Source organism: Botrytis sinoallii, assembly GCF_014898435.1.
Source record: "Botrytis sinoallii strain Bc 23 chromosome Unknown BSIN_005, whole genome shotgun sequence".
Lineage (NCBI taxonomy): Eukaryota > Fungi > Ascomycota > Leotiomycetes > Helotiales > Sclerotiniaceae > Botrytis > Botrytis sinoallii.
Genome location: NW_024066032.1, coordinates 105,774 through 231,533, shown reverse-complemented (window position 1 = coordinate 231,533; position 125,760 = coordinate 105,774). Strand labels below are relative to the sequence as shown.

At 39.8% G+C, this 125,760-nt stretch overlaps 28 protein-coding genes across 28 annotated transcripts; 16 read left to right on the top strand and 12 right to left on the bottom strand.

Moving 5' to 3' along the window:
- Positions 1-12,342: 12,342 nt before the first annotated feature.
- Positions 12,343-13,086, top strand: EAF02_003322 (uncharacterized protein; the record flags this gene model as incomplete). Its single annotated transcript, XM_038899370.1, has 1 exon — positions 12,343-13,086. One exon carries the CDS (start codon positions 12,343-12,345, stop codon positions 13,084-13,086), a length of 744 nt encoding a protein of 247 aa, XP_038760297.1.
- Positions 13,087-13,365: 279 nt separating this feature from the next.
- On the bottom strand, positions 13,366-15,357 carry EAF02_003321 (uncharacterized protein; the record flags this gene model as incomplete). Its single annotated transcript, XM_038899369.1, has 4 exons — positions 13,366-13,828; positions 13,885-14,069; positions 14,123-15,235; positions 15,289-15,357. 4 exons carry the CDS (start codon positions 15,355-15,357, stop codon positions 13,669-13,671), a joined length of 1,527 nt encoding a protein of 508 aa, XP_038760296.1. The 3' UTR covers positions 13,366-13,668.
- Positions 15,358-16,514: 1,157 nt separating this feature from the next.
- Positions 16,515-17,818, top strand: EAF02_003320 (uncharacterized protein; the record flags this gene model as incomplete). Its single annotated transcript, XM_038899368.1, has 3 exons — positions 16,515-16,593; positions 16,644-16,814; positions 16,914-17,818. The coding sequence occupies 3 exons, from the start codon at positions 16,515-16,517 to the stop codon at positions 17,816-17,818; spliced, it is 1,155 nt and encodes a 384-aa protein (XP_038760295.1).
- A 2,267-nt stretch (positions 17,819-20,085) lies between these two features.
- Positions 20,086-28,049, top strand: EAF02_003319 (uncharacterized protein; the record flags this gene model as incomplete). Its single annotated transcript, XM_038899367.1, has 11 exons — positions 20,086-20,611; positions 20,668-20,702; positions 20,783-21,328; positions 21,399-24,226; positions 24,283-24,681; positions 24,705-26,782; positions 26,861-26,995; positions 27,055-27,254; positions 27,290-27,419; positions 27,470-27,552; positions 27,606-28,049. The coding sequence occupies 11 exons, from the start codon at positions 20,086-20,088 to the stop codon at positions 28,047-28,049; spliced, it is 7,404 nt and encodes a 2,467-aa protein (XP_038760294.1).
- A 714-nt stretch (positions 28,050-28,763) lies between these two features.
- Positions 28,764-30,518, top strand: EAF02_003318 (uncharacterized protein; the record flags this gene model as incomplete). Its single annotated transcript, XM_038899366.1, has 4 exons — positions 28,764-29,003; positions 29,151-29,256; positions 29,414-29,713; positions 29,983-30,518. The coding sequence occupies 4 exons, from the start codon at positions 28,764-28,766 to the stop codon at positions 30,516-30,518; spliced, it is 1,182 nt and encodes a 393-aa protein (XP_038760293.1).
- A 506-nt stretch (positions 30,519-31,024) lies between these two features.
- On the top strand, positions 31,025-31,306 carry EAF02_003317 (uncharacterized protein; the record flags this gene model as incomplete). Its single annotated transcript, XM_038899365.1, has 1 exon — positions 31,025-31,306. The coding sequence occupies one exon, from the start codon at positions 31,025-31,027 to the stop codon at positions 31,304-31,306; it is 282 nt and encodes a 93-aa protein (XP_038760292.1).
- Positions 31,307-32,162: 856 nt separating this feature from the next.
- EAF02_003316 (uncharacterized protein) lies at positions 32,163-32,670 on the bottom strand (the record flags this gene model as incomplete). The annotated part of the gene is given in 2 exon segments (XM_038899364.1): positions 32,163-32,603; positions 32,623-32,670. 2 exon segments carry the CDS (start codon positions 32,668-32,670, stop codon positions 32,163-32,165), a joined length of 489 nt encoding a protein of 162 aa, XP_038760291.1.
- A 505-nt stretch (positions 32,671-33,175) lies between these two features.
- On the bottom strand, positions 33,176-33,911 carry EAF02_003315 (uncharacterized protein; the record flags this gene model as incomplete). Its single annotated transcript, XM_038899363.1, has 3 exons — positions 33,176-33,568; positions 33,669-33,807; positions 33,868-33,911. 3 exons carry the CDS (start codon positions 33,909-33,911, stop codon positions 33,176-33,178), a joined length of 576 nt encoding a protein of 191 aa, XP_038760290.1.
- A 1,552-nt stretch (positions 33,912-35,463) lies between these two features.
- Positions 35,464-35,688, bottom strand: EAF02_003314 (uncharacterized protein; the record flags this gene model as incomplete). The annotated part of the gene is made up of 1 exon (XM_038899362.1): positions 35,464-35,688. The coding sequence occupies one exon, from the start codon at positions 35,686-35,688 to the stop codon at positions 35,464-35,466; it is 225 nt and encodes a 74-aa protein (XP_038760289.1).
- A 1,931-nt stretch (positions 35,689-37,619) lies between these two features.
- Positions 37,620-41,783, bottom strand: EAF02_003313 (uncharacterized protein; the record flags this gene model as incomplete). The annotated part of the gene is made up of 2 exons (XM_038899361.1): positions 37,620-37,737; positions 37,867-41,783. The coding sequence occupies 2 exons, from the start codon at positions 41,781-41,783 to the stop codon at positions 37,620-37,622; spliced, it is 4,035 nt and encodes a 1,344-aa protein (XP_038760288.1).
- Positions 41,784-43,198: 1,415 nt separating this feature from the next.
- Positions 43,199-49,243, top strand: EAF02_003312 (uncharacterized protein; the record flags this gene model as incomplete). The annotated part of the gene is made up of 2 exons (XM_038899360.1): positions 43,199-48,536; positions 48,588-49,243. The coding sequence occupies 2 exons, from the start codon at positions 43,199-43,201 to the stop codon at positions 49,241-49,243; spliced, it is 5,994 nt and encodes a 1,997-aa protein (XP_038760287.1).
- Positions 49,244-49,832: 589 nt separating this feature from the next.
- Positions 49,833-55,454, bottom strand: EAF02_003311 (uncharacterized protein; the record flags this gene model as incomplete). Its single annotated transcript, XM_038899359.1, has 9 exons — positions 54,812-55,454; positions 54,200-54,759; positions 52,912-53,950; positions 52,585-52,779; positions 52,416-52,529; positions 51,369-52,364; positions 50,343-51,267; positions 50,162-50,276; positions 49,833-50,107 (listed from the first exon to the last, which is right to left on the bottom strand). Exons 1-9 carry the CDS (start codon positions 54,880-54,882, stop codon positions 49,833-49,835), a joined length of 4,290 nt encoding a protein of 1,429 aa, XP_038760286.1. The 5' UTR covers positions 54,883-55,454.
- Positions 55,455-69,605: 14,151 nt separating this feature from the next.
- EAF02_003310 (uncharacterized protein) lies at positions 69,606-70,492 on the top strand (the record flags this gene model as incomplete). The annotated part of the gene is made up of 3 exons (XM_038899358.1): positions 69,606-69,618; positions 69,712-70,218; positions 70,266-70,492. 3 exons carry the CDS (start codon positions 69,606-69,608, stop codon positions 70,490-70,492), a joined length of 747 nt encoding a protein of 248 aa, XP_038760285.1.
- A 5,591-nt stretch (positions 70,493-76,083) lies between these two features.
- EAF02_003309 (uncharacterized protein) lies at positions 76,084-76,275 on the top strand (the record flags this gene model as incomplete). Its single annotated transcript, XM_038899357.1, has 1 exon — positions 76,084-76,275. The coding sequence occupies one exon, from the start codon at positions 76,084-76,086 to the stop codon at positions 76,273-76,275; it is 192 nt and encodes a 63-aa protein (XP_038760284.1).
- A 775-nt stretch (positions 76,276-77,050) lies between these two features.
- On the bottom strand, positions 77,051-79,108 carry EAF02_003308 (uncharacterized protein). The gene is made up of 3 exons (XM_038899356.1): positions 78,757-79,108; positions 77,277-78,706; positions 77,051-77,207 (listed from the first exon to the last, which is right to left on the bottom strand). Exons 1-3 carry the CDS (start codon positions 79,030-79,032, stop codon positions 77,189-77,191), a joined length of 1,725 nt encoding a protein of 574 aa, XP_038760283.1. The 5' UTR covers positions 79,033-79,108; the 3' UTR covers positions 77,051-77,188.
- Positions 79,109-80,257: 1,149 nt separating this feature from the next.
- Positions 80,258-81,411, top strand: EAF02_003307 (uncharacterized protein; the record flags this gene model as incomplete). Its single annotated transcript, XM_038899355.1, has 2 exons — positions 80,258-80,537; positions 80,648-81,411. 2 exons carry the CDS (start codon positions 80,258-80,260, stop codon positions 81,409-81,411), a joined length of 1,044 nt encoding a protein of 347 aa, XP_038760282.1.
- A 758-nt stretch (positions 81,412-82,169) lies between these two features.
- On the top strand, positions 82,170-84,913 carry EAF02_003306 (uncharacterized protein; the record flags this gene model as incomplete). Its single annotated transcript, XM_038899354.1, has 4 exons — positions 82,170-82,310; positions 82,397-83,798; positions 83,876-84,457; positions 84,516-84,913. The coding sequence occupies 4 exons, from the start codon at positions 82,170-82,172 to the stop codon at positions 84,911-84,913; spliced, it is 2,523 nt and encodes an 840-aa protein (XP_038760281.1).
- Positions 84,914-85,278: 365 nt separating this feature from the next.
- EAF02_003305 (uncharacterized protein) lies at positions 85,279-86,376 on the bottom strand (the record flags this gene model as incomplete). The annotated part of the gene is made up of 2 exons (XM_038899353.1): positions 85,279-85,504; positions 85,601-86,376. 2 exons carry the CDS (start codon positions 86,374-86,376, stop codon positions 85,405-85,407), a joined length of 876 nt encoding a protein of 291 aa, XP_038760280.1. The 3' UTR covers positions 85,279-85,404.
- A 1,315-nt stretch (positions 86,377-87,691) lies between these two features.
- EAF02_003304 (uncharacterized protein) lies at positions 87,692-89,155 on the bottom strand (the record flags this gene model as incomplete). The annotated part of the gene is made up of 1 exon (XM_038899352.1): positions 87,692-89,155. The coding sequence occupies one exon, from the start codon at positions 89,153-89,155 to the stop codon at positions 87,692-87,694; it is 1,464 nt and encodes a 487-aa protein (XP_038760279.1).
- Positions 89,156-89,903: 748 nt separating this feature from the next.
- EAF02_003303 (uncharacterized protein) lies at positions 89,904-90,984 on the top strand (the record flags this gene model as incomplete). Its single annotated transcript, XM_038899351.1, has 2 exons — positions 89,904-89,984; positions 90,052-90,984. 2 exons carry the CDS (start codon positions 89,904-89,906, stop codon positions 90,847-90,849), a joined length of 879 nt encoding a protein of 292 aa, XP_038760278.1. The 3' UTR covers positions 90,850-90,984.
- A 682-nt stretch (positions 90,985-91,666) lies between these two features.
- Positions 91,667-97,011, top strand: EAF02_003302 (uncharacterized protein; the record flags this gene model as incomplete). The annotated part of the gene is made up of 2 exons (XM_038899350.1): positions 91,667-96,822; positions 96,903-97,011. The coding sequence occupies 2 exons, from the start codon at positions 91,667-91,669 to the stop codon at positions 97,009-97,011; spliced, it is 5,265 nt and encodes a 1,754-aa protein (XP_038760277.1).
- Positions 97,012-99,245: 2,234 nt separating this feature from the next.
- On the top strand, positions 99,246-100,490 carry EAF02_003301 (uncharacterized protein; the record flags this gene model as incomplete). The annotated part of the gene is made up of 4 exons (XM_038899349.1): positions 99,246-99,583; positions 99,632-99,993; positions 100,053-100,223; positions 100,273-100,490. The coding sequence occupies 4 exons, from the start codon at positions 99,246-99,248 to the stop codon at positions 100,488-100,490; spliced, it is 1,089 nt and encodes a 362-aa protein (XP_038760276.1).
- A 2,136-nt stretch (positions 100,491-102,626) lies between these two features.
- Positions 102,627-103,340, bottom strand: EAF02_003300 (uncharacterized protein; the record flags this gene model as incomplete). The annotated part of the gene is made up of 2 exons (XM_038899348.1): positions 102,627-103,011; positions 103,069-103,340. The coding sequence occupies 2 exons, from the start codon at positions 103,338-103,340 to the stop codon at positions 102,627-102,629; spliced, it is 657 nt and encodes a 218-aa protein (XP_038760275.1).
- Positions 103,341-104,962: 1,622 nt separating this feature from the next.
- Positions 104,963-106,410, top strand: EAF02_003299 (uncharacterized protein; the record flags this gene model as incomplete). The annotated part of the gene is made up of 4 exons (XM_038899347.1): positions 104,963-105,119; positions 105,174-105,453; positions 105,503-105,642; positions 105,854-106,410. 4 exons carry the CDS (start codon positions 104,963-104,965, stop codon positions 106,408-106,410), a joined length of 1,134 nt encoding a protein of 377 aa, XP_038760274.1.
- Positions 106,411-107,738: 1,328 nt separating this feature from the next.
- On the top strand, positions 107,739-109,102 carry EAF02_003298 (uncharacterized protein; the record flags this gene model as incomplete). Its single annotated transcript, XM_038899346.1, has 3 exons — positions 107,739-107,741; positions 107,795-107,905; positions 107,984-109,102. The coding sequence occupies 3 exons, from the start codon at positions 107,739-107,741 to the stop codon at positions 109,100-109,102; spliced, it is 1,233 nt and encodes a 410-aa protein (XP_038760273.1).
- Positions 109,103-109,792: 690 nt separating this feature from the next.
- Positions 109,793-110,468, top strand: EAF02_003297 (uncharacterized protein; the record flags this gene model as incomplete). The annotated part of the gene is made up of 2 exons (XM_038899345.1): positions 109,793-109,943; positions 109,996-110,468. 2 exons carry the CDS (start codon positions 109,793-109,795, stop codon positions 110,466-110,468), a joined length of 624 nt encoding a protein of 207 aa, XP_038760272.1.
- Positions 110,469-111,336: 868 nt separating this feature from the next.
- Positions 111,337-111,973, bottom strand: EAF02_003296 (uncharacterized protein; the record flags this gene model as incomplete). The annotated part of the gene is made up of 4 exons (XM_038899344.1): positions 111,337-111,444; positions 111,510-111,629; positions 111,681-111,725; positions 111,827-111,973. The coding sequence occupies 4 exons, from the start codon at positions 111,971-111,973 to the stop codon at positions 111,337-111,339; spliced, it is 420 nt and encodes a 139-aa protein (XP_038760271.1).
- Positions 111,974-112,125: 152 nt separating this feature from the next.
- On the bottom strand, positions 112,126-113,227 carry EAF02_003295 (uncharacterized protein; the record flags this gene model as incomplete). Its single annotated transcript, XM_038899343.1, has 2 exons — positions 112,565-113,227; positions 112,126-112,485 (listed from the first exon to the last, which is right to left on the bottom strand). Exons 1-2 carry the CDS (start codon positions 112,910-112,912, stop codon positions 112,126-112,128), a joined length of 708 nt encoding a protein of 235 aa, XP_038760270.1. The 5' UTR covers positions 112,913-113,227.
- Between the last annotated feature and the right edge of the window lie 12,533 nt (positions 113,228-125,760).

Here is a 125,760-nt window from a genome sequence, read left to right as displayed (position 1 = left end):
ATCAGTATCGAAGAAACATCTTATATATATCCCCATCAGGCAAGTATTTATACTTATACTTGTCAGTTAGATAAAGTAGATAGCAAGATTGATTAAACGATTATCTAGGAAATCGATAGCAAACATTATCTCTCTTGCTGGAAATACAATTATATATGCAGTCAGTATAAATCCAGTTATTCTCCTGAATATATTATTCCCGTTATAATATTATCTTTTTTAGTAACCTTTTACTTGAAGATCCCTACTTGTCGATATCAATAAAGCTAATGCTTCTGTAACAGGACATATCGAATTTGCAACCAGGTTGATTTTAACACAAAGCCTCCAGGATATCTTCCTCAACTATCTCATTATTATTTTCAAGATTACAAAAATAATATATCACTATAATTAATTTGTTAATAAACTTTTTTTTGTAATTATTAATATAATCAATTAAGGGATTATATTCTTTTTTGAATTTTATCTCAAAAAACAATGAAATAGATATATCCAATAAGTATATCAAAGATCAATTCTACTTTCAGGTATATTACCTTCAGTATCTGTAATCACATTTGTTAGACAAGCTGACTGTAAGCCAAAGATATTAAAAAAAGTCTCATTTATATACATCTTTATTGTTTAATCTATCTTCTTTATTATTCTCCTTCTTGTTAATAGGATTACTATTATTCTTGTTATAGCTCGACTCCTTCTCTTTCTCAATAAAATGCTTACCTTATATAACAGAAAAAGCAGATACTCTTTTTGCCGCAAACTATAAAGAAGTATATTAGTAAAGCAAATGCAAAAGAAAAATAAATAATTCATTATTATATATATATCCTTTTGTTGCTTTAGTTGTATTAGTAATAATTTGTTTTTGCTACTATATTTTCTTAATAGTATAAAAGGTATATTGATTATTAATTGAGGAATACAAAAAAGGTGAGTGATCGGAAAAGATTTGAAAAAAAAAGAGAAATTCGAGCGATTTATATATTTCGAAGGCTTCGCATTGTTATTAGATTACAAAACGGTTTCCTCTATTTCCCATATGCCTTTCTATCACGAAAAAAGCAAAATTTGCGTATATACCTGTTTATTACGCTATACTACAATATAAATAATAATGCTTTATTGGGATCGCTAATGTGTTTACGGATTAGGTAATTGTAAAGCTTGAGGGCAAACTTTTTCAAAAGGAAAAGTAATATCACAGATCGCATCTAATCACAGCTGCGATCGCTTATATACATACTTATGCATATACACAATCATATATACATAACTAATATATAGAAGTACTCTACAAGCACTTTGCTCCCGATTCTGTAGTTATAGATTCTAAGGATAAATTGTACCCTGCTCTCGCAGTTCTTCTAAGGCAAAGTGTCACATATCTGGTTGTACCACTGGCGGTGGTGTTTGCGGTTATAGTGTCTCTATTCGTGATGTATCAATTACTATAGTATTATTGTTATTGTTATCATTTGTATTATTATTATTATTCGATTCGATTTCTTCAGGCTTTTTATAAAAAGATTGTATAGATATAGATCGAAATTTAATTGGTCTATTGATAAATTCCACTTTATATATTTCCCTATTCATTTCAATCAGAATATATAGTTTAGTTTATTTGTTTGATATATTGCTACCTTTTCCTTCTTTCTATATTAAAACTTGTGAATTAAGTGGTAGAGTAAGGATTGATATTATGGATAGTTCATTCCTTAATCTGAGCGTTTCTATGATCTATCTCTTAGCTTATATATAATGTACTTCTGCCATAGCTTTCTTTATAACTTTTGTGTATTGAATGATTATTGGGGTTGGTGGGTTAATATCATTCAATTTAGAGTATATCCCATAAACTAATAATATGGGAATAAGTCTATTTGGTCTAATTATATCATTCACAGCTTTCATTGCCATTTATAGAATTATTGTTTTTATTAAATTGTTATTTTCAAGCTTTTTAGTTAAGATCTTATATGTACAGTATAGGGGATAATAATATTTTTCTATTATGTCTATAGAATTGTGTGCTTTAACTAATATACTTTTGATGATAATTAATATAGATTTTGTATTCTGGATAAATTCTTTATTTACAAAGTTCTTTTCTATATTATGAATAATGTAATCTGATAGTTCTATATATGTATCAATCCAGTACTCTCAAAAAGTATTGAATATATACTTAGCTGAAATGTTTTCAAAAAATCGAACTACTTAATAACATATTGCCTTGTCAATAATATATAGAATTGATTTGCCTGTAATGTATATAACATTGATGTATATAGTATAGTTAAATTCAGTATCCTCTGATAAAATGAATCTGAAACATCCGGGTGATTTGCTATACATTTGATAATGCTTATAGTATTTGATGAGATGTTTTATAGCATTATTGCTTTTGTTATAGCCTGTGTATTGTAGTATACTATAAAAGCATTGTATAGATGAATGGCCAAATCGTTGATGTAAATGCTATAGCTCAGTAGTTATTAAATAGCAATCATTCTAATAAATAGACTCTTGAATAAACTGATTCATATTCACCTTCCATATCAAAAATATATGCCTATATCTTCTAATGATAGAATATTAACTGGTTGGATTGATGAATTTGTTAGTGATATTGTTATAGAATACTTTAAGCCGGTCTATATTCTCAAGTCCCAATAAAAATGGAATATCGGCATTCATAATATGAAAAACAATGCATTCAAATGGTATATCAATATGAAATAAACCTATTGATATTATAGTCCCTTTTCCAAAGTGTATATTCACTATTCCTACTGTTTGTGGATTATATATTACTAAGCATACCTATTGTCATATATGATATTGTTCAATCCCAACTATAGATTTACTTGTATAAACTGTATCGATATATATACTGAAGAACTTCTTGCTTGTATAATTTGCATAAAAGATATCTATTATACTTTCTACTAATAGAATAACTTCAACAGAATCTCTAATCAATATATATAATATTGTATTAACTAATAACTGATTAAATATCTTTTAGCTATTTACAGATTCTGAATTAATAAAAAATGCTTCTTTTTCAATATTATTAATATCAAGATCTGCAAAGAACTATCCCATTTCGGTTTCTGAATCAGATTCTATATTAATAGCTTCTCCCTTATATTCGATTAACCATTAATTATAACACTTATTAAATGTATTATTATTATTATCCTTAATCTTTTCCCGATATTTATATTGGTTTTTATCCTATTCCTTCTAAGAATACTTTGTTGATCGATATCCCTCTTTCTTATATATCCAATAACGATTTTGTTGATTTAAAGAATTAAATTATTGTCAAAATCTATTAATATTGCTCTTAAAACTATTGCTTCTGAAATTACTATTTTTGAAATCTTTAGAACCACCTGAACTATTCTAGTCATTATTACTACAAAATCTTCTATTAGTAAATAGTACTATATCTTCTTTCTTATATAATCTTTTCCACATATTAATGGATTATTGTAATTAATTAATTAAATTAAACACCTTTTTTTTGGGGTTAAAACAAACTAGGTTGCATATCTCAATATTTTTATATACTAGTATAAGCTTATTATGTAAATATAATATCTGCTGTATAGCGGGATCAAGTTAATACTGTAGTATACATAGCTGCTTAATCATAATAATAAGATACTCACTAAGTAGCTTATTTTTATACTCCTTTTTAATTGATTTGAAAATAATACTATTCCATTTAAACAATATATTGCATTAGTATTTTTCTCCCTCAAAGTTACTTTGTATATAAATATAAAGCTCTTTGAATATAGATGGTAGTGCTTTATAGTTGATATAAAAGAACTCAAGTATATTGTTTTTTAATATGATTAGGAATATCTTGTATTGCATATTTATAGGCATTTTTATATATCATAAGATTTTATAGAATATCAAGAATTTAAAGTCGAAATTATTATTGTCCCCGCTATATTTTTCTTTATTGATATAGAATTTCAATAAACTGATAAGAGATTATATATTAAAATATATTGATAGTTTCTTATTCCTATTGCATTAACCTCTATTATCCTTTCTATTATTATTATTATTATTATTATTATTATCAGAATCTCCTCCTTTATTATCCTTTTTATTATCTTTTCAATCATTTTTATTATATTTGAAATTATTATCAATAAATCTATTAATTGTTCCGAATCTAAATTTAGGTTCTTTAAAATTATAATCTTTCAAAACTTCCTGAACTTAGTCTTTCATTCATATATCTATAATAGATCTATATAATTGATTATATAAAGCTATAGATACTTCAACATCTAATTTCGATATTTATACCCCTCAGGCATATAATATTATTCATAGTTTTTATATATTTAATTAATAAATCTTTGCAAATTGCTTATTTATAAATATACTAAAGTTATTATAAAAAACCTCAGCTAGCTCATCATTGTTAATATTCTTATAATTATATTACTTATACTTGAATTTGATATATTTAATAAACTCCTTAAAATCAAAATCAACAATTATCAAGGTACAGGTAAAGACTTATATTATACCATAAGGGTAGAAGAGCTATGGAAAAGTAAAGCCCTACTTATAGAAAGTAGAGCGCGCTAATATGCTATGCTTGAAACACAAAAACAACTACAAATCATATAGTTAGCACCATAACAGTACTCCTCGCTCAAAACAATTGATTTATAATCACAATATCAATTGATCTTTTAGAAAACAAAATAATATTAAAATACTCTAATTTCTATTATTAGATTAAAATAAACTTTCTTGGGAGTAATAATTAATTACTGGAGCTTTTTAGATCTATCTCAACCTCAATTTGAGAATATACTTGGTATAAGTATTAGCAGGGGATCAGGAGTAGTAGATCTTTTGAAATCTATTCAAGCAGACAGTTCTGGCTTATCTGGATTTGCTAAATGGAAAATGATAATTGTATCTTTCTAACTACAAAGGTTTTCGATAGGTTGTTAAAATACTAGATAATATTTTTATTTGACTTGATAATGAAATCCGTTTTTGTTATAATAGTTAAGTAGTTTATCGAATTCCTATTACTCGGTTTCCTTATTCGTTTTGTCATCTTTTTCTAGGATATAGCCTTAGTTTCAATAGGATTCAGCTTTGTTGATCACTTCTTAACCGACTAGTCCAGATGAGCAATGGAGTGGTTGAAGTAATGAATTGTGGAATACTAGAAAGATCTTAAAACTAGTAGGGAGCTGGAATAAACAGGCTCGTTTATAAACTTTTAGAATCTTATAGAAGTTATTCTATTTGTTATTACCTTTCTTCATTAAGCGATTAGTTTTCATATTCTTAATACTAATCTATACTTTATTACTTTCTTTATATAGAAGGGTATTAGTGCAAGTCTTGTTAATGTAATCTTTATATCTCTAAATAAATTGAGCGGCTAGGGCTTTCAATTTTGTTAGGATAATATCAAATCAGTCCGCAATCTTATTGGCCTTTAGGAACTCACATTTATATTGATATAATAAATTTAGAGGAACAGGTAAAGAGGGCTTAACGCTAAGACATAAATGAAAATTATAGTTAATAAAGAATAAGGATACGCTGATAGTCTCTGAAATAATATTATTAAGTGCAAACTCTATGAGTGAAAGCCAATTGTACTAATTATCTTAATAAAAGTTTATAAAAGCCTGAAGATATTATTTTACTATAATATTGATTCTCTCTATTTGTCCATTGGATTCGGAATAGAACGAGAAGGATTATTTCAAAGTAATTAATAAATACTCGGATAAGTGCTTTCAGAATTCTGATATAAATTGTAAACCTTTATTGGATATTATATTATCAGGTATATTATATAGACAATAGACTTTTTCGATAAACCAATTAGCGAGCTCCTTTACAAACAGTTCTATAACTGGAATGAAATAATACATTTTTGTTAGACAATAAACAATTATAATAATATATTAATACTTTTTGCTATAGTATTCACTGATTAATAGTAATATAATATAATTAATAGAGATATCGAATTAGAAGCGGAATGGTATTGATAGAAATTCTAGGAATCCAGATGTGATAAGATGGGAGGTTTTGGTTCAGAAGTAGAATTGACAGGCTTATACATAAGTTTCGATTTCCCTCGATATATTAGGCTATTAGTATATATAGGAAACAAGATTAATAGTTTTAATTCGATTAGGATGTTCTGCTGGACCAGTAAAATGCGTTTGGTATATAATTTGGATGCGAAGCTCTGTGAAAAGAAAAACAAAAAGGTGGTTGCGATAGAAAATTTTATTATTGATTAATCTACAATCTTGAAGAGCGATTCGGAGATTTTTTCGAATTGATAGTGGCTAATAGCAAGCAATTAGATTCTGAAGTGTTTTACGCATAGTAATAACCAATTCAGATAATTTGTATACTTTATTGATAAGATTATCAATTAGCTTCTCAATATTAGGAATAATTATATTTATAAGCGCTACAGTAAGATTGATATTATTATTTATTTATCGAATGAGATTCTTGAATGTAGTAATATCGAATACTCTTTTCGGAAGGATTGTTTATAAGCGATTCTTGATTCGATTGTTATTAGGGTTGGTGTGTACAGAGCGATCTTTTGCTTTTTTATTCAGTATATTGAAATGAATTGCTTTAAGACCCGGTCTATATATAATACAAAAATTGAAACCAGCCAGGAATTCAGTTTATCTAATTTATCTTTGATTTAATATTTTTGTTGATATAAAGTATTCTAAATTCTTATGATTAGTAATAATCTCGAACAGCTTTTGAGTTTTATATAGTTCGGGTTTCCATTCTTTTAAGAACTTGATGATAACTAGTAGTTCCTTATTATAGATCTTATAGTTATATTCGGCAGTGCTATGTTTTGAGGAGAAGTATATAATTAGATATAGTTGGCTTTTATTATTATACTAAAAGAGTACTTTGTTTATAGCCCAGTTGAAAGTATTTGTTTCGATAACTATATAATGATGATAATCAAATATTGCAAGAATTGAAATGGAGATAAAGATATACTTCAGATTTTCAAAGATATTCTTTTGATTAGCAATCCAATTTCATATATTCTCTTTTTTCAATAAACAATTTAAAGATTTCATAATTTTAGAAAAATTATAAATAAAGTGTTAATAAAAGTTAATAAACTTTAGAAAACATTAAAGATCTTTTAGTTTAATTAACAATTTTTATTTAAGGATAGTCTTAATCTTATCAGGGTCTATCTCGATATTACTAGGAGTAATAATTAGGCCAAGGTATTTCATTCTCCTCGTTTTGAATTTGTATTTGTTAATATCAATTTATAATCCAGCGTCAATAAATTTCTAAACGATTTTGCAAACTTGCTTTCGATAATTTATAATATTTTCAGAATAAATCAAGATATTATTTAGGTATACTGTATAATTCTTATTTAGAAGATCAAAAAGAATATAATTAATATAGTTCTGAAACGAGATAGAAGTATTACAAAGGCCGAAAAATATCATTAAGGATTCGAATAAGCTGAAACAAGTTGTAAAAGCAGTTTTTTATTTGTGACCTTCCGCGATTCGTAATTTATTAAATGTGATGATAATATCCAATTTGGTATAAACTTTAGTATAATATAAGATATCAAGAATTTCTTTAATCAGTAGTAATGAATAATAATTCTTAATAATAATATTATTTAGTTCATAATAATCCTGGTAAATTCAAATACCTTCTCTAGGCTTTACAATTAGAAGGAGTGGGGTAGTCAATCGAAAGTGGGATTTACAGATGAATTCTTTATTTAGATTATTATCAAGCCATTTACAAATAATTTGAAACTCAACTGGAAATATTGGGTAATCTTTATTGTATAAGGGCTTTTTGCTTAGTATAATTTCGATCTTGTAATCCTAAAAGTATTGTAACAGAAGCTTATTAACAAAAAAGAATAAAAACCCAGCGAACAGATCGCGAAGCCAGAATAATAGCTTGCTCTGAATCTCTATTATAGATAGTACAAATTGGTCAGTCTTTTCCATAAACTTTTTAATATCGCTTTCTATAATATTACAATATAGTTGAATAGAATCATTTGTTACTATACAATATAACTTGCAAGCTTTATCTAATTCATCCCAGATTACTTTTGTAATATAAGCTTCCTGATCTTTACAAAATTGAATAAAGCTATTAGCTATAAGGAACTTTATATTGTTTATTTTCTATCAAATATTTCGTAAGGTATTAGTTGGTTTCTCAAAGAGCTTCTATAGTGATAGAAGGTTTAATAAAGATAAACGTTTTGATTTTATAATAGTCTTTTATATATCCTAAAACCTGCGATGATTCGCACTAAAACCAATTTCAGAATTAGCTGATTTAGTATCATTTTAATGCGAATCTCTGTTTTTCCGTTGATTCGGTAAGTATAGCAGCGGTTTGAGTCAGGTGGTATTAGATTAACAAGATTTATATTATAGAGATTTCTATTAGTATTCCTCTTCATAACTGGAATCAGAGGATTATATTCCAAAAGTATCGATTGGTCTTGGGATAAGAAGGAAAGAGTCTAAAGACTTTCATCAATAACTTCTTCAGCAAAGGCACAATATAGAATTGAAATAGATTTCTTCGAAATAGACTTCAAAATAGACTTCCTAACAAATATACGTAATATTAGATTGAGCACTGTATTTACTAGGGTCGGCATATCATTATAATCGGGAATAACAATTGCAGTAGAATTAACTGGATAGTAATATCTGAAGCAGTACATAAACGTAAACTTAAGAGTTATTATTATCCAATTAATAATAGGGTTATAGTATTAAAGCTATGGAAAACTAAGGATTATAGAATCTGTGTTGAAAAGATTGATAATATAGAATAAGCCAATTTCTTTATAATTATTAATCCGTAGATCTAATAGTGTATACTAAGATAGGATATCAGAAGTCCTTCCATCTACAAATAATAGGTTGCAAATAATAAAAAGGGGATATATAGGGATATCAAGCTTAAATATAAGGGTTCTATCTATAAACCTATATCCCACAACTCCATTATCTATTAAGCTAATAAATAAAATGATTATATTAAATATAAGGAAAATTTCCATTGAGATTTTAAGAGATTTGCTATTTATTGTTTTAAGATATAAAGGATTCTTAGATATAACCAATCTCTTAATCCACAAAGGCAAACTTTCTACAAAGAATCTCGATTTGCAATTATAAATCGAGATTAGTTTTTTAATATACTTAACTAGGAAATTGAATTTCCGTTATTATTTGAATATACAGAGCCTTTAACAAATCCGCCCAGATCTCTATTATCAATAAGGACTGAAAAGACATATCGAAATAATGCTGTGGTAGTCAGAAAACGATTAACAAGCAGGAATATATTCTAGTAAGTAAGGCTATAAGTGTTACAATAGAGTTTAGGGTTATGATAATGATTGGTAATGAGAAAATGGTGGATATTCGGAGTGTATTGATTTGTGGCAGGGGGATAATTGGGGTATTGTATAGTTTCTGAATTGATATTATATTTTACATCATTACATCGCTTTTCTTTACAATTGAATTTGATATAACCAGACTTTTTGTAATAAAGATAAAGGTCAAGATTTAGATATTGTTCTCTATTATAACATAATAAAAGTCACTAGCCTTAACAAACAATATCCAATTACATAGAATCTTTAGAAAAATTAGGTGTAAGTATTACAGTAGCAATAGCAGGCTTTTTTTTATTAGATTTTTTCTAATTATTGAAGTTGATGCTTTGGTTTTTGCATTGATTATCAAAATGAATCTTTTCCTCTAAATCATTATAAATATCTTGCCACCAAACTACTCACATGTCGATATCGATGGCAAAAGGTTTATTGGGATAGTTAATTAAAGCATCGATTAGTTCTTATAAGACTTTGAATTTAAGATTAGTAACTTGTTATTCAGCAGTCTTCTTGCATTTGATAACGAACTACTTGAATTCGATAATAAAATTACCAAATAGGGTCTTCTTCATTTTATATTTATTGTAATCTATAAAAGCTTTACATAAAAGATCTAAAGTCTGATATTGCTTATTTAATTTACACCAAATGCCTATTACAGTATATTATCCAAAGGACTAAAGATTGGAATTATGCATATTATCTATAATTATATTAAAATGTATCTGATTGTTCATATAAACAGAACTAGAAAATAGATTAACAAGAAATATGATTTTCTGAAATTCTGATTTATTTTTGTAATCCGTAGTCAAGTAGTGATTGACTATATTATAAAAAGTTGTATACTGATCTTAATACTTTACAATATCTTACTTATTATTACTAAACTTTTCGAAAGTAGTGAAATACTTACAATAAAATAAAGCTTACGAATTATTACAAACAGTAATCTTCAATATCTCAATTGTATCTTTCAATTCAACAATCTTTAATTGAGTATTAATAACTTAAGTCTAAATAATAACAGCTTAGGCTTATAATAAGCCTGCAATCGATTCGATCGATTTAAATATAGCTTGAGCAGCAGTGAAGTATATAGCATTTGGATTATTGAATAGATTTATAAAGAAAGAGATATCAGCTTCAGCAGAATTGAGAATATAATTCAAGAAAAGAAACTACAGAGATAAGCCAGATGCAGGCACTTCTGATATAGATACTTGTTCACCCATCTTCAGTACTTTTTGAGGTTCAAAATATCGGCGGCAGGATATACAATAGATTAATGGTGAGTACGATCGGTGCGATCGAGATAAGACGTTAATAGGGCTTTGGAAATAAAATAAGAAATAAAACTGTGATAGCTTATTTGAAGATAATACAAATTGTCAAGATACAGGTAAAGACTTATATTGTACCATAAAGATAGAAGAGCTATAAAAGAGTAAAGCCCTACTTATAGAAAGTAGAGCGCGCTAATATACTATATCTGAGACACAAAGGCAACTATAGATCATATAGTTGGCGCCATGACAACAATTCCATTATCAATTTATTATTCCTTTAATAGACTTAATCATTTTTTGTAATACTTCTTTTCCTTTTCTATATATAATTTCTTATTAATAATCTTAAAGATAATTAGAGTATTATTACTGTTTGATATAATAAAGTATATATAGAGGTATTTCAAAAATTATAAGTATTTTAAAGATTGTAGATAGGTTGTAGATATTTCAAAGGTTATAGATATATTATAGATATAAAAAATATAAAAGGATATATAAAAGATATTTAGATAAAGGATTTACCTTATACAATATATAGTATAAAAGTGAATACATAATAAACACAAAATCAATTCATTACATTTAACCAATCGATTCTTTTGAATATATTTTCCTAATATAATTATCCAGAATATATTCTTTAATATAACAAAAAGAGAAAACATACTATACCCAATACAATAATATCTTTCTTTATAATCTCTTCAGAATTTCTATCAATCCTGAATACTACTTCTAAACACCTAATGCTTTCTAATAGAATCCAAAGCCCTAATTTGTAATATCATTAATTAGTGTTGATATCAATTTGATATTAATTAAAGTATAAAGTACTTTAGTTTTATTAATATAATTGATTATATTATTCGTCTTGATTATTATTAATTATAGGAAGCTAGTACTTGATATAGTAGAAGTGCTAGCGCTAGTGCATACGCTAGTGCAATATAGTGCCCTCTTAGATCACATGATCGATATCCCGACAGAATGGTTAGCGAACAGACTGCTAAAGGTGCAATGAAACAAATATTCGAGAATTCATTGTGAATGTTGTCATTTGAAAGTGTGCCATTGATGATTTGTAGGGGCACTACTTCGTTTTGGAAAACTTCTCAAAAATTTGCGCAATTTGAGAATGAAAGGCAACTATTACATAATATAAATATCTTGGTTAAACGAGGTGTTGTTCGTATATCTGGATTTTTTTTGGGTAGAAAATGTATAATACCGGTCCTTTGTCAAGACGTCATTGCTTCATGGTATGCCAGGCCATATCGATATCGGCTGTAACAAAGAATGATTAACTACATAGTCATCTCCCGTGTGATGAAGGCAAATATTTCTTGATGCTTTCACTTGAAAGAAATTAACTGGAAATTTCACGTCTTACTGTTCTCAGCGATATCAAGACATCTCTGGCGAAAATACGCTCAAACCTGCAGTATAATCAAGGCGACCGCAATCCCATCACAACTAGGACGGATTAGGATTATTATTATCCAAAGATTGTGTCTGATAAAAACATTAGGAATTGACCATTCTTTCGAACTCGGAAACATGGCGAAGAGGTCGTCAAAACCTTCGACCTCATCTCAAACAACACGACGTTCAACAAGAATTCTTACAAAAAAATACCTTCCGCGACCACCGCCCCGCCAACCAGGACCTACAAATTTCAACACGCTTCCACGTGAAGTTCAAATGACCATATTTGGCAAAGTCGTTGATGAAACTCCTAGACGGTTGATATTAGATCAAGAACTCACCAATTTTCAGCCGCGTCAGCATCTGCCAGAATTTTGGACTCTTTTAAGAGTCAATCGTACAAGTCGAGCCGTTGCTCTCTCAAATTACAGGCTCCTATTCGAAGGAGATTGCCCATTCAGATCCCAAAAGCATTATATGTATTTCAATCCTGACATTGACACGCTGTGTATATTAGATTGGTCAATTCTCAGGTCTTGTTGGCGTTCGGACATCGATCTTGATTTCTCATCAATTAAACACGTTGAGTGCGAAACTAAGGACTATACATACGTCTTGAGAACGTTCGATAATTTAGATACAATAAAGGTTCATTGGCCTATCGCATACACCAATTTTGGAAAGGCATACCCGGAGCTAGAGGTTAAGATGAGAGATTTGAAGAATGATATTGAACAGTGGATCGAGGAATGGCATCCTGAAAGATGTAAACCTGGAGTTGAAGTAGTTCTTTCCGCGGAAAGGATCGCGTCGTATAAACGAAAAACTCCAGTACTTATGATCCCTTCAGATTGCGACTACCGGTATTTCTATTAGAGACTTCCTTATCGTCGGAGCTCCTTGAAGGCAACATCTGGCAATGACTGAGCAGACGTAGAGTTTAGGACTTTTCAAAGGGGTAAATTTAGGGAAATCAATAAGCATACTACGACCATGTTCGAGAATTCCGTAGAATAGTGTTTGATCTGTAATGGTAACCCCTGAGGTCGCACTTTGTGATCATAAAATGAGGTTTGCCGATAATGGCGCTTAGGCGCTAATTTACAGCATATGCGACGCGAGTATGGCTTCTGATAACGATCATGCCCAGGTAACTTCATCGACTACATGAAATCCTAAACGATACTTTGCTCGAATCCAAGATCACTGAGGTGAAATGTTGCTAATTCTTAAAAGAATTGACACTTTTTACTACATCGTTCTTTGGATCCGCGACGCGATTGACCACGCACACGACGCGTAACAATTACTTCCCGTCGTTACTTCTGGGCTCTTCGGAGACCATTCTCCGATACGTCATTCACAGTGGATGTAAATTTGATATGTAACTGGGCATGTATTAACAACTGCTCCCTACACTTCCCGCTGCCGGTATGTTGAATACCCTCACCCCCCGCCTCAGACCTCCCTCTCCTTCAACTTCACATGTAAAGCTTTTGGTTCAAATACAAGGTACGCTCGCTGATCAGTCCAGTTCCAGTCATTCTTATCTACCAACTCCATCTCGAAATTCCATATCATTCTAGCTAGTGTTACTCGGGCTTGGGCCAGGAATGTTCTGTTATAGACGTCTTAGCATTGGTTGTGAATGTCGAAAAGGCTGAATGGACATACTTCCCTCCCATACAGTTTCTTGGACCCGCTGAAAAGGGCTTGAACGCTTCTTTTTGATCCCTTTCAAATCGAACATCATATAAAGGGTGGTGCTTTGGAATAAAACGTTCTGGGTGAAATACTTTCGGTTCAAAGAAATTCAAGGGCGAAGTTTGAGCTGTCTGCATTGCTATGCCGATTACACTCTATGTTAATGTCAGTCACTATAGAAGCAAAAGTGGTAGATGACCTAGCTTACTCCACCTGGTACCCATTGACCTGCGACAGCTGCACCTTCAGGGGGAACATTCCTAGGTAGGTGAATTGGTGTCGGGTGATGAATTCTCAATGTCTCATTTATGACTGCTTCCAAATAAGGCAATTCTGATGTCGATTGAACATTGATACCCTTTTCTTCCGAGTAATATGACTTTACTTCTTCAGTCAATCTCCTCATTGTTCGTGGATATCTCATCAAGAAATAACAAGCCGTAGCCAGCGCAACAGTGGGCAACTGACATCCTGCTATCACAATAGCAAGACCATTGGTATTCAACTCCTTCCTCGTTATACCTTTTCCACCTTCTGATTCATTGACATTCCCAATGATAGGGCTAACGAAATCAAATCTTTCGGCTCCCAGATCTCCCATCTCTAATCGATTGGTAATTCTATCCGTTGCCAATTTCCAATTTTGTGCTCTCATCTTTGCAGTTAATCGGAGGAACAACCAACCAAATATAACTTCGAGTGGATGAAATCTTTGAATACTATTTCTTACGGATCCAAATTTGGCACCCAAAAAGAATCCCAAAATCCACGAATGCTCATTATCTCCTTCAAGACCATGAAAAGATTCTCCGAACATGAGATCAGCATATATGTCCAGTGATAGATATCCAAAGAATTTTGCTAGATCAACTTCCCCATTAGGACTTTTCATTGTTTCACGTCTCAATCTCTGAAGTAACAACGCTATGTATCCTTCGATGATCTTGCTTTGCTCTCGAAGTGCTTTGTCAGAAAAAGCATTGGCAAAATTTCGTCGAATACGAACATGAGTATCACCAGTGGCTGTGAATAATGACTCCGCGCCATTCATAGGAGGGGTCATGCTGAATGGATCTTTTGCCATTTGTGGTCTTCTGGTATACACATCTTTCCAGGCTTCAGGAGAAATAGTAGTCAGTTCATCTGGAGCGATTCGAACCACTGGTCCATATTTTTCATGTAGTTCATCCAGATATTTGTAAGTGGTTCCAAGAATTACGTATCGTATCAGGGGTAATCTTGAGATCGCCAGACGTTTTGGACCTGGAAACTTGGATAATGGTGAGAAGTAAAGATTGTAGATTGCAAAGACTAAATAATACTGGTATATGTTATTCTCATTGACGTCGATCCAAATTGTAGTGGGATGCTTACAAAAATAAACAGGAATACTGCGAGTACTATTATTTCTTCACGATTCGGGAAAAAGCTGATCGACCCCATGATCATGAATGAATCAAAAATCCAGATTATCAACTACAAAAGGAATTTTGGAAGCAACATCTGCAAGAAAGAGATAGCAGCCTGCAAGACTATCATCTAGATCCAATGTCATCCAGATATGTTCAAGATCATCACTCGGACTATGAAGCCTATCCCAAGACAGTGGAGACAAATATTGTCAAGAGCGGAGAATCATGTCTTAACATAATGTGAGACTCTAGTTGCCAAGTAAAACCGCGAACACCAAGAGATGTAACCTCCCACAATGTTCAACCAAATGAGTAAAGAAGGTAGCTCAAGCTGATTTTGTGCTAGATGGGACTAACATGGCTACATGCCGTATTCCTTGCCTTACCAAAATTTATGCTCCTTCTAATTCGGGTTTGGTCCTCAAATCACCGTTATAGAAGTGACTTTGCTGAAGGACTTGTAGTAGTCTCTGATAGTGCATCTGAATGTCGTTAAGTTACACAGGGTTACTCCATTACACGGTGTCGATTCTGGTGCGCCATTTGATCGCTGAATCTGAGGATCGAGACCTTAACATGACGCAAACGTGTGAGGAAAGAAGCTGCTTTCGTATACGAGATCTATGGAAATTGTTTCAACCTTCAAGAATTGTCTCGCAAGCTTGGGCATTCTATTTATGGACTTGTCTTCTGTCTTGATGTTCGAGGTGAACCCACAATACAATGTGTTAAGATTAACTTTTCAATGTCTCGTTGTCGAAAATTGAGGTCTAGCGTCCAATTCACAGGAGAAAGTCGAGAGAGGAGAAATGAACCACCACCACTTAAGTAATTGTCGTTCAAGGTTGAGAATAACCTCAGAATCAACCTCGTATATTCGGTATTGGTATGGGATTAATGTTATGTAATTGGAGCTCTTGGGGTTTATTTTCAGTATCAAGAAGTTAGACAATTCAGAAAGCAAAAAAGAAAAAGGAAAACAGCTAGTTATCATATATGACAGATCATGGGCCATCCTGATGATATCATTACACAACCTCATCATTATACCTACATCCAGATTTCTACCTGCAGCGTGAGTTACCTGAGCATGCAAACTAGCATCCACAATCGTCTCAAATCCAATTTGAATTGATGCCGCGTATGCACCTCGATTCAATAGACAGCCAAGACTGAAATGAATGCATTATGCCAACGTTATCTGTAATCTCAATATGCATCATAATTGTTGCAGTTATTTTTACAATTACATGCATAGTTTTCTACAGTATGTCTCTTTCCAATTAATACAACAAGACTTACTAATCAAACTTGAAGTCAATAGAGAAGACGTCAGCTCTTTCCTATGTTATCATGCTAAACAATTTCGACTTCGGCACATTACACCACGATCGCAAATTGCTTGCGTTTTACCAGATACTCGGCCAGTAAGAACAATAGAGAAAATAGATACTCATCACCATATGATTCCACCTGTCTATCTAGACCGTAAGTACATTCCATTTAGCCTTCACTGATCTCCCCGAGGTTCTCCTATTGAGTATTTCTCGGCATCAATCTGCTATAAAATTCTGACAACTTTACCAGATATCAAAGAAAACTCCCAAGAACCTAGTGATTTAATATTTCCAACATGGTCTCCACAAATCTCTCTTGATTTTATGGCAAGAAATTCTATCTCGACCTCCATCCTATCATTTGCCCATACCGCTATTGGTGATTCATCCCTTTGCCAGGACATCAATATTTACGCCCATAATTTACGTCTTCAATATCCCACCAAGTTCGGCTTCTTTGCCACTATTCCAATCATAACTGTAGCTTCCTTACCAGAAGTACTCGCTAGCATCAAGTTTTGTTATGAAAAGCTCAATCCAGAAGGTTTCACTCTTTTGACTAGCTATGATGGGAAATATCTTGGACACGAGATGTTTCGACCCGTTTGGGAAGAATTAAATAGGATCAGCGCGGTGGTATTCATACATCCCATTGCTAATTCGCTATCTCCACAATCATTCAACAATAATTCGTTAATCCCTCCTATTGTCGACTTTACGCATGAGATGACACGCACAGCTTGTTCTCTCATCTACGCCAATACTTTGTCTTCATATCCAAAACTCAAAATCATTCTTTCGCACGCAGGAGGTGCCCTTCCTTATGTTAGTTCTTCTGTTGCAAATCTGACTTTCGATGCTTGTCGAAGTGTTCAAAAACCGGAGCAATTCATGAGGGAAGCGAGAAGCTTTTATACTGACTTAGCAGCGAACAGTTATGGTGGGCCTGTGGGATATATTGAGAGATGGTTGGGGCCTGGAAGAACTACTTACGGCAGTGATTTCCCGTTCCCAATCGAAAGTACCATGATAAAAGAATCGGAATTCGTGGAGAATTGGATACACAAGAATGGAGAGGAAGGAAAGGCTGCTTTGAGGAAGACTGCATTGGAATTGTTCCCGAGATTGAAAGCTCAATTGAGCAGGCTCAGATAACTAAGGAGAAATCTAGGATTGAGAATCTAAATGCGAGCAGCGGAGATAGTGATACTGCTTTCACTAGTGCTGTTTGATTTGTAGATGGGGGAACTGAAATTTGTATCCTAGTCGAAGTAGTCGCTGACTCTACTGGCGCAACTGTTGCTCATTTTGTATCTCTTAACTTTCGAGTTTGCTTCTTGATGTTTCGATTTAGATGATCATTTTTGTTGATAGTTACAACTTAGTCCTGAAAATCCTGAGCCTGAAGAGAAGAGGTGTTTTGGAGGCTTGCGCTCATTCATATCATTGCAAAATAGTCAGTTTGATCTTTGTTATTGAGGATACGCACCATTCGCTGTTCGAAATTCAAGATCATACTTGATGTTGGCTTTGAAGCTCTCTAGAAGAAATCCACATATTTAGGCCCTCTATCACTTCATTTGTCATGTAACTGAATGAGAAATTTCAACTCTACTCTTTCTTAAGCCTTCCAAAGGGTTGTAAAATCAGATTCTCGTGCCAGATGTTACATCGTCACATGTTTTAAATATTTTACTGAAATGCACCAAAACCAAGTATCAACCTGAGGTCTGAGACTTTGACTCTCCGAACAGTTGTATGTGTATTGTGATTAGAACCAACTTTTGAGTTACGTCTTCGCGTAACTTTAATATTGAGTCAGAGTATTTGCAATCAAGATTAAGACATATACTCAGTGCAACAGTTCATCATAGAAATAGAGACAAGCGGCAAGCTAATAAAGATTGCGGTAGCAATTGACCTCAATTAAATGCAATGTTCTCATCCAAAGTTCGTTTTTTACGGCTTCGGGACGTCTGAAGATCCATCCTGAACATGATCTGCCATAGCTTCCACAGGGCTGTAGAGAAAACACATGAATAGTGAACCTGAATCTTGTGTGTTGATCTGATTGCACATGTTGATTTCCCAATGTAAGATTTTTTAGGCGCACATGGCAAATTCTACATCGAAGAAGGTGGAGCTGCTGAAAACCTGACGTGTCTTGATTTTATTATATCGGTAAAGGGGACGAAATCCTACACCACTTTGCTCATACTCATAGCTATGGGGATATTGGGCATAGCTATCAACGATAGATTTTCCCGGCAGCCGGAAAACACCGGAAGTACTTCGAGCCGGGTGAGTAGTAACAGATTACCGCACCAATCAATGTTCCACGATGTCTACAATAAAATGTAGACGGATCTCAGACGACTATCCAAGACATCACAATCTCTTAAATTTACAACCATGGGAGCCTCAAACATTTCATGCTACATGGGCTAATTGGAGTTTGATAATTGGTAATCTTTGAAGTCTGCCAGGGAGAAATCGAGATAAGCCCTGATGTACCCTTCAATTCACGGAAACATGCGACTCCGGCGATAAGCTTTGCCGCTAAGCCCTAGATACAACTTATCAGAGCATCTAAGCCCAAGTTAAGTGGAGTTCTCGAAGAGGAATCTCAGATACACATTGGAGTTGAATAAATAATTGAGAAAATGCTCTGCCGGGGTTATTCTAGCCTCAAGTAGATGATCGGATCTACTTCATAAGATTGGGATAATTTTTTGATCTAATTCTTCCATTTTAGCTAAACGCGTTTACAAGCACAAACTAGACTTCGAAATCTAGACTTCCTGGCTAATTCAAACTCGGATCGTTTCCTTGGTGTAAATTACGGAATATAACATATTCAGTGTCTTTGTTGAACATCAAAAGAATCTAACCTCATCGCAATACTTGCTCCATACATAGAGGATGGTCTTGGCTATCGAAGGTAGCAACAGATAGGTCCGAATCCAATAGGAAATTAAAGTCTGGTCGAGATATAAGATGTATTGTGTTCAATTTTCATAATGTAGTTATCATCATCCGAAAGTGAGTAGATCAAGGAGGAGAACCTCGAATTGAGAAGCTCGTGCAAGCTGATAAGAATCGAAAAATGCAACTTTGGCGTCATAATATAATCATCTATATTCTAAAGGTGGAGAAATAGGTGACCAGTGGAGATTACTCAGTGTTAGATGATCGGAATAAAGACCAGTTTCATTGAATAACGTGGCTGTCAGAATGAAACAATGAGGGAAGGTCTTCGATTAATGGATACATCAGGTAGCGAGCAATAATAACTTCCAAACTAGAAGCTATATGACCGACCATGTGTGAATGGGTTAAAGCAAACAAAATTCCAGTCCATTGACCCCTTCATTTAGTCTTTATTAGAATTATTAGTTTCAACACGATATACCTTGTACGTCATGCGTTCGACAATTGACGACATGCCATCTGTGGCTATATTCTGCCCTCAAAGCAAAGCTCCACAGAAGGTTTACCTCGACCGACTACACTCTTTCCTTTGCCGAAACCCATGCTTGGAACCTTTTGTTCAAGATATTCAGGACCTTCCTCGGACTTGGCAAATTTTCGCAAATCATAGGGAAGATATTGCGGCTCTCAAACAGGGGCCAAGATACATGAAAAATTTGTCTGACTGGATTAAAACTGGCGAATCTGAACACATTGCAAATGCAATGTCCGGCATACTGTCACTACCTCTTTTAGTCATAATTCAAATTGGACAATACTTTCAATTTCTTGAATTGAATGGAATGAGACATTCTGAATTTCTCACTCAACTTCGAAACGGGGGAGGAGTTCAAGGATATTGTGGTGGCTTATTACCAGCTATGGTGATCGCTTGTTCGAAAGATGAAACTGAATTGGCGAAATATGCATCTGTGGCTATGCGTATTGCCCTTGGAATAGGGACATATGGAGAGTTGGGTGATGATGAAATATACTAGGACCAACAACAATTGTCATACGCTTGAAACATATAGGACAAGGGGATGAGATTGTATCGAAATTTCCAGGCGTAAGTCGCTCCCCTCTTCAAATCGACCCCACAAACATGTAGATTGAAGCTCCAATTTCTAACCGCGCTCTATACTTCAGGCACATATTTCCGCTGTTACTGATCCCAAAACTATTAGCATGGTAGGGTCAGTACCAGTACTTGCTCAAGTACAAGCATATGGACGCGAGCAAGGTCTACTTGTACAGGAAATGCATCTTCGAGGAAAGGTACATAATCCTGAGAATGCAGAGCTCTCGTTAGAATTATGCGTTCTATGCGATAAAATAGATTCCTTAAAACTTCCACCGGTATCAGCTCTACAGGCACCAATGAGATCAAATAAGACGGGGCGCCTACTCGAAAACGAATCTCTGAGCCATGAGGCTATACAGACGATCTTAGCATCGAGGTGTGAATGGTATACTCTTCTCACAGAACTAGCAGATGAACTTGAGAAGAGTGGAAAGAGATCACATGTATTCGCAACTTTTGGTATTGGTGATTGCGTCCCGTTGGCACCATTCCATAAAAAACAATTGCGCATAACAAAACTCGATGTCCTCAACGCAATCAACAGAGCTGTGTCATCGGTACCTAGATTAAGAGAAGAAACGCAATATTCCTTTCCTGATGATGCCGTGGCCGTGATTGGGGCTTCATGTCGTCTGCCTGGTGCAAATAATCTGGAAGAACTTTGGGATCTCATATCAAAAGGAACCTCAGTTGCGAAAGAAGTTCCCAACGATCGTTTTTGAATTACACAATAGTTTCAGAGCTTCACAAGACTGGAAATTCGCTGGCAAAAGGAAGTTCTTTGGTAATTTTTTGGACAGCGTGAAAGATTTTGATCATGCATTTTTCCGCACAAATCCAAGAGAAGCGGTAAACATGGATCCCCAGCAAAGAATCCTGCTCGAGCTTGCGTATGAAGCAATGGAGTCTAGTGGGTACCTACGTTTGCATAAACGCGAAAATAATGATCCTATAGGGTGTTTCATAGGCGCTAGCTTTGTGGAATACCTCGATAACACAAACTCGAACGCACCAACTGCTTATACATCGACTGGAACTATCAGGGCCTTTCTATGTGGTAAGATCAGTTACTACTTTGGATGGAGTGGCCCATCAGAAATTATCGATACTGCATGTTCTTCTTCACTAGTAGCAATTCATCGAGCAGTTCGGGCCATACAAAGTGGAGAATGCCCAATGGCTTTGACTGGTGGGATCAATATTATGACTGGCATCAACAATTATCTAGATCTGGCAAAAGCTGGATTTCTGAGTCCCACAGGGCAGTGCAAACCATTTTGCGAGTCAGCTGATGGATATTGCAGGGCCGAAGGAGGCGGGCTAATTTTCTTAAAATCATTGAAACAGGCGGTTGTAGATGGAAATCAAATCCTTAGTGTCATTCCTGGAACGGCGACCAATCAAGGAGGTTTATCATCTTCACTTACAATTCCTTCATCCCTGGCACAAATCCAGTTATATCAGACCATATTGAATAAAGCCAAAATGAAAGCGGACCAGGTGTCTTATGTCGAGGCTCATGGTACTGGTACCCAAGCTGGTGACCCACTCGAAATAGCAAGCATTCGACAAGTGTTTGGGGGATCCGGAAGAACCAACTCTCTATACTTGGGATCTATCAAGGGCAACATTGGACATTGTGAGACCGGAGCTGGAGTTGCTGGTCTATTGAAACTAATTACAATGATCAACAAAGGAGTCATCCCGCCTCTCGCGAGTCACAACACCCTCAATCCGAAGATTCCAGCTCTGGAGCCGGATCGAATGGCAATCACTACAAAAGCTATACCGTGGAATGCCCCATTTCGTGCAGCTTGCGTGAATAGTTATGGAGCTGCTGGAAGTAATGCTGCCATGTTGATATGTGAAGGTCCACGGCAATACATAGAAGCACCAAAGAATCCACTTCAGATTAGCGCAAAGTATCCAATCATTCTAAGTGCTTCAACAAAAGATAGCTTGTTGAAGTACGCGAAGATTCTCGGAGATTATCTTGCAGTTACATTGCCGAAGCCAAGTCTCGATGACTTGGCGTTTACATTGAGTGAACGAAGGCAACATCATAAATTTCGCTGGACTACGACAGAGTCAGATATTGATCGACTTATTCAACTATTGAGAGCGGATACTCAGTCGTGTTTTGAGATCCCACAGGCCCCAAAGCATACTGTTCTAGTTTTTGGAGGTCAAAGTAAACAAACAGTTGGACTTGACAGTAACTTGTACCAATCTCACCCTCAACTTCGAGGGTATATAGATGACTGCAATGATCTTGTTACGAATCTCGGCTTTTCGGCTATCGTGCCGGCGATATTTCAATCTGAGCCAATCATAGATATCGTTACGCTTCAATGTGGTACTTTTGCAATGCAATATGCATGCGCCAAATGCTGGCTTGATGCTGGACTGGAAGTAGATGCAGTAGTGGGTCATAGCTTCGGTGAATTGACTGCTATGACTATAGCTGGAGTACTATCACTACAAGACGGAATAAAATTGATTGCTACTCGAGCTTCATTGATGCAAACTCAATGGGGTCCGGAAAGGGGAACAATGCTCGCAATTCATGCCAATAAAGAGCGTGTACAAGATATCGTAGCTTGTATTAACTCAGGAGTTGGAAGATTGGAGATAGCCTGTTTCAATGCTCCTACAAGTCAAATTGTTGTCGGCGATTCAATGTCGATAGCCGAAGCCGAGGAATTGCTGAGAACTGATTCTCGATTCAACAGTATTAAATCTCAACGCCTTGACGTAAGCCACGGCTTCCACTCCAAGTTTACAGAACCACTTCTTAGTGATATCGATGAGTTGTCAAAGACCTTGAAGTTCAATAAAGCAAAGATTCCACTCGAGAGCTGTACTTTGGAACCATTGGAAGAGATACTGCCAGGTCGTCTTTCAGAGCACACCAGAGATCCTGTCTACTTCCTCGATGCTATTCGAAGAATTGAGAGACGATTCGGATCATGTATCTTTCTAGAAGCTGGAATAGATTCTCCAGGAATAGCAATGGTCAAGAGAGCTGTCCATGAACCGGATAATCATCGTTTCCAAGAGATGAAACTCAGAAACTCTCAAGATCCAATGGCTGTCCTCTCGAGTATGACAACAAATCTTTGGCGTGAAGGCATCTCAGTATCTTTCTGGACCTTTCTTTCGCCGCCAAAAGAGGTACGATATAAGCAAATTTGGCTTCCGCCATATCAATTCCAACGTACCTCACACTGGTTGGAGAGCATAGATAGAGTGATCGAAGCTCAAGATAAATTCTCTTCAACCGTACTCAAGCCTACAGAGAAACTCCAAGTTCAACCTCCCAAACAGCTCGTGACAAAGAAAGACGGGTCGACAAATGAATTCAAAGTCCATATCGATACCGAACGATTCACCAGAATTGTATCGGGTCATGCAGTTAGAAGACAGCCATTATGCCCCGCATCAATGTATATGGAGTGTGCAGCGATGGCATTACAGATTGCTGGTGCTGATGTTGAAACAAAGTCAATGTTTTTTAATGGCTTGACATTTCAAGCTCCTCTTGGTGTTGACATGGACCGAGAAGTGTCCTTGATATTGGAGGGGTCTTCAGAACCACAAACCTGGACCTTTTAGTCAAGAGTTCGTTGAAGACCGACTTGAAATCTAGGTCCACAATACACGCAAAAGGAATGATTGGTTTGACTACTCAACCACAACTTTCAACTTATGAGAGACTTATATCGGATCGTGTCAACACATTGGTTAAGCAACCGGATACTGAGAAATTGATGTCCAAGCGAGCATATGGTCTTTTCTCAACAGTTGTACACTATTCGGATTTCTTACATGGGATTTCCAATATCACGATGGATGGGAACCAGGCAATTGCAGAAATTGAGTTGCCTCCTTTCCCTATTGAGGTACAGGAGAGCACAATCACCATATCTGCGACACTATCGCTTTGGATACCTTTATTCAAGTTGTTGGTTTACTTATCAATAGTAGCTCTCACTGCTCCCCTGATGAAGTATATGTTGCTACTGGCGTTGACAGTACAATCATGTCAGCCTCATCATGCAATTTCACAGATTGCAAGTACTGGAAGGTGTACGCCATGTTCACACCAACTAGCAACACCCAAGCCACTGGTGATATCTATGTTTTCACTCGAGATAGAAAATTGGTATTGACAAGCACGGGAGTCGGTTTCACAAAGTTATTGATCACAAAGCTCGAGAAAATGCTTGCTGCAGCAAATCCGAAAGTATCGAATAATGCACCACTGGAAAGAAAGCTGATGAGAGCGTTAACGCCCATCACAACTCCGGGTTCACCAACCGAAAATGATTCAGGAAGTAGCATTGATGATTCTGATGATAAAGGACCACCTACACCTACGGACTTTGTGTCAGGGGCAAACAATCTGAAAAATTTGATTGCATCATATACAGGTCTTTCTGACTCGGAAGTTATCGATGATGCGAATATTGGTGAACTTGGAGTCGATTCGCTGGCAGCGGTTGAACTCGCAGAGGAACTGCAAACAAAATTTGGGAAAGAAATTGCAGCTGAGGATCTTATGATGAGCAGCTACGCAAATTTGCTCCGAATTTTTGTTCCCACACCACAATTGAGGAAATCAAAGCCTATAAAAGCCAAAAAATCGCAACCTGAGATCATTGAACAAGCACCCGAAGACAATTCTAAGCATGACAGCGATTCACTACAAAGAGAAAACGTCTTACACATAATTTCCGAGATTTGTGGAGCTCCAATAAACGAAATTCGAGATTCGGCGGCTCTGCAAGACCTTGGTGTTGATTCGCTTTCGGCCGTCGAGTTGAAAAGTGAGCTTGCAGATACCTTTTCAATCGAAATTGATGACGATGATCTCAGTCTAGAGTCAACAGTCAAAGAAGTACTGAAGTATCTCGGCATTGAGGCAATTCAACAACAACAAAAGCCTATCACCGCAGTTTCAAACGGCAACACGAGCTTATCAAACAGTTCTGAAAGAGCCATCGAAAGTTTACCTGTAGTTCTAGCAAACCCCATGGACATAATCGAGAAATGTCAAGCAGCTTTTGAACCTGCAGCAAAGAAACTCGGATATATCAATTATTGGTCCGAAGTTGGTCCAAAGCAAGATGAACTATTGATAGCATACATTGCAGAGGCGTTCAGAACACTCGATGTTGATTTGTGGAAACTTGGCAACGGGCAAGAGTTACCGGACATTGCTTATCTTCCGAAACATTCGAAGGTCATGGCTCGATATATGGAAATACTGCAGGTAGGAGAGATCATTGAGAAGAAAGGCAGCAAATATTTTCGAACCTCAAGAAGCCTTTCAAATTTGATTTCGAATGACTTGCTTCAAAACTTGCTGCGACAATATCCTGCGTACGCAGCAGAATCGAGACTGATGGAATTAACCGGTCCAAAACTCGCTAGCTGTTTGATTGGAAAAGCTGATCCTGTGGCGCTAATGTTTGGTAACCCGGCAGCACAAAGGATAATGGGAGACTATTATACTACTTCGCCTATGCTTGGTACTCTCACTGAGCAATTGGTCGATTTCATGAAACAAATCGTCATCAACACCACCGGTCACGGACCAATCAGAATTCTAGAGGTTGGAGCTGGATTTGGTGGAACCACCACACGTCTTGCAGAAGTCCTTCAAGAAGTTGGTCGTCCAGTTGAATATACTTTCACAGATATTTCTCCTTCACTTGTGAAAAATGCCAAGGCAAAATTTGTCAGGTATGACTGGATGAAGTTCCAAACTTTCAACCTTGAAAAGGATATTCCAGCAAATATGAAAGGACAATATGACATCGCCATAGGAACAAACTGTGTCCATGCAACCACCAACAAAACTTCTTCGACTAGTCATTTGAGGGAAACATTGAGAGATGGTGGCTTTGTGATTCTCTCTGAAGTTACGAAGCTCATTAATTGGTATGATGTCGTACATGGACTTCTAGATGGTTGGTGGTTAGGAAATGACACCGATTATCCTCTTCAACCACCAGAATTTTGGATGGAGTGCTTTAAAAGGCGGGATTTGCTTCAGCTTCGTATACGGAAGGACTGACACCAGATTCCAATACCCAGCGTCTACTTGTCACTTCTACCAAGCTCTTAAAAACTCCAAGTCGTGAAAACACTACAAGAGGGAGTCGAAATTGGGTCAAAAAGTCAAACGGTGACTTATAAACTTGTTGACGGTGTTGAAGTACTGGCGGATATCTTCCTACCGGAGATGGCGCCGATCAATGCAATGCCTATAGGTAATGTAATATCAAGCCACCCTGTTAAGGCCTTTGATATGCTGACTATTTAACTCCAGCCTTGATGATCCACGGCGGCGGATATATGACGTTATCGAGGAAAGCCATTCGTCCAGCTCAAACATCACTTCTCCTTGCAAATAATGTAATTCCTGTCAGTTTAGATTACAGATTATGCCCAGAGGTAGATCTTATCAACGGCCCGATAGCAGATATTCGTGATGCATATATTTGGGCTCAAACCAAACTGCCAGGACTTGTGAGTGATAAGGAATCAAGATAGATCCTACCAAGATTGTCATGATTGGTTGGTCAACAGGAGGTCATTTGGCAATGACAACCGCATGGACAACAAAGAATATGGGCTTAGAACCTCCTTGTGCAATATTGGCATTTTATAGTCCAACGGATTTCGAGTCGGGAGGTAAGTGAACAGATGTGAAACGAAAATGATTGTAAAACTAATGTCAGCAGATTTAGATATCAGTCGTGCGAATCAATACCCAGGAAGGAAGTTATCCTTGGACACGATTAGAAAATCTCTCTCCACGCGTCCGGTGAGAAGTTTCCTAATTTTGAATCGAGCGATGATAAACTAACATGAGACTAGATCACAAATTATTATGGTGAGAGTAGCGATTCAACAGGACTAGGATGGGTTCGTCCAGGAGATCCAAGATCCGAGCTTGTTTTATCTCTTTTTAAAGAAGGGAATGGCCTTGATATTATGCTGAATGGTATCTCTGATGATGACTGGTGTAGAAAACCGGATCCGGAACGCGTCGCGTTCATTAGTCCTATGGCTCAACTCCGTTCTGGTATATACACCACACCAACATTTTTAATTCATGGCGAGGATGATGAAATTGTTCCATTCAATGCATCGAAAAAATTTGTGACTGCTTTGAAGGAGCATGGAGTACGATCTGGTTTCTTGGGGGTGTCTTGTGCAAAACATATTCATGACTTGAATTTGAGGCCGGGTATGGAACAATGGAGACAGGGTGTTGAACCAGGATATGATTTCTTATTCGAGATACTATCAGGATTGTGAAGATGAGAAGTAAAGAGGGTAGATGGAATGCTTGTTAGTTTTGTCGGCGCACTCTAGATTTAATATGCAATGTTCTGTTTACATTTAGATGAATTGTCCCATTACGTAAGTGATTGAAGTCGGCACGGAATGTGATGAAGGCCGACCGATGCCAAATCTTGCCCCCCTTTCTGTACCGACATATTTCTCGTGTAACAAAAACCAACAACCACAACATCAACAATTCTTTGGAGTCCATTTAACCTGCAGCAAGATCTTGGGTATGAAAACGCGTAATAATAATGAGTATAAGAATCCCGAACCTCATGTCCTTGATCAAACGTATCGACGTACCGTAGAAGGTGGCTCGCCCTGAGTCGCTCAGGAGCAGTGGTTACGTGTGTACCAGAAAGGCAAGACATTGGCAGAGATTTTGTGACTTTGAATCAGGAACATGTCTCCTGATGACGGCGACTCGCTCTTCCACGCTCCGCTTTTCTCAACCTCAGCGAGCACAAGATGGTCGCTCTTGGAGAAGTGGTCCAACAGATAATAATGCTGCAACGGTTACAAGTGTACAAATAATTTAAAAAGCGGAGAATCAAAAGAATATCATGAGTGCATGGTTGGACACGGCCTTCTTCTACACCGAGATCTCCGAGTCAATCTTCGGTCTTTTCTTTCTATCTTTTAGGGACGTCTATTTCCAGCTCATATCCAATTACGATCTTCGAAATGTACATTCTTACGCTCCTGTTTGGGCTCTTTTATCAAACGCTCGCCTTAAATAAACTCAGTGTAGATGCATTGGTAGCTCATTTCAGTGAGGTTCTCTCACCTGGGTCTCAAGTCTGGCTTCCCAGTAGCGCTAATTACACTTCCGCAATAACTCAAAGATGGACAATCTATCCGCCAGCCGAGCCTACATATATTCTTGCTCTAAAGCCAGCACTACCTTCTGATATTCAAACTATTGTAAGTTGTATTCTTTGTGCTTAGAGGTTTCTAAGTCTCTATTACTCGTGCTGTCCGTCAATATCAACGTGTTTCTCGTTAAACGTGAAACACTTTCGAATTGATACACCAAGGCTGACACTTCATCGATTGATGATAATGGTTCAGATTCGATTTGCATCAAACCACAATATCCCTTTTATGGCAACAGGAGGAGGTCATGGATACTCGACAACACTACACAGTTGTAAGAATGGAATCGACATCGATTTAGGTTTCTTCCACGATATTAAAATCGACAAAGAAGCAAGCACCATCACAATTGGAGGATCTGTTAAATTCGGGGAACTCATCAACCATTATTTGATGTTGGAAAAGAGATTCGTAAGATATTTATACACTTATCACTAGCAAATTCTGACATTCTCAAGAAACAGGATTAGCAGAATGCGTCGGTGTTGTTGGAGCAACACTGGGTGCAGGGTTAGGACCATATACTGGTCTTCACGGTCTTGTAATTGATGCTCTGCTGGAGGTGAGATATGTCACCGGAACCGGCGAGTTAATCACATCATCTAAAACAGAGAATTTAGAACTTTTCTGGGGAGCTAGAGGAGCTGGTCATCAATTTGGTATTGTCTATGAGGCCACATACAGAATACATGATGCCACCAATAATGGAGAGCTGGTGGTGGCGAGCATGAGATTTCACTCCAAGGATAATACATCTTGTGGGAAATAATGAAGGAAATTGGAAGTAACAACTCAGAGAAATGGCTTTGACCTTTCAAGTAAATTGGAACGATGAATTCGGTGGTGTAAGTCCTTCGCAGGTTAAAATTGTCTTAAAGCTAACATCGCCTCTGCAAAATAGCTCAACATCAACGTAAACGCAAATGGGTCGGACCAATGGAAGAAGCCCTCATTGCATTTTCCCCCTTCTTATCCTCAATCCTATTCAAAGAAGCATAACCAAAATTCCTTGGACCTCAATTTACAGCTCACCTGTTCTCGGCAGCGGCGGCAGTTCTAGCTGTGATCGCGGCGCAAAGAGTAAGTAACTGGGCCGTAAATCTCTACACCATCTCTATTCCAGCATTCACTCGCACGCTCCAACAACTGGCAGACTTTTACTCCGCTTTCCCTTCATCAAGAACGAGCGTTTGGTCAATTGAAAAAATTCGCCAATTCAGTAACTCTTTCAACACAAGACGATTGAAAACGGCATATCCGTGGAGGAATACTACAATCTATACTTTTGTCGCTTTGCAAATAAATGAAGATTCGCAGGATGATGCTATAAATGCTTTTGGTGCTTCTTTCCAAGCGGAGATGGCTGCCTCTAGTGGATATGGTGATTTGAGAGTCTACATGAATTATGGTCGAGATGAAGGAGAGAAAGTGTGGTATAGTGAGGGAAAACTACCGAGACTGAAGGCTTTGAAAAGAACGTATGATCCAATGGGTTATTTAGTCACTTACAATCCTGTGAAGATTTCTGAACAGCATGAAAAGAGTGTAATTATGGACGCTTAGGAAGCGACCTAAAGTAAGTCTTGTGTATTTGACAGACGTATTTTGGGTGATTTAAAGATAGCTTAACTTTATCAACTATAGTTCAACCTCACAAGATCAATCCAATCTTTATTAATACTCTACCTCCTTCCTCTTTCTCCTCTTCATACTAGTAACAGTTACTCAAAAGCACGTGATACTAGTTCAAAATCTCAACGTCATTATGTCAATTTAGCTCCCTCTCGGCAACACACAAATCTTTTCCACCCACACTTCACAAGATCCCTTCTCTCTTCATCTACCCTCTGCTCACAATTATCACTCTAATAGACATCCTTGCAAATGAACAATCTCTTCCATTTCGTGCTCGGTTTTGTCGTCGGATTCTATTCCTTCTTTTCAGAGTCTAGTCGGAATTTCACGCTCTCGTTCGTTACGTCATCGCTTCCCAACTTCTCATCGCTCCATGATCATCACGTAACGAACAATTACTCAACTTCTTATTCTTCCACGTTCTAAATCCCGCCATGACTACCGACGAGTTAATCGACCATGTTCAAAAGAAACTAGAGGAGACAGATGCCAGATTAACCACAAAAATGTTTCACGTCAATGGAACTCTTCAGCGCTTGGGAAGAAGAGTCCTTCCAAGGGGAGAACTCCTGTACCTCTGGCTGACCCTGGAATTGGAATCGAATGAAATGCCCGAGGAGTATCAAAAGAATAACGATGTATTCGTCAAAACCTTTTACGAACGACTGGAGATAAAGAAAAAAGGGTGGAGAGTTTGCGACCAAAGAATCTTTTAAGATATCGGCTCTCTGAGATTCATTTGGACGAGGGAAGAACGACGACCTTCGTTTGAAAGATGGCAAACAGGAAATTCGCGATGGAGCCTGTAATGTGGCTGACAAGATGGAAAATGGATTATCAAATCCTGATGAACGGGTTGAGGATTATTGTGAGAAGACATCCTCCGATGCTGTCGCGACAGAAGAAAAGATAATTAGAAACAATAAATTTCATCTGGTTGCATGTATCATTGAAAAATCTGGCATAATACTGGAATTTATGAGTAAATATCCCTTCGCAGTAATGAAACATTGAATAATGACAGATGTCCGTTTAGGGAGAAAATGCTTTAATGAACCTTGCCCAGGTGGCCCTTGACATGTCTTACGTGCTCCTTCCCGAAGTCTGGGTCTTGTTCCCCTTTCTAATTGATTCCTTTCATACTCTACCCGCTATTTTCTGTCTCAAGGGAGGAAATCAAAGCCAAATCGAATACATTTATTGTTATTATTGAAACTACGCCAATGCCCTGCGCTGAAAAGTTTTCGCTTGAGGAGAACAAGACCTACTAGGTATCTGCTATACAATGCTGAATCACTATAAGTTTTGACTCTTCACCCCTCTTCTTCCAAATTCACATCTATTATTGTACCTGGGCCCCCATCTGATGATCATAGCTCAGAGCATGCCCCTCCAAAATCCTTTCTGATTTCATTGTATGCTTTCCGAGAGCTTGGCATTCAAAACAAATCACCTATCTGGAGCCTCCTATGTGGATAAAAATCGTTTCAATACGTTCGAACTGGCGATTTTTTTTCCAAATGACAGTCTCAGTGCCTGGATATCGGCTCCTAGAACTGCTGCAAGTTCGACCTAGATATTATTTTCTGACTGTTCATTTCCTTTTTTTCTCTGAGCTTCATGGTATCTGTTATCCGTATGATACTTTGATGTTTGATGTCTTTTCACTATACCAGCAACATTGCGAGAGTCTTTCAGTTCCATTTGGATATTGATATTGGGACAGTATGCGCATTCCAACCGAACGATATTGCCAGAATAGCGAAGAGTAAATTTTGATTGAGAGTATTCGCGTTTCGCGATGTCGAGTTGTCTCTGAATAGCTTCAAGGTCAAGATGGATTTCTCTCTCTTTGAGAATGGATTCAAAGGAATCATGGTCTTGAACCTTTTGAAGTAATCCTTCCTGTTGACTTCTGAGGTTCAGCCGCAACACGCAGTTTGAACTGTGGATCTCTATTGATAATATCTTGCCTTTGTCGTTCCCACGAAATCTCGAATCGTTCGAGAATGTCTTTTAAATTGTGATTTACCGAGTCTTTGGGAATTTGCCTCCATGTTTTTTCGCTGTTTGGCGACATAATCGTCGTGTCGTTTTAAACCCAATTTTGTGTCTTCAGCAAAAGGTTTTAGCAAGTTGATCGCTAGTGCCTTTTCGTTTTTCGACTTCATAAGATCCAGTTTTTTGTCCAACTCTATTTTCATTTGCTTGATGATCTTTTTCGGTAGCATCTTCCGATTCCAACTCCATTCTCCTACGTTTGATAACTTCGGCTCTATCCTCTTGAGCTAACTCTCTTTTCAACATCTCTTCTTTTGTCGTTTTTCCAATTTTTCGTTCCTGTCCTGCTTTAATAACATAAGATGTTTTGTTGGTTGATGTACCTCCTGATCGCTCCTTGGACTTCTCTTCTTTCATTGTAACTGAGGGTGCCATGCTTGGACTTATTCTTTGAAATTCCACTGAGAGTTTGTTTTCCTCTTGCTCCTACCGTATTATCTATGATTGATGGCATTGTAGTCTCCCAACTCCAAGGTTTTTCTTCTTTATTTTCACTCAGAGGTGACTTGGTCTTGCGTTTGAACTTAATCCCCACTCATTTCTTCATATGCTGACATGGTGGAAGCAACTGTCAACTTTAATAAGCCTCCAGATTCCTCTTTCTTATCAATCGAATGATGTTTGATCGATGTATCCTGAAAGAGTTCACTGGAATTAATTAAACCCGTTTCCTCATATGCCATAGTTGAACGAACCGTATTTTCCAACAATCTCCCATGTTTCTCTTCCTTCGTCGACCTCATCCTTTCGTCAGCATATGTCGATGTCGATGAAACTGTATACTCCCACCATTTCTCAACCTTGACAATCTCCCAAAATGCATAAACGCCAAGCCCTAAGCATTTTATATCCTCGATTTTGGTATCAATTGACAATCCGATGTCGCCATCCATGAGAATAGAATTTCGGCCGGTTCTCTTAAAGGTGTAATGTCAGGATTTTTTTCGATTGCGACTGTCTATAAGAAATTAATCAGTAGGTCACACAAACAAATTGAAGGACAGATATAGAATGTACCCCCTTGACCTTAATCCACAAAAAATCTCCATGTTCACATTTCTCCAAAGCGATTCCTGGTTGTAAAATCGCGACATAATATTCCCAAGACTTTCGAGGTACAACGGGTAAATTTGAGGATGCGACTCGATGTAGGTGACTTCATTATATAATATTAGCTATGCGCAATGCTTATTTTATAAATATGGCGTCTGCTTACGTTTTGTGGTCTTCCTTCTCTCTCACCATAGCTGCTCTTATCATAGTTTGTGAATCCAAAGGCGAGGAAGGAGTGTTCCGATAGAAACTGCTGTGCTCAAGTAGAGGCATAGAAGTTATAATTGAAATTATATCGAAACAGAATGTTGAGGAAGATTTGAGAAAATATTAGATAGATGTCGATAATTATTTCTTCCGATATAAACGAGAAAGGGAGTAGATGTGGAGTAGACACAGTGTAAATTTGGATTGGGAGTGGAGACGGATGGATTGATATGGATATTAATAGGCTAATTAGTCTACTGATATTCAATAAAACTTAAAATTGAATAAGAAATGACAGCTATAAAGAATGTCGAGAGTTCAATTTATTCGGCCTTAGTATATATGCAAACAACATCTCAAATATTGAACAATACTGTTGCTTAGGATAATCCAACTTAAAGAAATAAAGGATCGAGTACGGTTTTGATGAAGATGCGATACTTGGGAATATACGGCTTGTTCTACAAGCATACACCTACCTACTCTTAACTACTGCTAAATTTTAAGTTTTTGAGGCTTCAAATTGCTTTCCATTATCAATCAGATCCTAGTGAATAAATGGTAGTGAATGAACATTGATCACGTTACGAATCTGTCCCTTCCGCGAACTTCAGGAATCCATGCCTCTTGACAGTTCAAATTGTATTCGATTGGAAGGTACGACAGCTACAGTTAAATCCTCTATCGCCCATTCTACATCCATCTGATTTTCTCTATGTTTTACGTTGTTTAAATTCTTTCTCTTTTATATTCTCAAATCTCAAAATTCACGGTGAGAATTGTGATACAATATGGCGACTCTATCTACCTCACCACTACACTTTTTCGTCCCCAATCGATTTATCAGACTTATGCTGTATTTGAATGCAGAGAAGATCAATGCCTTCCAGAATTGATCCTTCTATTTCCTAATCTGGCTCCATTGACTAAATGCTCGCATCCTAGCACTGGATTCTACTTTTCTCCTCGAGCTGCGACATCCCTCACACGTACTACTGAGTATTCAAACAACGAAATTGTCGAAGCCGTCATCATTCAATGCAATCCAAGTCACTACTTTTTGTCTGCCAGATTTACACGACGTCAGCATCAACAAAGCCACCTAGTTGGATTCTTTGACACTCAGTTTCGGGTAGAAGTGTCGAATTGTCTGCCGCTGAGCAGAGACTGCGTCACTTAAACTTTCATGCTTACCTTTGGATGTAACGTCATTTGAGAAAAGAAAGTGTACCTGCTAAGCATTTTACTGACGATGGTGTCAAGACAGTTCTGCGAGTTACCGACGAGGACGAGGACAAAGATTATCGATTCAACATTTGTTCGTCAAATAATAAGAATGGGTTCGAATGGAACAAGGGAAATGATAACACCACATCACTTCATGAGAGGATCAAGCTATCACACAAATACATTCATTATCACTGTTGAAGGCTCAAGTTTTTGTTCAAAACGCGTGTCGATTTTCTATTTACGGCTTCCCAAGATTCTATAAGACCTTTGTGTTACCGACACACGATTGAACCCAGAGATTGATTTTTGTTTCCAAGAACCATTAGGTCTCTGGATTCAACAAGTTGGTGATCGAAACACGCCTGACTCGGATGCGTGAAATTTGCTCCTTAATGGGTTTACCCTTAAGAAAGTCCTTCTTGAGGCCCTTGTAGTTCGCGTCAGTGGTACGAAGGACGGGTCCGCTTAGCGTAACCGAGCGTGATCCCGCCGTAGACAATTGGTCGTTCCTCATCATTGGCGGCAGCGGAGCGACCAGTTCCGGCATTGGAGCTGTTCGAAGCCTTGGAATTGTCCATCTTGATTCTAGACAATATGGGATTAGTTAATGCATGGGATGATAACAAAAATTCAGGCATGATCAATGTATGAGACGATGTGAATACATAGAACAATGTGAATGTACTTGACAACGAGGCTATATATTACAGCATGAATGTACAGGTAGACGTAATTGAATATAGCGACGATAATGAATCAAACAGTGCGATTGTACAGGCAAGTATCAAAGCATGGGATTGCATTATAATACGTTAAAAATTAACAACAGCATTACAATTAACAAGTGTGATATGCAAATAACATTAAAGAAGCAATGAGCAATAGCTTTACAATCGACAACTATGATATGGATACAAAGAATGTTAAAGAAGCAACAGCAATAGTGAGGAGGGAATGGGTGAGGTTACCGACTAGTTAATAGATTCTCTTGTATAGTTTGAAGTTTGAAAGGGAGTATTGATGTCGATGTCGATGTGGTGAGTTATCTGAAGTTTGAGGTGCTTGAGATAATATTTTGGATGTGAATGGATGTGGAATTTCACAGTGGGAAGAGCGGATTTTATATACAATCAATTCTCCCATCCTGATGGAAATGTACACTACAAATCTGGTAGGCGTGACTAGAACCTGCGCTAGACAACTTAGGGGGGGGATTAGTCTTTACGTCAGGTGATTCCGTTATATGTGTACGTCACTGTTCAAATCATTAGAGGATGAGATTGGTGCTTAGTGGTTAGTTAAGTGAGCTTGATTTAAATATCTTCTGATTTGCTGGGGGAGTGATTGGGTTTTGAGTGTGATAGTCAGAGGGTTGGATCATTCTGGGAAGGAGCTGTAAAGATTCAAGATTCTATACGCTTCTGGAGGATACACGAAAGGGAATCTAGATTATTGGAAATACCGAATTCACGATGGATAGATTGGAGGATGGAGATGTGAAAAATCTGAAACTGCATGGGATATGTAAGGTTTACAATATATTACAACAGCTCTCACTCAAGCAGGTACCTACCTAGAATCTATCGATCGCTCATCATGTCCCACCCTTGAAAGTGAAGTCAATAACCCATTCATTCTTTGATTGCCAAGAAAGAATTTGGTACATCCTCTCAAAACCAACCTAAGAACTAACACCAGACCCAATCGCATACCTCGCTAAATTGGTCGCATTCGTAATAGCGTGTGAGCTATCCCTTACTAGGTATTTATCCTCATTTTTGTCCCCATTCTAACCTTACGATTCATAATGACAAAAAAATAGGGCATGAAAGAATCTATGCTAGACTGGTATCATAGTATGGGATGAAAAATTGATAAAGTAGAGGCATTTGATTCTTTGACAGGACTGCATTTGTGCTGAAATGAGCAGAATTTTTAACCTAGCTTTAACGAAGAGTAGAATCGGCTGGAAGCTGAATATTTCATGATATGATATGATATGAGGACTTGGTTTGGAAATGATAGGGGAGGAGATGTGATAAACTTTATCCCTCCCTCCTCATGGATCATCGCAACTGCTGCATGACCATAATATCTCACCTACAATTGCCATAGGCCACCGGATATACTTCAGAATGTGATCGGAGTAACACATCCAATCGAATCGGATCGAATCATAAATCTCAACCCTCTATCAAAATCCATCAATCTCAAGGACTGAGCTCTCATTGTGCCTGTCATATTTCACCCGTTACGTTCACGATGGGATGAACTGCCGAAGTATACGGCCAATATCCCATTTCTGTGGGTGATATCAATGATTGTGAATGCTAGCCGACTACCGTACACTCAATTCATTTTTTACTTTCCTAGCATATTCCAAAACGCCATTGCTATGCATGCATACCATCAAATCATTCATTTTCCATCCACCATCCTACAATAATATTCCTTTCTCCATCCTCACCCATCGAATCCTCATATCCCCTGTACCTTTCTATAACTAGGCGGTTTGATCGTTCTCCTGATCAATTTTCCAGCATACGGTGGAATGAGTGAAATTGCCGAAATTGCCGCGACCCTCCATACAAATCCCCTAGGTAGTTTATTAGCTTCATTTACATGACTCGGCGCCTCAATGGCTGAGCGATTCGTGCCCCGTTCATCACCTGATCCTTCTTTACCACAGCAAGTTGGAGAAATGGCAGGAAGAAAGAAAACTTACCAAGTAACAACGAACGACAAGTCAAAATACCCTCCCAAGAATGGAATGCTTCCCAAATACAGCAAGCCTGTGCCAATCAGACTGACTATCATAACTGGATGCCATGTCGTAATCTCGAAAGCCACCATCGTGAGTTCATTCAATACCAATACTGTAAAACTAACTGCCACCATTCTCGGTCCATCGACTTCTGTGAGAATTTGAGAAAGACCTTGGATCATTCCACCTTGGTAGATGGAAACAAAGACCCAAACAAAAAATGTTCGGTAGGAAAGCGATGAGCCAGATGTTAGTTCTTTATAAAGTTCAGGGTAAAGATTTGCGAGATCTTCGTCAACATCTTTATCAAGAACCAGAGAGAAGACTGGTGCCATTGTATAAACAGTTGCGTAGCCGACGAGCAACCAATCTTTGTATAGGCCTTCTGGTTCGAATTTGATAGCTATGCTATACATCGTTTGAGCCACACTAATGATGAGACCTCTATGAATCACAAATTGGGCGAGTTTAGCACTTCGTTTATAACTATTTCGTCCATGCCAAACGAGAAGTTTGGTAAGATGACAGAATTGTTCGATGGAGAAATCCGCAGCAAGAGAGGCTTGTCGTCCTTCTTTTCCAACTATACCTACACCCACATCCGCAGCTTGGATCATGGAAACATCATTTCCTCCATCTCCGATACAACAAACGCGCTTTTTGGTATATTCTCGAATGAGTTTTGCGACATCGGCTTTTTGAGTTGGTGAACATCGACATGCAACGACTGCTGGGAGAAGAACTGCCAAAGAAATAAATTCGGTTCGAAAATGGGTAAGTAGTAGAGCTAGACTCTCGCCATCGATCAAGAGACAAGCATCAGTTTTGCCGCGAAGAAAGTCGAGATGGTCCTGAGCATTATCCTTTCGCCTGAGCTTATCGATAGTATGTATGTATTGTCCTCTTGCTACCAACTTGGCACTGACAGCAACGCATCGAGCAGTCTCGACTTTATCACCAGTCAACATCCAAATCTTGATACCTGCGTTTCGTAATAGTTCTAAAGAAAGTTTGACATCCTTCTGAAGCTTATCCTCAACACCAGTGACTCCTAAAAGTTCAAGGTCCTTCTCAAGGAAATGTGAAACCACACGAGCCATGCCGGTATCTCGATTACTAATGGAAACTGAAGCCTCTTTATAACTTTGCGAAAAGTCCTTGTAGTTTTGAACAGACATTTTCTTTCGTCCAACGACCAAGGTGCGGAGACCTTCTCTAGCCATATTTGCAGTTTCCTCATCAAGCCAATCATTTGCAGCGACAATTGAAGTCATAACAGTATCTGCACCTTTTTGATAGAACCAAATCTCTCCAGCTTCGAGATTGCTGCTCGAAGATGTTTCAGAACCATCAAGAAACTGAACAATGATTCCCATACGTTTTCCTTCGGATGTAAAAGGGAAGACTTCAAGAATACGAACACGAACGACGGAACGACCAGTATCGACTGATTGTAAAAGCATCCCTTTCCTATCACGATGAATTAACCGCAACCCAACAGCTTCGGTCCATTTAACAATCGCAATCTCATCAGGCGAAGAAGCTTGATAAGATGTTACATCTTGACCATTTATTTCTTCAATAGTTGGAGTGACATTATGACAAAGAGCAAGAGCGAGGACTACATCACGTACTCTCGACCCAATCTCTCTTCGGGTTCGAGTGGCAGTAACAGTAGTTGAAGCGACAGATGAAGGTGTGACAAGTATTGAAGATTGATTGGCATCTACAGGAACCGAGAATCCTTGTTTGACATAGGAGGCGACTTCATCCATTGCTTCATTCGCATATGAGACAGTTCCAACATGTATTTTCTTCATTTCCATTTCATTTTGCGTGAGTGTTCCGGTTTTGTCGCTAAGTAGATATTCAATTCGACCAAGTTCTTCAGGTATAGTACTTGTACGAACAACAGCTCCTTCAATTCCTGGATCTCGTTGAATGAACCAAGAGTAAACACTCTTTCCCATATCCAGATTGACACGGAGACTGATAGGCACGATTGTAGAAAACAATACCAAGAACCTCATGATCTTCACATACCATTTGACTCCTTCGACATGCTCAAACCCTTCTAATGCAACAAGAACAACAGATAGTGTGAGTGTCAAGGCGCAAAGGATTTTAGTAAGGGAGTTGATTTCATTCTCAAGAAGACCAGTCTTTGATCGAGATGGAGATGTAGAGAGAGCTGATCTAGTTTGAGGTCCAGTATAAACGATTACTGCCAAAGTAGTAGCACTCGAGGCAAGAACAGTATTGGCCCAAGCAGTATTGTCAATCGTTAATGGTGCTGAATCTCCGTCTTCCTCGTTGTTATCAGGGTCCGCTCCCCCTTTCGGCAAATGTGGGTCATACCCGCTAGCACCTTTGGGCAGAAGACTAACGGTACCGATGAAATCATTAACCTTTTTGTCGGGCTTCCCAGCTACAACACGAAGACGTATAAATTCAGACGGGTCAAGAGATTGTGTTAAAGGAGAGCCTAATCTCAATTTCCAATCTGTCTCGCCATCCAATTGATCTGTTCGAATAAAGGTTTCACCTGCGCCCGCTGCATCTGCTGAAGGTGTATTTCCAAGTTGAGAAGTCGACCCTCTAGATTCTGAAACAGTGGCCGTAGATTGATCAATTGAAGGATCAGATATTGGATCTACCAGTAAAGACTCGGATGGTTCAACAACATTGGTCACTGCAGGTTCATGTGATACCGCAGCTGAAGATTCGTTGGCTGTACTTTTCAGAATAACGACATCGGCAGGAACTCTTTGATCCTTTCCTAATTTCAAGACATCCCCGACTTTCAAATCCCTAGATTTTCGGACTACCTCACGAACACTCGAACTTGGTGCATCTCGTCCTTGGCCTTGAGTACTTTCCTCTTCTTCTTGTATATCTGACAAGCGATCCGGCTGAAGTAAAGGTTTTCCTTTTTTTGCTTTACCCTTGGACTTCAACTTCTTCCTCGCACTATATTTATCCGTGTCCGCTTTTGAAGGTTTATCGAAACATAAGACTGTGTATCCCTCGGAATTCGCTTCGGAATCTCGTCTTCGTCTTCCAATGTCATCAAAAGCCTCCTTCCCCAGGGTGATCGCCAAAACAAATACTAAAGGGACGATATATGTTGAGAGGTATCCAATTCGCAGAGGTGGTATCGCTTGAGATAAAGCGACAAGTAAAAAGTACATGTTGAAAAAGAAAGAAAATTCGTTATACAGAGTTCGTGGTAAAAAGCTAATTGGGGTATATTTCGCATTCGAAACGGCATTCGGAGGAAATCGTGAAGTTTGTGTGGCACCAACTTGTACTGTTCTCGATGAAGCTGGATCATGTTCGTCGTCTTGTTCTTCGCTTTCCTCTGGCTGTGGCTGCGATGGGTTATTTCCTGATAAGAAGCTTGGAAGCCGTATTTGTGATGATATATTCTTTACTTTGTCGAAGCTTGACCGACGTCCTCTTCGAGATCTCCCACTCCCACTTCCATCTCCTGATAATAAAGGTGCGTCGTCGTCCACGGCATTCTCACTTCCTCCCGACATCCTCCCCATACCGTCCCCTCCCAAATCGTCATTTAATAAAGCTCGCAGATCCTCACTATCTGTATCGACATCCCTGTTTCTTCCTAAATCACCATAACCTCTATTTCTTGCAAAATTTCGCAAACCACCCATACGCAGATTTCTTAAGGGTATATTCGGACCTCGTCTTTCTTTACTAGAGTTCTGTTGGATGTGTGAAGAAGAATTGGATGATTTTGAAGTTGGAGAAGTTATTGGATCCAGTTCCTGCAAGTCCAGCTCAAGGTCGGAATCCGCATCATCCACAGGAGAGTCTGGTGGATTTGATTGATGGTGATATGCAGAGCTCGAAGACATACCTCATTGATGCGGTTGAATGATATGCGATCATAAAATAAGGGGAGAAAAGTAAAAGTAATTGTATCTATTGTGTTATTTTATTTTTCTTTCTTTCTTTTCTTATTGGAAGTCTCAGCCACGAAATCAACGTCGTCAATGATTAAAGTTATGCTCGTAGAAAGAGTAATAAGGTTACCGGTAGAGTATTGGGGTTGAATATTTACAAGGTACTACGTAGCCTTGTAGCTACATGGATACAGCAATACATTATTATTGTTGAATTCTAGCGTGTTACAGTCTAACCGTAGTATTTACCAATATTTACCATAATTTACCAGTTTTTACCAATATTTATTTACCCAGGTAGGTAGCATCGTAGGTATCTTGGCAAGCGATAAGGACAAATATAGCAATTTTATACATGCCTACTCCGTACGGTAGGTAGTCATTATCTATTATACACACATATGTCATGTCAACCATGTCATCGTTGGATTTACTGGAGTGTGTTTCACTTTGAATCTATAGTTAGTATCTCTCTATTGATTAAATGACGCTCCGCTGGCCCTCCGGGTGCCACTGCCGTGGAGGCCGACTACTCAAGTATTTGCTTCTCCTCATCACTCAAAAGAAGCATCGTTTGTCGGCTGATTGTGACTACTGCGCGGGGTGTGTACCTAACAAGTAGAGCTTCGAGCGCAGCGAGCTATGGGGGCTTGGGGGCTTGCCCCCTTCAATGATTAGGTATAATACTATCGTGAGTCTATTTACAGTGAGGTATTGGGTGAGCTTCATTCTTTTCTTTCTTATTACATTGTACCTAAGTATTATAAGCTTCGGAAATCAATGAAATAATATAAATCAAATACATTCTGCCGTATTCATACCCTTGCTTGAATCCGCCCACATGATTCGTTAAATATCAATATCTGGCCTCACAACATTGTCACGGAATGGAGAGCTTTTAACCCGGAGTTCAGCCTTCTCTCAGCCTTCTCCACACGGCCTCACAAGCCAGGTCGCCTTTCCTTTGGAATTTGTCCGAGTCCATTTTACCACCTTTACATCAATCCATTTCAACCAAAATCATATGGGGATTTGATTAATTGTTCTCTCCATTACTTTCCTCACAAACAATAAAAGAATAAACCCCAAACTTTTTGTAGTTATGAATCAACTTTCAGTCCAAAATATATCATCCTTTTAATCTGGTTTGTTTTTTAGCGGAAAGAGATCCCAAGATCCATTGTATAAGTGAGTACTAATTGATCGATTGTTGACTTTGATATCTAGAAGCATTTCTGTTCATACAGCTCAGTCTTTGAGTCATGATACATGTCACTGCCCAGGAGACTCTATATACTTACTAATCTGTTTTGTTTGGTACAGTATTATTCATTTCTTTTTTTTTCCAGGATACTAAGAGAATCGCGATGTCCTCGGAACCAGGGAATCAATCATGGCATCCTGCCTTTATGCCGAATGCTGCAGCAGATATAATTCCTTCGGAGACTCTTTCACAACCAATTGCAGATGCGAACCCGCCCGCTGCTGAACTCAAGCCTTCGGATCATCCAGTGAATGGAGAAGAACCAACGGTTGGAAATGACACAACATTGGACGAGACTTTAGATGCGTGGAAGGAACCGGACGTGGAGGCGGATGCTACGAGAGGATATACGGAGCATTCCGAATTAACAGATCTGCGAAGTGCGCTCACATCGTCTTTGAGAAGTCCTGGAGGTGTAGAAATGGATGAGAGTCCATCTCACGAAGAAGTACTGGAAACAAATGGCGCCCAAGAAGTCAAAGCGGATTTTCCAACCACCGGTCCTTCGAATGATAGTAAACACGTTAGTACGAATTCATTCGCAAGGACATCGCATGAAGTAAATTGGGGTGAGGATGATGAAGTAGATCCCGAATGGAATTTATCGCGTACAAACACAGATCCTTTCAAAATGATGCCTAAATCCGATCGAACGAACTCCTTTCCTATCGTCCCTCCTTCTCACGAACAAGAAACTTTACACTCGATACCGCATTCTCAAGTCGAGGATATCATGAATGAGGTGGAACAGTCACCACATAACGCGTTTTTCGATGAGGCGCATGATGCTGAAGGGGACTTTTTTACACAACAAAGCTCCGGTGATGCTTTCAATGACGTACACAATTCCCAAGAAACACAATCTGCATTGGACCATTCACCAGATTATGGTCAATCTTACGGGGGAGATGTTGAACAAGAAGAGGATGAGGAATCTCGCGCACGATTTGAAGAAGGAATCCCGCTTGTACAGCCTTCTGATGAAGCGCAAACTCCTGGCACTGGTACAGATCACTTCATGTTTACAAATACTCAAGATACGGCAGAAGAAAACGGCTTTTTTGACAAAAGCGATATATCAGCTCCTCAACACTTAGATATAGGTCAACCATCACTTGAAAGAAAATCAACTATGCAAGTTATGGATTCATTACATTTTCAACAAGACGATCAAACGCTAGAGGCAACACCAGAACTTTCCGAAGCAGAAGTTGTTGTCCCGGATCCAGCCATGGAAATTGAAAATATCCCAAAAAATGCCCTTCAAGATGCATTCGACGGGCCTGATTCCGAATTCCCGGCGAATTTAGGCGGAGAGGCTGGTGAGACTAGTAGTGAAGATTTGGCTGCAAAGTGGCAGGCCGCCTTAGACGATGAATTTCTTGATGACGATGACGATCTCTTACCAGATGATGATGATGATGCTAACGACAAGGCTGTTGATCCAGCCGCTTTTTTTGGGAGTGATGATGAAGGATTTTTGGATGATGTTGAAGAAAGCGCAGATGTCGGTGGCTTGAATGGTCACGTGACTGGGTTCGATGTTAATGAAACGAAACCACAAGCTACTAGTAGTCGCTATAGACCAGCAGAGGCAGTTCCGGTAGCCCAGCCGCAATCTAACAAGGCTTTTGCACCGGCTGCACCATTCTTGACCGACCTTTCGAGATCGAATACTACTCCAGAAACTTCCTTGCCATTCAACCCTGCTGTTGCTATGGGGAGTTATCCAGTACAACAACGTCCTGAATTACCTAAAGCTCAAAGTTTTGCCGACAAAGCTAAAGGGGGTTACGCATCTCCTTATGATTTGCCAATGGAAGTTGTAAAACCTCGTAAACGAGTAAGCACAAATCAAATGAATCGTGGATATAACGCATCAGCTCCTCCAGCTCCTCCCAGGGCTGCCAGTCTGAACAATCCACCACCAAGTGCGTATCCCCTTCAGCAACAACAGCAATCTGCGATGAATACTCCTCCCACTGGGCCCAGTACGCAAAAACCGAAGTCTGGTGCAGATAGTGGTTTCTTCGAGGATCTTCCTATTCTTTCCAGACCCAAGGCTGCTCCTCGACACCAGACTACACCTGCACCTTCTCAATATACTCCGTCAATCAATGCTGGGCATTCACAAAACTACGCACCCGCTTCTGTTCACCCTCCTCATTCGACTCCAATTCATCAAGAAGCGACCATGCGACAACCACCATCTCTTCAGCCACCCATGCAATCACCTCCAATGGTTCAAGGTGGCTTGACAGCCCCTGAGCGTGTAAGTCCTTACGCTTCTATTGCATCGGCAGGTCAACAATTACAAACCTCTGTACCTTCTGTAACATCACGATATTCTCCAGCACCACCACCTTTACAACATTCAACAAGCGCTCCAGTACCAGCCATACAGTCTAGATATTCTCCTGCCCCGCCTCAAACACGGTCACAATATGCGCCGTCACCGTCAGCAAATCTTCAATCACCGCCGCAAGCGATATTACCACATTTACCTCGAACTTCGAGTCCATTGGCTCACTTTGAGAGGAGCCAAGATGCGCGCGGGCATGGTCCCGGTGGCGAGATCCCGAATTATGATCGTCGTAGCTCATCAGGATATGAGCCTATTTTGAGGGCACATCCACTTCCACCCACTAGAGAGCTCGATGAAAATGATGCCGGCGTACCGCACACTCCAATATATAGTGAACAGCCAAAGTTTTTTGCTTCACCTGCACAAGGAATGAGTTCGGTTTCTCAAACGCCACCGCCCAATTCAAGCATTGCTGCTCGTATGGCTAGATCACCTCCGAAAAGATCATCGCCATCGCAATACACGCCACAGCATTCTTCTAATACCTTGAGCCCACCTCCAGCTCATGGCTTCGTCCCACCGCCAAGATCCCAAACACAATCTCCTGGTAGAGCTTTTGGTGGATCTCGACTTGAAATGAGTATTCCTGAACCATATCAAAGGCCAGCTTCTATTGAGGCTCTATCCCCTAGGAACGCATCTGCATTCACCCCTACTCAACCAACATTTCACGCCCCTGGGCGCCTCAGAGCACCATCCTTGGTTAACTATGTCGCCCCCATAGATGGCCGTGAACATGATTCTTTGCAACGATGGAAAGGCTGTCCTGTTTTTACTTGGGGCGTCGGAGGTACCATGATTACATCTTTCCCCGTAGATGTACCTCGATACGGTATAACTTCAACAACACCCATGGTTGTTAGAAGTCCTGGAGAAGTTAAAGTCCGAAATGTTAAAGACCTTGATCCATTAGAAAACAGGTTGACAAGCTTCCCTGGCCCATTGAAGGGGAAGGCAAAGAAGAAGGAAGTTCTATCTTGGTTGGCATCTGGTATAGAGATATTGGAACAAAGTGCATCCTACCTAAGATCTCTCCAAGTTTTGTCTCATGATGACAAACGTACTGAAGAACGTTTACTTCTCTGGAAAATTTTACAAATATTCATCGAGAATGACGGTATTCTGGAAGGGAATCCTGTTGTTGAAAAAGCTGTTAGAGCTATCCTCTCCCCAGGTATCGAAAATGAGGTTGGTCAAGAATCGCCATTGTATGCAACCGGAGCAGATCTTTCCGGTATCTCATCGTCATCCACCAATCCAACAACGGCTGATCCCGTCGACCCTGCTGCTGTAGATCGCATGAGAAAGCATCTATTGAGAGGAGATAGAGAGAAAGCTGTTTGGGAAGCTGTTGATAAACGACTCTGGGCACATGCAATGCTGATTTCAAACACTGTGTCAAAGGAACTTTACAAACAAGTTGCCCAAGAATTCGTACAAAAAGAGGTGAAGAACGTCGGTGATAATACTGAGCCTCTTGCTGCCTTGTATGAGATTTTTGCTGGCAACTTTGAAGAAAGTATCGACGAGCTCGTTCCACCATCTGCCCGTGCCGGTTTCCAAATGGTCAGCACATCTACATCAATGACTTCTTCAAAGGATGCACTTGAAGGTCTTGATAGATGGCGTGAGACACTTGGTCTTGTTCTAAGTAACCGAAGTACAGATGACAGTAAAGCTTTAACTGCCTTGGGAAAACTTCTTTCCGGTTATGGCAGAGCTGAAGCTGCACACATTTGTTACCTGTTTGCCAGGACTTCATCTGTATTTGGAGGAATTGATGATCCAAGTACAAATGTGGTACTCATTGGTTCTGATCATTTGAGGCAACCATTTGACTTCGATAGGGAATTGGAACCAGTTCTTCTCAGTGAAGTTTACGAGTATGGTTTATCGCTCTCAAATACTTCTAGCATCGTCACATCCAGCCCTCATTTGGCAGTTTACAAATTGCATCATGCTGCAGTTTTAGCAGAGTATGGACATCGACAAAAAGCTTTAGAATATTGTGAGAGTATTGCTTCGACAATCACTTCTCAAACAAGAAGATCACCATATCATCATGGCCAATTAGTTTCATCTCTTGATGATCTTAGTAACAGATTAAAATCGTCACCCAAGGATGAAAACGGGTCTTGGATCTCAAAACCTAGCATTGACAAAGTCTCTGGTTCTGTATGGGCAACATTCAATAAATTCGTTGCTGGTGACGAACAGGATACTACCGATACTATGTCGAATGCTGGAAGTCAGGCTGATATTGGTCCATTTGCACGCATTGCTGGTGGTACTCCAACTATAAGCAGATCGCCGTCAGTTGCCGATATTTATGGTAGCTCATATAATGGAAGTGGGGGTTTGGGTATCAATGGAATCATGTCAGCAACTCAACCACCACAAACCAAGGCATCTTCGAGATACGCCCCAGGTGCAAGTTCTACTTATACTCCACAAGGATCATATGAGCCACCAAGTTCCTCACATGGTTCGCAGCCTAGAACTTCATTTGAGGGTGGTAGAACATCGGGTGAATTCCGTCGAAACATATATGAACCACAAAGACAAATGTCTTTAGAATATCGTCCAGCTTCTCAGCAATACAATCAACCCTCTAGCTTCACACCTCATTCTAGTGGTTATAATCCATATACTGGTGGTGATTCTCCTTATACTCCACAAGCTATTCCTTCTGCAATGGAAACTCCATCAACCAATTTCGATTCACCACAACCCATGAGTTTTGATGGACAACCTTCGTATCAACCACATATGGGAGGTGGTGACCCATCTAGCAATGGATATGAACCTCCATCCTCGACTGGATATGAGCCACCGACTGGAAGCTCTTATGAACCACCCTCATTAAGCACAGGATACGAGCCTCCATCATATGAGCCTAATTCAATGGAGCAATCCGATTCGCCGATCAGCACAAAGCCAAAGAAGAGCTTCATGGATGATGACGATGATGATATTCCTGCATTGAAGGCGCCTGTAGATACAAGTCGAGAAAAGACTAAAGCGGAGAAAGATAGAGAAGCAGATGAGGCTTTCCGCAAAGCCGCTGAAGCTGATGGTAAGTACACCTTGGATTCAATGCCTCAGAACGATACTAACAACTCTTTAGCTGCAAAGGATAAAAAGCCCGCTCCACAAAAGAAAGGCTGGGGTCTTGGTTGGTTCGGAGGTGGTAAAAAAGACACCGCTTCGTCCGATGCCGTACAAGAAAAGAAAGCTATTAGAGCCAAACTTGGCGAAGAAAGTAGCTTTGTCTATGATCCAGATCTTAAGAGATGGATCAATAAAAAAGCAGGGGCAGAAAACACCCCTACTCCATCAGCAACTCCACCTCCACCAAGAGCTACAGGTCCACCAAGATCAGCTAGCGGTAGCGTGATGCCCATTGCGGCAGGTCATTTAAACATGCCTCCACGATCCATTAGCTCAGCAAGCGCACCGCCTCAAAGAGCTTCTAGTGGTTCTAGCGATATTGGAAGTTTGGCTGATGGTGGGCTGGTGAAGCCTCCTATGGTCCCAGCAATGGCTAGGACGCAGAGTAACGGGAGTGCAATGGGTGGAAATTTGAGTGGATTGATGAGTACTGGAAGTGCACCACCCACTAGACCAAGTACGGGAATGAGCACTGCATCCAGTATTGATGATTTGTTGGGGCCGCCTACCGCGGGTTCAAGGAAGGGAACGGTTAGAAAGGGTAAGAAGGGGAGAGGGTATATTGATGTTATGGGGGATAAGGCCGGGGGAAGTAGTGGGAGTCAAGGCTGAGGACTGAGGGATGAGGGTCGTGAAGGTGTATTATAAGTGTATGCATGAGAAGTGGATTGGCTAAGGTGAAAGAGAAAATGAAGAACGGTAACAAACGACCTTGTAATTTTGTACGAAGAGCAGTGCTATGATACATGAAAGATGAAGATGGATGGATGAAATAAATGATACCATTCGTTTCTGCTTGCATGTTGGGATTGGTTAATAGTTTACTTTAAGCTTAGATAGATGAGGAATAATGACTCATTTTGTATTTTTGATTCACCTGGGTTGTTGCTTCATATTCGGGTTTGAGTGGCATAGAAAAGATGTGCCAATAAGCACAATGAACCAGAGGACAATTTATACAAAATCCATGTTGGCTCTCTTGGTGGTAAAACACGTTTCAATTTTCAAGGTAAGAACGCTACGTCGATTATACATAAAAAGTACATCCGAAGATGAATAGATGACGGAGCCTGATCCTTCCGAGCACAGCCAATAAGAAAATACAAAACTCCGAACATCCAAATATGTCCAATCCAGTCCATTCCTTCCCCACCCACTACGATCTTTTGCATTCAACGAAGATTATTAGAAAAGGTAGCACTTAAAATTTCTCCGCCATCACTCCCTCCTCCACATTCTCTGGATCCAAATCGACAACCGGCTTCAAACTCTTCATATTAATTGGCTTAGTCAGAAAGATATCAATACCGCTCATGGCAGCGTCTCGACGATGTTCTTCAGTACCAAAACAGGTTAAAGCGACGATACGAACACGGGGAAGATTGTGGAGGCTTTCGTAGTCGCGAATGTAACGCGCGGAAGTGAGTCCGTCCATTATGGGCATGATATATCTGAGAGGGGTTAGTGGGGGGCGGGCTTGACGTCAGAAGGGAACACGAGATGGGTATGGGTTGGGAGAAGGGAGATTACCCATGAAAATCAATTTGAGTGATCCAGGTGCTTTTTTGTATTTCTCGAATGCTTCGAGACCGTTGGATGCAGTGTCGTACACCTCTTGCAATTTTTTCATGCTGTGGACAAGTACCTGGTGCAGCGTTAGAATGTTGGGAATTAAGTGCTACGGGATGGAAGGAAGGGTAAGGAGGCTTACTTTCAAATTGATGATATTGTCTTCAACAAGAAGGACGACTGCACGTGCGGAATCTTTGACAGTTGGTGCAGTAGAAGATTCAGATGTCGATACCAGTTCTAGCTCTGGCTTGGCGATCTCGATAACTGCTGCTTTCGAGAGGATGAGTGATTCCGAGGTTGCTGTTGGCTTTTCAATAGATGCTGCTTTCGAGGCAATTTTACCCTTCTCAACGATCCCAAGTTTATCAGTGGCTACTATCGAAGGTCTCTCAATGGCTGACGGTTTTCCAAGAATCTGGGATTTTTCTGGAGTAACAGAAGCATTTTCTATAATGGCCAGGTTCTCCAGATTTGAGAAATTCAAGCCCACAGACTCTTCAAGCATAAACGGTCTTTCGGGAACAGAAAACTGTTTTTCTGAACTTGTATGTCCTTCTAAAGCTGCGCCTGCGTTGTATAAATCAGGCGCACTAATTGCGACAGGTTCCTCCATTTCCTTTCCGTCCAATTTCCCCTGTATATCAATCAATTGAGGTACTCCATTCTCTATCTTGGACCAATGTGGCAATCCCTCTGGAAAGGGAAAGGAGTGATAAGTCACGACAGGCTCTTCACTTGATCTCATGTCGACTGCCGAGTCCGTTGATTCATTTGAATGCTTACGTACTTCGAATTTGGGTCTCACCGATTCTATAGATTCGCTGGAGTGGTGACAGAAGACCAATTTGGGTCTTTCTTCCTTTTCGACATATTTGGAATCTACTTCGGTATTCCTAACGCTGGGATAGTCATTACTAGATGGCGTGAGCATCGGGGTGGAACCTGTGCTAGATGGTAATCTGGGTGATGTACTGGATGGATCATTATCATTTGGTTTAGGGTCTTTGGATTGAAGATAGTCGATGCATTGTCCCAAAATCCTCGCCAATTTGTAGGGACCAAACCTAATGACAAGTCAGAAACAATCATGATTTAGTAATTAATAATGGTAAATGTGGATAGAAGAGATTTCTCAAAACTTCAACGGGAAAGATTTATTACTTACGGTTGTGTCAGATAAAATTCACCTTCTTCCTTATCCAATATTCTCGTTGTATCCTCAAATACAATCAAAGGTTTCCGTCGAGTTCCGTCCGTCCGATAAAGATTTGATTTCAAACAAACATAAATGAAACCGCTAGCAGAAGCACTAGAACAAGATTTCCGAATAACCATACCAAACCAATCACCGGCATAATTTGCCAACGCGGACTTAATCGCAGTCATTCTTCTATCCTGTGCAGACCGCACATCTGTAGGTATCTCGCACGGATCAGGATAGTTATCAAGACCGAGAAGACACATCGATAATCCTCGGCAACGATCTCTTGTCTCTCGTATCAGTCTGTTGCTGTCTGTCTCTTCATCCTCATCAAATGCCGCCGAATGTTTGACTGGAATTTCCACTTGGACAACTGTGCCCGCACCAACTGTACTTGATATATCAATTGTCCCGTCGAGCTCATCGACCAATTTGCCAACGATGCAGAGTCCCAATCCTGTACCAATGCTCATAGGATCTTCTTGTACAAAAGGTGTCCATAACTCGTACTTCAAATAATTATTGGATATACCTTTCCCTGAATCAACAACAGATAATCTCGCAACTTGACCATCCGCGGTTTCATATGCTGTCAGACGAACTTGAACATACCCAAACTCGGTGTATTTGAGTGCATTTTGGAAAAGATTGATCAAAATGCGCCTCCAACTACTTATCTGAGAGTTAAAGGTCCACGAGCTTTGCCAATCGATTTCAAGAACAATTACAACATTATCTGACATGTGATTTTCATCTGAGATCGCATCTAGGTGAGTGGTATCAACGGCAGGTGGACCCGCGAAAGTTAACTGTCGGAAACTTTGTGCCGCCGAGACTCCTTCGATGACAGTTTCAATGAGATTACTGAGATCAAAGTCGGCATTTAGCCCGTTCGATTGTACTGGGAGGTCCTTCATATCCTTAGTGTCTCCTTTGTTTGTAATCTTTGCGTAATCCAGACTGTTTATAGAGTTAGCAGTGTTTTATTCGATACACTAAACCTTTTCTTACATGTGATCCATGGTATCCAATAAAACTTCACCACAAATGGTGATAGAACGAATCATATCATCTTGTTCATCGCCAGTCGAAGTATCTCGAAGTGCTTCTGCACTGGCTAATACACTAGATGGGGAGATCAGCTTGGTAATTCATATCAGAGAGATGGTTGAATACGAACCCATGAAGCGGCGAGCGTAGTTCATGAGATACCACAGAGATGAAGTCGGATTTGGCACGATCTGCAAGTTCGGAGTCTAGACGGGACTTTTCCGCCATAATACAGTTCCCAAAAGCTGTAAGATAGGTGAGATCTTCAGCGGTCATGATTCTGAGCTCTCTTGTTGTCCATGCAAAGCTTCCCGCGAACCACTGACTATGCACATGATTAGAAATGAATATTTACTGACAGGGTGATGTTGAGAAAACAGTATTGGGAGATATTACAGGCCAGAATTCTTGCCTCTTATGAATGGTAGAATTTATAGCCGCACATATAAATACTCACTCTCGCTGTTGGTCTCTCAGAGGAAAAAACACAATTGTGCGTGCACCGGGACAAATTTTTATCAGCTCTGCGACCCAAGCTGCGACCAATTTTCTATCAGGTTCGACATTCCCATTCTCGCAAATTTCGAATGACTCTGGTTCTAAATCAAGATTTAAAGATCCATCTTCATGCAAAACAAACATTCGACCTTGGCTATAACATGTCATTAAGCCCTTAACAGTCGCCTGTGTGAGGGTGATGTTTGTAGGCTCATCCAAATGAGAGGAATTCTGATCATGTCTGATTTTGCATCCAAGCAAATCACTTGTCAAAACCTTCCCTACTCGCCTACCTTTAAGTTTTATCTCATCCAAAGAAGCTGGCACTTTGATCACGTCTTTATTTTGAGTCCAACCTTGAGACTTATCATGGGTTGCACTGGAAACAATTTTATTCTTGGATGCAAGTTTGCTTGCCGAATCTCTGAAGCATGCATCAACAAATACAACTCCATCAAGACTCATGGCCTCAAGAATAAGTTGACTCGCTCGGGAGAATACCTTTTTGAGTCGCGTGATCGCAAAGGTTTCTTGTCGAGCGGATTCCGTCGAAGAGGTTCTACTTATACTGGGCCTATTTTTCCCGACCATTCTAGCCTTTTCAAACCCAGACGAAAGAGAAGATAACTTGCTGATTTGATCTGGTGGGCTAACGGAATTCACTTGTGTTTGGCGAATCTCCATTTTTTCTGTTGTTATTGATGATGAGCCAGATGTGTCGATTGGATGAGATTGAGACGCATTCTGAGGATCCATTCCATTTTGTGATGTATCCTTTAATCCTTCGCCCAAGTTGGATTTACCAGCGACAAAATACCCCAAGCCTTTAACCATCTTCTCTCCCCTTTCTAGATGGTCTTGTTTTTCGATGAGAACAAGGTGACTCATAATTGCTTTTGCAATCTCATTTAATATGATAAATCCCTCCTCGTCTAGTCCCTCCATTCGTGGTTTGTTGTCTACTACACAAAATGTTCCTATTACAATATTTTCCGGACCTATTAAAGTCGTAGTCAGAACAAATGCCAGTTTTGTGAATTATTCCACAGCCTTGAGATACAGAAAATGACAATCCGACAGGAATGTTTGTGATCAGAAAATGAAACCCAAATATATGGCAATTTTAGTCCAGCTGTGCAGACTTTTCATGGCTGGTTGATAGAAATGAGAGGCTCGAGGATGAGTCTGAGGATGACCGAATGTCCAAGAAAGCTATGTTCAACGAATAAATTGATCGAACAACTCACTATATATAGGAACCTCGGCATAATATCTCATATGCGGCCATCCCGCGATGTAGGGGCGATTTTTGTATTTTTCGATAGCAGAGAGATCATTCATTACGTACTGAGTCTGATTTGCTGTAACAAGGTTTGTTTTCAAATTTCCAGTATCGTCTTTGGCCGTGAATATTTGAATAGTGTTTGGACATATTCCCCAATGCATATCCAGAATGCGGGCCCCAAGGAAGATCTCATCGCCAGGTTTCGTAACGTCTCTTTCATGTAAAGAGACACTCCTTGTTGCTTCTGCAATGATGTATTGATTATGTGAATCCATAAGAGAAATAAAAGATCTTTCAGTATTTAATCGATATGCGCCGAGCTGCGCAAATGCTGTCAATGTAGGATCATGACGAAGTCGTTTTGAAGAATCCGGTCCCCCTGTTTCGTTTTCTTTCGGGTCTTCTGCTATATCCGGTTGTTCTGCCGCTTCACATGTGGTTTCAGGTATTCCTCTCCCGTTTGTTTCGATATCATAGTCTTCACTTTCTCTGGTGAGCTTCCATTTCTCCGGGGTATAATACCTGACAAAAATTAAAAATTAGCCCGCCTCTATACAACTCTGAGTACTCTTACCTCAAGAGATTCCTTACTCTTTTTCGTTCTCTGATTTTCACCTCTTCTGGCTGATCAGCAAAAGAAGGCATTATCGCTCGATATAGTGAGCGTCAAATTGTGTGGATTGCAGTAAGAACGACGAGAATAACGTTAGAAACAAACGCAGAGCACAACAATAGTATGTGTTAAAGCCATACCAGTCCGTGAAAAGACAGAGGCATCAAAAGAAAGCAAAATAGCAAAGCAGCAAAAGAAACAAGAGCACAAGGGAAAAGAAGGAGGGTTGTGTATAGATCAGAGCATTTTGCATATCCGCATCTTTTCCCTACGCACTCTCCGCAGGACGCACGTTATGGTTGAGTGGACTTGCCACAACATTTCTTTTGGTGGAGATCTCAAACCTTGTAATCATATCGGTAGCTGACCATTGCTAAACACAACGCTGATGATACCCCGGGAAAGACACTTCGGAGTAGAATTCGATTTGAATGGTTTCAAAGGAGAAGCCCGCGTACCTACAATTTTTCAATGGCGAACTCTCCATACCTGTTGACGTATCTTTGATAGGAATATGCAGTCTCCGCGATGTAACTAGTAGCACGAAAGAGGGTTGATGTGAACAGATGTGCTGTAGTGCCGAAGCAAGCATTCCGGGGAAACCTCCGTTAGAGAGTCTGTGCCACAACGGCGTATCCATCTATTCTCTATTCATATCTATTCATGAATAATACTCGTACATGGAATAATTTGTGCTGTCAAACCCTGATATTATAAATAGACCAACGAAACTTGGTCGGAGATGATGGCGAATATGCCACTGGTTCGTTTAAATTGACTTTTCCCGTGTTAATGACTCGGAAGTTTATTTAACAATCCAATAAAATTACAGGCTAGTTATGCAAAGAGCTCACTGGAGACCTTTCATTGCGCTAAGTTCAAAATCGTCCCACAGTGGCAGTCGGTAATAATACTTCAGATTCCAGTCCTACAGCAACTTTATGACACAAAAATTGGCTGGCCAGCTCCTCGGCATGAAATGCTACTTTTGTCATTTTTCTTTGTTGCCAAATTTGATTTATCATTGATCGACTCTTTTCAATACTCAAATGATTTTGAATTCGAGGGCGATTTGTGACTCGGGTTCTTCTCAAATCAGTGTCTGATTTTCGTGAAGGCGGCGGTGGCTGTTACACAGCGGAAGCTAGACAATCTCGGGTGTTTGTAAGAGAGATACATGGACTAGATGATGTACTCTTCCAAAAACATCCGCATAATTGAGCTGATCGCCGGGCGCAGGAACCCGTTCCATGCCGGTGATGCACTCAGTGCAGCTTTCGCAGCAGTCAATAAACCGTGTATCTAGTGAGAAGAAAAAATCGGCGACTTCCCGTTCGCTGAGCTGTTTTCCGTAGCCTCAACCGAACGCTCACAATTGAGAGGTTATGTTACATAGAAGCCTCCGAAAAGTTTTGAAGATCTTCGTGAGCTAGTATATCCTATTGGGGTTCATCATAAGTCCTCCCCAAAATCACCCTTTTCTCACGATTCATGAAGAGATCGAATAAGCTTACGTCAACTGTCGTTGTGATTCGGTCTTTTCCAAAAGTTCCCATGTCGTCTTTGTCGGCTCTAATATCCCGGCCGCTCCTTCAAAGCGTTGCCGAGCTCAGAAGACCAATGTAATGGCAATAATCGATGTCCATCAGCCCGACTACACATCTAAACTGAAGCTGAAAGTCGAGCGATGTTGTTCCAAAGGAGAATCCCTCTTGGTTGATATTTCAATCAAATGGGTGGAATTATTTAATTTTCAATTCTATGCTTTGATTAGCATCATACAACAGAATAGAAGCGAGTGATTGTAGCCAAACAGCGCTAAAAGCACACCTCTCGAACTGAAAGTAATTGTCACTTGCAAGGTGATCAAATCTCACCATCACCACATCCAATCGTGTTCTCAAAGAACATTATGGATGTAGATTCTTATCCAGAAATATGACTTGGGCTGAGTGTCTATTGCATATACAACTAAATCATGTTGCTCCAAGACAAATTGATCTTCCGATCTCGTGCGGGTGAACATACCTATCGCACAAAATAACCTGACACAGCATCCATCCAACTCTGCACATCATATGCACTGAAAGTCATGAAAATTCACTCTCACCAATATATTTTATGTTAGAAGTTTTGTTGCACGTCTCATTTCCTTCGCAAAATGCCTATTCAGTTTTCCATCCTGCTTGCGAAGTCTATGCGGCCCGTATATTACCCTTTCCAATGACATTTGGTTTGCGTCGATATGATCTGTGTAAGGTTGCAGGAATGGGAAGGATTAATGACCACCAATCACTCATTTCGCAAGTGCCATAATGAAAATTGCGGTGAGTCCCTGGTCGATCTATGTATGGTCTCATTGACTTAAGCCCGTAAAATCTACAAATTTGGAAGACATATGAAGAGATTGTTCTATTTCTGATAAAGTAGTAGTATTTCATTTTTGCATTCTTTTGAGGCAAATACAAACACTCTAGATATGGCAAAAAGAGGAAATACCGCGACGCCTTGGGTACATCCTATCTTCACTTGTATATCAAGTGATACGCCTCATAAAGAGATGAACCGCAATTCATCGTTGAATTTGAAAGTTTAAGGATCAAAAGATTCGTAGGATTCTTAAGAGGTACAGAATCGTAGCGCTTCACCTCATTTTGAGCCTAAGTTCAAAGATTATGGCTGTGGTATGGAAACAGTGGTAGTATAGAAGCGGTGGATGCAGTATAGCTCATGGTTTATGACTATATATATCGGTACCATTATCATTAATATCAAATCTGTACAAGAGAGTCAGAACTTATACGTCTGGATGGGCGTGGATATTCTTGTCCTTCGGTGCCTTTCTCATTCCGGCCAGGAACAGATGAGCAACATCACAGGACTAGTCATGTCACATCAAGAAAGATTCAGTTTAAGAAGACCCATTTTGATGAGAAGAAAAACAGAAGCACTCGTGCATCACCTACCACAATCAGCGATCTACTCATACATTCTTCCATTTCTTCAGATATTCTATACTGGCTCCATCGGCTCAGTTCCTTCAAACCCTCCTATTTTTTTTTATCTCAGTCCCTAACACGGAAATATGCGCGAGACTTGGTCATGGATTTTATGACCCATCTATGCCTTACTTCCACCACATCCTCAGTCCTGTAGCTTCCCTCAATCTACCTACCAAGTCGTGAAGCTTTTGCCGAACTTGTCGCACAAAGAACTGTCAACGCCTTCTCCCATTTCTCACACAAGCTAGTCTCACGAAACGTAACGTATCGTTATCGGAGACCGCCCATACGCTATGCTTCAAGACTTCGACACACCACATGTCATGTTGCAGAAATGAAAATGTCTTCGAAAAGAAATAGTCCCAATCAACGAGAGAGCCAAACAGTTTTCGTATATGAATGAAGACATGTTTCTTTTTGAGCGATGTCCTATCGACTTTTGTGTTCTCGATCTCGATGACTCAAGTGGGTAGGACGAACAAGGTCTGGATTGAAGAAAGCTCAGTGTTAATCACAGATGCGAATGGATTTTATTCAGACACAGTTCCCTGAACAAAATCAGGATGAAAGTTTTAAGTGAGACCATTTAGCCTTTAGAAGCTCAGAATTTTATTATCCATACCCCGGTGCTAGTCTCTACACTTTTCTAGCACGGATCAGTGCCAGTCTAGATTGGGTGATTTCTGTATTGTTATGACATTTGGACGATGGATACAAAGCAAAAAACTAAAGGGTATGGAAGGGACCTCGAACTAATTTTCATGAAATAAAGAGCTTGTTATATTTATTCTGATATATAACGAGTCTTGTTTAAAAGAGCTAAATAAATTCTACCATCTAATGTTACCAGATACATTTGCTAGGCAGAATCTCTTGAATCATTAGAAGATTCATCTTTTGGTACCTATCCATAGAGTTCAGTATCCGTCCGGTTTTCAAATAACAGTATTCCGTACCGAATACTCCTCATCTTGATAAGCATGATCACGCATCCGAATCTATTAACTATTATCTGTGATTTAGCTAGCCGATGTATCGGTATTGTGTTCTATTAAGGATCCCTTCAATGTAGAATCATAATTGTTAAAGTATTCCTTCTGCCCGTTTGTCGCCATTCTCAAAATTTTCGAAATTCGATGGGATATCGATATCTAATCTATTATGGTGAGACTCCGAAAGGGATATTTACAGAGACGAATCGTGTACGGAAAGTATCTCAGGAGTGAAAAATGTGAAGGAAGTTGAAGGATTTATGTTTTAAATTACTCCAACTTTATCGTGCGATAGGATGATTCAAACTTGTAAGTTGAATTACAATTATGAATTTAAGATCAGATGTATCTTTTATACCCAACTGTTGGGAGAATTTCGTCTCCGGAACGAATGTAACTTCTCCATCTTTCGCTTCTTACTTGTGCAGAAATTAATCAGGCAATGACGCGTCTAAACTCTAGTGATCTTTATTCAATAATCAAAAGATCTGGTTCAGTTGCATCTAAAACAAATGACTTCTTACAATCATTCGTTACTCGGTTTTAAGCAAAGAGTAATCAAATGATAGAAGCGCCAAGGAGCGAGTTATGGCTTACGTATAATACTTCCAGCCGCTGATGGTGTTCTAGTTGAGCAAGACGTCGAGGCGGCATGTATTGTGAAGTGCTATTTTTACTTGGACAGTAATCCAAAGTAACTACGGGTTTTTTCATGAGGAGAGATGCCAAGGAGTGCGGGAAGAGCCGCAAGTAGTGTGTGTTAGTCAAGGGGGCCAGATCATTTTGCAAGAGATTTATTCACGTACACCTCCTCGCCGTCCAAACCTGCCAAGGTAGCTGGACCATGTTGTACTGGACTCCACGAGGTTTTTGCGACCATAATCATCTCTTCTTAATGTCGCCTTCGTCCTCTTGTTTCTCATGCAAGAATATTGCATTATCCATCACGGATACTTCGGCTCGTCATGATTTAATCAACAATGACCGAGATGTTTTATCCACTGACAATCGAAAGTGGATGCTGGGATACTTCTTGATACAAGTAGAGACTTCCACCGATACCAAAATGTACCATATACCCGCGACTTAAAGATATCATTCACCGATGATCCAACTCTTCAAAGACAACATGAATCGGGGTTTCCAAATCAAATCCAATCACGATCCAGATTGATCTACTACTAACGCAATAATCTTGCTTCATTTGGCTCCGACGTAAGTAAACAATTAGCAAAGATAGATTAGTTCCAGGGACGTGGGTTTTCCTCTAAAATAGCTTTGAATTGTATAAGAGACTCTCATCGCCGAGCTTTTATTACCCTTCCAGTTTTTAATCTCAATTTCATTTCGTCTTGTATCAATCATCATCTCAACAAAGTTATGGGGGACAATTTTCAAGATTCTCCGCTTGGTCCATCCGACCCCGTAATTATAATTGGAGCAGGTAGGTACAAATTTGGCCCTGAGAATGGTCCCTGCGTATTAAGCACTTGCTCACCGTTTTATGTGATCTCATAGGGTGTACAGGCCTTGCCATAGCACAAGGACTTCATAAAGTTGGTCTACCTACAATCTAGCAACGCGCAACTGCTAATTGCAATGTCAGGCAGGAATTCGAACAATTGTATTCGAAAAAAATGCTGCCATATCAATTCCTGGTCAACGGGACTGGAACATGGGATTTCATGGGGAATGAATGCCTTGAAGACCTTGATACCCGAATCTGCCCTTCTCAAACTACAATCTTGTCAAGTCGATCCACATACACCCACGAAACCCCTTGATACCCTTCATTCCTTAATGGCTCAACAGGAGATGTTATGTTCGCTCCAGAGATTCCATACTTCTACAGACTACGACGGTCTAAACTTCGTGCACTGTTGACCCAAGATCTCGACATCCGTTGGAACAAAAGATTAAAGGATATAATATTTGCGAATGATGGAAAAAGTAAGAGTTGAGGCCCCGGCTTATCGCACACTACCCTTTTTCGTGACAAAATCCCTGCAAAAAAGTCGTTTTCCTATAACGTGTTTTATCAGCATGTGGCCCATATCAGCATGTGGCCCACTTTCACCTCAATTCACACCTTTCTCTTTCAACACGCGTTTTATCAACAATCCACGATGAATTCGAAGAATCAAGAAGCTTGTATACTCCTTGCCATCGAAGCTATTCAAAAAGACAAAAAACTAAGCATTCGAAAGATCGCTAATATGTACAATGTCCCGCGTACAACACTACGGCATAGAATTGACGGTTTATCCCCTCGTACTGAATATCGACATAAATCTTACAATCTTTCAGAACTAGAAGAGAATATCATTTCTGAATATATAATTGATATGGACGAGAGAGGATTTCCACCTAAATTAAGAAATGTGGAAGATATGGCGAATCATATTCTTGAATCGAGGGGTGAAAAGTGTGTTGGGAAGCTCTGGGCGCATCGATTCGTAAAGCGTCGAATCGAATTAAAGACGCGTTTTAGTCGTGTTATGACTTTCAAAGGGCTCTCTGCGAAGATCCTGAGCTCGTTGAGAAGTGGTTTCGATTAGTTTCGAATATGCGAGCGAAATATGGTATTCTCGATTGCGATTTCTACAACTTCGACGAAACGGGCTTTATGATGGGTATAATATGCCCCGGAATGGTAGTAACTAGTGCTGAACGAAATGGCAGAAGCAAGGCAATACAACCAGGCAATAGAGAATGGGCTACAGCGATCATATGTGGTAATGGGGAGGGTGAAACTATACCCCCATTTCTAGTGGTTCAGGGACAGGTCCATCTTTCCAATTGGTATACCGAAACCGGTTTTCCTGCGGATTGGGCTATTAAACCTACATCTAATGGATGGACAAACAATGAGACAGGTTTAGAATGGTTGAAACACTTCGATAAGCATACTAAGAATCGAAGAAAGGGCAAATATCGAATGTTGGTGCTAGATGGGCATGAAAGCCACGTATCAGATCCTTTTCAGGCATATTGTAAAGAGAATGATATTGTATGTTTAGGATTACCACCGCATTCAAGTCATTTAACTCAACCACTTGATGTGGGTTGTTTTGGCAATCTGAAACGTTCATATGGTGGTCAAATTAATGGATTTATCAAGGCACATATCAATCATATTTCGAAGGTTGAATTCTTTATAGCTTTTTAAAGCTGCATACGAAGAATCAATTCACAATTCAGAATGTGAAATCAGGGTTTCGAGGAGCAGGTTTAATACCCTTTAATCCTGAAGCTGTGCTTTCGAAACTAGATATTCGAATTCGTACACCTACTCCCCCCTTTTTCGATCTAAACCAATGGATCTCTCAAACCCCTCACAATCCAACTGAAGCTCTTTCTCAATCAACACTAGTTAAATCTCGAATAACTCGTCATCAATCAAGCTCCCCTACAACCTATATTCGAAACTGTATTAGCTCTAGCTAAGGGTACAGAGAGATTAGCTCATGAAAATACACTTTTGAATGCTGAGATTCGTACACTTCGAAAGGCAAATGAGGCATTAAGCAAGCGTCGACGCGCGAAAAAAACCCAATTACGCCAAGGAGGAGTACTTACTGGACAAGAGGCTCTTGATATATTATCTCAGCAAGAGGTTGATATTCAGATTCAACGCGACGAGCGTCAAAATAAGGGAAATCCTAATGGGGAAGCATTTTCTAATAGGTGCTGTAGTAAGTGTGGAAAACCAGGTCACAATTCAAGAACTTGTCAAAACAATGTAATAGATCCTAGATTATTAGATTCTTAATAGTTTTAATCAATTGATTTCAATAATGGTTGAATATATAGGTTTTGAAGGTGTGAATTGAGGTGAAAGTGGGGCCACATGCTGATATGGGCCACATGCTGATAAAACACGTTATAAACTTATTTCTTTTATAATTTATTTAATAATTCAAAAATCATTTAAAAATCTCTTATATAAGAATTTACTATATTTGAAATCTTAAAAAATAAATGAATTATTTTTAATATTTTTCTTTATATAGTTATAGATTTTTAAGTTGAAATTTTCAGAATTTATTATATATAACGCTTTTTTCATACAAAAAAATTGTCACGGCGCCAACTACATGATCTGTAGTTGCCTTCGTGCCTCAGGCACAGCATACTAGCGCGCCCTACTTCCTATAAGTAGGGCTTCACTCTTCCATAGCTCTTCTACCCTTATGGTACAATATAAGTCTTTACCCGTACTTGACAGTTTGTACCATCTTCAAATAAGCTATCACAGCTTTATTTCCTTATTTATTTCCAAAGCCCACCGACGTCTTGTCCCCCGATCGCGCCGATCGCACCCCACCGTTGATCCATTGTACACCCTGCCGCCGATGTTTTGAGCCTCAAAAAGTGCCGAAGATGGGTGAACAAGCACCTGCACCAGAAGCGCCTGCATCTGGCTTACCTCCGCAGTTCCTTTTCTTGAACCACGTTCTCAACTCCGCCGAAGCCGATATCTCTCCCTTTACAGACCTATTCAATGATCCAAACGCTGCACACTTCGCTGCCGCTCAAGCCGTGTTTGAATCGATCGAATCGATCGCAGGCTCATTACAAGCCCAAGCTGCCGCTGCTCAGGCCCAAGCCACCGATGCTCAATCAAAGATTGTCGAATTGAAAGACACAATTGAGACATTGAAGATTGCTGTTCGCAATAATTCGCAAGCTTCACCTCGTCGCAAGTATCTCGCCGCCCCCGAAAAGTTCAGTGGTGATGAGCAAGATATCGCAAAGCGCCAAGATCAGTACACGACTTTTCGTAGCGCAGTCAATCGCTGCTTGACCGCGGATTACGAAAATGAATCAGAGTTTCAGAAAATCACATTTCTTGCTAGCCTACTTTCTGGCCCTGCTTATACGAACAATCAGATACACTTTGATACAATCACAGACAACGCGCATGATTCCGACCTTTGGCCCTCTGGATGGCGCACTGTAGCAGGCATCTGGCGTGAATTAAACAAGCAATACCAGACTCTAGATCTCTCACGCAAAGCTTCCATGGATTACGATAAATGTAAAATGAAGAAGACCCATTGGTAACTTTATTACCGAATTCAAGCAGCTCGCTATCAAATGCAAGAAGACTGCCGAACAACAAGTCGCTGATCTTAAACTCAAAGTCTCACAAGAACTAATCGATGCTTCAGTTAACCGCCCCAATAAACCTTCTGCCGCCGACATCGACGCGTGGGTAGTCTGGTGGCAAGGCATCTACGATGACTTAGAGGAGAAGATTCATCTTGACAATCAACGCAAGAACCAAGGCACCAACTTCAGCGATCAGAAAAAACCCAATGAAAAGAAGCCTGCTATCGCTGCTGTAATACCTACGCCTGATCCCTCTGGAGATCCTATGCAACTGGATGCTGCTCGCCCAAGGCCAGCGACCCTTATTACGTTACAATAGAGAACAATGTCTAGATCTTGGCCTCTGTCTTTATTGCAAAAGCCCGGTCATATCAAATTCAACTGCGAAGAAAAGCGACGCAACGATGCAAAATTATAATACCAACTCAGGAACCATACAATACCCCGATCGTCCCCCTGCTACGAACCAACACGCTCCGAATGTCCACCGTTTTCCCGTTACCGATCACCATCACAACCCCGGACCCTATCGCAACGCTTATAGCCCTACTTACCAGAATACATTCCCGCCTGCTAATCGTTTCCCGACTGCCGCGGCACCATTTCGATACGCCTCTCCAGTCCCCACTGGCAGCAGAGATCTGGGCGGATTCGTTGAGGCTCCGTACATTCGGATGATAGCGGAAATTCAATTCCCCAGCCAAGCATGTTAAAAGACTACCCTCGATTCATAGTCGCGAATCGAGGTTCGTTGTGGAAAGTTTGCCTTTGTGGATTAAGAGATCGGTTATGTCTAGGGATCCTTTGTATCTTAGAACAATGAATAGCAAATCTCTTAAAATCTCAACGGAAATTTTCCTTGCGCCTAACGTGATCATCCCACTCATTGGCTTAGTAGATAGTGGAGCCGCGGGATATGGGTTTATAGATAGAACCCTCATATCCAAGCTTGGTATCCCTACACGTCCCCCTCCCTACTACCCGCAACCTGTTACTTGCAGACGGAAGGACTTCTGATATCCTATCTCAGTATGCACTGTTAGATCTACGGATTAACAATCATAAAGAAATTGGCTTATTCTATATTACCAATCTTTCCGACGCGGACCCTATGATCCTCGGTCTTCCATGGCTTCAGCGCCATAACCCTACCATTAATTGGGCAACAATGACTCTTAAGTTCACGTCCACGTACTGCTCCAGATATTGCTGCCCAGTTAACTCTGCTGCAAACTGTCGTCCCCGATCGTAACGATGTGCCGACCCCAGCAGACACAGCGCTCAATCCAATACCACGTACACCCGTTAGGAAGTCTATTTTGAAGTCTACTTCGAAGAAATCTACCTCAACCCCATATCGTGCCTTTGCCGAAGAAGTCATCGACGAAAGTCTCCAGACTCCCTCCTTCTCACCCCAAGACCAGTCGATACTTTTGGAATACGATCCTCCGACTCCAGCTGTGGAGAAGAATACTGATAGAAACCTCTACAACATAGATCCTGCTGATCCAATGCCACCCGACTCAAAACCGCCGCTACACTCACCGAATCAACGGAAAAAACAGAGACCCGCGCCAAGATGATACCAAACCGGCCGATCCTGAAACCGGCCCCAGCGCGGATCATCGCAGGCTCTAGGATACACAAAGACCGCCACGAAACCAAAACGTTTTACCCCCATTGAACCCCCTATCGCTACAGAAGCCCTCTGAGGAACCGACTGACGCCTTACGAAATATCCGACAGAAAATGAACGATATAAAGTTCCTCACAGCTAATAGCTTTGTTCAATTCTGTAAAGATCAGGAAGCTTATATCACAAAAGTAACCTGGGATGAATTAGATAGAGCTTGCGAGTTACACCGTATAATAACAAACGATCCTATTCAACTACGTCGCAGTATCATGGAAAGCGATATCAAGAAGTTCATGGAAAAGACCGACCGACCCGTACCATCTACAACAGAGATTCAGAGCAAGCTACCACCCTGGCTTCGCGATCTGTTCGCTGGGTTCTTACCCTCCCTCGCCAACGAGCTCCCGCCACGACGCTCTTGGGATCACAAGATCGAGATCATGCCAGGCAAAGAGCCCCCGTACAACAAAGGTCGCCCAATGTCCCCAGCCGAGCTCCAAGTCGTTCGCAAATGGCTCGATGATAACCTAAATAAAGGATTCATCCGCGAATCCCGCTCCCGATCGGCCGCCCCACTCCTCCTAGCTGCAAAGCCCGGGGGGGCGTTCGAATTTGCCAGGACTACCGTGGACTGAACAATGTTACTATTAAGAACCGTTATCCGCTGCCACTGATCAAAGAAACCCTCGATGCCTTATGCTATGCTAAAGTTTATACCAAATTGGATATCATCGCCGCGTTCAATAAACTACGGATCGCGGAAGGTCACGAATGGAAGACCGCTTTTACAACTCGTTTCGGCTTATTCGAATCCCTGGTGATGCCTTTCGGCCTTTGCAATGCTCCTGCCTCGTTTCAGAACTATATCAATCATGTTCTTTTTGATCTCCTGGATAAGAATTGTACAGCGTACCTAGACGATATCTTGATCTACTCTGAGAATGTTACAGATCATCGAAAGCAAGTTCGCGAAGTCGTGCAGAGACTCATTGACGCTGGATTACAAATTGACATTGACAAATGCGAGTTCGAAACGAGGAGAACGAAGTACCTCGGCCTGATCATTACTCCTGGTGGTATCGAGATGGACCCCGACAAGGTTAAGACTATCCTCGAATGGAAGTCGTTAACTAAGCTAAAAGACCTCCAACGCTTTCTAGGGTTCGCCAACTTCTACCGACGCTTCATTCGCAACTTTTCTAAAATCACGGAACCTTTAAACCGCCTGCTGAAAAAAGAGAATATATGGAATTGGACTGCTGATCAAGAGAATGCCTTTGAAAACCTGAAGCATGCCTTTGCCTCCGCTCCAGTCCTTGCAATGTTTGATCACCACCGCCGCACAGTTGTCGAGACAGATGCTTCCGACTGGGCTGCGGGCGGAGTACTCTCTCAGTATGACGATGAGGGCCGACTACGCCCGGTTGCATACTTCTCCTCAAAACACAGCGCTGCCGAATGCAACTACGAGATCTATGATAAGGAACTACTAGCTATCATCAAGTCCTTAGAAGAATGGAGACCCGAACTATATGGAACTCAAGAGCCGTTCGAGATCATTACTGATCATAAGAATCTAGAGTACTTCACATCGACAAAGATGTTGAATCAAAGACAAGCTAGATGGGCTGAATTCCTGGCTGGTTTCAACTTTCGTATCATATACAGACCGGGTCTTAAAGCAGTTCGCCCCGATGCACTGAGTAGGAAAGCAGAAGATCGCCCTGTACACGCCGACCCTAATGACGACCGAATCAAGAATCGCTTACAAACAGTCCTCCCGAAAAGAGTATTCGACACCGCTGCATTCAAGAACCTCATCCGACAAACAAATAACGACATCGACCTCACCGCGGCGCCTATGGGTATGATCATCCCCGATACTGAGAAGCCGATCGACGATCTTATCGATAAAGCATACGAATCATCCGAATTGGTCACTACCATGCGTAAAACACTTCAGAACCCAACTGCTCGCCATTGGCCGCTATCGATCCGAAAAGACCTCCGAATCGCTCTTCAAGACTGTAGATTAATCAATAATAAAATTTTCTATCGCGACCGCCTCTTTGTTCCCCCCTCCGCTGAGCTTCGCACCCAGATCATATACCGAACGCACTCCACTGGTCCGGCAGGACATCCCGGTCGAGTTAAAACTATTGATCTCGTCTCCCGCACATACTGGTGGCCCAATATGTCGAGGGAAATCGAAACTTACGTACAAGCCTGTCAACTCTGCTTCCGAACCAAAGCCTCCCGTCTTGCCGCACCCGGATTCCTAGAACCCCTGCCAGTACCATTCCGCCCCTGGTCCGATATCTCCATTGACTACATTACACCGCTACCAATCAGCGAACGCTATGGCAAAAAGCATCAACATATCGTCACAGTTGTCTGCCGCCTAACGAAAATGCGTCATTTCATCCCGGTTATAGGACTGTCCGCAGAGGAGCTCGCCGATCGGTTCGTCGAAAAAGTCTACTGCCTACACGGTGCACCTGACAATATAGTATCCGATAGAGGTTCACAATTTATATCAGAATTCTGGAAGCACTTATCCGAGCGTCTATCGATCACTTTGAAACGATCCTCCTCGTTCCACCCCGAGTCCGACGGACAAACAGAGAGGATCAATGCCATGGTAGAACAATATCTTCGGGCTTTTATGAACTTCCACCAAGATGACTGGTACGATTGGCTCCCACTCGCGGAGTTTGCGCTTAATAATACCACCTCAGAGACTACCGGCGTATCCCCATTCTTCGCTAACTACGGTTTTCACCCACGCCTCGGCGTTGAGCCCTCTTCACCTGTTCCCCCAAACCTATCATATCAACGCAAACGCGAGTTCCTAAAGGCCAACGAGATTGCGGACCGATTTGATATCATCCTAACAAAATTGAAAGCCCTAGCCGCTCAATCCATTCAGAGATATGAAGATTACGCTAACAAGACTCGCACCGACGCCCCTCTATACAAAGAAGGTAACAAAGTATGGGTTAGTACTAAGAATATGAAAACCAATCGCCCGATGAAGAAAGGTGATGACAAATGGGATGGCCCCTATAAGATTCTAAAAGTTTATAAACGAGCCTGTCTACTCCAGCTCCCCACTAGTTTTAAGATCTTTCCAGTATTCCACAACTCATTACTCCGACCACTCCACCGCTCACCTGGACTAGCCGGTCAAGAAGCGATCAACGAAGCCGAATCCCGTCGAAACCAAGGCCGTATCCTAGAAAGAGATGACGAAACGAACGAGGAAACCGAGCGGTGGGAATTCGATAAACTACTTGACTGCCATAACGAGGACGGATTTCACTACCAAGTCAAATGGAAACATCACCCAGCATCTTGGCAACCCGCCGAAGACCTTCGCGGCCAAGAAGACACGATCATCGCTTTCCATTTAGCAAATCCAGATAAGCCAGAACCGCCCGCTTGGGTAGGCTTCAAAAGATCTACTACTCCTGATCCCCCGCTAGTACTTACACCAAGCGCACCCCCGAATCGAGGCCGAGGCAGACCTAAAAAGCTCCGGCAATTGATTACTACTCCCAAGAAAGTTCATTTTAATCCAATAGTAGAAATTAGAGTATTTTAGTGTTATTTTGTTTTCTAAAAGGTCAATTGGTATTGCGATCGTGGACCGATCGCCTTGAGCGGGGGGTACTGTCACGGCGCCAACTACATGATCTGTAGTTGCCTTCGTGCCTCAGGCACAGCATACTAGCGCGCCCTACTTCCTATAAGTAGGGCTTCACTCTTCCATAGCTCTTCTACCCTTATGGTACAATATAAGTCTTTACCCGTACCTTGACAAAAATCGATTTTTTTTGAATTTTTTGGAAATTCTAACTTTGAAAATCTACAATTATATTAAAAAAAAATACTAAAAATAATCCATTCATTTTTTTGAATAATTTCAATAATTAATTATCATATATATCAATTTCAATAATTTAACTTCTATATTTATCAAAATAATATATAGTTCAAAAGTTAAAGAAATGAAGGGTTTTAGTGTGTTTTCGGCTAGTGTGCGATAAGCCGGGGCCTAAACTCTTACAACTTGCGTCTTTGATGATGGCCAACATATAACTGGCAGATTGGTAGTTGGTACGGACGGTGCAAGATCAACTGTTAGAAGACTACTTCTAGGGCCTAAACAATCGTTGAACACACGACTTCCATATGCTGCTTCCTTTGTGCAAGCAAAATATACTCGAGAACAGGCTCTTCACCTTCGCTCATTCCATCCTCTCTTCCTGGCTGCACCTCATCCCGATAATCTGTTTGCATTCTTTGGGCTGCAAGATGCTCCAGATCCGGAGAAGCCAGAAAGTTGGACGTTCTTCTTTTTTATCTCATGGAATTCAAGTATTGAAACTCAAGATGCAGAATCTAAGATATTTGACAATGCGGGAAGGTTGAGACAAGTTCGAGAAATGGCCAAGGGGTATGCGGAGCCTTGGAAAAGTGCATTTGAATGGTTACCCGAAGATCAACCAGTTTGGTATTTTGGACTTGCTGTGTGGGACCCGAGAGAAGAAACTCATCGATGGGATAATAGAAATGGAAGAGTGACGTTGGCTGGTGACTCTGCTCATCCAATGACTTATCGTGAGTGCCAGTTCTCTACTTGAAAACATATACTGACCTATCGATAGAACGTGGTCAAGGTCTCAATCATTCCATTACTGACGCCGGAAATCTTGTCAAATTACTCAAAACAGATTCTTGTCAAAGCTCTGCCATTGCTAAGTATGAAGAAGAGATGGTTGCTAGAGCTGGCGAAGAAGTACATCTCAGTGTTATCAATACAACAATGCTACACGACTGGTCGAAGGTATTAGAAAGCCCGGTATTCAAAAAAGCTCTGGCAAAGCAGTCATGATCATTTTATTCGCTCCCTTCGACAAGATTCAGAGAGATGTTGCATGTTACTGGTATGAGAGATAATGGATTTGGGATTTGATTACCAACGGTCATGATCAACTTTATGATTAATTTTCAGGAGAAAACTTTAGAATCCTAAAATTTATATTTTATTCCAAATACCCAAAATCCTCGAAACTAACACCTGGTCTTTCTATCATATTCTTTTTCGCTAGTCAAATATCTATTCACGTATGCATCTCTCAATTTGTAAATATAAGAGCAATGATCTTCCAAAGCATAATAATTAGGTGGCATTATCCGAGCATCTCCGTCCGGTATGACTCTTAAATCTCATTTCCGTACAAATATATTATTCTCTAATGTATTCTTTTACTCGGAGACCTATCAAACACATGGAAGGAGTAAGAACTAAACATGAAAGAATTCACCGCAACAATTTTCCCTGCTTATTGACCCCCACATGATTTTATTTACATCCGAACCCATGGAAAAACCATCCCATTTTTCTGGATATCAAGAACACAGCCCTATCTTATTATTTCCCATCACTCTAATGTCGCACTGCATTCATGTGTGCTAATCATGAAACCCCCATGATTAAAAACGTGTTCCCCCGTATCCCGCAGAAATCTGACAATACCCCCTATTGGAATGCAAAACCCAAGACTCCCGGATTTCTCACCAACTTCATCCATGAATGAAGCCGAGCCACGAGGCCAAGTCAACTGCTAGTATTTCCCATCTATCTCGTGGTTGCACACCCTTTCCGTGCTTTCCGTACGCATTTCAACAAGGTTCCTCTCCCACGCAATTCAATATGGAAGCGAACGAGCCTCAACTTTGGGGGCTATTGATTGCATCACACATGAAATGACTTTTCAACATGCAAGACGGCAAGAAATAATGAATGCTTATGCTAAGAAAAGGTACTGTCATCTCGGGGCTTTCTTGGTCTCTTCTGTAAGCCTTCTTCTGTATCATGTTGTCTGCGCTCCATATCGTAGTTTCTGGATTTCTGTTGTCATCAAGCACTACTTGATGGTTAGAATGGCTGTTTGAGATCTACATGACAGGGGAAAGAAGTGCTAGGTACCAAATCTTTAGCACACGAAGCTTTATACGAGAAGTACCGCGCCCTACTTTATTGGAAGGAACGACGTTAATGTATTTACCGTATGCTCCCATCACTTTTCTCGTTTATCGATCAACCCTCGGGAGTGTTTTCGTAAGATTTCCTAATTGGAGTAGGAAGGGTGAGTGGCTGGGATTTATCGATTCAGCCCCCAAATTTCGGTATGCGATGCTTTGGACAGTTGAATGGGCGAATTGACGGCGCAAATAAAAGATCTGGGTAGATCTGTATTGTAATATTCCCAGTTAGGATGTGATATAAATGTACACACACACATGTATCTCAGTTCCATGTTGTGAAAGCTGCGCAGCCGTCGCTATTACAACTTGATATCCGTGATTTCGGTTAGACTCACGTTTTGCTTCCACCTCCTTCTCCCAGATGTGATGATGATAAATCTCCAATGTAAGATCTCACAATATGATACCCCACCGGATGACTCCTCGGATAACATCACATCCAATGTACATTTTAATTGACTATTTCTGGTATACGACATAGCACGATCCTGGAATTATATGATCTATGAATGGAAGAATGAAATTGGTCGACAATCAGGAATTTAGGTTCAAAAGATTTGATATCTATTCTTGCCCTCACTAATTTGCTCCAACAAGTATATACACAACACTAAAAGTGCAATGTAGCATCTACCAAAAACCACATAATTGTCCCTTTAGAGTCTATTAATAGAAATCAAACACAAAATATTTCAATCAGACGAGGCTTGGCGTAACTTTCACTCAGGTTTCGATTCTCCAATTTGTCGCGGGCGCTAATTGATGACATCCGTAACCTATCAATCCTGTTTTCGCAATCCAAAACATCTCCTAGCTCTGATTTTCTTCCATCCTTCTGGCACCCACTCATGCTATTGGGATTTGCCCAGGCTTTGAACTGCCGATAAGCCCTAACAATAATTTTTAACCCCCCCAAAAACGTGTCTTTTCAGGCATGATATACATCACGAGGTAACGTTCCATTGGTGTGGAGATCCGGCTGCTCACCGCAGTGAGCTGCGTACTACTAGAGAATTTTGAATAAGATTCGGAGGAATCCATCGGTGAGCATTTTGATAGAGATGATATTATGAGAATTTGGTGCCAATGGAATTCCTGCTTTTGTACATCGCAGGATGGCTGTCTGGAAACCTTGAATTCAGGGCTTGGAAGGTCGAATTTGTCACAATGAACTACTAATGATTCAGAAAGTAACTGGAAAGTTACGGCGTGATGCCGTGATGCCCGTTATGATCTCCAGGCTTGTATTTTGTCAAATTGTCCATCATTTGTCACGATATCGTACATTTCTCAACCTGGACACAACTGACTCCGTGGTTCTCGGTGGACAGGAGAAGGCAGTGCTAAATTGATGACCTATTCATCTCCTAGTTGCTTATTCATGATGATGTTTACTCAGCCAGAGCCCCATAACAGCCAGCCTCTCCATCAATCATTATCATCATCTTTTGTGTTTATTATCCAAATTGTTGTCAAGTTTGTTCAAATGGACAAAGCTTTCGAGTTAGTTCCTAGGCGGGGAGAGTGCGGAAAGGACAAGAATCGTTCGGCAATAGCCGTGTGTCGTTTGAGATTCAGGGGTGACGATGAGAGGGAGGGGTGCGTTCACGAATATCAGGTTACTGTAGACAGATTACAATAAGCAACAAAAAGATCTGAATTTCCAAAACTCTCTTATTAGTCATTAACAAAGTCAAGAATCGGCACATTCTATCTAATTGTTGTTTCCATTTAAGGAACCCTAAAATAACCTTGCGAGTTCGACAGAAAGACATGTACAAGTCCCTCTTCGAATAAATCTACAGTAACCTAGAAATCTATATTGTGCGCAACGTATGTACAACGAGGTCATCCAAAATGACTCAACACACCAATGTGAAAACTATAGGTCTACTCATTATTGGCGACAGTCATGAAATGACGTGAACTCGGGGTCGGGGAACTTACCATGCACACATGGCTTGAATGCACTGTAACTGTCAAACCATGCAAAGCAAGTAATCGTTTTAGTCTTTGGATATGAAAAACGAACTAACATGAAACGGCCTTGCGGTAGATAAGATCTGCTAGGATCTGGCTCTGTCAAGTATAACTAATTTTTAATAAGATAATCTCGTGTATGTAAGTATATTATTCATTGTGATAGTGGGGGTTTCTTCATGGCAATGTTTTTAGGTCGGACAAACACGGCAATCCCCCAAATTTCAAAAATATATTCACTTTGATTTTAATATAACATATAGTATATCCACCTTACGACGAAGTGAGAATCCCGATCCGGGGAATCCTAAACCAAACTCCCATTGGCATGTTCGTACGAATCCCTTGTGATTCCACAAAGCACAGCGCCTGGAAGTGCTCGTACTCTTTTAGGAATCTAGACGAGTCACAAGTATGTATCCACATATCAAAGCCTTCAGAACTTCCTCTTTGGGACTTTCGCTGAATGTTATGGGTGATGACTGGTTCCGTTAGGAGTAAGTTCCATCGCGTTTTGTTTTCGAATCGTGTCAAGAGAAGAAAAGAGTGATACCCTGGTACCGAGAGACATGGTGGTAAGCTTACGACGTTTCGGTTTGGATATCATCGCCTGTTTCCGTTTGTTCGCCTTTCCCTTGGGGCTTGGGAGAATTTGGATCTGGTAACTGAGAAGTTAGTATTTTAATTATATAAGGCAAGTTTTCAGATGCCCTGAAAATCCCTTAACTAGGAAATAGATTAGTTCCGCGCTTATTACCTTGGCTTTCATTAGAAGAGCCGTTGCAAGTTCAGGTTCGGGCCAAGCAACACGTAAACAAGAAACATGGACAAAAATGAACACACTTTCAACATGCGCATGTGCCACAGCTCTTACTTTTCTGAGTATTAGAAATTTTCCGAGAGAACCTTGAGTGGAACACTCGAAATAATCATGCATGCATATTACACAAGCCACAAACTGTTTGGTCAAAAGAAAGACTATTGCAACTCTTGTACCCACCGCACACAAATCAACCTCTCACGCGCTCTTATTCAAACGATCGAACTGGGATATAAATAACCGACCTGTCAATGGCCCTTGCAGATAGATTAGATCATAGGGCTGAGATACACCGGTGTGTTGGTGAACACAGAACCTTGTAGCCTCAAGGCTAACAGATACCAATTTCTATCGAGGTTGATTGGAGAGCGGAGAGTGAGATTCGTACACACAACATAATACAATCCTGGAAGGAAACGTGTTGTGGACGATCGGTGGATGGATAGATGAGATGTAAGGTACTTTACATGCATATTGTGTTGTATTGTTACTTTCCGTCTCTTTTTCACAATTATTCCTCTTAATTTTCCAGCCAAAATACACACGTACTATTATATATGCAACTCAAACTCGATTAGAGTTTTATTAACATTGAACAACAAGCTTCTTTGGCGCAGTGAATCCACTTTCTTTACAAGACATTACCGTTATGAGAAGTCCTCTAAATAGACGCGCCCAAATGATCCCAGTTCCTCCAAGTACCAAAGAAAGGGCATTCAGGGATCTCGGGGATGGGAATGGATTGTGATGTGATGTGATGGCCATGACCATGACCCTTGCCCCGCCAAAAGTACATGTAAGATTTAGCAATAAAACTCCACTCATAGACCAAAAAATAGAATTTAGGGCATGTAATCACAACTGCATTTTCCTATGTACAGTAACTCGAAGCCAAAGCGTACAAAGCTCGGTTCACGAGGGAGGCTGAGAACTTTGCGAAGTATCCGAACCAACCTCATGGACTATCTCACAACTGGGTATCTGACAATGCAGCAGATGTGGATGTACTTGATCTTAGTTTTTCGCGACTTCTAGAGTAAGTGCGAAAACGAACGAGGGTGATTATGGATGGGCAAACTAGAGAACTTTAGGATGCCATGAGTGGATTTGTCAGGATTTGATAGGTTATTTGTCTGGAGTTAATGTAGGTTCATTACTCAATTCCTTATTGCAGTATTTTTCTTACGCTCTTACCTACCTAGGTATTCACTGCCATGAAATACATATTCTGTTCTGTTAGCGTAGATTTCATATGGATTTGCATGGGTCTCGTGGGCTCTTCGACTCCCAGAGTTGCTAACTGGGGCCAGAAGAGGATGAGGTGAGGCTTTGTCGTCATGACGAGTTGAGAATGCGATACTGTTATAACAATTTGAGAATGCGGACGAGGAGGAGGAAAAGTATATAGAGTGGCATCGTTTCCTGTGTTGAGGTTTTTATTCCTATCATCATCAACAGCCTTCACTACAATACAAGACAAAGTTTCACATTACATCAAACAACCAGTCTCTTACTTGAACTCACTGTCGAACGCACTTCAATATCATATATTTAACAAGTCTCTCCGATTTCGATTTAAAACATTCATATCAATACACTCTACTGTCACATCAACTTATAACTCAATCTCAAAAATGGCCGCACAAACTTCCACCTCAATCACCTACTCCACATCTACCTCCTCTACTCCCCTCAACTTCGGACGAGGAGGTTACAATGGACCCAATAAGAACGACGAAGATGAAGACAGCTTCCATCCTACCATCTCTTCTCTGCGTCGCGGAGATGATGATGAGGAAGAAGATGGACGAGGTGGATACAACTAAATGTTCCCTTCTCTCATTTCTTTATCGTGATCGGATAACCTGATAAACATTTATTCGGTTAAACCCCTTCATCGCATCATATCCATATCATTTTTGGCGGTTTGATTTCGAGCGATTCAGCGATCCATCTTATCTGCATAGCACGGACGGCATATACAACTATAGACTTCTAGATTGGCAACACAGCACATTAAATATCTAGTCTCATGACTACATCATAGCATTTTCCGGAGTTTTCAATTCGCGTATATTTCTTCCTCTACACGACATTTGCATCTCCACCAGCTTTTACTTTCGATTCATTTCAAGATCAAGAAGTTTTCATCCTCACGGGTTTTCCTTTACTTTCCCTGCTCTTCTCTTCTTTCGCAACGCTTAGATTTATCAGCATATACACGGCAGCATACACACGGAGTTATCATTTTATTTGCTTTTTTTCTTCTTTATTTCAATTTTCTTCTAGCATATTCCGAGAGTTTCATTACGCATCTTCATTACCTTAGATCCAACATGTTGGGGCTGCAATATAGATTGGCGAGTTTGGTTGCATTGCAGGCCGCATGCACGTCGGGGGTTGGTGGAACAAAGTTGATAACCATTTGGAGGAGTCATAATTTGGGGGCGATATTAAAATTTAAAGATTGGGATTAGAGGGATTGGAGGAACGTCGGTTGAGGGATGAATCATGATGATACATTTGATGGAGTTTTCTAAACTTTTTTTTGGGCATTTCTGGTTGTTACAGTGCACTGCATTACATAGAGCTTCTTTTTCTTTTATCACTTTGTCGGGTCACACTTCTTGTATTATAATACATAAACATTTATGCTTAGCAAAGACATATCAAATCGATATTCTCATCTCATTTCTATTGTCTAACTTGCGAAAATGCGTCTTGAATCTCGTCCCGCGTCTACTTGCCAACACAAAATCTGGGGGCCAAAAAATCAGTCCACTGTACGTACGTACAAGATACGAGAGAAAAAATCCGTTGAACTTACTTTTCAAAAACTACGCCTAGAACTTCTTCAACATCACCAGCCTCACCCCTACCCGTAATTCGTGACAAGCAATTGGCTGCGGATCTGAGATGCTCAGCCGCCAAAACTATATCCGCTTCCTGTTCATGATCGACATGCTCTCGTGCTTCATTCATAAAGTCTAATAGATGGGCTGAGCAGGCTGTGAGAAGCTGGCGCTGACGTTCAGTAACACCGAGCAAATCCTCAAATTCAGTCGGAAGAGATGTCATATTGTCGAAAAGAGATACCATTTCGTCGACGAAATGACCAATACTTCCTTTATCCGTTAATGCCTGAGCATTTTTACATGAAATTGACATCAACGGAACGGGATATTGATCAAATCTGCCTTTCTGAGACTTTTTGAAGTCATTTATAAGTTCTGACAGTATTCCAGGGGTCACTGAATCAGATTTATTAATAACGATCATGGATTCCGAGGCTCGAGCCGCTATCTCGAATGTTTCATCATCGTAGCGAATTTCCCACCCGTTCCGAATATCTGACCACTCTATACTGGCGAGGGCAACGATAAGGTCTGACTCATTTGCCTTTGCTTTTGCTCTTCGAATGCCCTCTTGTTCTATATCCCCGATTATTGAGTCATTCTTGGCGCTTCCAATTTGTGAAGCTTGAGTTCTCAAACCGGCTGTATCTGCAAACGTGCACAGGTACCCCCGAATATCTAAACCAACCTCGACAATATCTCGAGTAGTCCCAGCTTCTTGACTAACAATAGAAGCTTCTCTACCAACAATTTGATTTAGTAAGGAACTTTTACCGGCATTGGGTGGTCCTAGTAGAGCAATCCTAATTCCCTTCTTTAGCAATTCACCCCGATGACTTGCTGACTCATGTGCGGCAATCAATTCTAACATATTCTCGACTTGAGCTGTGACATTTGACAATAGTTCTGCTGGAGACTCATCGAAATGTTGGTCCTCGGAAAAATCAATCAATGCCTCTAATTCCCCCCGCGCATACAACAACTGCTGCCGCCATGCTTCATATGTACGACCAAGCTTCCCGGAATTTCCTCGCACAGCAGCACGCCTTTGTTGCTCTGTCTCTGCAGACAATGTATCACTCAATGCTTCCACTTGCGCCAAGTCTAGCCTATCATTCTCAAATGCACGACGTGTGAATTCTCCAGGTTCAGCATATCGGATCTTCGCAGGCGAGATAGATTGTGGAATTGCGCCTAGAACTGCTTTAACTGTAGCTGGACCTCCATGCACATGCAACTCGAGGACGTCTTCACCAGTAACGGTTTTTGGCGCAGGGAAATAAAGAACTAAAGCATCGGAGTCGAGAATGTTTGGAATAGAGTTCGCCGGTTCATACAGTGTTCTAACAGCGGCATATCGTGGTTTTGGGATCGATTTAGATGGACACAAGCTTTGATAGATCTATAATAGTCAATAACAAAATCTCATCAAGTGAAAGGAAGGTACCATACATCGAGGCATGCGGAGCCAGATATACGTATGATAGCTATGCCGGCTCTGCCAGACGCCGTGGAAACCGCATATATTGTATCGTCTGCAAACTCATTTCTGCTTTGCGCTTTTGTATGTAAAAAGGTCTTGAGATTTCCAGATTGACCGATGGATATTGAGGTAATGGCGGGTCGAGCTGATGAAGAAGAAACCCTCCGGCTGGCAATTATATTAAGTCTGAAATAAATGACATTGGGCCGTAAGTACCTGGGCCTTGAAGGTACCCTTCGAAGCATTGACAAGCATCAACTTTGAGTAACTTCTCGATTAAGTTGTCAATTGAATAAAAAAGCCGAGACAATGAACAAAGTGCCCACTGAATCCCACCAGCTCGCGAGGACTGGAGGTTTGCACATTTGGTTTGTTTGTTCCACCGAAGAATGCTACCCCGCTCCCGGTGAGCTTGTCTGTTTCCGAGTTTGACTTTGCTATTCGTAAATAAAACGTGATATTCCATACAGAGCGTTCAATTTGAATTTTGTAATACATTTTCTACTATCCTTATATACATTGATACTAGTACTACAATTATACACTCACAGATCGTCAACATATATACAAAGGACTTCAACAGATTGGTTATTTGGCAGTATAGCCCTGGTCTTAAAATCCCCCATGTTCAATAGATAAGAACTCTGCGGCAAGCATGAGGAGGCTCATCTGCATCCCTACGTGCCATCAACAAACAATATGTTAACCACCCTCTCATATGAATTCTGAATAGTAAACACAATGCGTACCATCATTAACAGAACTTCGTTACCTTATATACCACTCCACATTACTAGAAACGCATCATATATCTACAAACCACTTTTGGGTCCAGTCAACTCAATTCGTCTTATATTACTTAAGCCTTCTCTTTGTATAACATCAGCAATTCATTGTTCGTTAATTGAAAGTAGCTGGTCTTCCGAGACCCCAAAAAGAGACTCTGAAAGATTCATAGCTCTCTCCTACACATGGGGTGACGCCCAGAATCAACGGACGATAGAAGTCGATGGGAAATCTATGTATATAACACGAAACTTGGAGTCCGCTCTGAGACATCTAAGACATCAGACAGAGGTTGTTCGTCTTTGGGCTGATGGTTTATGTATCAATCAATCTGACGTTGAAGAGAGAAACAAGCAAGTGACTCACATGCGGTCGATTTACTCTGCAGCATGCGATACTATTGTTTTCCTTGGAGAATCAAGTGAGCGGGCAGGGAATATCTTTCATGCGATGAGGGATTCGAAACATAAAGGGTTAGTAGATATGACAAAAGGGACTTTATCATTGCCAAATCTTACTCAATCTTGGAGGATAAGTCAAGACGAAATCAGATATTCAGCATTTGAAGTTCTTTGCCGTCCTTATTGGAGCCGGGTATGGATCTATCAAGAGATAATTGTATCCGATCGGATATGGATACAATGTGGAACTATAAAAGTTTCATGGGATGATTTTTACCATGCTATGATCGTAGTCCTAAGTACTAGCACAAGCTATTTTGGTGCAGGGTATGATAATGTGATCAAGAATCGTCTGGAAGGTTTCTATTGGGAACGACTTGAATATCGAAAGTCACTTGGAAATGACGGGAAATCATCACTACCACTGTGTGGTCCACCTCATATAACTGAAGATGGAAAACGATTGAATCTCCTTGATCTTCTTGTGACCAAGAGAGGTTCTATGGCCTCAGACAGTCGAGACATGATCTATGCACTCTCTGGCATTGCTAAAAGACCGAAAGGTACACAGCCATTTGCGATAAGTTATGAAAAATCGCCGCGCCAAGCATATTCAGACGTTGTCAACTATCTCATCAAGACTGACAAGAATTATGACGTTTGAGTCATGCAGAACAATATTTCAATCATGCCTACCATACTCGACCATTAGCGCCATCACGGATGCCATCATGGGTGCCAGACTGGACAACACGGGCACAATACAAACAAAAGATCGTTGACTGGGTTGAGCCTCTTGATAAATCAAGAAGTGCCGTCTCGAATAGTGCATATCTCGACGATCAAGGAGTCCTCGCTTGCGTGGGCTACAAAATCGGCATTATAAACCTAATTACTGACTTCCCTCGCGATATTCAACTAAGTGACGAAGGCAGAGTAGGTCGAATACTATGGAATGAATGGAAAGATAAAAAGCTTCCGGATAGTGTTTTGGAACTTTTCAGTCGCTTACATCCCTTGATATACAATCGAAGATATGCCGAAACGCTTGAAGGTACGTGTTGTTTGGTACCAGGAGGGACACAAACTGGTGATATTGTTTGTCAATTCATCGGGAGTTCACTACCCTATATTCTCAGGCCAATTCAATCGACAGATATCAAGTCCGAAGAAGGATGGAGAGCTTGGAAAACATTGCTGCATTTCTCTCGCTGGTGGAATAACTCGAGAGTACCAAGACAAGAACTCCCTACCAAATCCCTAGATGCCAGAATTTCAACCATTTTAGAAAACAAAACATCAGGATACCAAACTCTCGAAATTAGACATTATAATTTTGTAGGAGAATGTTTTGTAAATGGATTGATGAGCAATGAAAATAGTCAAACTCATCAACGGCAACATTCTCAAGACAAGACCGTATTCGCAATGCATTGAAAAGAACAGATGAGATTCGCTGGTAGACTGGTTTCGAGTTTGAAATCGATCTGTAATAGCTTCGATTTCTGAAGATTGTGGCTCTATACTTTTGACCAACAAAAAACATAAGGATCATGTCATATACGACGAATTCGCCGTCTGGATGAATGAATGGATGATTGAGGTCTGTCCCTATTTCGTCCGTTGCATCTGCAAAGTTCATTTGGTAAGATAACAATGCTCATAACATCAACGCGAGAGACACTTCTCATATTTCCACCGAAGGGGAATGGATAAGGTCATAGGCAATAACCAATTTGAAGCCTTCTTTCCTAGATAAAGCTTCATTGATGGTACTTGATAGCAGCCGGCAAAAGCCAGCATTCTCATTCGGCTCGTTTTGACAATATCTATTATCCAAATTAGTAGAATAACTGTGATCCTATCTCCTCTCCCCCTAGAAAATACAATGAATGTTTCAAAGGAGAAGAAATTATCGTAAATGTTGATTTTCATGTGAATGTGGCATAAGATCACGAGTTGGTTAAAGTCGCCTGCCGCGCAAACACCAAATCAAACCATGATTCGAGGACGAGACAATCGCGTCATATTACTACTATCAAAGCCACAAACTACAGTATCATACAACCTCAAGATACAATGTTTTTCATACCGTCGCTGTCAACTTAATACTTTGTGATACTTGAGGTTATTCCACTACATTTCTGCTTGACTGCAACTTCAGTGAGACTTACAAAATTTCCATTATCGTGGCAATGACGTCGTCTTCTGGCCCCGCAAGACCGGTATCGCCGAATAGCTTCTATGCTCTGAGCGACGACGAGGAGAGCGATTATAATACCGTTACATATACAGAATCGGGAAGAGGGGTCAAGTTACTGTTCTCCAAGAGCAAGGTAATAATTTCCAGCAGCTTGATGCTTCCAGCAAAGTGCGGGGTAGTTCAAGCAGCTTGTTACTAACATCACAACCACAACACCAGGTTTATATTCATCCTACTCCATCTGCGAAAGATAATATACCCGGATACATAGCTCTATTACAACAGAAGTCAACTCCAGATTCACGACCTACATCTTCTGCCTCTAAAGATGCAAAATCTAAGACCTCCGCCTCCTTACTCCTGGCATGGCTTCCAGAATCATCTCTTGGGGATTCCTTGAATACATATGTGAAGGTCGATCTTGCAGAAGACGATTCTCCACCTAAGCAATCGTATCTCGTACCACCTCCTCCAACAACCACCACCCATTCTGGGTCCGTCGGTCATTATGCCTTCGCTATACCCGTCTCGCAGATTTATAGCCTTCTCGTACGACCACCGAGCTTAGGATGGTGGTTTGGAAGTGTCATAATAAACTCTCGAGCAGGAGATTCCTTCCCTGCACTATTCTTTCATGACTCGGAATGTCAATCTACAATTTTACAAAAGAAGAGGAGGACGAGGGAATCATTCGACCCATTTGGCGCGAATGGAGAGATGTTTTGGGGTGGCGATGAGGTGTTAAGGTGGCTGAGACGATATGTTGAGATTGAAAGGAGTGGTGCAGAACCTAACATTTACTTGGTGGAGCCTTCGGCTGAAGATAAGGAAGCGTTTGGAGACAAACCAGTCACATCTGCGCTGGTGAGGAGACCATCAAGCAGTGGTGCTAGAGTTGGAAGTGCTGCCGGTACAGGTTCGAGTGCATATAGAAGTGCGCAGAGAGACGCTGGGATGGATCCAGTTACGAAGTTTGTAAAGGAAGCAGGTTGGAATCTGATGGAGAAGTTTAGTAAGGTTACGACATTTACGAGAAGGACGGCCGATTCAATTGTTGAAAATCCGAAAGTACCGCCACAGGTTAGGAGATTCATGAAGAACCCGGAAGTTCAAACAATCCAAGAGGAGTTTGATAGTGCTAGGATATACTTAGCGCGATGGGCTATGGGTATCGCAGAGCAGAGTGAAAGGGATAAAAATCAGAGGATATGGACAGCCAGGGATGTTTTAGAAATGGAGGAGACAGATGTCGGCGACTTCGAGTTATTGGAAACAGAAATGGGTTCTTTGACCATGAGGGAACAGAGGAAACCCGTAACATTCGGAGAATGGAACAAGTTTTTTGATCAACGGACTGGCAGATTATCTGTTACCGTAGATGAGGTTAAAGAAAGGATATTTCATGGTGGACTCGACCCAGAAGATGGAGTTAGAAAAGAGGCCTGGTTGTTCTTGCTCGGTGTTTATGAATGGGATTCTTCAGCAGATGAGAGAAAAGCTGTGATGGCAGCTCTACGAGATGAGTATGTGAAATTGAAGGGTGCTTGGTGGGACCGTTTAGTCGACTTGGGTGGTGAAGGAGAAGAAGGGGAGTGGTGGCGAGAACAGAAAAATCGAATAGGTAATAAAACTCAATATCCCCTCATGCTGAAGACTTGAAAGGGCTGACATATCCCATTTCTGGGGGTCACACGATAGAGAAAGATGTTCATAGGACGGATCGTAACATCCCATTATACGCAGGAGAAGATACGCCACATCCAGACCCGAACTCACCATTTGCTGATGTTGGTACCAATGTTCATTTGGAGCAAATGAAAGATATGCTTCTAACCTATAACGAATATAATCGCGACCTCGGTTATGTTCAAGGCATGTCCGATCTTCTCGCTCCAATTTATGCTGTCATGCAAGACGATGCTATCGCTTTCTGGGGGTTTCAGCATTTTATGGAGCGTATGGAACGTAATTTTCTCCGGGATCAATCAGGAATGCGTTCTCAGCTTCTCACTCTCGATCACCTTGTCCAACTTATGGATCCCAAGCTTTATCTCCACCTTCAAAGCGCAGATAGTACTAATTTCTTTTTCTTCTTCCGCATGTTACTCGTCTGGTATAAGCGTGAATTTGTATGGTTGGACGTTTTACATCTTTGGGAGGTATTATGGACGGATTACTTAAGTCAAGGGTTTCATCTTTTCATTGCTCTAGCAATCTTAGAGAAACATAGGGACGTTATCATGACACATCTGCAACATTTCGATGAAGTATTGAAATATGGTATGTTTTCATATTCATGACATAAGATTCAAGGGTGTCAAATACTAACGAGACATAGTTAATGAATTATCCAATCAGATAGATTTGGAATCCACTCTTGTTCGTGCAGAAGCATTATTCCGTCGCTTCCAGAGAACAGTCGAGGCTATCGATAAAAAGTCCAATTTCCCAAAGCCATCTATTAGACATCGTGCTACTCAAAGTACATCACAAGTTGCTGAGCCATTTAGCTCTACCAGTGCATCAAGTGGTACAGATATGGGGAGTGGTACAATCGAGGGTGCAAGAAAGGACAAAGGAAAGAAGCCAACCAATGGGGAATTGGAAGACATGTCTGAGAGACCAAAAGTTATTAGCAAGGAGCTGAGAGAATTGTTAAGCAGGAAAGTGATGATCTTGCCCAGGAAACTGGTCAGGAGAGAAGGAGAGGGTTTGGCCAAAGTGCAGAAGCAATAGTGAATTTATGGGAAGGGAATATGGCAATGGAAATATGGGTCAGGCGTCTGGGTCACGAACTGTACGTTCAATGAGTTCTTTGGCTTGTAATGTTTTGGTAGACGGTGAGTTGAAAGTATTTGGGGGCCATGCGGGTATTTTTATATTTTGGTCGAATGGAAATGAATCATCTACAACATCTCAGTCACGCTAGTGTTATACATGCATAATATATCATTGATATTTCCTGGCAGTGCTGCAACATTCTTGCAATGATTAGAACTCACGCTTCAGTATGCATACAGATGTTTATAAATTCTCGCATTCAATTTTTCTGTTCTCGCTCCAAATCTCGAATGAGGTAAAGATGATCTCTAGCATTTCCACATGTCAAATCGGCCACTTGTATAATCACATTTGTATTGAGATATTTAATACTTCCCACTTGCTCCTTGTTATTGTTACAGTTCTCTCCCCTTTCTGATACAAATGATGTTTCAACAAGCAAGATTTCAAAGACTGTAGTCTTTTGTGCTCCCTCCACCATTGACCTTTTCCTCTTGGTGAGCAATTTTCATGGTTCCTGTTGATGTGTACTCTTTCGTTGACATCCTGGCTCCAATTGTCAGTACAATTCTCATTCCGTCCCCATTTATTGTTTCCCAAATTGATCATTATAAATAAAGGATATAAGTCTAGGATACGTACAAAAAACTGAATAAATATCCCAACGTACTCGTTTTGCCTTCAGTACCGATAGATTCTTCTCTTCCGACTTTTCCCCTTTTATGCAAAGTTGGCGCAGTAGGATCAGATGGGGAAGATGGCGATGATGAAAGGGAGTAAATACCTGGTGGTATTATTACCCAATCATTTATGTCTTCCTCTTCTAATTGCTGTTGGGAATCATAATCAGGAGGAGAACGAGAACTGGTGTAAAATTCTAAAGCAGAGATGTCTTGAATGAGGGGGGAAAGTGGACGATCTCTGGTTTGAGGGACAGAAGTTTTAGAGAATTGACGGTGCGAGATGGGGTGGAACCATGGTTGGGGAGTAGATGGTTTCGTCGAGGGTGAGGACACAGAAGGGGAAATTGAAGGAGATGGTGGCGCTAGGGAATCAAAATTTGTTTGTAAGGAATCGAAAAAAAGTGCTTTGCAAAATGGTGGAACGTCAGAGGGTTCTTTGTTTGACGGGCTGGATGATTTGAGCTCGCGGTTGATTGTGGATGTGCTGCTATATTCACATTCATACGAGTTACGGTTGAAACTCGATGTAGTCGGAGGGGAAATGTGTATTTGAGCCGGTGGCGTAACTGGAGTGCGGGGTGGTGGACGAGTAGGAGGGGGAGGATAAGGAGGGAGGGTATCCGAATCTGAGGTTGATTCTTGTTCGTCTGAAGGGGGGAGGAATACCCAAGTGGGGGGTCGCGGTCGGTTGATTATCAAGGTGGCATCTGCAGTTGATGGAAGTGTATACGGCATCCTGATGGTGACTGGGGGGGTAAACGGCGAGGAATGAAGCTTCCTCGTATTGGATTGGCAACTCGGTTTCGCTATCGTTGGAGAACCGCTTGCACCAAACTTCGCATTGTTCAGAGGATCGAGGCAACAATAAGATTTAGGAATCAAACAATCGAAGTAGAATAGAATGAGATGAAGTTCACGATGAGATGATGTGAGAGTCTCTCATTAAAGCGAATATGCTTTTACATCTTTCGGATTTATTTTCTTTGTCCTGATTCGTGGATTTGATAGACCTCTTTGTTCAGAGACTATCTAATGATTAATAATGTGAATTTAGGAATCATTAGGAAGATATGTTGGTCGAAGATTCGATAGTTCCTTTGTTCGATATTTGATGCTTGCGGGAAATTCAACAGAATATAGTATTGGGGGAAGGGGGGGAAGGGGGGTTTGTTCGTAGACCCGAGTATGGAAATTCGGAGAAAGAAATTGCCTCGAGGGATCTTGGGGAATTTGATGAATTTGGGATATCGTATGATTAGGTTTGTATATGATTGATCGCAACTGCACAACATTTGTGGTAGTAATCTATGAATCAACTGGAATCTGAATATGGTTGAGGCGACATTGATGCAAACATCACAATTCCAATGGTGTGTAGGATTGAGTCATTTTGATAATCAAACTTGGCATGAAGAACAATTGTTCTGATACAATCGAATATCAATAAATCTTCCTACTGATAGATAGCATCCATGTAGAATATCGAAAGGCGGTAGGTTTCCAGATTTAATCAAGTACTCGCTAGCAAAGCAATTTGTACAGATGACTGTCTTAATTTGGTATCAAAATATGAAGTGCAACGACCTAAACTCATCGTGCTAGAATACCAAAATCTGAAAATCCCCACTTGCAATTGAAAGAACGCCACAGAAACCGCTCAAATCGAATCCTGAACTCCCAAACTCTAACCTCCAATTTCCAAACCTTGAACTCCAATACTCTCCCTGGCCCGTACACTAGACTCCTGAAACTTTGTTATACGAACAACATACATTCAGTGCTTTGACTATCAAGCGTAGATTCATGGAACGTCATTCTTCTTCTCTGGAGTGCGCAACGGGTATTTGCAGAGCAGATTATTGAAAAGTACAAACAGATGATTTGCAGGTAAATCCACGACTTATTATTGATTCCAGCTTGGATTTATACTGAATTTAGAAGAATATCATGCTGCAGAGCAAGTAGTACATCTTGCAAATAACCTACAGAACAGATAGGACCTTTAGTAGAGCATCTGTAGAGCAGATTTTTTGCGCAGCCTATTCTCCTCTTAGAACCTATCCTTAACCTTTGCTTGTCCGATGCCTTTAGCTTTACAATCCAATAAAGCCCCTTTTAAAAGCGCCTCAATCACATTCTTCATGGTCTCCGCATTGGTACTTGCAGGAGACTTGAACGGATTCTCCTCATCTTCATTCAATTGAGCCGCCGCATCAAGTTCCTCCTGGGTAGCAGTGTCTGGATTCATTCTCGGAGTAATACCTACAACACGATGTAGTTTATTATGATCCGGTTGTCTCTCATAATCGGGGGTTTCTAGGACATCTAACGCATCCAAGACAGCTTCAGGACATGTGCCTAGAGCAGCTAGCACATCATAGACTATGACTTTGCAATACTCCACAATTTCTTCACTTTCTGGATCCGGTAGCAGCTCGGGGTTTATTTCGCGTTCTCTCGTGTCGAAATAAGTGGTTCTTCTCAGTAGGAACCATTGCTGATCGCGATCTTTCATGATCGGGGCAGGCTTCCCGTTAATCATCCTACATGCTCCTTTGTAGTAAAGTATGTTTTGGGGTGCTTCTATATCTCTCAAAGCGATTCCCAAAGTTTGTCCAGTCTCGGCCATTTCTGAAAATATTGTAGGTCTTAATGGTGTGCCATAGGCTGCGATCTTGTTATAAACCACTGAAGAGATTTCTTCTCGATCTAGAAATGAATGGAAATTTTGCGCAGATGGCCAATGAAAGTCATTGTTGGCAGCTCCTTGGTCAGCCTTGAGGATACTGTGACTTGTGGGCTCTTTGCTGTTATCTCTGGATTGATCGAGTTTGTAGTTACCTTGTAGGACAACCTTGGCTATCACATGCTTCAAAGGGTGTAGCTCTGAGGAACCCTTTGGCCGTAATGATCTTTCAAAATCGGAAATATCTTGTAGAGAAGATATAAGCAAGAACGTTAATTTATAGTTGTCTCTCTCGGCGTTGTTCTTGAGCTGCTGCAAAAGTTGAGGGCCTCTGAGTTGCTTAGGATAAGGTTTGTTTCCCATGACGCTTACGGGGAATTCATATAAATCTGGGGAAATGTTCTTTTCGGTGCCTCTGGTGCCTTGTCCAACAGGTATATCCTCAAGACCGAGAAGATCAAGAGATTGGCGTGCGAGATGCGCCCTTGCGTCTTCCGGTAGCAGGTTTGCTATAAAACCTTCGAGTTTTATTGCACCCAGACGATGAAGTTCCTTCAAAAGTATCATAGCCGCGAGATCATCATAATCTTTACCGACATCTGTAATGACAACAACGTGCGGGATATCAAAGCTCTGTTTACGCAAGGTACTGACAGCATCTATGATTTTTTGATAGACCGCCGTCTCTATGTCGTTGAGGCCATCCGGAATAGGGGTTTGAGTTTTTGGACCAGTCATATTGTGTTTCTGAAGAAAGTGTTCTAGCTTTGATGTAATCTGGCATAGAATATTGGAAGTTCCGTGGGTGTATGAAGTGGAAGAATCCATTTTGATAATGATGTGGGAGGAAACTATTTATGTTTCAAAAATCCTGCGCAATAATAGTCATCGTATAACAAAGGTCAAAACTTAATGTAATGAATCAAGTATGATCAATCAAAGAGGGATGATTCATGTTGGAAAGCAGCAAATTTGTTTGAATGAGTGAATAGAGTAATTCAAAGGCCTAGGTAACCTTATTCATGGGACTATCTAGGTTGCTGCGGCACGAAGCCAACGGACAATGATTCCAAAGACAAGTATATACCTTGGAGGTTAGATGAGGTAGATGTTCGGGCAGCACACAATGGGACCTTTTGCAGGCCAGTCTGCGAACGTCTTATGTTTCTCTGATGATTGTGAACTCTGATGATGTGAATAATCTCGAACAATTGAGGTTAAAAGTCGAAGGGATGGATGTTATGACTAAATAATGACAGGGCGACCTGAGGCTGAGAAGCTGGCGTTCTCCTAGGCACTCTCGGTGGTCCACTCAATCATTCTAATAAAGTTCTTCGTGGAGTAAGGCTCTCGAGAGGCTCTCCTTATTCATGGGTTTAGCGAAAGGCAAAGATGGTTGTCGAGGTTGTCTACCTATGCACATGCTTTATGCTTACTAGGTAGCTTGGATGCCGATGCCACCGACGCCGACATACCGATCCTGTAGCCTCGCCTAGCCTAGAGTACTGATCATCGTTTATCGTTCTTCGCAAAGCCATTCCTAACAATTCAATCACCGCAGTCAATCACCTTCATCATGGATCTCTTATCTACTATACGCAAATCTGGTTCACGAGGAGGTGTAAACTTTAGTTGGGATGAGGTTCAAAGTTCTCAAGTAAGTAAACTCCGCGACCAATTAATCAATCGAATGGATGCCGTTTACTCACATAATATTCTCGCAGCATCGAGAAAATTACCTTGGCCATTCTCTTATGGCCCCAGTTGGTCGATGGCAAAAGGGAAAAGATTTGAATTGGTACGCAAAGGGAGATGCTGAAACGACCGGCAACGAGACTGCAGAAGAGAAGCAGGCACGAGAAAGAAAAGAAGAGATTCGAAAAATTAAAGAGGCTGAGGAAGACGCGATAGCAAGGGCTCTAGGATTGCCGGTCGCACAGCGTGGTGAAGCCACAGGAGCAAATAACGTGGAAGTTGGAGAGTTAAAAAGAGTTATTAAAGAATCGGAAGAAGGAACCGATGATGCTGAAGGAATGGGAAAGGGTACTGGATTTGGCGATTATGTTGGTAATACGGATGGGCAAGAGATGCTGCAGATAAAATCCGAGCTTTCAGAGCAGAGAGGTGGATTACTGAGGAATGACCGCAATAATGAAAGAACCAATAGATCCGGAGGGGATAGAGAAGGGCGATCAAAGGAAAAAGATAGACGAAGACATCGAAGTCGAAGTAGGGATCATGAAAGAGAACGAAATCACAGGAAGCATCGACATAGGTCAAGAAGTGGTGAACGAGAACATCATAGGCGTCGACATGATGCCAGTCCGCGAAGAAGGGCAAGAAGTCGTAGTCCAGCAGCTCGACCCCGCAGATATCGGAGCAGAAGTCCCGATCGAAGACATCGATCAAGGAGAGAAGATGAGAGTTCTAGACACAACAATCCACGGGAGCGAGTGCCTCGAAGAAGTCGCTCGCCAGACATACGAGGCAGAGAAGAAAGGATGCCAGAGAAGAGACGTTAATTTCAAGATATTTTGTCTCACATATGGGGAGGGAGTCATCGAAATGGCGTTGATGTTATAATAAAAGTATACCCATTTGTAGTATTCAGTCTACTCAAATACATATTCAGAATGCAAAGTAATGATTCAAAATTGCCCACATACCTGACAATACCCCTATCTGATTTCCAACATCAGCCGTTGACTTATAATCTACGTAGAGATTATCAACATTATCAGGGTATGCATATACGCATTCAGTATCATTCAGTACTTACGTAGGTAGGTCGGCGTCTTTCATCAAGCATAGCCTACCACCTTCTGCAGCCTTACTTGGTAGCCTTATTCTGCGGAACTAGATGCCTTTCTGCAGGCAACCTCATCTATTCTTGCTCTTTAACCCACCGCGCTTTTGATAGAATTTTGAATTATTCTATTTCTTCTTGAACAATACCCAAATAATTTGATATTTTGCATTTCAAGCGTCACCTTTCGGTTATTCATTCATTAACTCCCGTGCTATTATTTAATCCTTAAATTCATTAGACTTTACATGTTCTGGAACCCGCTAGAGTAAGATAGTGTGTCTCAGCCTTCCTTCTAGCCTTCCCAACGCTGGTAGCAAACAACCGCCCATTCATCATAACTCCTTACTATAGATACTACTTCTCATAGGCATACATCATACATACAGAACGCTGTCATTCATATTAAAGCATGGTTTACAAAAGATAATCTTCTGGCTTGTTTGATTGTCTGATACATCCCCCCCATTCTAACGAGCCGTCGAGGGGAGGCAAATCGACACTCTGCGAGATCAAGAACACACATTATCGCCATGGACTTTACAAAACTACGAGCAGCTGCGCTGAATGATGGTGACGATGAAGAGGCCGTTACGGTCAATACGAGAGCTTTGATAGATAAAGTTCTAGCTAGATATTCTGGGGAATGGACAACTCTACGAGAACTAATCCAGAATGCTGCAGATGCGCAGGCGACAACAGTTACAATCAAGTTCGAGACATTACCCTCCTTTCAAGTCCCAACCCCGAATACCACAAATCAATCAGAGATATTGAAACATGTCCTTCTTAATCATACGCTGAAGAGATTATTAGCCACCAACAACGGGCAGGCATTCGGAGTCAATGATTGGTCGAGGTTGAAGAGAATAGCTGAGGGGAATCCAGATGAAACGAAGATTGGAGCTTTCGGTGTTGGTTTCTATAGTGTTTTCGCTGATTGCGAAGACCCTTTCGTCAGCTCGGGAGATCAGGCTATGGCATTTTACTGGAAAGGCAACTCCTTATTTACCAAGAAGATACAATTACCTCCTAGTGAAGCGAATCCCAATACAAGCTTCGTCCTCGACTACCGGAACAACACGACGCCAATGCCTAATTTGCTTTCTATAGCCCAATTCTTGGCAACAAGTCTGACATTCGTGGCTTTACAAAATATCGAATTATATGTCGATGATTTTAAGATTATATCTTTGAAGAAGAAATCAGCACCAAGTTATGATGTCCCTATCGCGAGGGATGTTACGACGAGGTCTAAAGAAGGGCTCATGAAAGTTCAAAAGCTTGAGAGAGAAAGTGTACAAATGGATGCTACCTTTATGAATGTTGTGGGTTGGAAACCTGCCAAACCATCCACATCTAAACCCTCTTATGATAATAGCTACGGGAGTTCCAACGATGTACCCTCTCTCCGTTCCTTCTTCTCTAGACTTACTTCGAATAATAGCCAGGCTCAACAAAAAGCAAAAGCCTTGCAAGAGGAAAAGGCCATGCAAGAAGTGCTACTTGAAGATCTGACAGCTCTGACAACAACCAATGTATTTCTACGTGTGACTACGGCAATGATCAGGACTTATATTCAGCCAAGTTTCGCAGCGGAGCTGGAACGAGCGACTAAGAAACCACCTCCCAAGACAACCAAATTGGCCATCCTAACATCTTCTTATGATGAGACCGAAGCATCCGCACATGATAATCTAGTTTCAAAGAACGTTGACGTTTTTGCATCTGTTCTTCCGGGAAAGAAACCTGGTGGTCGGGTTTTCATCGGTTTCCCGACTCATCAAACCACTGGTGCAGGTATGCATCTATCTGCGCCATCTGTTATTCCGACCGTAGAGCGTGAATCCATTGATTTGAATGCTCGGTATGTTCGAACTTGGAATCTGGAAATGCTTCGAGTTGCTGGTATCATGGCAAGATTAGCATTTGCTAATGAAATGTCTGATCTCGCTGACAAGATTAAACGTGCAACTCAATCAAACGGAAATGGAAATAAAGTAACGAAGCGCGAGATTGAGCAGTTTTTGCCAGAAGCTGCACACATATTAAAAACTTTTACCTTTGGAGATTCTACCCCAAGTTCTCAAGTTTCCCAAGTTATCGAAGAAGCGTTTTGGACAGCGTATCAGAAGGCATCGATCGAAGTTTATAGTACCAGGAGTGTTCTTCCAACGACGAAGGTTCGGTTGGCCACAGAAGATTTGAGTGGATTTGTGGAGGGGATCCCTGTCGTTCCAGATGCACTTGTCGAATCTGAATTTGTGAAGAAGCTGAAAGACTTTGAGCTCATCACTGAAATCACAATTGGCGATGTCAAGCAAGAGCTTGAGGCAAAGGCACTTACCAAGGAACAACTAATCCAATTTATCAAGTGGGCAGGCCATAAGGCTATCCTTGGAAACATCGATGCCCAGACTATCCACTCTTTGTTCGATGTTGCTGTTGCCACTCTAGGGGATGATCAAAATCAGGGTGGAATTATTGCGCTTGGCAGTGTCACGAGTTACCTGAATGTTAATAGAATACCACCTGAAGCTCCGGTTCCTCCAACGACAATCCCTTTCGAGTTCACTCGGGAATGTCAACCGAACGAACTCCAGGCCCTAGGATGGGAGCCCCTCGAGATTGTGCCGTGGTTGCGTTATTTAATAGAATCGAGAGATCGAAATGGCCCGGAACAAAACATAACTACGACACCACAATTCGCGGCCAAAGTTCTTCACATCATCTCAAAGTCGTGGGAAGGAATGAGTGCCAATTCCAAAGCGACTGTCACATCACTACTGTCAACCTTGACAGTGATTCCAACCAAGTGTGGCATGAAAAAACCCGGCGAGGCGTTTTTCGAGAGTGTAAAGCTTTTTGAAGATTTGCCCACTCTAACGAATTGTCCGGGTGTCAAAGAGAAGTTCCTTGCAGCTATTGGAGTACGAAAAACAGTAGATCTGGAGACAATCTTCAGTCGACTTCTTGCACCTCCCACACAAGCCAAAGAAGGTGAGGTATCCAACAACAGTCGCCACATGGACTTGATCAAGTATTTAGCCTCAGTAAAGGAAGACATTCCATTGGAAGATCTTAAGAGACTGAAAGAATCACAAATCTGCCCTGCCGAGGCAGGCCCGCCTGGTCAGGAATCGTCCCAAGGTACAGCCCGGATGTACAAAGTTCGTGAACTCTTTGAGCCTAAAGATGCACTCAGGGACTTGGGACTGCCAATACTTCAATGGCCAGGGCCTCTGTTTAGTTATCGATCCACCAGTAATGAAGGTCGTTTCTTGTCTATGCTTGGGCTGAGATCTTTTCCTTCTGTTCCTGAACTTATTGATCTGATGTCGTCGACTGATTTCATCCTCCGAGACAAAGCTATGGTTTACTTTATTGCAAACCATCACATGAATGGTTACGCGAGCTTTGATCTCAATCACACTAGGAAAGGAATTCTTCCAATCGAAGGCGATGAGAAACGAAGAGTTGCCCCTTATGAATGCTTCACGAATGAGAAGAGCTCTGTTCTTGGTTTCGAAATATTGCGACAAGAGCTTCGTATCCATGCTAACAAATTTGGTGTTGCCGTTGATCCCCCAATTACAGAATGCGTCAATCGACTTATCAAAAGTCCTCCAAAATCTCGCCGTGAAGCTATCACACTCTTTGGATATTTTTCGAGTAGACTCGGTGAGGTTGGTCTCAATAGTTGTGCTAAACTGAGTGATTCACCTATCGTTCCTATACCCGACAATCGAGAAATTACGAGCGGACTTTCCAATGAAAAACCACAACCTTCGAATAAGATCAAGTATCTTACACCTCGACAATGTTATCTGGGAATTTCTTCAGAATATAGTAATATTTTTGACTTTGTTGATTTTGGTAGCGAGGCCAATACATTTCTTCTTAAGTGTGGGTCTAAAAATGAGCCTACCAAGTTAGAACTTGCTGCTCTGGTTTGCCAAGAACCTGCTCGTCTTCTTGGAATCATGCAAAGTCCTGAAAAGTACTTGAATCTCCTGAGGTCTCTTGCAATTGATCTGCCCATGCTGAGAAGAGACACGGCTCTATTCAGGCAGATGAGAGTTTCCAAGTTTCTTCTCGGATCCAAGGAAATCTCGGCTGCCAAGGAAATATCAAATACGACCAGTCTTATAGACCAGCAGGATCTTGAGGTGGAAGAAACTGAGGATGCCCCCCTTAAGCAGTGGCATTTGGAGCAACCTAATCAGATTGTTGTTGTTGATGATTACAACAGCTACCGTCTCTTCAAAGAGAATTTGGTCTGCGCCCCTCTAGAGGACACTTTGGAAGAGTTTTATCTCGCACTTGGATCTACCAATCTTAGTAACATTGTACAAGAAGATCTTCGTGTTGGTCAGGCTGTTCCATATCAAGGAGATTCCGTCAAACTCCGTAAACATATTCTTGAGAGATCAAAATTGTTCTTGCATGAATCACCACGTGAGAATGTGAAACGGGATAGTCGATGGCTGGAGAAGAACTTGACGGTACAAGTTGTCAGTGGCATACAAGTCCGACGATCCTTGAAAGGCCACAATCTGTCGAATACAGAAAAAAGAACTGCTGCCTGTATTCAAGAGCGATACAAAGGGTTACAACTACTGGTGACTAATGCATATGATACATATCAAATTAGTTTGGCTATGTGCAAGCACTTATTAGCTCGCCCACAACAACAGTCATATCTTACGTTTGAATCTTTTCTCACTTTATCCTTGCAGCAATTACGTTCTCGTGGTTACAATGTGGAGAGAATTCTTAGAGCCAAGGCAGCTGAGGCACGGATTGCTGAAGAAGAAAGAAAGAGACAACTCGAAACAGAACAGGAACAAATTCGGGAGCAAGAAAACCAATGGCGAGAAGATCAAAAAGAAGAGGCTGCCGCTTCTGCACGAGATGAAAATCGTCGAAATTCTCATGTTGCTATGCCCGGCGCATTTGGTTCCGATTCTCCATCACCACCTCAGGCAAAGAAAGAAAAGAGTCGAGGATTATTCTCAAATCTTTCGCGACGTTTTGGTCTTGAAAGCAGCAATGACGAACCAGTGAAATCACCGACACCATTGTCCGTAGATGCTCCACCACCCCCTTACTCTGAGACTACCGGTCAGAAACCCCAAACAGAAAGTGTTACTTCCAACGGCGCCATCAAACAAAATCTGCTCAATGCCATTCAATCATCTCGAGCTCATGATTCCTCCGACCTTTTTTCCCCTCCCTCTACCAATCAGGTTAAGGAACAAGCTGAATATTGCGATTCAACTTCCGGTCAAAACCTCTCCTACTTTGCAGATGCTTCTAATGGCACTCGTATCTTCATATCTAATGATAGACAAAACCCTGACGGTCCCAATCTTACCGATTTCCTCGCTGCAAATGTCTCTCCCCTCAATAGCTTCGCAGCTTTACTTCATGAAGCTGCAGATATCTATAATTTGCCTAGAAAAGCTATCCATATTTTCTACGATGATCACGGGAATACTATTGCTTTCAATAGCCAAGGAAGTATATTTTGTAACTTTAGGTTTTTCCAACAATTACATCTTAAGAAACTGGATTCAAAAAGTGGAGAGGAAAAAGTAGATGCGGGCGCTTATTGGTGGATAGTACTTGCTCATGAATTGGCCCATAATTTGGTTGGACCTCATAATTCTGATCATAGTTTCTATACGTGAGTATTGCCCTTTGTTTGTCCTTGAATCCATTTTTCGAAAGGAGAATGAACGGAAGCTAACATTTATATCAAAAAAGTGAGCAACTAATTGCGAATTACTTCCCGAAGATGATGGCGAGAGCAAATAAATACACGACGGTGGCACCAAATACCGCCAGTGACAACGCCAGCACCAGTGGACACTAGAGATGTGTGAATCAATAATTGGAATTACTGTTATTACCAATTTCAAACACAGCCGACAAAATGAGCAGATAGACTTGAGATGGGGTCTCCTACATAATTCTCATTCTCATTGCACATGATGTAAATATGTGTATCATTGTTCAATTCATAGCTATGGCGTTTATGGCGATTACATTGAAAGGGATGGAGTGATACATAGCGGACAAATTTTGGGTTTTGGGTTTTCGTTTGCGTAGAATACTTCATAGATAGATGTGTGTGCCTTGAAAACAACTCTTCATCATTACCTTTGTATAATCCAAGTATAACAGAGACTCTCCAGACACAGTACTTGTTATGATTGAGAGATAAATTGTGATATCGCAGTGAAATATCTTGACAAGAGTTGCTTTGAAATTTGTCCAGTAATTTCTCAGACATCGGGTCCTGAAATCTGGAAAACAATCTCAGATCAAAGGAATTTGATTCCGTGAACCTTCCCTAGGAATCGTCTATTTAACGTCCAACATCGACAGTGAAGGGTCGATGAGGTTGGCATTCAGTCCTTTGAATTTTGATTAGTCACAAAGATTGATGTTACTTTTTTGATTTTAGCCAAATTAAATCTTAACGTTGATTACCACGTAGTAAGTCCTGCCTTTTGGTTATTTATCCGACCCCAATGAGGAGACCAAGTTGGTAAATGTCCAGGAGAATCGGAATATGTTAGACGACTTCCTGTGCAACTCCATAAGCGATATCCATGCGGCGTTCAACATGAGCTTGATGAGTAGTAATAGTCAGTCAGATAGTTCATGATGAGAGCTGAGGGCTTTTTTGTACAATAGAGGAGTACAATTGGTTGATGTTCATCAACGTCAATAGAAAACTGATAGTAAATCAACCTTTCCCTCACAAAAGCATAGTTATGCTTTCAACGTGTTGTCGTGTTGTCAACCCAGAAATGTGACTGTGGAGTAAATTGCCGACGGGAAAGCATCGAGGTAACCGACATCAATTACCAGATCTTATCGAATTTTCTTATCCGGCCTCTAAGTTTACCGGATTTTGAGAATGTAAACCCCGTAAACCTCCAGAGATCCTCCATATCTGCCTAGCATACATGGAAAACCCTCATAGCGGGGGATATTGGCCAACTAGAGATCCTACGCAGTACACCGTACAGTCTACATCGTATGTTGCTGTCGAGTTGTCAATTACAAATTTTTTCTATAGTAAAAACTTTTCAGGGGTCAGTCGGATCGGATACACTAAACCTTAGCGGATCGGGCTTAAGATGCTGACAGGGGCGAGCGACTAAGAAAGCTTCAACGGTCTAAAATACGAACCATACAGATGGAGTGTAGAGATTCAGACCCACCAATCTTCCTTGTTAAATGCATTCATCATACATCATACACAATGGATGCGTGGAGTATGATGGCATTCATCATACATCATACATAATGGATGCGTGGAGTATGATGTATGAGACATCATCGGCCGAACACATTATTCCACAAAAGATTCAAGACAAAAACGAAACCATCGGCTTTACAAAGCACATGGTCAATAACCAAAATCTAGATCCTAGTATTCAATGGAGCTAATATTGAGATGGATACGGTAGTAAAGCATAGAGCAGCTTTCTATTTTGACCCTCTTGAACCTGTTTTACTACGGATTTTTTGTACCTCAGTAAGCAGGCGTACACAGACGCTTCTAATAGAGGAAAGCAGCTTTAGACTTGAAGAACAATACTTGACGGAAGTGGGAAAAGAAAACCTTCACTATCCGTAATATTTATGGACAAGAGCGAGTTCATTGAACCTTTGCTCTCATGTTTAATGAGAAAGAGAAGTGTGAACAGTTTTATTCTCCCCCCGAAGTGCCGACTACAACGAAACGAATGCCTTGACTACAAATTTAGATCATCAACATAGTTCCAGCCAATTCCATCTTTTCCAGCATCAGACTTTTCATCCCATATCCTTGACCATTATTGACGGCTCAAGCGCAATACCTAGAGCTTCAACATTTCCGAATCAGGGCCCAATCTTTTCTTATCTATCTACCTATCATGACTCCACCCAGATTTGTAATTCCGAGTATGGAGGCAAACGATGACATTTTCACAATGAAGGGAGTAGATATAAAATCCATGGTCCAAATTTTGTTTTTCAAATCTTTTTTTCGTTCAAGACAAAAATTATACCATTAATTTCGAAATATCAAAACTTAAATCTCTCCTCAAAATGTCTACCGATTACAAGTTCCAGGGATGGTTGGGCCTCGACTCCGAAGCCGCCAATGGCAAGATGGTTTGGCAAGAGTTTGAACCTAAGCCTTTCGAAGAGACAGATGTCGATATCAAAATCACTCACTGTGGTATTTGCGGTTCTGATATTCACACTTTGAGATCCGGATGGGGTGCATCTGATTACCCAGTCTGCGTCGGCCACGAAATTGTTGGAAAGGCTGTCAGAGTTGGATCCAAGGTGAAGGATATTAAACTTGGAGATCGTGTTGGTGTTGGTGCTCAAAGTGGTTCTTGTATGAACCAAAAGGGTGATTGTGAAGCTTGTGCTGATGGGTAGGTCTTTTACTCATCATATTGACGAATAATACTAATATACCTTAGTCAACAACAATACTGCGCTCACATGACCGCTACTTATAACAGCAAATGGGCTGACGGAAGCAAATCTTACGGAGGTTATGCTGATTACTGGCGTGGAAGTGGTGATTTCGTAATTAAGATTCCGGATTCAATCCCATCTGATATTGCGGCTCCTATGCTTTGTGGTGGTATCACAGCTTTCTCACCACTTGCCCAAAATGGTGCTGGACCAGGAAAGAAGGTCGCAATTGTTGGAATTGGTGGTCTTGGACATTTCGGTATCATGAGTGCAAAAGCTTTAGGTTGTGATGAAATCACCGCGATCTCTAGAACCTCGGCCAAGAAGGAAGATGCATTCAAGATGGGTGCTACTAGATTCATTGGTAAGTGTTTTAACTTTATGAGTTGCAGTGGAGAGTTTTACTGACTTTTGAATGTATAGCTACCGATGAAGAACCAGATTGGGCCACAAAATACGGAAATTCTCTCGACCTTATCGTCAGCACTGTTTCCTCACCAAAACTCCCACTTCAAAGCTACCTTACCCTTCTCAGATATCAGGGTAAATTCATCCAAGTCGGTGCTCCTGAAGACACTATTCCTGGATTCAACAGTAAGTTATTGTTCCTTTAGTTTCAAAAATCATTATTAATACAAATTAGTGTTCTCCCTCATCCTTAAGAAGCTTTCCATCGGTGCTTCGCTCATTGGTCCCCCACATGAGATTAAGGATATGTTGGCACTCTTCGCTGAGAAGGGTGTTAAGACATGGAACAACAATGTCCCAATGAAGGATGCTAACCAAGCTATTGTTGACATGGAGGATGGTAAAGCAAGATATAGATATGTCTTGGTTAATGAGAAGCATATCGACGCTTAAGTCTAAGATTTCGTGTATTAATAATGTAATGAATAGAAATGAATGATAGATTGTACGTTTATGAGTTAAACCTTAGTTTATATGGTAGACCTCGAGTTTGTATGTCAACCCTTAAGCTCACGTATTATAGATCCCAATCGGATTGTTTTAACTTCGTTCTTTTGTATCCATTCTGTCGAAGCATAGCAACGGGATAGGTGATTTTGGTCTTGTCATCTACTTGAGCATTGAATATTCCGACCCTAAGCTACCGTTATCTACTTCACATTATCCACTCGCAGAGTTTAGATCTTGTAAATGACGTTTACCATCGTACCGACCGACTGCGTCGTCTCGGCTACAAAACTTGTCCAAGTACCCCGGATCTGACACCAAAATTAATTTTACTTACTCTTCTAGACTTGGTACATATCTGTGAATCCACCGGGTATGTTATATGTCGATCCCCTGGAATCACTTGATTTCCCCACAACCTCGATTTACTCATTATAAGCCCCCATGAGTATAAGCGAATCTATAAGCTGCTTCTATTATATGTGGGTCGTTATCTCCACATACAGTTTAGGTTTCCAAATTTAAAGAGATGTGAGTACTTGCCGATCAATCAGTTTCTTGACCCACGTCTCTGATCCTTTCCGTACGCGGTAGCTAATTCACTCGTTTGTTGCCCTGCATTTCAGACTCTCTTCATATGCAGTAGTAGATCAATCAGTCTCTGTTTTGAGAGGTCGATTACTCCGCTTCTCGATATGCCTCTCCGTCCCTGTCCGCATTTTGTGAATGATCAATCGGTTCCTTGACCTACCTCTCTGGTATTCTTTTTATATGCAGTGGCAGATGCCCATTTCATGAGCAGCCTGCACGAAATCCTAAGATACTCAGAATGTGGTATTGGCAAAATTGAAATCGACTGCAGGGCAACGAATAGCAAGACTCTCTTCATTGAGATAGTTGTAAAGGCAAATAGATTGATGAAAACTCTCCAAAGACTTGGTTGCGACATTTAAAGGACAACTTTTAGTTCCACGAGCGGAGAGACCGCGCTTTTGATTAATGTATTCCCCTCGATCTGGCTCTCCGATGTCCCCCCATATACTCGAGATGATCAATCGGTCCGTTGATCTGCCTCTCTCACCATCTCCATGTGTACTATAACACGCTTCGATCCTAGAGTTTGCTCCATGCTCCAGCTCGGCTTGCATACCATTGTATCTTCAACCCCACCCGATTGCATCCCTTGTTATAAAATTTCTTTGTGTTCTCGATTTGCCTCATCTGCGGTATTTGAAGAATCCAGTTCTTGTTACCTCTCTTCGATGTCCAATCTAATCCTTCAAATAGATAGCGCCCCACGAATTGCTTCCTCGGTATGTTCATGATATTTTTCTTAAATGCGGAGCTCGGTTTGTATCCTTTGAATCTCAAATTATTCCTAATTGTACTGCTCGGTAAACATTCCTTTTCTGTTTCCGAATCTCTTCATGTACTGCACTCAAGGCATTAGTTCTTCTGTACACCCAGCCGGTTCTCTTTGTGTGTTGCATGATTGCACACACATTGGCTCCTCGGTAGGCCCCCCTGATTTTTCTTTTGTCATGAACTGCACGTATTAGCTTCTTGGCATGTCTCTTCTATCCTTCTCGCGATGCTAAAATAACTGTTCTTGCGGTACCTCCTCTCATTTCCCTTTTGTGCGGCACTCAATGAATTGGTCCTCCAATAACCCCCTACGATCATCTTTATTTCGGTAACAAACGAACTGCCACTCTGGAATTCTTCTCGTGTTTAACGCTTGTCATATTCGTTCCCGATGTATCTCCTTGACTCTCCTTAAATGCGACACCAAACGAACCAGCTCCATGGTATGTCTTCTGAACCATCTTTAAGTATGACGCTATCGTATTGCGTCCTCTGTATGTCCTCCACACTCGCTCTATGTTCGACGCTGGGCCGGTTGATTCCTCGGTACTCCACCTTGACTTTCTTCATTCGCGGTATCCAACAGAGCGATACATCAATAAGCCCCTCTGATATACTTTGTTCATAGCGGTAAGCTTTGCTGTGTGAAAAGCCGTCAGTATGGCAAGATATTTGGTGCACTTTCTAAGATTAGGAACAAGTCGTTGCCGAACTCAGCTATGAGTTTGCCGCTGGATAGAAACACATCCCAGACATCATATATACTCTCTTGTTATTGGAAAGCTCGCTGAGATGAACCGAATTGTCGCTGTCGCTATCGCTTTGATCGGATAGGTTGGTAGTTATAGCCGCCTTTCTCTTGAAGAATTTCTCCTCAAGCTTCGGAAAAACTTCCAAGTAACCCGACTCTGTATGAAACGCCCATTTATTACACCCTTTACAGAGAACTCTGTCCTTCTTCTTGCTCTTTGTATTATGTGCCGTAAGTGCAGAGCCTGTAGTTGATGATGTCTTGGCTTGATTTCTGCTCTCGTCAGCAATGTCGGCTTGGAAAGAATTCAGGGTTGGAGGTGTAGATTTGTTGGTCAATTTCGAGCGCTGACTTTGAGTCTATTGTAGTTAGTATGAATGTAAAGGACTGATATAGTGCAAAGCGTACCATTCTCTATGAAGTGGGAAACTCAACTTCTCCAAACCAGTAACAGTGTTATTGAACGCGATCATGAACTCCTCCACTGTAGTAGGGTCTGTATAGTCGATGGAGATAAAAGCATTAATAGCGTTAGCTTTAGTAGAGAACCCTGATTCCTTGTAATGAGCACACAATTTCTTCCACATTTCTGCCGCGGCCGTGCAACCTACGATAATAACATGACCATTTTCATGAATGTTGTATTCGATGGCAAGCTGTGCAATACTATCCTCGATCATGCTCCTGCCATGCTTTTAAACTAGCATGCCGGGCGGCTGTGCTCTCTGCCTTGACTGGTGGAAGGGCTTTGTTGATAGTAGTTGGGATTGGCAGTTTCTTTTAGATTTAGATAGCGAGGTATTCCAGCACTTTTACAGAGAATAAGAAAGTTCTCTCTGAAGGTAGGGAAATTCTTCTCTCATCTGGAACGGAAATCTGCTATCAGCATGACGGTCTTGAGGCCCGCCATCGCAAATCTTGACACCCCTATAACTGCAGAAAACATGTATATAGTTGAAAGGTACTGTGCAGGAAGAACCTGTGAAGTATTCGTCGGTGTGTAGTCCTAGGAAGGAGACGAATTATAGCCTGCGTGAAGTCCTGACGGCTCCTGAATATGCCATTGGCAATATCCAAATTGATCGCAAATCGACACTAACAACAAGACCACAACCCACATAAAGCTAGAATGTGCCATCGCTTATGTAAATTGGAGAGCCAAAATGTTAATGCGGAAGAAGTTCTGCAATGCAGATGTCGAAGAAGAAGGGTTGTAATATAGATATCGAAGAAGAGTCGCAATATAGAGTCACAATTCGAATTCCTAGGAAGCGCCACAATGCGGACGTCCAAGAAGCAGATGCGCAGTGCGAATCAAAAAGGCTTCGAATTCCCGCTGGAGCTTGCGCTCAAAGGTAACGGTATACTTTGATCCGCAAACAATTGAGACGATTGGTCCTGAGCCAGAATATACTGTGAATTATGGGAAATAACATTTGAGACGAGATAGTATTGCTTCTTGTTGAGATTTTGAGGTCATTGTAAAGTGAAATTCCGAAGATCGCATTGTGAGTATCTCCTTGCGGGAAGTGAGGAATGGACTAAACTCTAGCTGTATGGTATTTGTCGCGATACTTATTTGCGCTGACCTCATTATCACAGACATAAAGTTATCGTCTGACATCTGTAATCGAAAGTCTTTGTGTGTTTGGATTCCAGCTTAGGTTCTTGCGGGGGTTCGTGGTTGGGTTTCTGTAGACAGCAAGATGCCAGATTTTTTTGGGTCACCGCCACAATCATTTCCCTTGAAGGGCGACGATCAGTAAAACAATGGACTCACAGATCCATAGCCATTGATTAATATCTCAGGTAATTCATTGAAGTGAAGTAGACGTGACTGAGAGCTAAAGTTCTTGGCACTCAAGTAACAAATATTTGCGGAGAGCTGGGCATAATAGACGGCACGCATAAGGAAATATGTTTTAAGCAATTCATCTTCAACACAAATTCAAGACTCTTGATTCCGTAATGAGATTACTATATTTACATGCGTGGAAGACCTTCCAAATATCTTTTTTGTATGCCCGAGTCGGGAAGATCCAGTGAATCATCGGAACTTTCCCACCAATTATTTTGATCCAAAGACAATTCTTCCTCCCAATCCCAATCAGGACGTTGATGATCTTTGCTCTTGCAATTACGAATAAATGTATTATTAGCGCCATCTGCATACATAGTCAACCCCGCACTCACCTGCTCTCCCACTACCTACAACACTTCAAATTTACTTGTCACATTTGAATGACATACATCAACAATTCGCGAATTTAGTCCACTCGTACATACTCTGGCATCATTCAATATGGATAATCTTCCAAGTTACGAATTGACTCCTGGTATGCCGGTATTATCCTCAAGGCAAAAGCGTATGTTGAAAGCGTACGAGGTAGCGCATTGTATTGGTTTGGTAGATGAAATGTATCGCATGGCAGAAGAGGACCTTCTGACAGAAAAATTTCGTGAGACTTTCTCAACTTACTATATATGGATCGGAATACTAACGAGTAATTTAGCTGTCAGACAAAGTATGACATTGATGTTAGAAGACAGCGATGGTGAAATGGAAATGCTCAAACTCTTATACACAATTCACGAGAGAGTTCTGGTAGCCATAATCAAAGGTACAATTGGGCATGAATTGGTATCTACAAGGGGAAAAGAAAACGACCTGCGAAAGTGTTTGCTCCCGATCAATGCGCAAGCTGGTACCTACTTGATTACCTTTCTCAAGAAGGATTCCGACAAGTATTTGTCCATTTCTCAATTGGTAAAAGTTACTCAGCATTTAAAGAAGTGAGGGAATCCTGTCTAACTCTCTTGGCATTTATCTAACATTTGGCAGTTACCTGAGTTTTCACGAAAATCCATTGGGGGATGATCCGACGCCGGAAAGACTGTTGCAGTACGAAGATGCTGTCAAAATCGAAGCTCTTTTGTGTCCTGGGTATGAGCTATCACACATACAAGACAGTGTCAAGGCTGGTACGATCAGTAAATTTTTTTACGAATTCTGATCTATTGATCAAGAGGTTGGAACATTGAAATTCGCAGGATATTAACGAATTACTGGGGACTGCTTTTCGTACACAGTCACCGAGTTATGTTGGTTGTAGCAATCACATATCTGTACGCCTGGACGAACACAATCCAGTAACCAAGGCCCCGAAAGATACTTGTGTTACGGTCTTTCTAGCATGTCTCGAGCATGCTGGTATCGAATTTGATAGAATTGAGATGGCGATATTGAAAGTTTGGGAACAATCTCAATTTAGACTTGGTGAAGCATTAGTCACCATGCTGGCTGGATCTCTGGTATGGGAAGGTGGACTCAATGCCGTACAAGCAGGTGGTCAACCGCTCGATATGGGCGATGTGCGAAGCCTGGACGTTTGCGAGGAGTTATTTTTCAAGACAGATTGGACAATACCAAACTTTGAAAAGTGTCGAGAAATGTTTGAAACTTATCAACGACGGGTACAAAGGGTAGCAGATTTTGATCCGACTGAGCGGTTGGGTGAATTGCGAGAGATGGTAAAAGGTGTAGGTGAAGATATCGAGAATCTTGATAGAGATCTCGATCAAATTAGTGAGATGACGAAGGAAAAGATTAAAATGGGGGAAGCTGTCCTTAAGCAATTGGATGAGGATAAGGTGGAAATGCAAAGACAAATTGATGGGTATAATTTGGAAATAGAATTTGCGAAAATGTATCTGGAATGGGTCAGGGATGTGAATTCGGGTAATGCATAGGTCAAGGAGCTTGACAAACTGTAGAATAGAACATCCTATCCTCTCATATGAATTGCTTTATTTCTACCATTTGATCATCCCAATTGAAGTGATACACTCGTTCCTATCGTTACCCATTCCACCATTAACTATCATTCGATCTTGACTATAGCGTACCACATCATCAATTGGTCCATCCACTCATACCAAGTGCAACTATTGTCCTCTAGACTCTGGCTTGGAGATATCCATCTCTGATTTGGGCCAATTCCCATCAGGTACCCATAACCGATAGTAGAACAATACATAACGACCATCATCCATGACAGACCAATCGTGATTACCAGATATACCCGATTTCTTTGTAAATTTGCCAGTAGGAGCGCATTTTAACTCTCGACCATCTTGACTATAGATACGGATGTGCTCGGGAAGGCCATGTGTAGTTCTCACGACCGCACAGAGGTGATATACCAAAGATTGAACCCCAATGGATTTACAATTTCCTTCGATACTATCCTTCGCGTAGGGGCCTTTTAACTCGAGTACCCTCAAATTCGATACCGGTTGAGATTGTCTTTCAACGTTGTATTCAATTGGCAATATCGAAATTGATTGCACACCGACACTAGAAGCAAGCCGGTAGCCCACATAAAGTCTTGTGATGTCCAGAATGTGCCATCGCAATGCCTACATTGAAGAGCCGCAATACAACCTTAGAAGAAGGGCTGTAATGTAGATGTAGATGCTGAAGAAGAAGAGCCACAATGCGCATGTGGAGAGACGGCTGCAATCTGGATGTTGGAGATGGGCGTTGCCCTTGGAAGGAGGTCTGCAATACAGATGTAGATGGTGAAGAAGTCCTGCATCCCAGGAAGCACCCCAATACAAAATTCGCAATGCCCATTTCCAGAAAGAAGAGACACAATTCAGATGTTGAGGAAGAAGATCCGTAATGTGTATGTCCAAGAAGAAGATCTGCAGTACGAATTTAAAAGTCTTCCAATTCTCGCTCGGGCTTGGGAGAATACTTCATACAGTGAATTTTTGAAATTCAAATCGACCACCACGATCCAGCGTGATTGAGGTAGCATTGTTGATGTTCTCAACAAGGCTACGGAATACGGGGACCTCACTCGCCAGTTCGTGAAGCTAATGATAATTTGATATGGTTAAAAATCCAACTTCCAAGCGCAGCCCGTAATATTTTTGGATACGGTCCCTTGTTTTTGACTTATCTAATCTTATAGAATAACTTGGAAGTTTTAACTTTTAAGATCGTAAATCCATTGTCTTTCTCTTACAGCGACAGCGGAGTAAAGAGTCCACGCCTTTTCTTGAACAAAAAAATGGTAAGTCTTTCCTAGCTCTGTCGATGATTACCTTTAACCAAGTTTTTGTGTAGGAGAAAATAAATCTTTCGAGTGTCTTCAGAATTTCAGCCGCCACTGATGGCGTTCCTGATGTGAAATCCTCAGAGATGAGCTCATTGCTTGGAATTGGTGCTTTCATCACAGTAAGATGCCTCTAAAGCTTTGCTCAAATTCAATCGTCTTAGGTCTCATGATTTTCAAAACTAACAATATCTGCACAGAACAAATCGAAGACTAGACTTGTGGTAACATTCCAATTTCATACAACACAGACTTTGGACTTTGTGGAAAGTAGTGCGGCGCAAATGGTGGACCAAGAATATAAATTGTTGATAGAGTTATTTTCGAATCTGAATATTGACGATAAAATCTTCTTCCCGTTGGATGCCACCACGAATGATAATCTCATGATATCAAAGAAGTCGACTTATTTCGACAACTACCATAAGAAGATTACACTACCTGCGCATCCTCGGATAGGGCTTGGGATTCAAGCCATGGACAATGCGATCTCGAGAACGGTACCAGCGTCAGAGAAAAACAGGAGACTATATCGACATGTTCAAATGCGAAATCATAAAGGCAGTCTCCCGCTAAAAAGATTCACCTTGTTCTCAAAACTTCCTGCGGAGCTCAGAGTCAAGATATGGCAGATGTCTTTTGTCGGAAGAACGATTGTGGTTGATGAGGACCCCAGAACGATAGAAGGAGCTGTTGATTTTAGCAAGAATCGTGTCATAACATCAAACCCAATTCAACTTTTGATTAATAGAGAGAGTCGGGCAGAAGTCAAGCGACATTACATCTTTCAAAAGAACCATCAAGCCACTCTGGCTGTCCAAACTCTAGGAAAGTATAAATCCAGGTATCTCACGAACCGTTTTCATCCGGAGAATACCTTCCTACCAAGTTTTGGTATATATTATCATCCAAGAATAGATGCGCTCTCGATACTTACCTCTAGCGTCTACAATAATGCGATCCTTTGGTGTCTACCAATTTGTGGCTATGAGCTTTATCGCTTTCGATACATGCAGACTATAGTGATTCGTGAGGCACGTTTGAGCGCCGGGGACATCGGTTCTTTCAACGACTACCGGCGCGGAAGACTAACTTTTTCTTTCTGGGGAGATACACGTTTTTGTCAAATCCGGGAAATATTGATATACCCGGGTAAATCTGTCAGATTTACCGAAGATAATCTGCTCTGTACTGAGCTGGGTAGAAAGCAAAGCTTGGAATTTCTCAACGAAATATTCAAAGAAGTCTATCAGCTTGAGGAGAAGGCTGAGGGAAGTCTTCAAGCTCCGAGGATCACCATCTACCTTGAAGATCCTTAAAACTTTAGTAATCTACAACAGTTGAATCTTCTTATTTCGCGATGTATTTGAATCCGTGTTTTACAACAACAATGTGAGGGCACCGACTAGAATTGCTCTTGAGATGATCATTAATGTCATGACACGTGACGAAACCCGTCCGATAGTACACCAACGCCGGTAGGAGTTGCCAGCAACATAGCGCTATGACATCGGAGTCAAACATTTGCTGCCCCCTTGATGAATGTTATTGATTTTAGTATAACCCCATACGGAAAGCTTCTCCTCTGGAAATTCAAAGGAACTTTCGTATCTGCACGTACTTGAATCGTTCTTTGTCATGATTTTTCGCATATCACCCCTCGATCTCTCGGAGGCTCAGTCCGATTGTTTATGGGACTGTTTGAGGGAAGTTGTTTCAGACAATTCTGATCTATCCTATGAAATGCTGAGATTTCTGATCAATATTGGCTTGTTACGCAAGGTGTTTTGGAACGATCTTGGTGTGTTGCTTTACAATTGAGTCGTCATCTCGAATCCTTGGCAGTTTGAAGTGTATGATTTTTGCGGTGATGTGACAATGTGATACTTCCAAGAACAATCTATCCTTTCCATTCATCTATATGAACTCAGTCACTCTGAGGAAAATCTTGATAACAATCCATTTAATTTAATTTTGAACTCAACCTGACACGTAGAATTAGCTGCAACATGTTCTGTGTAATTTCCGTACTCACTGTTGCGCTCGCCGGCGGGGCATCAGCTTTCACGCCGTCTGGGTTTGAACCATCTTCCACTAACGATCTTACTGTTGCATATGGCTCTAAGCTTGCAACAAATGGAATCCAAATGTTGCGAGCTGGTAGGATTCTTTCTCTAAGTTGCATCGCGACGGCATGCTAATAATTACTCAGACACAGCCAGTGCTCCTATTCTTGGTACAACCACAAAAATGAGTGGTACCTACGCAGTAATGATGGTAGATCCCGATATTCCACCCGCAACAATTGGGGGTGATACTTCACAATTCCTCCACTGGATGCAAGCCGATCTCACATCATCAAATACCACGACGAATATCGGAGGTCAAAAGATCTACGAACTGATCAACGTAAAGAACACATCTGCATTTGCCACATATTTACAACCAAACCCTCCAGATGTAGCGCCAACTACTCATAGATATACACAATTATTATTCAATACCACAGGGATGAACATGAGTCTAGCTTCCCTTCAAATGGCGGGAAAAACTCGAGGAAATTTCAACGCCGCGGATGTAGTTAAGAGGGCAAAGTTGACAGTATTGATGGGAAATTCATTCGATGTTTCATTTGGAGACAAAGCCATAAATACTACGGGGGCTTCAAGTGGAAGCTCTACCTAGACTTCCACTTCGACTTCCTCAAGAAGTACTTCAGCGTAGACTTTGAACTCCACACCAACTACCACTGGTCTTTTACAAAGTACTGGTGGGGCAGCTGGAGTGAGAAGTGGAGATAGGGTTCTACTTGGACTTGTAGGATTGGAGGCCGTGATTGCAGCTGTTACGTTTCTTTGAATATTGGATTGCCAAAGTATTTCATTGCATGTTGTTAATGGCACGGGTTTTATGTCCAACAGTCACAACTACCTAATATAATCTATGTATTACAAAAAATGTGAGCGAACTCAAGAGATTAATATTGAGATCAATGCTTGCAAAATCTGCCAGGATATCCGGTTTTATAACATATTTGGAGAATTCTTTCTTCAACATATTGTGACACATACCAGTGGAGAATCCAATGAACGATCGATGTCCTTTTGACACTCCGTGGAACAAAACCTAGTTATAATTCCGGCATTAGCATCATGAAGGCGAGTCAAAAGCTGAGGTGATTGCTATGGACCCTAAATGGGGGGTATCTTGGAACAATAGCGAAAAAAAGGATCAAGAAATTGTCCTCTGGGACAGGAAATTTAATGCGCGCAGAGATATTGTCTTTGGATATCAACTTCTCATCTAATAAGGCTGAGCTCTGAATCAGAAAAGAAAAGGGATTCTCAAAGGTCAAAGTACAAGAAAATGTCTTAATTTCACCAAAAAATTTCTTTCTTCTTCATAGAGTATTTAATGACCTTGAATTACAGCCACTACCTAATTTCTAAAGTCCATCTGCCAACAGATTCTGGTTCCAACACTAAATTAGATCTGGCGTCTCATGATTACCAGCAACTTTACCCATCTTCAATACCCACGAAACATGACCATCTCAATACCCCAACTCCTTCGGAAACACTAGAAAATCCTCAGCCAGAGCTGCCAAGATCTCATCATTACTACCTTTACCATCATATCTTTCTCGTAGATACCGGCGGATCTGTGTTATAAAAGATTAGTCGTTGAGGCTTAGTATACAAAGTGACAAATGAAAGAAGTGCTTACTGTCAAAGACAATGCAGCAGGTGAGTCCGCTGCAAAAATACCACTATCCTTACTAATCTCCGCAACCAACTCTTCCCTGGTGTACTTGTCATCGTACAGCTCTCGCATGCGACGACCAGTCTGTGTAACATTAGTATTAAGTAGAAAGTTGGGACAGAGTCTTGTACTTACCGCGATTTTGAAAGCCTTCGTGGTTTCCCGCGCAGAGGCTCCACACTACCCGACGAAGAAAGAGCTGTTGTACCCGGAGTGACCGAGGCTGCAATCTGCCCGGTGCCAAGGGAGATTGTTGCATCATTGAAGCTTGCAGATGCTACCTTGATTGCCGGTGGAGAAGCCGAACCCGCAGAAGAAAGGATTGGGGCTACCGATCCAGAAACTATGGTCCGATTTACCCAAGGACGCGGGGCTTTGGGGGGGTCCATTTTACCAGGTACCGGCTTGTATGCGGTGGAAGGTGTCATACCAGCTGAGTACCTGGGTCCGGTAGGAGGTATGGATCCAGGAAAAGAGCGAAAGGATCTACCATCGGCATTCGTACTACCAGGGCTGCTACGGAGATGGTTGGGTACCGAGATGACGTGATTCTGAGCGTGGGGCAGCTCAGGATGCTTTATCAGCCATGCCCTAACATGACGTCGATGGTATCCGGGTACACGTTGCGTTTGGTCCAGCCGCCCAGATACGACTGGTAATCATCCAGAAATTCCATCATTGATGCCAAGTCGGCAAGAATGTACCCTTCTCGACAGTCTCGAAGGAGTTCATTCTTTACCGACAAGTGCACAAAGACTACATCCGTGCTCTGTCTACCTCTATCAACATCTCTCCTTGATATTGAGAAGTGATACCTTGAGTCCAATACCGAATTCGCCATTTGTAACCCGACGATGTATTGTGGTGGCACCGTAGTACCAAAAGTCAATCGGAACGCTAGCGGATGGTGGAGAGCGATACCGAAGAATGGGATCCAATACTACAAATTGATGAAGTTAGCCATCATTCCTGTACAGGACATAGAAATTGTGTCGTTTAAATGATGAGAACTTGCTTACCCCAGCTTGAAGCTTCCAACCATGGACGGAAACCCCCATGTTGTGCGTCGCCACTTGGTGCATTCTCGGAAGAACCCTGCGATCACCTAGGTCCCCACTACCAAACATCGCACCTGCACCAACGGTACGCCAATGCGCGGCGGCACGAATTGCGCGATCCCGCGAATACCTATCCTCGTTGGAAGACTGATAATCGCTACCGGTGCTCGAAAGCTTGGTACGGGAGCGCTTATTGTGAAGCGTACCATTTTTGGCATCGAAGCCGGTCTGCCTACCATTACCACTACCATCGCAATCATCATTACCAGCATCTTCTTGAAGAAGATATCTTCTTTTGGCTGGAATCATGGTTGCGGAAGGAAGGTTGAGGGTTGGGTAATGGAGATGGATGCAGGTAATGAAACTCAGAAATCAACAATTTTGAGGATATATTTTGTTTACGATTATCTCGCTTATTTTTTCCACCAAACCACAAAGATGTTATCTCATTTTCAAACTCTCTTTGTCGATAAAATTTTTATAGTATTGAAGATTCATATTGGTCTTTTTGATACTATTGATATTTTGGATTGTTTACTAATAATCAATTTTTTTCAGCCAATCAGGGATCAGGGGGAACGTTTATCTCTTCAAGAGTCTGAGAGTATTTGGATATGTTTTTAATAAACAATTCAATTTGTTTGGTAAAAGCACTTCAATTATATATATTATCCTTTTAATTATTATTTATTGAAAAACTAATTAAAGTATTCGAAAAAGCTTAATTGATATTATTATATAAATCGGCTTTAAATTGATTAGAATTGTGATTATTATAAAATTCAATTAAAAAGTTTTTTTTCCAAATCAGTTAAATTATTTTTAATGATTTCAAATTATCTTTATTAATAATAAAAATAGTATTAATCGAATCACTTTATTGAGCTAAATACCTTACAAGTCTTTTCAAATATATTAGTAGCGTTGGGATTATATTATTGGTGGTAATTAAATTTTGAATATAAAATGCCTTAAGTTTAAGACATTTTGCTTCAGAATTTTAGAGCTAAGAGTATTCAACCTTTTTGAAATCAATAATAACTTTTATTATTTAAGATTCTGTTTATATAAGGAGGATGAGCTAAATAAAAGGATTTCTGGAATATATATTTTTTAATTGAAAGTTGTAGTGATAATGGATTTCGAAGGGGGTGGGTGCTTATTTTATTGAAATGTTACTATTTGAAATATTACTTTTTAATTTTCAAAGCTATATTTGTATATAATCTAATAGAGCTATAATAATAAAAATTATATCAAAATAATGAGAAAAATCAGCTCTATATATTGAATCTGCACTAAAATAATACGATTGTTGAATGATTTAATAATATTAATTAAAAAATCAGAAAAAGCTGAATTGTTACTATTCACACTAAAGCCGGAACCAAATTGTTTCAGACCCTACGGTGAACCTTCGGGAGGCCCCTGCCTCGAAAACAAGGCCTCAAGCCTATTATGTAATCACCGTGTGGTCTGAGGATGAGATAACAAAGATGAGCTTTGCGACTTGAAAAATGTCAGTACCATCGACCAAAACAGTGACTCAGAACGTGCTTTGAGTTTTTTTCCTTAAAAAAAAGGCAAGAATCTTTTCAGACTAATATCATTCATGATAAGAATGTTAAGGGCAAGTGATACTTGTAGCAGCTATGTTCTAACAGTTTTGAGGGAAGAGCTGCGTCTTGAGCTCAAATAAATCCATAAGTATATTGATCACCTTTACAGGATACTCGCCGATTGCTGAGTGGGAAGTGCTATTCGAGCTGATAAATTCAATTCACAATGAACATCAAATTTTCTGGACCAATGATGGCTCGTGGTACAAGTGAAGGAAGTATATACATCCATACAAAATGCATTCTCATATAACCAGGATGGTCAATGTATCACCGGTACAGACATATTTCATCTGTACATTCAATTTCACTTGAACAGACTCATCATATAGCTTCAAATGAATCCCCCACTGACCTCTCCTTCTTCACCACTGATCATGTACCTCTTCATGCTATCAGATCTATATTAAAGAAGAACATCGCAGATATGAAGATAATAAATGGCAAATTTAAAGATCCGGCAACTAGGTACTTATACATCATACTCGGTTCTTTTCAAAGAGGTGGAGCTTTACCATCAAGCAACAACCACTTTCTTCAAAGAAAAAGATACTCTCGCGCAAAATGTCGAAAAAATGAGATCTCAATTAGATGAAGATATGAAGAGGTTGGAAATCATGGCTGGTGATATGTCAAGAGTCCAAACTATTGACAAACCCTTTCTACCAGTACCCATGCCACCAGAAGGTTCTGGAAATCATCTTCCTTCTTCGCGGCCCTTTGCACCGGATTCTACAACGCTACCAAACCTGCGTCGCTTTCTCATCCACAATTCTTTGAATACGCAACGCCTTTGAATACGTGGCGCTCCTATATTCACGACCTTTTGAATCCCTGGCTCTTCGAATATACAGTATATCTGTACCTGCAGCCCTACAAATCAGCAACACCTCTTAATTTGTAGCCCTCTGAATCTGCGACATTCCTGGCTCCGCAACTCTCTTGGATCCACCTCTCTTTGAGCTTGTAGCTCCTTTATATCTGCAGCTCTGTGAATTCCCGTCATTTCCACATCCGCGGCGCTTCAGACTGCGCGATACTCCTGAATCTGCGACGCTCTTGCATCCGCAATCCTTTGGATCTACCGCCTTTCGAATCTACAGCGTTTTGAACCCGCGACCCTTTGAATGTACATCGCTTCTATATTCGTGGCGCTTTGAATCTGCTGCTCTTCGAGTTTGCGAGACCCCTGTATTCGAACATTCATGAACCTACAACGCTCCTGCATCTGCAGCACTTCTAAATCTACACCACTTCTATGTCTACAGCCCTTTGGATGTTTAGCGGCCTGAATCTACAATACTCCTAAATCCACGATACTCCTGAACCTGTGGAGCTTCTCATTTGCGAGGATTCTCAATTCGTGGCGAATCTCCGATCTTCAACATATTCCAATAATCACAACTTCCCTAACACACATACTACTCTCCACCATTGCAATTTCATCTCTCTATCTGTCATCGTGTTATTTATCACTTTGATGTTAATCTTTCGGCAAACGTTCCCGATTCCTCGAATCGCCACTCGATGCCAAGACTCGTAGCACCTCCAAGATTAACGAAACACATCTACGACTTCATGATCACTACTAAAATACCCTTTTTCAAAATGTATATTGAAACATTCTCAATTAATATCATGATATATTCATTCCTTTGATCGTCTATGTGGTTGATTAACTGTTGATTTATGAAATAATTTCACAGTGGAAGGATTGCTGTGGACAGAGTCTGAAGCTACCGATCACCCTAAGTGTGGGTGGTCAGCAGAATTGTCTAATAGCCGGCAGGCAACCTTTTCGTACTGTGACACCGTTTAGTGTCATGCTTGGTCTTTGGTACCTCTCAATCTATCTTCGATAGGTATTCAACTGCAGCAGCAGACGGTAATCGCAACCTAGATAGGTCTGCAGGTAGCGGTACACGAAACTCGGGTTTACAAGATCGACAGAGTGACGAATTCGGGGAAGGCAATAACGAATATGCAGATCGATACAATAGATATTATCGATCAAATAACAATTTCTTTTGAAAATATAATAATAGAAACTCTCAAAAGTATAAAAACAGTAATTGTAAATATAATAGTTATAGAAAAAAGAATAGTTGAAGATCAGACCTTTATCGATCTGAATATAACAATTACAAATCCAAAAGGTTTGAAAAACATTATCGACATAATGAGCGTACTCGTATCTTTAACGAGTCATGAGGAGAGGGTAATGGCAACAGCGATGCTACGGGTAGCTCTGATAGGCAGAATGTAATTTGGCAACCCGCTTGAAGAAAGGATACTCTATAAGAAACGGTCTCGTTTTACACAAGATTGCCTTGTTGTCCCTGATATAGACCATTTACGTACCAGTCTCATAGAAGAAGCTCACACTCAAATCTCCTCAACACACCCTGGAAAAACCAAGATCTGATTTGATTTGATTTCATTTACGTCCATGTTCAGTCTAAGACTATATAGGACGGCTAGGCCTTTAGAGGTTCTAGCAGGTAACTTTTTATTCTACAAAGATGAATATATTCGATTTAGGGAAATGAAAATAAATATTGAGGACTAGTGTCCGCTTATTATATGCATTGTATATAATAAGAAAAGGGAAATATAATACTTAAGAAATTAATAAGAGACTCTTTCCTTCTTCTTTTTCTTCTTCAATTACTATTCTTTCCATTTTTGTAATAACTTTTTTTCCTCTATTATTATATTTTTTTCTTTTTCTACTACCTCTTTTTCTTCTATTTCGTTTTGTATTAGAGTTCTAGTTAGATGCTATACCCTTATAGCTATTTTGATGATATTGATGAATTTAATAGCTAACTCGATATTAATTTGATATAAAATAGAAATTGTATAGTGATTTTGAATAAAGGTATCTCCTTAAAAATTTCTTTTCTTTCAGCTTTATATATAGAGCAACTAATAAGGAAATATTATAATACTTCGATATTATTATATATATATTTGTTATTAGAAAGTTTGAAGCAATATAAATAGAATTTAATATATTTATAATCTAATTTGAATTGAAAGAATATATTAGTAGTATTTCGATTAGTTCCGCTTAATAACTTGATTTTCAAGCCTATTTTCTAAGAAAATAGTTTCGAATAAATTAATAAGGATTGTTTGATCTGAATTTGTATTAATTGAAAATATCAAGCTATTGATCTGAAATATATTCCTTAATAATCATATTTAATAATTTAAAACTTATTTTATTCGAAATGGATTATATTGTGGTTACTTCTTTAACTAGCTTATCTGCTAGCTTATTTTCTTCAACTAAAATATAGCTAGGAATCCAATTTAGCGAGATTTCAGCTCTTTTTGCTTTGATAACCTTTATTGCTTTGATTATTCTTATTGATAGATCTATTCTGAATGATTTGAAGGAGTTTTTAGATAGTATAAATCAGCTTGATTGTCTGAATAAATTTTGAACTTTTGATTACTACAAGTAATGAAATTAGTATATTCGATAGCTTTTGTAATTTCAAAAAGCTCTCCATTATATATCAGTTGATTAGTATCAATATTACTTTGCTCTTAATATAGAATTCGGTTATTTGACTGTATAACTACTATGCCTATCCCAATGCTAATTCCCTTTCTAGTGGAGGAGGCATTAGTATAAATATAGGTGGTATCCTTATTCCTATATTTAAAGATAATATTATAAAGAATAATAGCATTTTTTTTGATGAATTGCTAATGTTGACTTTGAAAGGGATATCTCTTTTCCATAAAGGGAAGTTAAAGTGAATAATCTTTTTGAGTAAGAAAGGGTTGAAGTTCTGGTTTATCGATTTTCTGATTTTATTCAATTGAATAGGTTTATATCGTTTTCTTCGAGGTATAGGGATTACTCCTAAATCGGCTTGATATTGAGCTGAAGTTTCTTTTTCGGTATTGATTGGATGCTTTAGTAATAACTTAATTAATTAGAAAGCGTATTATCTGATATTTGAATCTAATCGGATTTTGAAAGGTTTTAGACTAGCTTCTACTTCTATTGAAATGATTAAAGCTGTTTTAAATACTTCTAATATCTTGTAAAGAATTAGGTTTTGAAATAATTGTATTATATTTTTAAAATGAGTTTGATCTTTTCATTAAATCACTGAATCATAATTAGCTATACTAGTCATATATGCTATATATAGCTATCTGAGGGCTTTAGGACTAAGGCTCTTTTCGATATTAGCTAATCAGACTATTCAATGAAAGGCTCCTTTAGCTTATATAATTCGAATATCAATATGTTGATTGAATTTGAGGTTTGAATCGAACCATATTCCCAGCTATCTAATTAGGGATTGAGATATAATTATTTCGGAATTGAGTAATGTGATTGGATAGTTTTTTGTTAGTTTTGATAACAAAAAGTATATTAACTCAATTTTCGCTAGATCAAATTGAATAGAATTCTTCGAACTGAGTTTATAGATTTGTTTTATAATTCTTTCTAAAGATTTAATATTCTTTTTTTAAATAAATGAATTAGTAATTAGAGTAATATTATCTATATAAAAAAGAAACTTTATTAAATTAAATAGAAAGAGGTCCCTGATATATATAAGAAAAAGGATTAGGGAGATTGAGCTATCTTATAGTATTTCAATTGAAATTGGTTTAAAGGATTCGGTTTGGCTATTGAAGGATAATTTCAATTATTTCTATTATAGGAATAAAGCTATTCAGAAGATAAGATTCATTGGTAGTCTTAGTTTCTTATAGATATCTAATAATCGGTTTTTTGAGATATAATCAAAAGCTTTCTTTATATCTATAAATAGTATTGAGGTCTTTTTATTAGCTTGTTTGTTTCTTTTGATTTCTATAATTAATAATAGTGCAATATTGATTGCTGATTTCTTTTACTGATTTTCTATTTGGCTTTTATATAAGAAAGTAAATAGTTTTCGCTAAAAATCCTAATTGTTGAACTAGAATCCTTTTATTAATTTTTCTAAGATAATTTAAAATACAATCACTCTATATACTTTTAGAAATGAGTAATCAGGTTTTAAAACTTTCTTTAGAATAGCTCTAATAGCTTGTTTCCAGTATTTAGAGTAATATTCAAAATTAAGAATTTACTGAAAAGAATAAAAAGATCTGTGGGATTGCTTTATAAGCCTTTATAATAATTTCTTAAATAATTCCATTTGGGCTAGGAGTCTTTTCTTGTATCTTGACTAAGCAAGTATTGCTTAATTCGATTTGAGAAAGATTAGGCCATTCCTATTTCTTGAATTGTTTATATTTTTCCTATTATGGTTTTGAAGTAATAGGAGGGGGTGGGAATAGAGTCAATCTGAAAGTAGAGCACTTTCCTTTAAAAGAGTTTTCTGTTGAAATATCCGGTATCCTTTGATCTTGAAAGTCTTTAGTATAAGCTATTACTTTGAAAATTGTTTATATATCCTTCTTTTCTAGAAATTCATTTCAATGATTTTTCTTTATTGTTTTAATAGTGTGACGATCCTGTCATATTAGTGGATCGGCTAGGTCCTCACGTGATCCACAATCCTGTATATTACCACTTCCTTTCGAAGAGCTCTTCTAGCTCTTCACCTTAGTATTCTAAATGATGCAATCGTTACATTATATTAAGGTCATATAAATTTTTTAAGCTCTTGATTGCTCCTGCAAAGCTTCCTATCGCTAGCCCGCTCGCCGAATGCCTATTGCCTTCCACGCCCGCTCCCCCGATACAACCATTCGTACAACCTCCGATCAAGACCTCTCCCTAGCTCCACTCCCGCAAACCTTACCTATTGACGAGTTGATACCTCATTATCATATTATTTAGAGTCTCCTTACTCTATCGATAATGGATTTGAAGATTCTGAATCTAGCACACAAACTACAGGAACTAATCGATTTGAAGTATTAATACGCTTGTATGATCGATGTTGTAACGAAGCAGCTTATTTAGTTGATCTGCCAGGTCAATCTGCATTCTATCAATGCTTTCGCTGTTTTATTGGTATCATTGATAAGAGATATATTTCAAGCGAATCTTCTCTCTTTCGCTTATTTTATTTTTCAATAACTTTTGAAATCTTCTTCTATTGATTTTAAAACCTCTCTCACAAAAGCGATGAAACTATAAAACGTATACTTCCACAAAGCGATCAACAACGCTACGAATTATATTATAGGTAATATTGGAATTAGTATTGGAATTATAGATTAGATATTAATGATAATAGAGAATATAGATTATAATATAGTTGGATTGGAGAATTGTATTTAGAATACTATTAATACACTCGAGGGCAAGCTTTTCAGAAAGGGGGGGTAGTGTAACAATCCTGTCATATTAGTGGATCGGCTAGGTCCTTACATGATCCACAATCCTGTATATTACCACTTCCTTCCGAAGAGCTCTTCTAGCTCTTCACCTTAGTATTCTAAATGATGCAATCGTCACAAATAGCTTGAAAGTATTTATTTCTAGTAATTCGATATTCTTTCTTAAAGCTAAGGTTTTCTGGATTTGATTTATTTATTTACTTTGTATTTCCTAGCTCTTTTCAAAGATCCTTCAATTCAGGTGTCCATTATGGTTTAGCTCTTTTAATTGAAATAACTTTGGGTATATATCTTTCAATTGCTTTTTGAATGATCTTCATGAGTTCGCTTATTACTTGATTTAGAATTGAATAATAGTTATCTTTATTTTTCAAAAGATTTAAGGAATTCTTTTCAATTGAAATGATTGAATCTAAAATAAAAAGAATAAGGGAATATGAGGATTCCGATTTGAGTATTAATTCAAAACTTTTCCCAATTCGCTAGTTTAGTATTGTATCTAGCTATCGATTTAGCATTAGGGATAATTGAGACTTCTTTTCCTTTTAATTCGAATATTATTTCTGTGTAATCAGATCCTGTATCTGAAAGCATTTGCCAATTGTGAATTTGAAGAGAGATTCCCTTTAATACTAGTATTAAATCAAGAATACTTGGATTAAGAAGATTAGTTTGATAGAAGGTACTGATTTCAAGCTTATTTAAAAAAGTAAGATTCTGATCTTCAAACTATTCGACTAGTTGATCAGTATTTTCGCTTTTCTTGGAAAAAGGATCCTATTATAAGTAATGGATATTGAAGTCATTTAAGAGAATGGTTTCTTGTATGATAGATATATTATACAAACATTTTTTGATTGTAAAACTATTCTTTTTAGTTTGATTAGTTTTATTATATATATTAATAATTTGAAAGATTTTATTTTCATTTTAATAATTGAAAATTTATATATTAGAATCTATTAGAGAATCGGAAACTAGATTGATTATAGCTTAGAGAGTTTTTGATGTATATAATAATATATATAGCCAGTAATTAGGGTCGAATCTTAATAGTATTTATATGAAATTGAAGTATATAATAAATCTTGAATTTGAGTAATCGATTCTATTTTGATAATCCAAGGTTCTTAAATTATAATAAGGTTGATATTAAGCTCTATTACAAGCTATAGAATGTTCTCTGTGGCTTATAAACTCCTATTAAGATTTATTTGAAGGATTCGAATATTAATATAGCTCATAAATTGGTATTATCTGCTTTTTTATTAGATTGCTTAATAGATTTTGCAGATTCTTGAATTTGCTATATACTTTTCTTAATAGTTTGAGTATTTGGCAGTTAAGTATTGATAGAACTTGGGATGCGAAGACTCAACACCTGTATGCGGTGCATCCTACGAATCTCTAGCTCTTCTTTAAGAATCTGCAGAGCTAAGATTGAGTTGCAGATGGAATTGGAAGAATTGGAAAAAAAGGGGTTTTAGAAGATATAGGGAAGGAAGGATTATATTACGATTTTGCGATAGCAATCTCTACGAAAAGATGAATACCAACAAAGTAATATGGATATAAAGGTTATGGAAGCCTTAGTCAGATTCAACATTTGCCTTTTATTACTATCTTTACAGGTATGATATGGAAAGTTAGTTTCTTTTTTCTTTTGGAAGAGTCTTTTCAATATAGAGCTTATCACCATTCTCTTCGAATTACAACCCTTTCTCTCTCTTTGGCTTTCAGTCATTCGAATATGATTTTACGATATAGAGAATGCTATTGCTTTTTAATTAATTCTATACTTTGGGTATTGATACGATACAATGTTTTTCCTTCGATTTTCGAATTTTCGAATTTTCGAATTGATTTGTATATAGATTATAGGGCTTAGGGTTTGACTCTACCCCACCATTTTCAATAGTTTCGATTATACACATCTAATAAAGACTAAAGGATATCAAGCTTATGAAGGTATATAAAGGGCTAGTTTAAAAAAGATAGAATTAAAAGAAAAGTAATACCTTCTATTTTCATTTTATTAGTAAGAGAACCTTTTGCTATACTGGAGGTAATTCGGGAAGGGATAACTCTTGTTCCTTATAGAAGAAAGGGATAACAAATTGAATTCCAAGTTTGAAAGAAAATTGGATATCAGAATACTTTAATAGGATTAGGGGTAGGGGAAGAAGGAAGAGGGAAAGGTCCCAGTGGATGAAAACATTATATCTCTATTTGCACTCCGAATAGAGATCAGGTAGAGCACCCCAATATTTGTTTTTATTTCCTCAAAATTGATTATATCTATTGTAGATATTCACTAGCATTGCTAAGCTTTTAGAGCCTAGCCGTCTTATATAGTTATGGACTGGAGTGGGACGTTAAACTAAATCAATCAATCAATATTGATAGAACTTTTCTTTAATATTACAAATTACATATAAGTATATTAATATTATATATTTGCTTTCACAAAATCCATAAAAGGGATCCCTTTTACAATGTGTATTTTGATATTCAAATCCTTAGCATTTTTAGTATTATATAATTAGTTTGAATTCGTAGAACTTTTCTATTCTTATACTAATACTAGTAATATATAGTCGTTTCCGAATAGCTAGCTTTGCTTCTGATTTTGTTATAAAAGCAATTACTATTGCTTCTTTTTATTGATAAACTCTTTTTAATATTGATATAAGCCAAAAAGGTATTCTTATAAACTTAAAATCCGGATTAAAGGTTTTGATTTTTTTGAGAATAAAATCTATTCCTTTTAATCCTGAGAATTCTTTTATAAATATTTTATGAATAATAATCTTATATTATTCTTAATCTTTTTGAATCCTTTCGAATTTAATAAGGTTGCTTTAAATTGTTTTCTTTTCTAATAGAAATTGTAATGTAAAAAAAGCATTTGTAGTAATTATTATATTACTATTTAGCGATAGGGTTACTATTATTATAATCAGGCCTTTGATTCTAATTTTCTGAAATGCTTTGTTTATTTGGTTTCATATTGATATAGGCGAGAAGAAAATAATATTTGTAATCTCTGGTTTGATTAGGATTAGGTGTTTTTGAGTGATTTCAATCTTCTTGTTTATTAGAGTAGGCTTAATAGCTTTTCCTTTACTAACTAAATTCCATTTTTCTTTTTTTATTATAGTTGTATAATTAGATTTAGTTGATATTATGATAATTGGGATTGGATTTTTGACTAGTGTTTTAGCTTGTAATTCAATCTTCTGTATAATTGATTTGAGATGAGTGATTTGAGATACGATAATATTGAAGGCTATAGTAAGCTTTCCCTTTTGATTGATTTCATTTACGTCCACCTTCAGTCTAAGACTATATAGGACGGCTAGGCCTCTAGAGGCTCTAGCGGATAACTTTTTATTCTACAAAAATGGATATATACGATTTAGGGAAGTGAAAACAAATGCTGGGGAATAGTATCCGCTTATTATACGCATTGTATATAATAAGAAAATTGTGAAAATCAAGAAATTTTAAGGAAATCAAAGCTCTCTTTTATTTCTCTAATTACTTTTTCTTCATTCTCTTCTCCTTTCTCCTTTTTTATTATTATTCCTTTCTCTATCTCGTTTTATATAAAAACCCTGGCTAGGTATTATACTCTTGTAGTGATTTTGGTGATATTAATGAATTTAATGGCTAATTCAATACCTACTTTTGTATGAAATAGAAACTATATAGTGATTTTAGATAATAATATATTCTTAAATATTTCTTTTCTCTCTACTTTGTATATAGGATAACTAATAAGGAGATATTATAGAGTCTCAATATTACTATATATATATTATTATCAGAGAGTTTGAATCGATGTAAATAAGATTTGATATATCTATAACCTAATTTGAATTGAAAATATACACTAGCAGTATTTCGCTTGGTTTCGCTTAATAGTTTAATCTTCGATTCTATCTTCTATAGAAATAGCTTTGAATAGGTTAAAGAGAATTGATTTGATTTGAGTTTGTATTAATTGAAAATAAAAAGCCATTGATTTGAATTATACTCTTTGATTATTATATCTAAAAGTTCAAAAACTTGTTTTGTTTGAGATAGAATGTATTGTAATTGCTTCCTTTGCTAATTTATCTACTAGCTTATTTCTTTCTACTAAAATATATCCTAAAATCCAATTTAGAAATACTTCAGCTCCTTTTGCTTTGATAATTTTCGCTACTTTGATTGCTCGAATCTAATAGATTTGTTCAGAATGGTTTGATAATATTTTTAAGTGATATAGATTAGCTTGGTTGTCCAAATATATCTTGAATTTGTTGCTAATACAGACAATTATGCTAATATATTCAATAGTTCTAATAACCCTATAAAGCTCTCCATTATATACTAATTGATTACTATCAATATTCAATTATTGTTGATATGAAATTCAATTGTTTGATTGTATTACGATTATACCTACACCTATACCTATTCCTTTTTCAATAAAAAAGGTATCAATATAAATATAGATAATATCCTTATCTCTATAATTGAAAACGATATTGTGAAGAATAGCAGTATCTTCTTTTGATGAATTGCTAATATTAATTCTGAAGGGAATTTCCTTTTTCTATAAGAGGAAGTTGAAATGAATAATCTTTTAAATGAAATAGGATTGAGATTCTAATTTATTGATCCTTTAATTTTATCAAGTTGAATTGATTTATATCGTTTTCTTTAAGGAGTAGGGATTATTTCCAAATCGGTTTGATATTAAGCTGATATTTCTTTTTCGATATTGATTGGATGGTTTGGTGAGAGTTTAGCTAGACGAAATGTGTATTGTTTAATATTTGAATCTAATCGAATTTTTGGGGGCTTTAGGTCTACTTTTACTTTTATTGGAAGGATTGGGGTTGTTTTGAAAACTCCTAATATCTTTCGAAGAGCTAGGTTTTGGAGCGATTGTATTATATTCTTGAAATGAGTTTGATCTTTTCATTAAATCACTAATCCGTAATCAGCTATACTAATTACACATACTATATATAATTATTTAAGGGCTTTAAAATTAAGGCCTTTTTCGATATTAGCTAATCGAGCTATTCGATGGAAGGCACTTTTCGTTTGTATGATTCGAATATTAATATATTAATTGAATTTGAGATTCGGATTAAATCATATTCCCAATTATCTAATGAAAGATTGGGGTATAATTATTTCCGAATTGGA

Coding starts and splice junctions, on each gene's coding strand:
- EAF02_003308 (XM_038899356.1), bottom strand. CDS start 79,032: ATGCTTCGAAGGGTACCTTCAAGGCCCAGGTACTTACGGCCCAATGTC. Junction 78,707..78,756: donor CTGGCTCCGCATGCCTCGAT/GTATGGTACCTT, acceptor TGACTATTATAG/ATCTATCAAAGCTTGTGTCC.